This window comes from Dipodomys spectabilis, unplaced genomic scaffold (genome assembly GCF_019054845.1).
Source record: "Dipodomys spectabilis isolate Male_0828 unplaced genomic scaffold, ASM1905484v1 ptg000783l, whole genome shotgun sequence".
Classification (NCBI taxonomy): Eukaryota; Metazoa; Chordata; class Mammalia; order Rodentia; family Heteromyidae; genus Dipodomys; species Dipodomys spectabilis.
In genome coordinates, this window is record NW_024871460.1 from 19,575,727 (window position 1) to 19,719,905 (window position 144,179).

General features: G+C 42.5%; 2 protein-coding genes and 1 long non-coding RNA gene across 9 annotated transcripts; 2 read left to right on the forward strand and 1 right to left on the reverse strand.

The window, feature by feature from the left end:
- Positions 1 to 36,053: 36,053 nt before the first annotated feature.
- Snx31 (sorting nexin 31) lies at positions 36,054 to 78,509 on the forward strand. Of its 5 annotated transcripts, none has more exons than XM_042673061.1 (14): positions 36,054 to 36,173; positions 36,256 to 36,330; positions 44,178 to 44,292; positions 48,727 to 48,791; positions 53,903 to 54,013; positions 55,986 to 56,076; positions 57,725 to 57,812; positions 60,549 to 60,618; positions 64,628 to 64,720; positions 66,136 to 66,339; positions 69,408 to 69,521; positions 72,407 to 72,484; positions 77,067 to 77,123; positions 78,352 to 78,509. In XM_042673061.1, the coding sequence occupies exons 1-14, from the start codon at positions 36,108 to 36,110 to the stop codon at positions 78,445 to 78,447; spliced, it is 1,323 nt and encodes a 440-aa protein (XP_042528995.1). In that variant the 5' UTR covers positions 36,054 to 36,107; the 3' UTR covers positions 78,448 to 78,509. The 5 variants fall into 5 exon arrangements, 4 of the variants coding, with proteins under 4 accessions (XP_042528995.1, XP_042528996.1, XP_042528997.1 ...); XM_042673062.1 differs by having other exon boundaries at positions 78,355 to 78,509; XM_042673063.1 differs by having other exon boundaries at positions 77,070 to 77,123.
- A 156-nt stretch (positions 78,510 to 78,665) lies between these two features.
- Positions 78,666 to 88,035, reverse strand: LOC122102459. The gene is made up of 3 exons (XR_006146497.1): positions 88,025 to 88,035; positions 80,232 to 80,237; positions 78,666 to 79,048 (listed from the first exon to the last, which is right to left on the reverse strand). It is a non-coding gene; the product is annotated as an uncharacterized LOC122102459 (long non-coding RNA).
- A 2,226-nt stretch (positions 88,036 to 90,261) lies between these two features.
- On the forward strand, positions 90,262 to 112,123 carry Ankrd46 (ankyrin repeat domain 46). 3 transcript variants are annotated; one of them, XM_042673076.1, is made up of 5 exons: positions 90,262 to 90,303; positions 101,945 to 102,048; positions 104,748 to 105,085; positions 106,181 to 106,339; positions 111,383 to 112,123. In XM_042673076.1, exons 3-5 carry the CDS (start codon positions 104,775 to 104,777, stop codon positions 111,597 to 111,599), a joined length of 687 nt encoding a protein of 228 aa, XP_042529010.1. In that variant the 5' UTR covers positions 90,262 to 90,303; positions 101,945 to 102,048; positions 104,748 to 104,774; the 3' UTR covers positions 111,600 to 112,123. The 3 variants fall into 3 exon arrangements, with proteins under 3 accessions (XP_042529010.1, XP_042529011.1, XP_042529009.1); XM_042673075.1 differs by lacking the exon at positions 90,262 to 90,303 and adding an exon at positions 90,892 to 91,104; XM_042673077.1 differs by lacking the exon at positions 101,945 to 102,048 and having other exon boundaries at positions 90,270 to 90,303.
- Positions 112,124 to 144,179: the final 32,056 nt, after the last annotated feature.

Below are 144,179 nucleotides of genomic sequence, written 5' to 3' on the forward strand. Positions count from 1 at the left end.
GCCTTATGGAGAAAATACAGGTAAGCTTTCAGGATGGAAACTAGTGCTACTGAAGATGAGGGTGGATGGATATATGTTAAGATTCATCAGTTGTCAGCCTTGAGGGATTCTAAAATATCACATGGCATTGATTCAATCTGCTCACTCAATGTTGGTGAATTCATAAAAATAACTGCCATGCATAAGAGTTGCCTGGTTATAGCTGTTAATACATAGTTCATAGTTTACAATGGTTTCTTTAGTGCTACATAGTTTACAACGATTTGAAGTGAAAAACAGTAAGAACTGACATTGGACTATCACATGCCTTACAAAGTATATATAATGCAACATCATTTGGGAGTCACTAGCTAAGTGACATAATGGTACTAGATAGACAAAGGCCCAATTAGAAACTTTTAGGTTATAATCTTATTTTCAACACTTAGGCTTGTAATAGATATAGCTAAGCATAAAGTGTATTTATAGTAGACCACTAATCATTCCTTTCTCTCCAGGTCAAACTAATGGACCACAAATTAGAGATTCTATAGAGAGTACTTTGAAATTTTATTCTTTCAATATAAATTCATGTCCCCAGATTATTTGCTTGCAGTAAATATATAATTTGTCAGTCGTGGGGCTTGAACCCTGGGCCTAGACACTCCCTCAGCCCTTCAGCTCAAGGCTAGCACTCTACCACTTGAGCCACAGCGCCACTTCTGGTCTTCTGGTGGTTTATTGTAGAGAAGAGTCTCACAGACTGCTGCCCGGGCTGGCTTTGAACCACGATCCTCAGATCTCAGCTTCCTGAGTAGCTAGGATTACAGGCGTGAGCCACCAGAGCCCAGCTATATATGACTTTTAAAGAGGTTCTGATACTAACATTTGGTGACAGTACGAGACTAGTTCTTACGAGACTAGTTCTTACGGGAGTAAAATGGAACCACAAGTTTTATTTAGGTGAGAAGCAGCATGGGTACAGCTGGTCAGTATATTGGCTAATGCTGTCAAGCTGTGACATTCTGATACACAATTCTAAGAGGTCAGACCAGTCTTGGGGACAAATATAGTAAACCAGTTAGGCCAGGAACAATTTCAGACAACAGCAGAGTTTCACTGACATCTTCACTCCCTTTTAATCCCCCTGTTGTAAATAAAGGCTCAGTTACACAATCTCAGGTTAGGTTTTTAAGGGTTGTAGGCTGCCATTTAACTGACCACTCATCGGATACTTCTCAAATGTTGCTGTCTTCTCAGCTAAATTTCACATGCTTATGCAACCATGTGGCTCCATCAGGTTGGCCTGATTTCAAGGCATTATCCTTTACTTGTGGCAAATTTAGGGAAAGAATGATACAAAGTAGAAAAATATGAAAAACCAACTCAAACTTACTCCAAAAAGTTCACATAAGTAAAAGAAGGATGCTTGTACTTTTCAGGAAGACCACAAAACATTGGTAAGGCATATGTGAAAAATGAACAGATGATTGGTTATTGGGTTTTGTTATCAGAATTACCTCCATGGAAAAAATGTGTAATATAGGGGACCTTTTTGTTATGCTGATTTTCAAGTTTTCAACTGGATATCAGCCTGATACTCGAAAGTGCTTTCTTAACACCTGGGTTTAAATCAGTAGACATTTTGTCCCTTAATCAAAGGAATCAAAAGTTAGATTTTATATTAAATACACATCCTGTTAATTTTTAATAGATCTAATTTTGTGCATGTGACAATCCCTAACAATGAATTGTGAGCCTAGGTAACAATGTAGCACAATTAGGACCAGTAATGAAAATTGTCCAAGCTTATGTGCACTGTTAGGACAGGCCCTGGGCTTCTGTATAGAGCCATGCTACTTAAGGTGGTAGATGTGTAGTTAGGTTGAGAAGTCAGACATCATTTTATTCATGTGTATGTTGAACAAAATTCTCTGGTTAGTGCTGAGGATTGAACCCAGCCTTGAATATGCTAGGACAAGCTCTATTGCTAAGCTCCACTCAACACTGACGTGAACTCTTACCTTCATGTACTATCTTACGCAACCATCCTATAAGATTGGTTCAGTAATTTACTGTTTTACAGATGAAGTTGAAGCTTCAAGAAGTAATTGCCCCTAGCCAATGCTAAGTGGAGAAGGACTGGGGTTTGAATTGGCCTGTAGAAATCCAGAGTTCTTCCCCTTAGACTATATAAGTTACACCAAGGTAATTTACTTAGAAGCTATGAAAGAGTAGTCTCATAAAATGTCAGGTACTTAGGCTACTTTTGCATGGGGGACAGGGAGGGAGACAGCAATTTTGACATTTCTCAGAGCATGCACTAATAAGCCAAAGCAAAGATGCTTTTCTGTTGCACATTTGAGGCAGTCAAGGGGATGAAAGAGTCCTTGCTTAGAAGAAAACATTTTAACCAAGTTGGGCATGAAATTCTAAGTATTTTTATTCACCAGAGCATCTTGAGCTGCCTGGGAGCAAACTTAATGATATTATCATTCTAGATTCCCTTCAAACCTTTTTTTTTTTTTTTTTTTGCCGGTTGTGGGGCCTGAACTCTGGGCCTGGCCGCTGTCCCTCAGCTCTTCAGCTCAAGGCTAGCGCTCTACCACTTGAGCCACAGCACCACTTGCGGCTTTTTCTGCATAGGTGGTGCTGAGGAAGCGAACCCAGGGCCTCATGCATGCAAGGCAAGCACTCTACCACTAAGCCACCTTCCCAGCCCCCCTTCAAACCTTTTGATTATAAGTTGGGGGGTTTTTTGATAAGTTTTTATAAAGGTCCATGGAGTGGCCATGTGTTGCACTTCTGTGCCAAATAGGAAGATGTCCTTTTCTCCACAGCTATTTTTAAATGGAGGGAATGCTAGTTGCTGCTGATGAAGAAGAAGAAAGTTCCAACAAATGGGGAATGTTTTCTTTTGAATAAGTAACATATACTTCTAGTAAGTGGCAAAAGCCTCATCTAAAACTCCTAGCTCTTTGACCGCAGGGTCTGTGCTAGTGACTAACTTTTAAATCTCTACTTCTTATACAGACAGGTTTTATTTGTTATTTATTAATTAAAAACAACTTTAAAGAACTTTGAGTATTTGAACTTAACTCTCATCTCACTGCAGTTAAGAGATAATATGTTTTGTGGTATGTGAGTATAAACTTAGATCCTGTCCTAGTTCTCCCTTCAACAGGCAAATGTACCTGTAGAAAAGATATTCTTTATCATGTAAACACAGCTAGCAGAAGATAGCACCATAAACAAGCTACACTTGGGAGTATTTGCTTTTAATATCTTTGATGCATGGCAATTTGACATCACCTTTTCCATTTGGGTTAGGTTTTTGTAGTTGTTTTTGTGTTTTGGTCAGTTGTGTTTGGGCCTTGAACTCGGGGCCTGGGTATTGCCCCGAAGATTTTTTTGATCAAGGTTAGTGCTCTACCACTTTGAGCCACAGCTCCACTTCCAGTTTTCTGGTGGTTGATTGGAAATAAGACTTTCCTGCCCTGGCTGGCTTCACATCACAATCCTCAGATCTCAGGTTCCTGAATAGCTAGTAATACAGGCATGAGCCATGAGCACCCAGCTCTTTTTGATATTTGCTCTTACTGCACTGAGATTTTCTTTTGCATAAATTTTAATTTTTTATTGGAATGTATACAGTTGAGTACATAAAAACATTTCTAGCACCTCAGAAAGTTCTCTTGTATCTTCTCCACCCATACCTCAAAGGTAAACATTCTATTACTATACTTCAGACTTCATATAAATAAGTTTGTCCTGTTCTGTCTGATTTATCCATGTCATGTATAACAGCTGTTAGCTCTTTCTGTTGCAATATAATAGGCTTTGTATGAATATATCATGATTTATCCATTTTTCTTGTGGAAGGAAACTTGGGGGTTTAGTTACCAACTGTTAACAAAACAAGCTTGTGACTAGGTGTGAATCACATTAAGAGTGAACAGGATATTATGTGCTGTGGTGATAATTGCTGTGTTACAGCCACCAGAAGCTACAACTTCATTTATTGCATTGAAACAAGCTCCCAAACTCCAGAGACAATGTAACACTGATCATTGCAGAACAATTACTATTTGCTTACTTCAAAATGTTGGCAGAATCAAGGTCAAGCACTGACTGTGGCTCATGCTTATAATCCTAGCTTCTTGGGAGATAGATACAGATTGGGAGGATCATGATTTGAAGCTAACGCAGGCAAAAAGTTCACAAGACCCCCATCTCACTAGCATAGCCCAGTGCTATGCACCAGCTATCCCAACTACTCAGAAAGCATAAATAGGATTACAATTCAGGCATAAACATGAGCCCCTATTAAAACAAGTGGCAGAGCACCTGCTTAGCAAGCAGAAAGCCCTTAGTTCAAATCCTAGCAGTACCACACATATACACAATGTAAATCAGAGCTAGTCTTCAAATGTAGACTATATCTTATAAAACAAAAGAAATTGAAATACATACTGTTACCCTATGATTTTAAATTAAAACAAACCTACAATCTTCCTTTGTTTTTCTCCACCTTTTCTCAAGTTTTAGGAAGGGCATTTGCTATTTGAAGAGGACTACCTGACAAAGACAATGATCACAATTCAGCCCAATAGTTAGGATCTTAGATCTCAGAGCCATATTTGCTGTTTCCATTCTCTCCATATCTGTGTGCTTTGTGTTTGTGCTACTAAAATTTGAACCCAGTGCCTCATGTATGCTAGTCAAGTGCTCTACCACTGAGTCTCAGACCCTTTTGGATTTTTATTTTATTTTTTTTATTATTTTGTAATGGTTCTGCTAAGTTGTCCAGGCTGATTTTAACCTTAGGATTTTCCTCTCAGCTGGAATTGCAGATGTGTACCTCCAGTCCTGTCAAATTGGGGAGGAACCATTTTAGAATATATTGCTTCACTTTACTTCTTGACACAAAGCTTTGTATTCCCTATGAGCAGAGAATTCTACAGAAATCTAGGAAAATTACTGATTCAGAAATTTAACTGACACAAGCTTGAGACTTCAGTCTGAATTTTGTCAGTTCTAATGATGTCCTTCATGGCATTTTCTTCTTCGAACCCAAGGATTATGTTCTACATTTTCTTATCTTCTCTTTTTTTCTTAAATGTTACAGTTACTGTTCAGCTTTTACTTGGATTTTGTGAAACTGATTTTGAATATGTAAATGTTCTTCAATTTGGTTTATCATGTTTCTTTGACGTTACATTTCAGGTGAAGCATTCTTAACAGTGTCTGTGTTGTCCCCAGTGTCCTGACCAGAGGCACAGTTCATATGTTCCTCGCTGCTCATTATTATAATCATGATATTGTCTAACTCCCAATTGTATAGTTACTATTCTGCCTTTTTTTTTTTTTTTTTTGTATGAATAGCGGAGCTTGAACTCAGGGCCTGGCGCTGTTCACTAGCTCTTTCCCTCAAGGCTAGCATTCTACCATTTGAGCCACAGCTTTACTTCTGGCTTTTTGGTAGTTAATTGTAGATTGTCATGTGTACTTTTCTACCCAGATTGGCTTTGAACCATGATCCCAAATCTCAGTCTCCTAAGTGGCTAGCTCACAAGTATAAACCATTGGCACCTGGCTACTACTCTATCTTTTAAAACTAGTTTGCAGTCCATAGACAGACCCTTTAAAGACGATACAAATAAGCTAGCTGCTCAAGGCTCATGTCTAGAATTTCAGCTACTCAGGAGGCTGAGTGAGATCAGAAGATTGAAGTTCAAAGGCAGCCCAGGAAAAAGTTCATGAGACTCTTACCTACAATTAACCACCAAATTAGCTACAAGTGGAGATGTGGCTCAAGTGGTAGAGCATTAAATCTTGAGGGGAAAGTGCCAGACCCTGAGTTTAAATTCCATTACGTGCAAGCACATGTGCACGCGTGCGCACCGCGTGCGCGCACGCACACACACACACACACACACACACACACACACACACACACACACACACACCCTTATGCAAATACCTGGCTCTTTATCAAGCTTTAGCTCTTTACCAGCTTTTATTAGGCTAATTGAGAAAGATATTGTTCCCAGTTTCATAACTCACTTCACACATTTCAGATATTTTAAAAAGCATCTTCTCTACACTTACTGGTGATTGTTGATATAAACTCACAATTTCCTGTTTTTATTTTATTAGTGGTGGTACTGAGGCTTGAACTCAGTCCTCTGTGCTTGCTAGGTAAGTGCTCTACTACTTGAGCCATTCTTTCAGTCCCTTTTTACCTTGGTTGTTTTTGAGGTAGGATCTTACTTTATGCCTAATCCAGTAAAGCTGTGATCCTCCTACTTATGCTCTCCCATGTCTTTGAAGATGACAGGAGGAAACATTGCACCAAGCCACTGTGCTTACCCTTGCTAACAGATGCACACCATTGCCTCCAGCCATTGATTGGGATGGAGTCTTGGGAATTTTTATCCCCAGTCTCCACCTCTCAAGTAGCTAGGATAATAGGCTTGAGCCACCATACCAGATGAATTCCTGTGTTCTGCTCAGGGTTATAATCATTGTTATAATCCACTATATCTTATTGATGCTTATATTTTCTCAGACTTGGCCTGTGGGGTCCCCTGGGTCCTATGTACATGCAACTGTCCCAATCCTCCATCATTTTTTCGCACTTCTTGGCTCAAATAGTTACTCGAGGTTTACCTTGCACCTTCCTTACATATATCCTGCTACTTGATTTTTTAAAATTGAATTTTATTTTTTTCCTCTAGTGTCTCGCAGGTTAATGTCATGTTGGGTGCAAAGTGAGATCATTTTACTGTTTTCTTATTTTGATTCTTTCTATTGTCTAACTGTGATGGCCAAATACTATTAGTGGAGAAATTAGAAGTCTCTGCTGTGCTTCCAACCAAATGGCATTCTGAAAATGCCTCTAATGTTTCACTGTTCATTAGGATTCTGGCTTTCGGTAGGATAATGAACATTTCCACAGCTACACACATGTGTATATAAGTCACACAGAGTACATGTGCTCATACACATATGTACATATTCTAGATAAAAATAAATACCATACACTGCATATATATCCATTGTAAATTGTGTCTTTTTTGGGGGGGTGGGGGTCGGTCATGGGGCTTGAACTCTGGGCTTGGGTGCTGTCCCTGCGCTCTTCAACTCAAGGCGAGCACTCTACCACTTAAGCCACAGCGCCACTTCCAGTTTTCTAGTGGTTTATGGGAGATAAGAGTCTCACTGACTTTCATGCCCAAGCTGGCTTTGAATGGCGATCATCAGATCTCAGCCTCCTGAGTAGCTAGGATTACAGGCGTGAGCCACTGGTGCCCGGCAAATTGTGTCTTTAAAATTATTACACATCCCTTCTTTGGTTCACTTGAATCTTTATGGTATAAACCAATTAAATATAGTTTTAATAGGTGAATGAAACCTGTTCACATTTATTGATATGACTGCCATGTTTGGTCTCATGTCTATCAAACTAATTTGTTAGAATTAGTGACATTTTTTTGTTCCATGTGGTACATTTTGCTATTTAATTTTTTTCTTTTGGATATGTAGGATTTCTTTTTGTTCTAATTATGTTATCTTTCTTCTTAAATATTTTATTCTCTGGCCAATTTTAATGTTCTCTTATAACTTCTATGTAATAACTAATAGTTAATTATCTTAATCTATTTCCCCTTCCTCTTTTATCTTTTCTCTCCTAGTTTCTATTTTTTGTTTTTGTCCTTTTTATTTGTGAAATTTGCAAATGTACACAAAAGTAGAGAAAATTATGTAATAAATTCCACTCAAAAGACTATCAACACTTAGACAACTTTCATTTTCATCTATATATCCCCCACCCACATGTACTTATATTATTATTTTTTGGGGGGGGAGGGTCTGGTCGTGGGGCCTGGACTCTGGGCCTGAGCACTGTCCCTCAGCTCTTCAGCTCAAGACTAGCACTCTACCACTTGAGCCACAGCGCCACTTCCAGCTTTTTTTCTTTTTGCTTATGTGGTGCTGAGGAATGGAACCCAGGGCCTCATGCATGCAAGGCAAGTGCTCTACCACTGAGCCACTTTCCCAGCCCCTATATTATTACTTTTGTTTGTATGTGCTGGTACTGGGACTTGAACTCAGGGCCTTAAATTCTCACTTGGATTTTCAGTCTAGGCTGATGCTCTACCAATTGAGCCACACCTCCACTTGCAGTTTTTGATGGTTAACTGGAGATAAAAGTCTCACAGACTTTTCTGCCTCATCTGGATTCAAACATCTGTCCTCAGATCTCAGCCTCCTGAGTAGCTAGGATTACAGACATAAGCCACCAATGCAAGTCAATACCTAGATTATTTGGAGCAAATTTCCAACATCTCTTTTTCTTCTTCTGTAACGTATTTTAGAATAGTCTTTGGAGGGCTGGGAAGGTGGCTCAGTGGTAGAGTGCTTGCCTTGCATGCCTGAGGCCCTGGGTTCAATTCCTCAGCGCCACATAAGCAAAAAAAAAAAAAAAGCCGGAAGTGGTGCTGTGGCTCAAGTGGTAGAGCGCTAGCCTTGAGCTGAAGAGCTGAGGGACAGCGCCCAGGCCCAGAGTTCAGTCCCCACGACCGGACCCAAAAAAAAGAATAGTCTTTGGAAAAAATGCCACAATGCCATTCATCCTAGCTTAGAGAAACTGACAAATATATGTATAATATCCAGGATTCTCACTTTCCCAATATTTCTTTACATGTTGCTTTTCTGAATCAGTATTTAAATAAGTTCTACTTATTACTATTAGTTGGCATGTCTCTTAGCCTTTATAAGTTAAAGTTCCTGTCACTTTTTTCTTACTTTTTGGTTTTATATATAATATATATATAATATATAACATATATTATATATAATATGTTATAATACATATAATATATTATATAAATATATATTATATATAATATATAAATATATAATAATATATAAACATAAATAATATAATATATATTATATATTATATGTTATATAATATATACAATTATATAATATGATATATAAATATTTATATGTATAAATATAATATATATTATATAATATGTATACTATATATTATATTATCTATAAATATATTATATATAATATATAAATATATATAACATATATAAATATAAATAATATAATATATATTATATTATATATATATATATATAGTTTTGTAAAGTATCTTTTCAAGACTTGCCCTTTCTCCCTCCAGTAGTGTGGATTGAACCCAGGACCTCCCTCACTATGAGGTGAGGTTCTCAACCACCGAGCTTACCTTTCCAGCCCTTTTTATTTTAAGACAAGGTCTTGCCAACTGCTTCAACTAACCTGGAACTTGCCTTTCTTCTGTCTTAGCCTCCCAGACTTAGCTGGAATTACATATGTGAGCCACTATACTTACTTCCAACTTTTAAATTTGCATTGTTCCACTAGCCAGTGGCTCATGCCTATAATCTTAGCTACTCAGAAGGCTGAGATCTGAAGATTGTGGTTCTAAGCCAGCCAGGGCCAGAAATTCTATGAGACTCTAACCACCAAAGAGCCAGAAGTAGAGCTGTGGCTCAAGTGGTAGAGCACCGGCCTTAGGCTCAGAAGCTCAAAGACAGCACCTAGGTCCTGAGTTTAAGCCCCAGGACTGGCACACAAAAAAAAGAAAAACAGAAAAAAAAACATTGTTTGTCTCATTATTGTAATGTACAAGTTTGTTATAGGTCCTGGATATAAGCCGTTGGTCACATATATGTATGTCATCAATATTTTCTTCCATTATGTGGCTTGCTTGTACATTCTCTAAATGGTATCTTTTAATGAGTAGATTTTCATTTTATGAACTCCAATGTGTAGATTGTTTTCTTATATGGATCGTGCTATTTATGTGCTCTCTTGGTATTCAATAAAGTAAGGATTATGGTTCCTATCAATAAGCTCCCGTGTGACTGCAGGAGGCAGGCTGTGGGGACCACCGAGCTACACAGATCAGGGGCTAACCCAGTTATAGCTTCATGGCAACGTGCCTCTACGTTTTGTCCTTCCTCTTCTTTCAAAAACTAAATGCTCCTCTTAATTCAGATACTATTGGTCCTTGGGTTCACATCTGCCCTTCAGTGTGCTAGGAATGAGGAGGAAGTGGGTTCTTGGTATGGGATGTCTCAGCATTGGGTCCCATTCAGGCCCTTCTTGACTTTGTTTCTTTAATATTACCCCAACAGAGGATAGGGGTCCTCCAAACACTGTTCATACATAGGATGTGGGTGTAGCTAAGTGGAAAAGTACTTGATCAGCAGATACTAGACCATGAATAGCTGGGATTACAGGCATGGCCACCAGTACCAGGCGTGGATACATAAGTCTGAACAAAGTTACAGGGGAAAGTACAAAGCACCTATCCAAAGAGCCACATAGGGAAGACTCTCAAATAGAAAACCAAGGAAGATCAAATGCTGGAATAAGGGGAAGAAAAGGAAATAAAACCAATCTAATCAATTGTTTCACAAAAAGAAAAATCAATTCAGAATAAAAGCAGAAGAGAAAATCCCTCCTAATAGCACAGGGAGTAGAGTGGAATAGAGAGTTAGGTATGAAGTAAAACTCAGAAATGATTGTTGCATCCTAAAGAGTAATGTTAAATTTTTAAAGGAGAGATTTTGACATGGCCAAATCAAAACAATCGTGTCTGTATACATAACAGGCCTCAAATTTCCTCCAAAAGAATTGAATCTAAATATCATGTTTTAATGCCAAGCATGTGATTTTTAATTTTTTTATTTTGAAACAATCACAAAGATATAGAAATGCTGGATATAATAGTAATTTGTATACATGTGCATATATGTATATATGCATGTATGTATGCATGCATGTATGCATGTATGTATGTGTTGGGATTGAACTCAGGGCCTATCTCATCCTAGGCAAGTGCTCTACCACTAGACTACATCTCATACCGCCAAGGAACTAATTTTCTAAGCCATTTGAAAATAGGTTGTCAACCTGATGCCCTGTGACCTGTAACCACTACACTACTATCCAAAACATTACTACCATCTAGTCCTCACACTCCATTTAATTTCTTTAGTTGTTTCAGTATCATCTTTTATAGTGGAAGACCTAGTTCAGAGTCAGGAATTACCTTTTATTGACATGGGCCTTTTCAGTCGGGAGCAAATTCTTCAACCTATCTTTGACTTTTCTGATCCTGATATTTTTAAAACTATTAAGAACCAGTTATTCTCTGAAGTATCCCTTGATTCAGGCTTACCTGGAATTTCATTATAGATTAGGGTTATTCATGTTTTTGGTGGGATGATGGCAGACTTGCCACTACATCTCTACATCATCCTGTCATAGCCTCAGGATTTCGTTTTGAACATTTGATTAAGTTGGTACCTGCCAGGGTAAAGTTGTTGGCTTTCTCTTTGTAATTAACAGTTTGACATGATGTGAAAATTGGTTCTTTATCAAACATTGAATTATTCATTGACTTGTATCTGTAAGATTCATGCTTTCCTATTTTACTCCATGAGTTATAATCACGATGAGTTTTAGTGCTCATATTGTCACTAGTATAACTAGGCAATTTCTTCAAGTTTTATGTCCTTTTGATACGTTTTCATCATTTCCTGGCTTTCTGGCCACCAAGAAGGTGGCCACCAGAATTACATACTTTTCCTTCTTCAGTCTTGGAATCAGCCATTTCTAAGAATACCTGGTCTATTCAGTGGAAAATGGCATTTAGAAGCCAAGATCTGCATGTCAGGTATGCTTGTTTATAATACATTATCTGTACTTATGCTCTCTAAAATGCACAGAGTTAGGGATTCTAGAAAATACATCCTAAGACCTACTGAAGCAGAGTCTTCAATTTTAACCAAATCCCTAGATGATTCACAGGGACATTGACTTTTAGGACATGCTGCTCACTAGCAGAGTAGACTTCACATTCAAGCAGATTTTAGAGCACCAGCCACTGCAGCTACATTTTAACCACCAGGATGGAGGAAGGGAGCAAAAGTATCCACTTTTTTTTCTGTGATTTGTCCCTTTTGTCTTTCCCAGAAGTCTTGAAGAACAATTCTGCTAATTTTCTCATTGCTTAGAACCTATCACATGGGTAATGCAAGTGAGGCAGGGAAATGTACTACACATTACCACATTGCTCAGTGCTTGTTTCTAAAGCATGAAGAGGAGGATACCTACTGGGTAGGTTATAAGTCTACACTTCTGGCCTTCCCTGGTAGCAGTCATTGTGTCCTCTCAGAAGATTGGGAAATTGTCAGCAGCATCAGCCCACAAAAGAAACCAGTCACCCATATATGGACAGCAGGGAGGTTCCTTTGAGTCAACCAAGAATTGAAGGTAAGCCGGGTGCCGGTGGCTTACGCCTGTAATCCTAGCTACTCAGGAGGCTGCCATCTGAGGATCACAGTTCAAAGCCAGCCCGGGCAAGAAAAGTCTGTGAGACTCTTATCTCCGATAAACCACTAGAAAACCAGAAGTGGCACTTGGCTCAAGTGGTAGAGCACTCGCCTTGAGCTGAAGAGCCCAGGGACAGCGTCCAGACCCAGAGTTCAAGCCCCACAACCGACAAAAAAAAAAAAAAAGAAGTAAACCTCCTAAACAAGGCACTCTTTTATACAGACAATGCTAACATCTTGTCACCAACCATACTTGCCTGGCCCCAGACTGAAGCTAGACTCAAATTCAAGGAACAAACTACATAGTTTGGAAGTCATAGTGTAACCCAGTATTTCAGCCAGCAAACTCAAAACAGATAGTACAAATTCAAATCCCAGCACTCTTGCTTATCAGCTGTAGAGATTTCAAAAAGTGTTAGAGTGTGGATTAGTAGAGAGCTTGATCCTAGGTTGTTGTAGTTAAGGGAAATAGCCATTATATAAAGCATAATGGAAAACCTGCCCCACAGCAAGACTTCCATAAACATCAGTTATTATTTCTGAACATGGCTTCTACAACAAGCAAAGGAACAACTACCTAGGGGCATCTGCCAAGCTTGAGCATAGAATTAGGCCCTAAGACCTCTTCACAGGAAGTAAAGCAACTACCACCTTGGAAGTGCCATCAGATTGCTAAATACTTTAAGCCCTGTGAATACACTAGTTTAAAGATGATGCCAATCTGCTCCGTTTACTTTTCAGTAACCTATGACCAACTCACAAGACTTTCCAAATTTGTTGTGGGACCATGTCTCTTTTTTCCCTGATCTTGGTTTCTCTTCTTGCCTACTTAGATTATTTCAAACATGTTTTTTTTTAAGAATTAAAAAAAAAGCCAACAAACTGCTATGCTTGATATGACATTTGCCTTCATATATTCTTCTCTGAGATAAAGCCTGCAGCCATCACTGTCCCTTTGCAAGGACGACTTAGCAAACCTTGGCAAGTCCACACCTAGAACTGGGTCTGCAGAAAGCAATGGGCAAACATCCTGGGCAATTTGGCTTCTACTTCGTAGTGAATACAACCGGTTTGGCTCAATACCTTAGAGGACCTTGAAAGACCAGTTCTTGTTATTTTAACCTCCTCCCTAGTTTATCATTTTGATTTATAATCCCAACATATTATGCAATGAGTCCTAAGTATCACTGAAAAGCAATATCTAAGATAAACATGGTATAGGTTTAAAATCATGTTACCATGACATGATGGGGAAACATTCAAAGAAAGCGAGAATGTGTGTCTGTGTGTGTCTTTGTGGATATTTTACAAAAGTTGGAACAAATGTTCCTGGTTTATATCACTTTAATTTCTTCTGCCACTTTCCAGGTTAGTTGATACTATTGACTAACTCCTCTGATTTAACTGGGGACAGGATGTCACCTGGCTACCTGAGGGGCCAGGCTGAGAAGAGTTAGCAGTGTTCATACAGGTGTGTGCCCATTACAGAGAACTTGACAGTAGGAAGCCTCACCTATGCAAAGTAGTGATAAATGTGGCCTATGTTGCTGTGAGAGGCAAGAACTGGCCCTTGCATGTGGGATAAGGTCATTTCAGCCAGCTTTCTATCTTTCCCTCTTTTCCTGGTGAAAGCATTTCCTTTTCAAGAATTTTCTCTTCAACTTCAAGCAAATCTAGAAAATGTAATGAGACGCAGTGCCTGATTGTGTGACTGGTGACCTAGGCCTGCTTCTCCATCCCTTTGGGCATTATTGAACAAGCTGGAAAGCCAGAGGTCATCCTTGACAACAGCCTTTCTCTCATTTGCTTCAAGCTAAGCTTTGAGGCCTGTCAGTCCTGCCTCTGAGCTTTCTGTCCTATCTTCTTTCCCATGACCCCTGTCCCAGGACCCCTGTCCTGAACAACTGTGTAACTTAACTGAAGGCCACTTCCATCCAGTTTTTCAAATGGACAAGTATGATGTGCACCACCACTCATCTCCAATTTCTATCCTTGTTTCCTGTGGCTTTAGGATACATTCCTTAATTTTACCTCCAAGTCATATGGACTGTGCCCTACCATTTTTTCTGATCTAGATCATCTGCTCTTTTTTTTTTTTCCAGTTCTAGGGCTTGAACTCAAGGCCTGGGCATTATCCCTGAGCTTCTTTTGCTCAAGGCTAGCACTCTACTACCTGAGCCACAGCGCCACTTCCAGCTTTTTCTGTTTATGTGGTACTGTGGAATCAAACCCTGGGCTTTATGCATGCTAGGCAAGCATTCTACCACTGAGCCACATTCCTAGCCCCTCTGCTCTTTTCATTCAAAGCTACAATGGGCCTTCTTGCAGCCCCAAGTTCTAGGATGCTGCTTTGTATATACTAATTCTTCCATACAAAATACTGTCCCCCAACTCTTTACCTAAGTAACTTATCTTTTTAGTCTTCACTCTAACATCATTCCCTTAGGTTGAAGAATTACTTTTTTTGTTTTTGTTGTTCATGGGCTTGAACTCAGGGGCTGGGTGCCATCCCTGAGCTTTGCTCAAGGCTAGTACTCTACTACTTTGAGCCACAGATAAACTTCAAGTTTTCTGGTGGTTAATGGGAGATAAGAGATTCACAGACTTTTCTGGCCAGGCTGGCTTCAAAGCATGATTCTAGATCTCAGTCTCCTAAGTAGCTAGAACTATAAGAATGAGCCACCAGCACTCAGCAATTCCTCTGATTTCTCATAGCATTGAGGTCTCTTTCCCGCAGGCTTTAACACAGGGCAAGTTTGTACTTGTGAGCCAATTCATTTATGTTTTGCTCATAATATATGCTGGATGATGGACAAAAAACTGGTTCAATCCATGAGCACCCAACACAAATCATGCCAACTGGAGCTTTTCCCAAATGGAAGGTGGAGGGGAGTTGTGCTTTTTCTCCAGGCTCATGAAATACCAGAGGCTTGATCAAGGGTAGAAGTGGGGAGCCTCCAGCCAATAGGCCATTTAAGGCCCAAGAAATTATTTGGTCTGGCCCTGCCAAGGCAACCCCACTTTGGAATCAATATTCACTAAAGCTAGAATAGATTGGTTTATCCAGTGCCTTTTGCATCTTTATAATATTCTTTGAGGGCCATGCAAAATGAGCTTGTTACATTTGCTCCAACATTTAATTACACTCATTCCTAATGTGATGGCTGATTCGGTTTCTCTTTGGAGAAGCAGGTGAGGGTAGCTGGTATTGTTGATGCTGCTCCTTGTAACTGCTTTTTCAGGTTTCTATCTGGTCAATCTCAGATATAGTCTACTCTGTAATGGTAAGTTTTGTTTTGTTTTTGTGCCAATTCTAGGACTTAAACTCAGGGCCTGGCACTGTCCTTGAACTTATTTTGCTCAAGGCTAACAATTTACCACTTGAGCCACAGCTCCACTTCCAGCTTTCTAGTAGTTTATTGGAGAGCTGAGTCTCACAGATTTTCTTGCCCGAGTTGATTCTGAACTGCAATCCTCACATCTCAGTTCCTGTGTAGCTAGTATTATAAGTGTGAGCCACCAGTGCCCTCTTGCAATGGTAAGTTTTGAAAAGAACTGCTCACAGCAGTAAGTTCTTTCAAATATGCATTTACATTTTAATGTTTGTCTCCTTAAAGTAAGAAATTCATCATTAATTAAATGTCTGACCGAATACAGCAAGCTCATGTTAATCGATAATTTTGTATGACCTGCAAATGATGTTATAAACAATCCAAATGACACTTGGAATAAGCAGTTTCCCCAGCTCTGTAGTGTGGAGATGACCACCATCTTTGTCTCATGGTGCTCAGATTTCTGGACAATGAAACCTGAAGACTGGAGTCTCCTGAGACATGTACGTGGAGGCTTGTGAAGTTTGGGGTTTTGTCACTTGCAACAGAAAGATTGGCAGGTATGGGAAGTTAACCTCATCCTGGAGATCCAGGACTAGCAAGGCCTTAGGACTAGCAAGGACATTTTCAAAGTTGGCTCACAGATAAGTTAAAACTTGTATTTCATATGGCTAACTTTGCCTACTGTAATGAGACTTCACCACTGCCATTGCTACCTGCCATGGGAAAGATGCTTATGTGTTTGTTCACTTGCTTAGTATTTCATTTGAATGCTTAGTCTATCTATGCAACGAACAGCTACACATCTAGCCAGCCAGCCACTTATGCAACAAACATATACTGCATACCTACTATGTGCACTAGAAATGCTGCAAGGAACATGGAATGAAAGATTCAGCCCTTTGGATGGTTTATAGAACATTGTTGGGGGATGTGCCATACACATAAATAAGAAGAATGTCTAGAACTGCTGTCAGAGGACTGCTTTTCGGAAAGACTGCCCGCCTGTGAGGCAAGACAGCACACTTTTTTTAGTGCTGGTTCTATGTCTTGAACTTAGGGTCTGGGCACTGCCTCTGAGCTTTATTGTTCAAGGCTAGAGCTCTACAACTTGAAACACAAATCTACTTCTGACTGGTAAATTGGAGGTAAGAGTCTCCTAGACTCTCCTGCCCAGATGGATTTGAACTCAATCCTCAAATCTCAATCTCCTGAGTAGCTAGGATTTACAGGCGTGCACCACTGGTACCCAGTTAAGACGGCACACTTTTAAGTGCACAGACTTCAGAGCCAGAGAGACCTGCATGTGAACATGGGCTCAGTTGCTCACCACCTCTCAACCTTACTTAGTTTTTCCACTGGAAAATGAGGATAATAATACCCTTGTGGGTTATCAGGGAGATTAATGGAGATAAAATACATAAACTGCCCAGCAGAGAGCACTCAGAAAATTAGAGTAAATGTTATTATGAGTGTGGGTGGAATTTTGAGGATCACCTGGAAAGTATCCTTGCCCAAAATTACACCCTTTTACCTCCATGCCATCTAGACCCTAAAATCCCAGTATTAGAGATTTGGTTTGGGGGTGGGTTATGGTTTGATTACTAGGAGACCCCTGTTAAAATGCAAACCTGTCATTTGGAAAGTGCTAGCTATTACAGTAAGTCATTTTCAAGGATTAGTTCAATTGGTCATCAAAGAATGGGACTTGCAGAATGAGGCAAATGATAATATGACTTAGCTGCTGCCATGCATCCTAGTAGATGCTGTTCTTGTCCATTTGACCTTGGACACTTGACCCAAGCTCATGGTGGCTCATCTCCCTCAACCAATGATGCTAAGGACAGCATCTCTTAGAGTTGTTTTGGTAATTAATGAAGCTGATGGGGGAGAGGGAAAGCCTGAATCAGTGTACAGGCCTCAGTGGTTGGTTTGGAAACCAGGGTCCATGAATGGTCCATGAATGGTTTTTTCTCTAAGAGGAAAACACCAAAGGAGGAGGAGATAGGTCCTCAGGTGCCCAGGCCATCAGGAGCCGGTAAGGAGGCTGTAGTGTCAGGACTGCATTGTGCTGTGCCATCAACTGAAGTGGCCAGTGATGTATGGTGGCCATCTGGAAGGAAAAGATGTGACAAGGTCTCATTTACCTGAAGAAATGGAATCCTGGACTTCTACCAGTACTGAAAATGCCACTTGTTAAGGTGTGTTCTCTCCTTTGCACTTTCCGAAGCCTCAAGTAAGTTTGGTATGTAGTCATCTAAGACAGATGGGCTGGCAAAAATAATACAGACAGAAGACACAGTTAAAACCCCCCAAAGCAACATCACCACTGTGACTTCCTGTTGCAATAGTCCACAGGGAGGCATTGATCACAAGCCAATTGAAATTTTCCATTCCATCATTAGCCATAAGAGGATCAGAAACAAGGCCAGCACACAGGCCAATGACAGCTCTACTGTTTATGTCAGCAGGGAAACGTTTGGGTCTGTATTAGTACTCCTTTTCTGACTAGAAGGCAAGCATCAGTCACCCAACCTGAGATTTAGAGAAAAGCATGGGGTTGATGGAGGTTTCAAAGCACTAATGGAAAGCCAGCTGCATCAGGATCCTCTAAGGAGCTTTTGACACCTGCCCAGTCCTCAGAGCCTGCCTTCTAGAAAATCTTGCTCATTAGGCCTGGGATAGGGGGTGGTGGTGAAACAGGAGGCTTCCTTTTTGATAACAGTTTTATTGGGATATAATTTACCCAATTTACCCATTTAAATTTACCCATTTAAAGTGTGTAATTCAATAGATTTTAGTATGTACTCACAGCAATGCAACCAACACTCTAACAATTTCAAATTGTTTTTATTACTTCCAAAAGAAACTGTGTTCTAGCCGGGAACTGATAGTTCATGCTTGTAATCCTAGCTACTAAGAGGCCGAGATCTGAGAATTGTGGTTCAAAGTTAGCCTGGGCAGGAAAGTCCCTGAGACTCTTATCTCTAATTAACCACCAGAAAACTAGAAGTAGACTTTCAGCTCAAAGTAGTAGAGCATTAGACCTGAGCTGAAGAGCTCAGGGCCAGTGCCCAGGCCCTGAGTTCAAGCTCACAACTGCAAAAGAAAGAAAGAAAGAGAGAAAGAAAGAAAAAGAAAGAACGGAAGGAAGGAAGGAAGGAAGGAAGGAAGGAAGGAAGGAAGGAAGGAAGGAAGGAAGGAAGGAAGGAAGGAAGGAAGGAAGGAAGGAGGGGCTGGGAAGGTGGTCAGTGGTAGAGCGCATGCCTTGCATGCATGAGGCCCTGGGTTCGATTCCTCAGCACCACATAAGCAGAAAAAAGAAAAAAGCCGGAAGTGGCACTGTGGCTCAAGTGGTAGAGTGCTAGCCTTGAGCTGAAGAGCTGAGGGACAGCGCCCAGGCCCAGAGTTCAGGCCCCACGACCGGAACCAAAAAAGAAAGAAAGAAAGAAAGAAAGCAAGCAAGCAGAGAGGGAGGGAAGGAAGGAAGGAAGAGAATCTGTACTCATTGGCTATTGCTTCCCAATCACTTGCCACCCCAGCCCTAGATAACCATGATCACCTTCTGTTTCTGAAATGCATCTTTTCTGGACATTTCACATAAATGAAGTCATTTGCGTTTTTGCATTTACTTCTGTGCCTGGCTTCTATCACTTTCCTTAATATTTGCAAGGTTTATCTACATCATATATTTAGCAGTATATTGCTCTTTATGGGTGACTAATATTCCATTGGATAGCCGTCTACATTTCATTCAAGTCGGTAGATGTTTCACTTGAAGTTTTCTGTTCTGATTATCAGGAACAAGGCTGCAGAAAGGCTTAATTTTTTATTATATTTTTATTCTCTTTAAGTTGTTGTGCAAAAGGATTACATTTACCAAATCAGTTTATATGCACAATGCATCTTGATCAGTATCATTCCTTTACAGTGTTCTTTACCAGGGGTAATTTATCCCCAATGGACATTTGGCATGGAGGAGAGGTGCTTCTGGCAGACCTTGGGCAGAAGCTAGTGATGTGGCTAGCCACCATGCAATGCTCAGGACAGTCCCCCAGTAATTTTCCTGTGAAAAACAAATACACTTCCCAGGGGGAGAATCTTCTGCATGAGACTCAGGTGTACAACAAGGCGATTTGGATCCTCATTCTCCCTCTTCCCCTCTAACTCTATATACATTATCTCAAGATTATAAAACACGCTTACTCTCAACTCTTTTTCAAATAAAGAGGACTCACATTCTTTTAGGGTCTGCGATCTGTTGTTTATACAAGGGCTTCTTGACCTAGGATCCAGGCCTTGGGGAAATTACAAACTACCTAAAATGGTTTACATGATTATAGGTACATGTACATTTTTCTGGAGAGAGTCTTTATTAAAAAAAAAAGACTTAAAATTGTCATTATAAAGGTGATGTAAAGAGGGGTTACAGTCACATAAGCTGGGTAAAGAGTACTTTTCTTTTTGGATAATGTCAGCCCTTCTCTCTTTCCCAGTTTTTCCCTCTTGTCTCATCCACAAGTTGTATAGTTCATTTTCTTTTTTCTTTTTTTGTCAGTTGTGGGGCTTCAACTCAGAGCTTTGGCGCTGTCTCTGATCTCTTTCTCTCAAAGTTAGCATTCTGACACTTTAAGCCACAGCTTCACTTGCAGTTTTCTGGCGGTTAATTGGAGATAAGAGTCTAATGGAATTTCCTTCCCTAGGCTGGCTTTGAATTGCGATCCTCAGATCTTGGCCTCCTGAGCGCTAGGATGACAGGCATGAGCCACCATGGCCTGGTAAATAGTTCATTTTCAACATAGTGTCTAGTGAGTACCACTGCTGCATTTGTTTACCCTTAGTCCCTCCATTTCTTTGTCCTCCTTACCCTCCCAAAGACAGATAAACCAACAAACAAGAAAGAAAGAATCCCCCACAGTATAACCCCTGTTTTCACTGTATTTGATGTTGGTATAATTTGTGGAGGGGAAGGGAAAAAACAAATTGTTTAAATAGGGATACAGGTGGGCGCATTGCAACGATGAGATGTAAAAGACGTTATGTTGAAAAACGAACTTTACAACTTTGGCGTGGGAGGGGGATGGGAAGGGGAAACAAAGGAAGAGGCAACAATGCTTGCTCATGTAATTGTAACCCCTCTACACGGTATTTTCACAATAAAAAAAAAAAGAAAACAAAAAAGAAAAACAAAAGTAAAGAAAACAAAAACAGCAAACCTCTTGTTGAGAAGATCATTATTCTAAGTGAGTCTATGAGCCGATCCTTCCTATGTTCCAAGGCAGATTCTTCTTCCTACATTCTCTGCAGCAACTCTTCAAAAGCTGAACATTCTCTTAACCAAAACCAGTTAATCAACATTCAGAGGTGAATGAGGCTACTGTGGAGATGAGAAGGTAAGCAAGTGGTTTGACCTTCACAGGGAAAGAGATTTCAGTAAAATGTCCTGGCAAAGTGGTTAAGGGTGTGGTCATGGGAGCCAGATGGCCTGGTGGTGTGGTCTTATATGTAAGCATTTTGGACTTCACCATCCCTACCTGAAAAATGGGGCTATCAGTAATAATCAACTAATGGTGGTGAGAATTAATGATTTAAAGTGCCTAGGATGAAGCTTAGCAGACTAGATACTTAGCATTCATTTTTGTTATTTATAAACTGCTGTTCTCTATTGTTAATGTATGAATGATTGATAACAAACATATAAATTATCAATACAAAGCCATTGTAAATGTAACATTATTTCCCTCTGTCTTGTCAGTACCCTTGGAGGCAGGTTCTGTACTTGGAACTTAAAAAAAAAAAAATGAGCCGGGCACCCATGGCTCATGCCTGTAATTCTAGCTACTCAGGAGGCTGAGATCTGAGGATCACGGTTTAAAGCTAGCCTGGGCAGGAAAGTCCGTGAGACTCTTATCTCTAATAAACCACTAGAAAACCGGAAGTGGCACTGGGCTCAAGAGGTAGAGTGCTCACCTTGAGCTGAAGAGCACAGGGACAGCACCCAAGCCCAGAGTTCAAACCCCACAACCAACCAAAAAAAAAAAAAAAAAAAAAGTATCATTCTCCTTTAATCTATCGAATGATGATGAATTCTATGAAGAAAAACAAATGAGGTTAGGGAGTAGGAAAGGGAAGGGGGGGGGGGGAAGGGGGGTTGCCTAGGACAGTCAAGAAGGCATCTCTGAGAAGGAGACATTTTAGCAAGATTTGAGAGTGAGAGATGAACCATGTGGCTGTCAAGGGAAAGAAATTCCAGGCAGAGGAACAGTAAAAGTAAAGGCTCTAGAGCAGCATAGGCCTGGCTCAGCCATGAGTCCAAAGAAGGCATGGGAGAGCACTGTGAGAGATGTCAGAGAAGTAGGGGACCCTGAGGGAGCCCTCAAAACTGGAGGTGGCTTGCTATGTCCTGGCTTAGAGGACTAAGATAGAGCAGAGAAAACAGTCTGAGGTCTTTTTATTAACCCAGGCGAGAGAACATAGAGCTAGATCAGGTGGGAAGTAGAATAAAGTACATTTGATGAGTCAGACTTGGGGTGAGAGAGGCAGAGGCGTGAAAGCGGTGGCCAAAGTAAACACCAGCCCCTCTCTTAATTTACCGTGAGCCTGTCAATACCTTAAGCTGTGTTTACACATTTAATGTACTCAATGTTAAGTATTTTAAATGCTAGACTAACAAACAAAACCTTCCTAAAGACTTATGCAACTCAGGAAGTGGTGCTGTGGCTCAAGTGGTAGAGCGCTTGCCTTGAGCTAAAAAGCTGAGGGACAGCTCCCAGGCCCAGAGTTCAAGCCCCACGACCAACAAAAAAAAAAGAAAGAAAGAAAGAAAAAAGACTTATGCAACTCTAAGAAGACTAATGTATTAGGTAAGTAACAATATTGCTTTGCCAGTTATCTTGAATGTTGCAGTAATGTTAATAAACTCACATACACTCAACATTCTATTTTACTTTTCACCTTAAAATGGAAAGTCTACAATTGATGATTCAATTACAGGACTATGGTGTGATCACAAGGCTACTATGTTACATTCCTTTTCATGTCAAGTTCTCTTACACACTACATGGTAGATACCAACTAATAAATATGTTACAGACTAGTTCTAAAGTTAACATAAAAATATTGATACACGCCAGGCACCAATGACTCATGCCTGTAATCCTAGCTACTCTGGAGGCGGAGATCTAAGGATTGCAGTTTGAAATCAGCCCTGGCAGGAGAATCTTATCATCAATTAACTAACCAAAAGCTGAGTGGTAGTTGAGTGCTAGTGACTGAGTGCTATCCTTGAACACAAAAAATCAGGGACAACATCCAGGTCATGAGTTCAAGCCCCAAGACTGGCACACACAAAAATATAGATAGATAGATAGATAGATAGATAGATAGATAGATAGATAGATAGATAGATAGATAGATAGATAGATAAATAGATAGATAGATAGATAGAGATAAAGCTTTCCAGGTGAGGTCGAATACCCAGTAAGTGCAATGTCATCAACCTAGTTGAGGGACAATGATCACATATTCTAGATGAACATTCTGATGCCTGGCTGAAAATGACGAGCAGCCACACAATGGGAAGATGCAGAGATCCAGAGAGTATTTTTTTGTTTTTCTTTCTCTTTGTAATTTTTTTCTTCTCTTTTGAATGTTAGGAGGAACACTTTCCTGCTCACAATGGGTAGTGGTAGGTTGGAGGGAGAGGAGAGGGTCTAATAAACTCCAAATTCAGGTGACTCATTACTCAATTCTTGTTATTTCCATTGACTTTATCCCCAGATTTGAGGAGATGATGTTTTATGATTTCCCACCCAGATTGCTTCACTGCTTCATTGGATTTGGCCATGGATGTGGTTTCCAAACTTGGCTGTACTTTGGTGGGACCAACTGCTCGGTGAGGATGGAGGCCAGTGTGGCAGCCAGTGTGCCCCATGCAGAAGCTGTGAGGTGAGGCCAGGACACTGAGTTTGTTTTTCATCACTTAGCAGCCATCTCAGAGATCAGATTGACTGTCACAGTATCACAGGGCTTGTGTTCAAGGCACTCTCATTTTACTTGATAATGACCCCAAAGGTCAAGAGCAGTCACTCTATATGGCACGGAAAAGCCTTAAATGGATCCTTCAAGTGAGAGTAGATACATAGAGAGAAATTTCATTCTATTGTTATAAGTTCCCTTGGACTTTTTTTTATTTGTTTGTTATTGTTTAATTGATTGATATATATTTTTTTGAACTCAGGGCTTAGCCACTGTCCTTGAGGGTTTTTTCTTTTTTTGCTCAAGGCTAGCATTTTACTACTTTGAGCCACAGTGCCACTTCCAGTTTTCTGGTGGTTAATTGCAGATAAGAATCTCACTTTCATGCCTAGGTTGGCATTGAATTGAGATCCTCAGATCTCAGACTCCTGAATAGGTAAGAGTACAGGTGTGAGCCACCAGTGCCCTGCTGATTTTTATTTTATTATTTTTTTTCTTTGTCAGTCCTAGAGCTTGAACTCTGGGCCTGAGTACTGTCCCTGAGATATTTTGATCAAGGCTAGTGCTTTACCACTTGAGCCACCTCTCCACTTCTGGCTTTTTGGTAGTTATTTAGAGATAAGAATCTCACAGACTTTCCTGCTTGGTCTGGTTTCAAACCACAATTTTCAATCTCAGCCTTCTGAGTAGCTAGGATTATAGGTGTGAGCCACCAGCACCCAGCTATGCCCTGTTGGGGTGTACACTCTAAGGGCAGTCAATAGTCACGGATCAGTCTGCACAAGGTCCAAGCTATATTGTATGATCTTTTGCCTAAGTTTCTTCATTGTGAAAAAAAAAAAGAAAAGAAAGGGCTGGGAAGGTGGCTCAGTGGTAGAGCGCTTGCCTTGCATGCATGAGGCCCTGGGTTTGATTTCTCAGCACCACATAAGCAAAAAGAAAAAGCTGGAAGTGGCGCTATGGTTCAAGTGGTAGAGTGCTAGCCTTGAGCTGAAGAGCTGAGGGATAGCACCCAGGCCCAGAGTTCAGGCCCCACGACTGGACACCCCCCCCCCACCAAAAAAAAAAAAAAGAAAAGAAAGAAAAGACAAACCGGGCGCCAGTGGCTCATGCCTGTAATCCTAGCTACTCAGGAGGCTGAGATCTGAGGATCATGGTTCAAAGCCAGCCCATCAGGACAGACCCTTATCTCCAATAAACCACTAGAAAACTGGAAGTGGCACTGTGGCTCAAGCAGTAGAGTGCTCACCTTGAGCTGAAGAGCTAAGGGATAGTGCCCAAGCCCAGAGTTCAAGCCCCATGACCCACAAAAAAGAAAGAAAGAAAGAAAGAAAAGAAAAGACAATACTTCACCAAATGTGAAGCCTATAGACTTTCAGCCACAGTGACAGGCCAATACAGGGTCACTGGGTGTCATAAACATATCATTGTGGTATGGGATAGTGTTGCTCAAGTTAGAACAAACAAGCAACAACAACAACAAAAAAAAAAACCGGGGCTGGGAAGGTGGCTCAGTGGTAGAGTGCTTGCCTTGCATACATGAGGCCCTGGGTTCAATTCCTCAGCACCACATAAGCAAAAAGAAAAAAGCCGGAAGTGCCGCTGTGGCTCAAGTGGTAGAGCACTAGCCTGAGCTGAAGAGCTGAGGGACAGCGCCCAGGCCCAGAGTTCAGGCCCCACGACCGGACCCCCCCCCCCAAAAAAAAAAACCCAGGATGATAATAAGAAGTTCAGTACCTACTCATCAGATTATTGGAAGTATAAAGAATTAATTAATGTATTCAGGCAACAGTGATTCATGCCTATAATCCTAGCTACTTAGGAAGCTGAGATCTGGAGATCATGGTTCGTAGCCAGCCTGGCCAGGAAAGTCTATGAAACTTGTATGTCCAATTAACTACCAAAAAGCTATGGGTCAAGTGGGAGAGCACCAACCTTTGATGAAAAACTAAGGGACAGGGCCCAGGCCCTGAGAGTTCCCAGTTCCATCAACACTACCACCACTATCCAAAAAAAAAAAAAAAAAAAATAGGATTAATGCATGAAAAAACCTGGAGCAATCTCAGGTAAATAGAAAATATCTAGCAGCCATTATTTCCACATCAAATATGAAGATGTTTTTCCTCCAGCTTTATGTCTAAGAATACTTTTAGAGAAAAATCCACCTAAGAGGATGAAAGAGAAAAGGCTTGAAGGACCTGAATGAAGAAAGGATAGATCCATCAAATGCCTAAGGGGGAGGGAACAGGAGAAGCCAATCTGGTGCCTGGCAGGTGCTTGGTGGATCCCAGAAGGGAAGGGCAGGCAGGCAGGAAGGCAGCCAGTGGGAGCATAGTGCCCCAAGCTAGTCTGTTTCTGCATCCTGATCTCCCACCAGACTCATTCTCAAGCTTCGCTTCAGTAGGTATGGTGCCAGGTCATGAATATGCTCTATACATGTTTACTGAATAAAGAAAACCCAGCTATTAACCATGCCTGTTCCTCCTCCATCAGTAAATTAGAATATCAAAATTCTCCTTGCAATTGTTCACCTCCTAGTTTTATGCAAAGCCCAACTGAGAAAACTGATATTTATGGGGCTCTCCTAAGGCTTTGTTTACATTAAAAAAAAATGGTTCTCACAAGGAGAACCATCCAGATGGACCACCAGTTGATAAGGACAATGCAAGTCCTTTGCTTGGTTTCCCTTAAGTGAGAGTATACAATTCCTTCGAGTGCCTTTATTATGTAGGACTGCTAATATGCAGTCAGAGCTTACCAGAATTATTGCTTTGCTAGCATTTCCTAGGGACAGCTTCGACATTCAACGGTAGAGCTGGCTGCCAAACCTGCTTGCTGCTGTTGCGTCTCCCACTGTGCGCCTGCCCCAGAGCTGGATTTCCTGCCAATTGTGGGCACGAAGCTGTGTGATCGCCACATACTCAGAATTGTTTTCAGAGGAGCCTGGCTTTTCCTTGCACCATTTCTTGCATTTTACGTTAACTCTCTTTCTCTTCCTGGTCTGTTGTGTGGGTGTCAGCAGTACTTTCCCGTTACTTTAAGGTCCTAAAGTATGGGTGCTATGGCTGTGTATTGTTCTTGCTTTAGCCTATCCCAGCTTCCCTTCTGCTTTTATGGGGTCGTCCTGATAGGTAGCAGTTAGCCTTCAACAATGGGGACATGCAAAGGAAACTTAAATGGAGGCTAAGATCACAAGACCTCCAAGAGAAAATACTATGATTAAACTTCTTGACTCACAGGTAACCTCAGCCCTGTGAACTGGACCTGGGGGAGAGGGATTTCTCATAGGCAATCTCCATAAGTACTCAAATCCCAAAGGCTAATCCTGTGGTTCTCACCCTCGAGACAAACCACTTTCAGTCTATTGAAAGCATGTTTGTAACAGGGACTTAAACTGTTTTTGCTGCAATGAATTAGCTAAAAGCAGGAGACAAGCCTGGCATCTCTGCCTTCATTTTATGCTTTGCAATCAATCACCTTGAGTTCCAGAGAAAAACTGAACTGATCGATAGCATCTTTATGGCAAGGAACTGAAACTACCCCTAAGGAATAGCAGAGCCTTGCAGGACAGATCCACCCCAAATGAGGATAATTGCCCATAATCATAAGAGTATGCCCCAGAGCTAGAGAAACCATCTCAAGGGAACCAGATTGTTTCCTTCAAAGGATGGCAGCAATAACAATTTCTTCAGAACCTGGGAGAACCAGATCTGACCAACCAGACCTTATCTGTAACTTGGAGTGTTTAATGTCTATTATTTGTATTTAAACCTAACATGTCTATACCCTGAAGATGGTTGAAGATAAACTGAAGTGCCATCTTCCTGTGACCTCATTCCATATAAATATCTCTCTTCTCTGCCATATTTCTTTCCTAATAATTTTTTTTATCATGTTCACTATGTTTTGCATCTTGCCTGAATTCTTCTTTTGCCAGGTGCAAGACCTTAGGGAGAGAGCTGCATGGACTTTTTGTTAATAGGAGTACTCCACATTTCCTATGGGGCCTCTTCCCCAAGTCCACATGACCTCTGAGGAGCTATGTATTTGAGGCGCCTGCTTCCTCAGCCTCACTTTCCCCTGCCTCAAAGGTGCCTAGTTAGCTTGGCTGGCAGAGAATATTTGCTGCTGCTAGCCACAGAGAGTTCTGTTCTGCTCTTTTCTTTTTTCTCTTTTCTTTCCCTCCCTCTCTCCCTTCCTTCCTTCCTTCCTTTGTTCCTTCCTTCCTTCCTTCCTTCCTTTCTTCATTCTTTCTTCCTTCCTTTCTTCCTTCCTTCCTTGTCTTTCTTTCCCTCCTTCCTTCCTTCCCTCCTCTTCCTCCTCCTGCTCCTCCTCCTTTTCGTCCTCCTCCTCTCTGGCCCTCCCCCCACTGCCCTCCTCCTTCTCAGTCCTGGGACTTGAACTCTAGCCTGGGAGCTGTCCCTAAGCCTCTTTGTGCACAAGGCTAGCACTCTTCCACTTTCACTACAACACCACTTCTGGATTTTTCTGAGTAGTTTATTGGAGATAAGAGTCTCGTGGTCTTTCCTGCCTAGGCTGTCTTCAACCATGATCCTCATATGTCAGCCTCCTGAGTAGCTAAGATTATAGGCATAAGGCACTATCACCCAGCTTAGAGATCTCTTCATTCAGATATAGGGTACAACGCATCCTAGACTTCAGGGTCCTCATTTATGAGTTGGCAAGCTAAGCCTCAATAGGACTAAGAGACTAAGAGAGGAGCTCTCAATCTAAAATGTTCTTTATGTTTTACCTTTAATATACTGAATAAAAATGTATAGATAATTTACACACCATGTCAAAATCAATGCAATGCCCTAATCATAGTGCAAAAGAGAAATAAAAATAGAACAAAATAAAAATAAATTATACAATAGTATCCAGTAAGTTAATAATGCATGACTATGCAAATGCATCCTCACACTAGGAGACAAGGAAGGAATCAGATTCTTGCTCCAAAAGTGTCTAGTGACATGAATGTGACAGTGGCAAGTGAAGATTTGTGAGGTGGGTTGCATACTCCACTAGTATGAGTGACATGCCATGGGAGACTGATTTCAGTAGAATAGTAAGTCTTCTAGCAAAAGAAAAACTACATTTCCCCCTCACTTTACATATGATAGTATTCATGAACAAGTCAGTATATATTAAAACTGTGCAGGAAATTCTTTGGTGTATATGCAAAATGGGATTAAGTCTAGACTCAGTAAAGTACAAGTAAGCTTCTCGCCCACAAAAAATCCAATGGAACATTAGTAATTTATTTGGAACTCGGGGCAATTCTTTATATAGGACTGTCTGGAGCTTTGCAGCCTAGCATTAAATTCAAGCAATAGCTTCCCAGCATCGTTGTGACAAATCAAAACTATCCCATATTTCCATGATGCTCCCTAGGGGGTGCTACTAACCACCTATTTCTTGCATTGAATTGACTGTGTCTGGAAATAAATGAGCTGTTTGTAGCTCTAACTGTAGGCTGCAGTTGCATGGTGTCATTTTACCCAGCTAGGTGAAAGCAGCCATCTGCAGAAACAAATGGAGCTAATGTGGACAAAAAAGCAGAACTGAGAGAGAGAATGAGTGTGAGAGAGAGAGAGAGACAGAGACAGAGACAGAGACAGAGAGAGACAGAGACAGAGAGACAGAAAGACAGAGACAGAGAGACGGGGAGGGGGAAGGGCGTGCGGGGAGCACTCCTAGATCTAGAAATGCTTGGAATCAGACAATATTTGTATTTCATATACTTTCAATTTCCCTTTTGCTTGAGTTATGTTGAACTTAAGTTTCTGACATATGCAATGACAACAAAAAATTCCCACTAATAGTTCCTGCTTAATGAGCATTGTTTTTGGTTTGGTTTTGTTTTTTGGTTGGTCACCGGGGTTGAACTCTGAGCATGGGTGCTGTCCCTCAGCTCTTCAGCTCAAGGCTAGTGCTCTACCATTTGAGTCACAGCGCCACTTCCAGTTTTCTAAGTGGTTTATTGGAGACAGGAGTCTCACAGACTTTCCTGTCCAGGCTGGCTTTGAACCACTATCCTCAGATCTCAGCCTCCTGAGTAGCTAGGATTATAGGTATGAGCCACTGGCACCTGGCTTTGTTTTTTTTTTTTTTTTTTTTTCAAAGCAGACTGGTTATTTCAAAGTTGCTTTTCATGTAAAAATTAAAGCAGAGGGAATTCTAGCTAAAATTGGCTTGTTTAGAGGTTGGCTAGTCTCCCTTTTTCTCTTTCTCTCATTCTTGGAAGGGCAGATGGCTCAGTCTTGGTGAGATGATGTACAATTCCAACATTCCAACATGAGGGACTCCAATTTGGTTTAGTGAGTTGGGCTTAGTGCAGGAGATAAGTCCAGACCAGTGGCCTCCTGTAAATTTTGTTTAACAATTATTACCATCAATTTATTTTTCTCATTCTGGGAACTAGGAATAGAAAGGGGAAGTAGTTTCCCCTTTCAGAGCTTATAGACTCATGCATTCTCTGAGTGTAGCTGATTGGACCAAGGATAAGCCAAATTCTCTTTACTACTAAAAAACCAGGTCTTCAATGAGTGGTATCATTGTCCAAAGCTTGAACTGTTATTACAAGTAACATGAAAACTAGGGGGGAGGAAAAGAGAGCTGTAATGTAGCTATATTCTGATGGATGATTTAGGAACCTAATAATACGAAGAAGAAAGAAGAACAAGGAGAAGGAGGAGGATGAAGGGGACGAGGAAGAGGAAGAAGGAGAAGGAGGAGGAAAGGGAGAGCTTCAGAAACTCTCCAGTTCCATGATTTATCTCTTCTTAAGACCCAACTGTGCCTGATTTTACTGCTTCAAACCTCTATGTCTGGCTGGGCAGCATAGCACAAGTCTCTAATCACTACTATACAGGAAGCAGAAATAGGAGGATCATAGCTGGAGGCCAGCCCTGGACTAAAGCAGGAGACCATACCAGAAAATAAACAAACTGTTCTGGGGCTTGGCTCAAGTGATCAATTTCACAAGCACAAGGCCCTGAGTTCACACTCAGCACCTCCAGAAATTAAAAAAAAAAAAAAACCTGTATCATTGAGCACATTCCCCCTTTTCTATCCACAGTGGATTTCTATGACTTACGTTTAAAGAGCTGCAAGCTAACACTTTATTCTTATAAGTATTTTAACAAATCCCAGTAAATCTTGTTCTGACAGGCTTTAATCAAAGGGCGACACAAGAAACCGCAATGGTCTTTCCTAGATATGAGCTCTGCCTCTCACCAGCTTTGTGCCTTTTAAATCATTTTACTCTCCTATCTCCTTATACTTAGGACAATAAAAAACATCCTTGCTCCCAGCACTGCAGTGACAGCTGGGATGAAGACACTGGTGTGCTTAGCACAGAGTCCAGAACTAAGCCAGGGCTTGCTAACCAGGTTTCTCTGCCTTTCCCCTTTGTGCCTTACCTTCTACCTTACAAGGACCGGAAGTGAATGCCAGGAGGATTGAGATCTGAGGACAGATACCTTGTCTGAAAAATAACCTACAAGAAAAAGGGCCAAAGGTGTGGTTCAAGTGGTAGAGGGCATGCCTAGTAAGTGTCAGGTCCTGAATTCAAACCCCAGTACTTCCAAAAATGTTTTGTTTTGCTTTTTCAAAGTTAGAGTAGCATTTGATTCGAGTCAGTAAGTTATAACAGTCTCAGTTCTCATGCCATAGTCCCCTCACCAGGTGCCTTTCTTCCCTGATAAACCTCCATGCTACACAAATATCCTGCTACTAACAGCAACCGTGACTTTTCTGACCTGGACCCTCTTCTGGTCTCCCACTGAGGCTACCTCCTAATTTTGCAGGTGAGGAAGCTGAAGTAGCAAGGACAGTGATTGGCTCAAGTCCACATGAATCGAACCCTGAGACGAGGCTAGAGACCTTGCCTGCTTTGTATTGCTCTCCCCATCTCTTGCCTGGCTTTTTTTTTTGCTCAAAGCTAGTTCTCTATTGCTTAAACCATGCCTCTTCTTTCAGCTTTTTGCTCACTGATTGGAAGTAAGTCTTGGGTTTGTCTTCCCAGGCTGGTTTAGAACCAAGATCCTCAGATATCAGCCTCCTTCTTGTATTTTTTAGTTTCTGGGGTGAGAGAGATACAGACAGAGACAGAAACAGAGACAGAGACAGACAGAGAGAGACAGACAGATAGACAGACAGATGGACAGACACAGACAGAGCAATTTTGAGACACAGAAACAGCTAGTCCTTCATTTGGCTCTGGTGCTTTTTAGCTTCACATGTTTAGCAAAACTTTTCCAAGCCAAAGTTTCTTCCATAATATGGTCCTGTTTTTGAGGATTTGTAAAGATCGAATGGGAAGATGGACCAATGCTATGCCAAGATGGGTGACAATTGTGGTTTCCAGGTATAAAAGCCTGGGTGGGACTTAAACTCAGCATTCAAGGTCAAAGTTTCCATGTTAGAACCAGGAGTGGGCAACACAGCCCTCCCTACCTCTTGGTGTTAGGTGGAGGATGATATGAGGTAGGATTTGCCAAGGGTAACAAAGCCAAATAAAATCCTTGGCATGACCCACCCCTTGTACTGGTTGTCCTACTCTATCTCCTGTTCTCAGGTCAAGTGCAACAGCCTTGTTCTTCATTTCTGTGTCTCCAAGTGGCTTTCCAACACTCCTTGCTTTTCTGCTTACTCCTAGTTCTGTGCTCTGTGCCTGCTCCCCCTGAACCCCCTTTCCCACAGATCCCTTCCTGTACTGGCTTCCCTGTAAGGCTTCATGAAGCCCAGAGACAGCATCTGGCACATCACTGAAGCCCCTAGGCCCATACCCAGGCCCAGACACACCACAGACACCCACTTAGTACACCTTCCCCCTCCTGCCTGCAGGCCAGGCCACCTTGTGTGTTCAACCTTGCTCCTGCAACTCCCTGGCCAGAAATGCAGAAAAGCTGGTTGTCCTCAAGTTCACGTGTATTTAGCCAGAATCAAAGTCTGATAAGTGAATGGTCAGGCAGGGTGTACCCAAGTGCTTTGCTATTTATAATGAAGTGGCTGTGGCAGAAAATGCCCTCTCTTTGTCCACCACCCCCACCCCCAGCCATGGAGCTCTAGCTCTCATTTCTGTTGAAAAAACCATATCCTCTTCCTATGAACCGTTAACCAATGGGGTTCCTTCAGAGATGTGGGGCATGGCAACTGAAGAAGAGGAGCCCAAAGAACCAAAAGCAGAAACAAGACTTTTCTTACAAAAAGGCATTCTACAAAAGCCCTGTGCGCTCATAAAGGGATTGCTTGGGTCATTTCCAGGAGCACTGTGAAGAAAAGAATGATTTCTGATGTTTAATTCTCAAGTAGAAAGATACTACTCAGTGACAATCATGTGTTCCTAATTTCCATTCATTTATTGTCAGGAGCCAAGAGTGAATTAAAATATAGGCCAATGGTGATATGATGTTCTATTGTTGGGAATGCATCCATACCTAGAAACATTTCCCATTCCTCAGAGTAAGGTGCTGCAGATACATGGGACAAGTTCCATCTATCCCCATCCCCACTCCTGGCACATGTTGCTCAGGGATCATGGTATTTAGCATAGGACTTAAGAGGTCAGCTCTAGAATCATTCTGCCTGGTTTGAGTCCTGGCTCTGCCAGTTATCAGATAATTCCATGATCTTGGGCTTTTCCTTCAACCATGCAGTGTATCAATAAGCTCAACAATAAATGGGAACAGAAAAGCACCTGCCTCAGACCATGGAGTTGATTGGGTGATGTAATATATAGATGGTCTACAGTTCCAACTCAATGATTTTCCAACTTTACAATAGTGCAGAAGCAATATGCATTCAGTAAAAACCACTTTTTGAGGGCTGGGAAGGTGATTCAGTGGTAGAGCACTTGCCTTGCATGCTCGAGGTCCTGGGTTCGATTCCTCAGAATCACATAAGAAAAAAGCCGGAAGTGGCACTGTGGCTCAAGTGGTAGAGCGCAAGCCTTGAGCTGAAGAGCTGAGGGACAGGCCCAGAGTTCAGGCCCCATGACCGGACCCCCCCCAAAAAACCATTTTTTGAGTTTTGATCTTTTCTCTTGCTAACAATAGGTGATCCAGTCCTCTGTACTTATTTTTGAAATATGGGATGGAACCCAAGGCCTTGCATATGGTAGGGAAGGACTCTACCCTTGAGCTACATACTCAGTCCTTTCAATTATCTCTTGAGACCAAGTGGTTGCATTAGCAGCTGAAGCACCCAGGCAGCCATGTGACCAGAAGAGTACACAGCTAATATTCTAATGTACTGTCTTGCTAAATTGGGCAGATGCTGGGCAGAAAAGGTGCATTACATGCATCACCCACATCTGATATTTTCAATTTACAATGAAATTTCAGGAATCAAATTTATTATAAGTTGAGTATATTATAAGTATTCTTGTGTGAAGCTCTAAGAATGGTGTATAGCTCAAAGTAAGTACTCACAAAATATTAAATACTTCATCCAAAATATGCCTACTAACAGGCGAATAAATAAACACATTGTGGTATACATATGCAATGGAATACTCACCAATGAAAAAAAGATGAAAACTATACAATGGAATACTATTCAGCCACAAATAGGATAGAAACAATACACATCCACCTACCTTGAAGACTGTCCAAATAACTACTGAGTAGAAGATGCTAGATGATAAAGTTCATACTGTAGCCAGGCGCTGGTGGCTCACGCCTGTAATCCTAGCTACTCAGGAGGCTGAGATCTGAGGATCGTGGTTCAAAGCCAGCCCGGGCAGGAGAGACTGCGAGACTCCTATCTCCAATAAACCACCAGAAAACCGGAAGTGGCGCTGTAGCTCAAGTGGTAGAGCGCTCGCCTTGAGCTGAAGAGCTGAGGGACAGCGCCCAGGCCCAGAGTTCAAGCCCCACGACCGACTAAAAAAAAAAAAAAAAAAAGTTCATACTGTAGGATTCCATTTATAGCTGAGAAGTGCGAACTAATCCACGGTGGCAGAAAGTAAATCAGTGGTTGCTTGACTGGTGATGTCAGGGACAGGAAGGAAGGAGAGAAGGGTTACCAAAGCGTAGGAGGTAACTTTGGGGTTGATGGGTTGGTTTACTATCTTGACTGTGCAATTGACTTCACAGGTGTACATGTGTCAAAACTTACCAAATGGTAAACTTTAAAGTGTGTGTGTGTGTGTGTGTGTGTGTTTCAGTTGTACCTCCGTAACTCTAGGGAAAAATATTAAGCTGGGTGCCAGTGGCTGACACCTGTAATCCTAGCTACTCAGGAAGCTGTGATCTGGGATCTCGGTTCAAAGCCAGCCGGGGCATGAAAGTCCATGAGACTCGTATCTCCAATAAACCACTCAGAAAACCAGAAGTGGTGCTGTGGCTCAAGTGGTAGAGTGCTAGCCTTGAGCTGAAGAGCTGAGGGACAGTGTTCAGGCCCAGACTTCAAGCCCCATGACCGACAAAAAGAAGAAGAAAGGAAAGAAAGAAAGAAAGCAAGAAAGCAAGAAAGAAAGGAAGGAAGGAAGAAAGAAAAAGAAAGAAAGAGAGAAAGAACAGAAAAGAAAATAAATATTAGCGGTGCCTGTTCCCCATCTTTCTGAACACAGTCCCCCAGGGGGTACAGCTTGGATCAAGGTATATGGGACATCCTAGATGAAGGTTTTGATGCTTTCCCATTTATGAAAGTTACAATTCTGTAAATTACTAGTCCTCCAAATCACTCTGGGCATTATTTTCATCAATAACCTAGAATTATAATTCTTACCTGGAGATCAACTGTGAAAATGTTCGACAAAGCCCTCTAAGAAACTGCACAGGATCAAAAGAAGGCGATGGTGCCCTGCTGCTTGCTTCAATACCTGATGAGTGGGCAGGACTTAGTCTGCCTCTTCAAGCATCTCTTTAATAAATATTATTTTGCGTGAATGTCTTTTTATTTTGTTTTTTCTTTCACACAACTCACACACTATATAGCCCAGGCTGGCCTCAAAGTCATGATCCTCCTGAATGCTGAGATTGTAGGCAGGCCTGGCACAGTGAGGGGAGTGGGGACCAACCTCCGGTGGGAAAGTGGCTCCCTCTCCCCCTCTCTCTTCCTCTCCCCCCCCCCCGCCCCCACTCTCCCCCTGTGTCTCCCTCTCCCCTTCTCCCCTACCTTTCCCCCTCACTCCTCCTCTCCCTCCCTCTCCTGGCACTGATTACTTGGGCACTGATTACGCGTGACCTGGGGTTGGTGTGCTGGTTGTGGGTCGGGGGTGGAGGGGCGGGGCGGAGGAGGCGGCTCGTGGTGGGCGGCCCCCGCGGACAGCGGCGGGTTCGGGCCCCGCCCCGTTGGCGAGGCACGCCCGCTGCGCCGACCCGGGGTGGCCCAGAGCTGCGCCCCGCGCGCCCGGAGGCAGGTCGGGGTCCAGCGCCGCTCGGATTGATTCGCCGTCCGCACCATGAAGATGCATTTCTGCATCCCGGTGTCCCAGCAGCGGCCCGACGGGCTGGGGGGCCGCTACGTGGTGCGCTGGGGGGCGGCCGGGTCGGGAGGGGGCCTGTGTTCCGCGCCCCGCTAACCGGGACGGGATGTCCGTGTGCTTGCAGCTGTATTCCGTGTACCTGGACGGGTTCCTCTTCTGCCGGGTGCGCTACAGCCAGCTGCACCGCTGGAACGAGCAGGTGAGCGGGCGGAGGCGGGCGCACCCCCCACCCGAGGCCGCTGCTCCAGCGGGTGCCCAGAGGCCTCTGGGAATGTGGCTTTCTCGGGACACCCGGCTTTGGGGGACTTCAGGCTCCTGATTCGTGGGACGAGGTTGCGGGGAGGATTAATTAGGAATTGCTTACAGGTAGATGGACACATCTGCATCAACCGTCCACAGGTGTGAGATGAGGAAGAGGCCCAGTGATTCTGCCAACCCCACTCCAGCCCTTGAACACTGACCAATCCCAATCAGCTCGGGGTGCTGGGTCTTGGGTGGGGGCCCAGGGTTTCCCAGGACGGTGTCCTCCTTCAGAATGAATAAGTCAAGTGGAGACCAGGGTGCAGCGTTCGCAAGGCTGCACATGACTGTCTAATCTTCCCCCCACCCCCAAGAGTTTGTAAGTTCACTCACTTTTAAAAAAGACGTCTGTATTTTTGTTTCAGGTTCGGGTGAACAAGTAACCAAGGACACACATGGCTTTTCACGTTGGGAGTCCATTTTTCATTGTAGTTTCTCACTTTTCTCTGGGAGGCAAATGGGTTTAATGGATTTTATTGTTCATTTCAGTAGGACCTGTCAAGTCTTCAAAATGTGTTAGAGAAGTAAATGGCACTTGGGAAATGTTCTTGTTTTCCACACACTTTTACAAGTACAGTAGTTGGGTTTTCTCCCTTATTTATTTTAGACTTTAAAGAGCACTTATCTGCAGTTAAAAAACAAAAACAAGAAACAGCTTGCTCAGAGACAACAACTATCAGCATACATTTGGGAGGGGCTGAGGGAAGCCTTTCAGTCTTGGTTGCTAGAGAGTCATAAGTGCACCTGTTTCATTTAGCCTCCTTCTCTTGGTGGACTGCTTTACTTTGATTTTTCTACTCTTGAAAACATCACAGTGCTAGAATTTGCTCTTCCATCACAATGCACTGGAAAGGTCTATTTTCAGGGGATGAAAATCTTTGGTGTTAACAAGAAAATGGGTATGTTGTGATTTTTTTTTTCTTGCCAGTACTGGGGCTTGAACCCAAGATCTAGGAGCCGGTCCTTTAGCTTTTTTGCTCAAGGCTGATACTCCAACTACCCCTTGAGCCACAGCACCACTTCTGGCTTTTTGCTGCTTAACTGGAGTTAAGAGACTTACAGACTTTCCTGCTGGGACTGGCTAAGATTCATGAACCTCAGATCTCAGCCTCCTGAGTAGCTAGGATTACAGGTATGAGCCACTGGAACCTAGGTCAAAATCTTTTTTTTTTTTGGTTCCGGTCGTGGGGCCTGAACTCTGGGCCTGGGCGCTGTCCCTCAGCTCTTCAGCTCAAGGCTAGCATTCTACCACTTGAGCCATAGCCCCGCTTTCCGGCTTTTTTCTTTTTGCTTATGTGGTGCTGAGGAATCGAACCCAGGCCCTCATGCATGCAAGGCAAGTGCTCTGCCACTGAGCCACCTTCCCAGCCCCACCTAGGTCAAATTCTTAATGACTTAATGCTAAACGAAATGAAAAGAAAGCAATAGAAGGGTCCCCATCTCTATGCATACATGTGGTAAGTATAAGTCTATTTCCTTATAAAAGTGAAAATTACAATTATAGCTGTGTGAATTTTGGCTATGAGGATTGGATTTATATTTTGTATAGTCAATACCTATTTATTTAGTTATTTTTGTGCTTGTACTAGGGCTTGAACTCAGAACCTTGCACTCTTGTCTAGCTTTTTTGCTCAAGGCTGGCACTCTACCACTTGACCCATAGCTCTACTTCTGGCTTTTTGCTGATTCATTAGAGATGAGTCGTGGATTTGTCTGCCTGTGTTGGCTTCAAATCTCAATCCTCAGATCCCAGCCTTCTGAGTGGCTGATCATAGGCTTGAGCCATCACGGGCACCTGGTTTGGTAGCTAGCTATATGTTTGATTGAGAAGGACTTCCTACCCAAATGAGGTGGTCTTAGTCCACTTAGCCAGGGTAGGTAAAGAGCTAATCCATGAATGACTGAACCTGAGGAAGAGATGGGTGTGTATCCATGAGGTCACCTGTGACGTGCTCTCTGAGATCATCACCTGCAGCTCTGTCCTTCCTTGGGTGAAGCTTTCTTAGGGCTGGTAGAGTGCTGCTCATCCCTCTGCCACATAAACTGGCTGGCTCATCTCTCTGTGCCTTCGGATGAATAAAAACACTTTGATTTATGCCTCTGTCTTTGCCTGCACTATCCTCCTTAAATGATGTAAAGAAATCTGCAAAGATAACAGCCATTCTGTTCCAGTGTTAAGAGGAGGCATCCTGTGTAAGTGATGCTGAACTGGGTGCTACTTTTTGCACTCTGCCAGCATCAGATATGACAGTGAGGATAAGTTGGGGCCAGTCAAGCTTAGAAAGGACACTGTAGCAGGGGCAGGGGCTGGGATCTGTGCAGGCTCATTATGCCCTTTGGTGTGCCTCCCTGCTCGGTGTTGCTTCTCCTGTTCCATCCCACGCTGGGCTACTCTAATCTCCCCCTTTATTTTTTTCTTAAACAAGGTTTTGGTAATGTAACCCAAGCTGACTTCATATTCTTGCATTCCTTCTGCCTCAGCTTCCAGATTGCAGATGTGCACAACCAGGCTTGACTTTGATCTCTTTCTCTTTCTCCATTCATCTTCTATTCCTATCAGGCTGGACTACTCATTATCCATGCCTTGTTCACCTCCTCTCCTTGGAAGACTTGGTTTTGGGCTCACCAGGAAGGTTGGTTGCATAAGGTACCTCTGTCTGATTTCTGCGACACTTTGTGTTTAGATGCCACAACCCAGAGCACTTTGAGCTGTAGATCCTCTTTTGGCTAAAATAGAACTTGGGGAAGTGGGAAGAATGAGTCAAGGTTGGAAATAGAGAAGGAAGAAAGGACTCCATTTATAACTCCACTTGTCCCAAGTTGCCACCACCCGGTATCAAGGCTGTGAGTGAGGTGAGGCAGGGGTGATGTTTCCCAGTATGATCTTTTCACATTAAGAGACAGAGTTTCACAATGGGATGTCAGGGTAGAGGATTAAAAGGTATCACTAGATGAAGCCAGTGGCTCACACCTGTAATCCTAGCTACTCAGGAGGCTGAGATCTCAGGATCATGGTTCAAAGCTAGCTCAAGCAGGAAGGCCAGGAGACTCTTATCTCCAATAAACTACCAAAAAGCTGAAAGTGGAGTTGTAGCGCAAGTGGTAGAGTGCTAGCTTGAGCAAAAGAGGCTCAGAGACAGTGCCCAGGCCTTTAGTTCAAGCCCCAGGACTGACACAACAACAACAAAGTATCTCAATGTAGTTTCTGGGGGAGAGAGAAAAAATGAGGGGGGAGGGGGGAGAATGCTTCAAGCAAACAAAACACCTAATAAAAGCACAGAAGACTTAAATTTTCCTTTGACAGAGAGATTGAGCTGAGCTATAGAATCAGAAAATTTGCTGTAGAGTTTCAACTGCTATATTTTGTGTTGAGATTCATAAAAAAAGGACTCTGTTGGTATTGTTGAACTTTAGCCACATTCGAGAAGGGAAGTGAATGATTCTTCGTGGAGTCATCTCACGCTGTGAAACCTGCGGGGAGGCCTTATGCCCTATGATGGGCCTTAATGTGTGTTGACTTGCACCAGCTCTTGGCCTCCAAGATGGGGCTCCTCACGATGCTCTCCTGTAGATGGCTAGCTTTGCTGCCTCAAGGCTGCTACTGTTAGAATCTATTGGAGAACATCTGTGACATTCACGAACACGTGCCTAGGAAGCCCCTGGCCTTTTAAAGATCACTTAATCAGTAAATCAAGAATAACTGCTTCAGCCGAGCGCCGGTGGCTCCTGCCTGTAATCCTAACTACTCAGGAGGCTGAGATCTGAGGATCGTGGTTCAAGCCAGCCTGGGCAGAAAGTCCGTGAGACTCTTATCTCCAATAAACCACTAGAAAACTGGAAGTGGCACTGTGGCTCAAGCAGTAGAGTGCTCACCTTGAGCTGAAGAGCACAGGGAGAGCGCCCAGGCCCAGAGTTCAAGCCCCACAACCGACAAAAGAATAACTGCCTGCAAAAAAGACATAGTTCTGCTTCTGTTGAATGGAATTAGCAGAGACCAGAATGGAATTAGCCTTGCCTTGTCCGGAAGGGAACTCCAATTGGGGTACCTTTTGACAGTCTTTAGCTCAGTAGGAACATTTGAGTTTAAGAGTAGCACAGTTGTAGCTATAATGCTATAGTGGGGTTAGATGAGAGATTGTGCCTGTTGGGCTAGCCAAGTCATTTCATGTGTCCACAATTATAGCATCACATAAAACTGCTTTATTACCCTAAAACATTTCTATACATTTCTATTCAGTACCGTCTGATCCCAAACCCTAGTGTTAACTACTTGTTTTTTTGCTTAACAGTCTCTATATGTTTGCCTTTTACCTAGGATGTCATATAAATGAAATCATGCGGTGTATAGCTTTTCCAGACTGGTTTTTTTTTTTTTTTTGTTTACAATATGCATTTAAGTTTTATCCAGGCTTTTTTTTTTTTTTTTTTTTTTGCTGGTCCTGGGGCTTGAATTCTGGTCCTGGGCGCTATATCTGAGCTCCTTTTGCTCAAGGCTAGCACTTGAGCCATAGACCCATTTCCAGCTTTTTTCTGTGATTGACTGGAGTTAAGAGTCCCATAGATTTTCCTGCTTGGGCTGGCTTTGAACCACAGTGCTCAGATCTCAGCCTGCTGAGTAGCTAGGATTGCAGGCAGGAGCCATCAGTACCCAGCTCTTTTTTTTTTTTTGCCAATCCTGGGTCTTGAACTCAGAGCCTGGGCACTGTCCCTGAGTTTCTTTTGCTCAAGGCTAGCACTCTACCACTTGAGCCACAGCATCACTTCTGGTTTTCTGGTAGTTTATTGGAGATAAGAGTCTCACATACTTTCCTGCCCGGGCTGGCTTTGAACCCTGATCCTCAGATCTCAGCCTCCTGAGTAGCTAGGATTACAAGCGAGAACAGCTCACTGGTCCAAAATAGTATTTTTATAAGTAGTATCCCATTATAAGGATGTCTATCGTTGCATGGATGGAAGGACACCTTTGTGGCTTTCTGTTTGGGGGTTATAATAAAGCTACTCTAAATGTTCACATGTGGGTTCTTGTGTGGCCATAGTTTTCAAATTAGTCTAATAAATACTTAAAAGAGTGATTGTTCAATTATTCAGTAAGAGTAGATTCAGCTATATAAGAAACTGTCTTCCAAAGTGACTGATACTTTGTATTAAATATTTAAATAATAAAAATAAAAAATTAAATCACAAAGTAAATGTTGACCTCAAAGTAAAATTCTCTAAAATCAGATATCTAAATATAAGCATCAAGGAGCTATATTTGTCCATAATTATATAGTTAATAATTTTTCTAGATGTTAGACCAATACTTTTCCAGTAGAAACTTCTATACATATGGAAGTAATTCTAGATCTGTTTTTCCAACTCAGTAAGAACTAGCCACCTTCCATGGCTGCTGAGCACTTGTGACTATTGCAACTGAAGAATTGAATTTTACGTTACGAAAATCTCATTTTAGCTAGTTTAGATTTAAATTTGCTCACAGATGGCTAATGGCCACCATATTGAATGATACAGTTCAAGACCACTGGGATGATTTTGGCTTTTACTTGTGTGAGACGGGAAGCTGTGGAAGAATTTGAGCCAGGAGTGCAATGGTGTGACTTACATTTTGGAAATTCTACCTTAGATGCTGTATAGAAATAGATGAAGGGAGGTCAAGGATAGAACAGAGAGAGACCTTTTGGACGCTTAACTCAATAATCTGGAAAATGGGCATCTGCTCGTGATTTGGTTTGCATATAGTGCTATGGTCGAGAGAAGTGGTCAGATTCTCTATATCTTTTGAAGTTAAGAACTATGTAAGATAAATATTTGCATATCTATGCACTGTAATTCTGGAGCAGATAATCAAGTTTTAAATCTTGTCTGTTCTCAACCTCATTTTGCTTAGATATGTTTTCATTTTGTTTTTAGCCAAAGATTCTGGTAATAATAGTTTCAGCACCTTTAGAGGTGCTGTGTTAAACCGTGACTGGGTTTCTTCTGACTGGTGTCCTTTGTGGGTTTGTGTGTGTGTGCATGCAAAACGTGTGTGTGCTTATGTGTGCCAGTCCTAGGGCTTCAACTTGGGCCCGGGCACTGTTCTTAAGATTTTTTGCTCAATGCTAACAATGTACCACTTAAACCAACTTGAACCACAGCTCTACTTCTGGCTTTTTATTATTATTGTTGTTGATGGTAGTTTAGTAGCGATAAGAGCATCACAGACTTTCCTGTCCAGGCTGGCTTTGAACAGTGATCCTCAGATCTCAGATTCCTGAGTAGGTATGAGTACAGTTATGAACCACCTACAGCCAGCTCCTTTGTGTTGTTTTGAAGAGATGGATACCATCTCACCTTTAAGCTGCCACTGAGAGTATGGGGCTAGAATACAGAAGACTCTTTTAGTTCCTAATTTTGTGAATTTTCCATAGAAAGAATTCCCACCATGGTCTTGCAATAAGACTAACCTGGGAGAAAAATGCCTGACTATAGTCTTTACTGGGATAGTAGTTAGTCTTACTGGAATTCTCTGTTACTGTCCAATAGGAATATCATATGACTCATATATCTAATTTAAATTTTCTGATAATTATATTAAAAAGAATAAAAAGATCCAGCTACTCAGGAGGCAGAGATGAGAAAGCCAGGGTTTAATACCAGCCCAGACAAAGTTAGTGTGAAAATCTATTTTATAAAACAAGGTATGCCCGGTACCTGTGGCTCACGCCTGTAATCCTGGCTAGCTAGTCAGGAGGCTTAGAAATGAGGATTGCGGTTCAAGGCCAGCCTGGGCAGGAAAGTCAGTGAGACTCTTATCTCCAATTAACCACCAGAAAACTGGAAGTGGCCGCTGTGGCTCAAGTGGTAGAACACTTGCCTTGAGCTGAAGAGCTGAGGGACGGCACCCAGGCCCAGAGTTTAAGTCCCATGAGTGACAAAACAAATCAAAAACAAGGTTGATGTGGTGATGCATGCTTACAATCATAGCTACTGGGAGGCAAGGTAGGAAGACTGAGGTTTGAGGACAGCTTGGGCAAAAGCGTTAAGACCCTATCTGAAAAACAAACTAAAGCAAAAGGACTGGGAGACTTGGCTTTTGTAATAGAGCCCTTGTTAAGCAATTCAGTCTCCAATACTGCCAAGTTTTGTTGTGAAAAGTAAAAAGAAACAAATGAAATTTACTTTGACAATATGTGCAATCGATCAAAACATTATCATTTCAATGTATAATTAGTATACAAATGATCTATGAGATTTTTTTGCATTTTCTTTGAACTAAATCTTTAAACTCTGGGTGTGTCTTACCCTTGTGGCTCATTTTAAACATTCATAGGCACAGGTGATAGTGGCTGTTTTATTAGATAGCACAGCTGTATACATCTGTCCAGTTCAGATTTCATAGAGTTGGGGTTGAAGAATTAAGTTCTACTATAATCGTTGAATTGCAGATATTATGGAGTGATTTAAGAAATGCAGACTGATGGAGGAATGGGCAATCTTATAAACACAAAAATCAAAATCGATTCTAACTCAACCAAAGTTAGGAATTCTCAGATTGTGTCAGGTCTAATATCATCTTTAGAACATTTGCTGAAATATATTCCCCCTTAAGAAAATCAAATTTTCCTCTTTTCCTTCCTTGGACAATGAAGAAGCATTAGTTTTAAGGAAAGTGTTGGGCTTTGCTCTGAGAAGAGGCCTTAGCATCTTACCAATGCTGAATTTGGAGCAAACCTGCTTTAACTGTGTATTTTCTGGATCTCTCAGCTGAAGCGGGTCTTCGGAAATTGCTTGCCGCCCTTTCCACCAAAGTACTATCTGGCAATGACCACCTCTATGGCCAATGAGAGGAGAGACCAGTTGGAACAATACTTACAAACTGGTGTGTATTGTGATTTAAAAAATAAACACCTGAAGATTGAGCTATAAGTTACAAATCACAAAGTTGATCTGTTTTAAAGTGCTAAATGGATGGTTTTGAACATTTTGAACTGTGCAACCATAGTTTTAGAATATTGTCATCACTCCAAAAGAAAACTTGTGCCAATTGGCAGTCAATATCTTCCCCTATTGGGTCCTGGAAACCACTATATTATTTTCTATCTATAAATTTGCTTAGTGGCGCTGTGGCTCAAGTGGTAGAGTGCTAGCCTTGAGCAAGAGAAGCTCAGGGACAGTGCCCAGGTCCTGAGTTCAAGCCCCAGAACTGGCAAAAAAAAAAGTATAAATTTGCTTATTCTTGATACTTCATATGCATAGAACTGTGCAGTGTATTATTATATTGAGTTTTTAGAATACTTTGTGTTGCTGGGCACCAATGCCTATAATCCTAGCTACTCAGGAAGCTGAGATGGAAGGATTGAAATTTGAAGCCAACCCAGGCAGGAAAGTCATGAGACTGTTATCTTCAGTTAATCAACTGAAAGCCAGGAGTAGAGCTGTGGCTAAAGTGGTAGAGTCCTAGCCTTGAGAGAAAACAAAAACAACTGAGGGACAGTGCCCAGGCCTTGAGTTTATGCTAATTCTGGCATAAACATAAAATAAAATTAAAATAAAATAGGTTGTGTTAAGACTCACTCTAGGTGGGTTTTTTGTTTTGTTTTGTTTTGTTTGCTTTTTGTTGATACTGGGGCTTAAAAACTGAAGCCTGGGCTGGGAAGTAGTAGAATGCTTGCCTTGCATGCATGAGGCCCCGGGTTCGATTCCTCAGCACCACATAAGCAAAAAGAAAAAAGCCGGAAGTGGTGTTGTGGCTCAGGTGGTAGAGCACTAGCCTTGAGCTAAAGAGCTGAGGGACAGCGCCCAGGCCCAGAGTTCAGGCCCCACGACCGGACCCAAAAAAACAAGCAAACAAACAAACAAAAAAACTGAAGCCTCCTCTTTGGCTTTTTTTTTTTTTTGCTCAAGAGTGGTGATTTACCACTTAAGTCACACCTCTTTTTCTGTTTTGTTTTTTTTTTGCTGGAGATAAGAATCTCATAGATTGGTCTGCCCATACTGTCTTTGAACAGTTAAACCAAATCCTCAGATCTCAGCATTTTTGGTAGCTAGAATTGAAGCCACCAGTGCCCAGTTGTATTTGACTTTGAGGAAAAGAAAGAAATATTATCTGGCTTAAGATAGAACAAAGGTCAGAGCTTAGGCAGTGCTAAAGATTATACCTTAAACTCAGCCCTTATAATTGGTACGAAGGTACCAAGGATGTCCTGGCCCCTGAAAGGCTGACAGTACTGTAGTCTTGGCTGTTGTCTTTGGCAAGTGTTTAGTTAGCAAGATTAAGCTCTCACATAGAAGAGTGGCTTGAGGGAAAGTAGTTCACATATTTAGACCTTTAAAATCAGTGTACACATGCAATGTTTTTAACAATATAAACTATGCAAAAAGCATACAATAAAGGGTAATCTTCCTCTCACCCTGTCTTCCAGCTCTCTAGAAGTAAACATCCTTACCAGTATTTCATATCCCCAAAAGCAATCTTTATATAGACTAGAGCCCATATAGATACCTTTTTGTTCAGTGCCAATTGAGGTTCAACCTATGTACTTTTCTTTTTTCCCTTTTTTCTTTTGCCAGTCCTGGGGCTTGAACTCCAGACCTGGGCACTGTCTCTGAGCAGCTTCTTTTGCTCCAGGCTAGCACTCTACCACTTGAGCCACAGCACCACTTTCAGCTTTTTCTGTTTATGTGGTATTAAGGAATCAAACCCAGGGCTTTATGCATACGAGACAATCACTCTACTGCTAGGCCACATTCCCAGCCCCCTATATATTTTTCTGTACCTGTTTTCTTTTTTAACTTTTTATTCTGAAACGCAACACACAGAAAAGCAAAAAAAAAAAAAAAAAAAAAAAAGCAAAGAATTTCCTTATATTCTTCAATCAGATTTTCTAACTGTTACATTTGCCCTACCATTCTCTTTCTTGCGTGTATTTGTATATTATGTGTATATATGAACATGTATGCTTTTGAAATGATTCATATCACATACCTAAGTCATTTTATCCTTAAGTATTCCTAAGTATTTTTCCTAAGATCAAGGACACTGTTGTATAAACACATAGAGTTATCAAAATCAGAAAAGTATTGCTACAACATTATCTACAGACCTTAGTTACATTTACTCAAGTGAACTAGCACACTAACGTCCTTCACAATTGAAGTTTTTTCTTCTATATGTTGCCTTTTCCTTTTAGAATACGTATAGTTTGACCTAATTTCTTTCCATAACTGCCTAATTTAAACTTACTAAAAATTCAAGAATCTATAGTAGAGACCTGTTGAATAAGCCCTTTCAAGTTCAAAATGTAATCTCCCTGGCATTTTCAGTCTCTCTTGGTTTTTCTTCTCAAGTCTTAACAAAATCCACCTTAATACCTGGACTTTTTACTGATAACCCCAGCACTTACAAGATCACTGTTCTCGACCCCATCTTGACCATATCATCAGATATCTTGTGTATCCTCTTTGACAAGGTCAAGTGAGGACAGAGTGCAGCTTAGTGTCATTGTCATGACGGAGAGCTTGGGCTTGGGAACAGACCCACAGTCAGATCCCACATTTGCTTCTCAGCGGCTGTGTGACTTCGGGGTGACATACTCACCTGTCAGGTACCTCACTTAGACTCTCAGGGTCTTTTATCTATAAAATGCAGATGACAGGTGCTTCAGGGTTTGTCATGAAGATTAATAGAGCCAAAATGCACAAACTTCTTGTGCCAGTTAACCTGGTACAGTCAGTTATACAGTAAATACATGTATATTAATACTGTTTTTTAAGTTTTCCTCATCCCCAAGAATCTATGCTAAGCCAGACACCAGTGGCTCACACCCATAATCCTAGCTACTCAGGAGACTGAGATCTGAGGATCATGGTTCAAAGGAAAGTCCATGAGATTCTTATCTCCAGTTAACCACCAGAAAACCAGAAGTGGTGCTGTGGCTCAAGTGGTAGTGCTCGCCGTGAGCTGAAGAGCAGAGGGACAGCACCCAGTCCCAGAGTACAAGCCCCACAACCAACCAACCAACAAAAAAAAGAATCTATGCTAAGCAATATATTTTGCCTAATATGCCACGTCTATTCCAGAAAATAAAGACAGAGCTTCCCTTTTCTTTCCTCCCTTGAAACTATTCCCTCAAGACAGAGGGAGCTGTTAGCTCACATCTGTAATCCTAACTTCTCAGGAGGCTAAGATCTGAGGATCACGGTATGAGGCCAGCCTGGGCAGGAAAGGCTGTGAGACTCTTATCTCCAATTAATCATAAAGAAAAGAAGCCAGAAGTAGAACAGTGGCTCAAGTGGGTGAGTGCTAGTTTTGAGCAAATATACTAAGGGACAGTGCCTTAGGCCCTGAGTTGAAGCCCTGTACTGGCACAAGAAAAATAATTAAGACAGAGGGAATGCCTTTGATGGTCGTTGTTTTGAGACAGAGCCTCACTAGGTAGCCCAGACTAAACTTGAACTTGAAATCCTCTTGCCTCAGCCTCCCCAGTGCTGAGATTACATGCCCATCTGGGAATGCCTTTTCCAGAAAGTTTATCATGTCACCAAGTTTTAGTTTATTTGGAACACATGGCATTGCTTGGAAAGGCACATCCTGTAATGAAGTCAGTCAGTGCTAATCTTGAATGCTGATTTGATGAAATCAGCAAAAGAACAGCAAGAAGAAAAGAAGAAATTTAAGAGCAATTCAAAAGTGTACCAAGTTAGTTCAAGTATTGGGTTCAGGACAGATTTGAGGGAAGGGAACCAAGCACAGAGGAGGCAGGCTGGCAGCCCGGAGTCTACAATGCTTACAAGGGCTGGTTTGCTCCTGGCTTCTGCGTAATCAGGTTGAACTTTAAAACTGAGGGCAGGGGAGAGGATTTTTGTAAGATCCAAGCCCTTCAATCTCTTGTCACTCTTTGGATAACCTCTTGAGAGCCCTGATTTTTCAAAGTGGTGCTCTCAATTGATGTTTCTTGGTTGATTGGATTTTTTCAGATGACCCAAACTTGTATGCTCTTTGTGCTGCTTCATTACAGTTTCATCACCATCCCAGCAGGGCAGTGAAATGAATACTGAGCAGTATGAATGAGCATGAATAATGTGAGATTCCTGGGAATGCCATTACCCTGCATTGGCACAAAGGGCTCATGTGGTTAAGGCTTCCTACAATGGGCAAGCTTTGTGGATTTTCCTGTTCTGAAGGAAACTTCCTTGCCTCCAGGGAAGCCACCGTGTGCTGGCCAGGCTTGGAGGATTTCCTGGAGGACAGGCAATTTATAGACAAGGCTCAGCCCAGCTCTTGCTCACCTGGCTTGCTGTCCATATTTTTCAGTAACTGCAGACCCAGATGTGTTGAGAAGTGATGTCTCCATTGAGTTTTTAAGGCTCGTCCAGCTGGTAAGCTTGTCCTTCTTTACTGAGGCTGTTGTTTCTCTGTAGAGTATGTGTCTGTTACCCTTGTGTGCATATGTGTACGTACCTTGTGCTTTCACCATCAGCCATGTAGAGCATGGGCTTGGGTAAAATGTATTAATCTTGAGTAACATGGAGGATGGTTCTTATTCTAAATGGAAAATGAAGCATGCCATTTGGCTTTTGGTTTGCCTTTTTTTTTCCCCCAGTTCTTGGGCTGGAACTCAGGGCCTGGACACTGTCCATGAACTTTTTTTGCACAAGGCTAGCACTCTACCACTTGAGCCACAGTGCCACTTCTGGCTTTTTCTGTTAATGTAGTATTGAGGAATTGAACCCAGGGCTTCATGCATGCTAAGCAACTACTCTTACATTAAGCCACATTCCCAGCCTGGTTCTTCCTTTTATTTTGTAGCCTAAGTACTATGTATTTCTGAACTGGATCTGAAGGGACCAGCTGAAGGGGTGCAGAAATCCAATATTCTCTCTCTCTCTCTCTCTCTCTCTCTCTCTCTCTCTCTCTCTCTCTCTCTCTCTTTCTCTCTCTCTCTCTCAACTGGGGCTTGAACTCAGGGTGTGGGCATTGTCCTTGAGATTTTTTTGCTCAAGGCTGTCATTCTTCTACTTGAACCACAGCTCCACATCCACCTTTTTTTTGCCAGATAATTGGAGATAAAAGTCTCACAGACTTTTCTGCTCTGGCTGCTTGGAACAAGGATCCTCAGATCTCAGCTTCCTCAGTAGCTAGGATTACAGGTGTGAGCCACCAGTACCTGGTTTTTTTTGTATCCTCTTGATAGTTTACATAGGCAAATCCTCTCTTGTTATTGCTGTTCAAGGGCTGGTGATGATAGTAGAGGAATATGTACAAGGGAAAGTAACCTTTCTTGGCCATAGTCCCTCTTCTGTAGATAGCTGTTCTTTATTTACAGTTGATGTGCACATTTTTGTGCACATGCATGTAAATACACACCTTATTTTTAAAATACCATAAAGTAAACATGCTTCTTGAACCTTGCTTCCTCCTCCCCACACTGAGACTCCAACCTCTATACTATAGGCTTGAACTGTCCTTGCTAGGCAGGCATTCTACTACTTGAGCCACGTTACTAGACTGAATCTTGCCTTTCAAAACTTGACATTTTTCACATCATTCTATATCAACACATATTAAGGTAAATTTGACTTCAGTTCTTTTGAGGACACCTGATGGATTTTTGGCTGTAACGCTTTTAAAATGTCATCCATGGGTGTCAATGCCTTTATAAATTTATACCAAAGCCTTCTGATGCCAGCTGCATTTTGCAGTGGTTCTTTTTTACCATGAACTTTACCAGCTCTTTTTTTTTTTTTTAATGCTGTCACATGTGTTTATTTTTATTTCAGTTCATCTATTCATTCATTCATTTTTGGTACTGGTACTGGGGCTTGCATAGAGGGCCTCGTGGGCTGTACTCTTTGAGTCAAGCCTGTAGTCCATGCTGGCTCACTTTTATTTCCTTTTGTTTTTCTTCTTCACTGAGGCCTTTATCTGTTCTTTCAGATCTTCATTCAGAGATGTTGCATTTTTATTAGTATGTCTAACATTTTTTTCTGCTTAGGGGTATCATTTTTCAGGCCTCTCTATATTTTTGATTCTACTTAGTGAATTTTCTTTCCCTCTTCCTGTGTAGGGCTTTTGCATAGATCCCTTGTAGTCTTCTTCAGGTGATTGTTCAACTTCAGAAGGGGCTATTCTTCCTCAGATAGCTGTTTACTGATCCATAACACACACTGTTGTGGGGATGGGGGCTTGAGTTTAAGTCACTCAAGTCTCTCTCACAGGATTTCTGGATCTTGGCTCTGCTTTCTGAGATTTTTTTTTCTTTCTAATGCTCTGCTCTAAGGCCCACACAGTCTGTTCAGTAGTGAAGCAAAAACCATAACTCTTCCTGTTATGATCTAGTGTTTATGATGCTTCAGTTGACTTAGATCAGCAATCCCCAAAGTAGCTAGTGGTTAAGAATTCAGATTCATCACAAAGGTGCAATATCTATGTACATCTGATCATATAAAATCATATTTATCTAAATGAACTCCAGGAAATGGAAACGAGAGGCTTTTTCCTTGTTGTTGTTTCTGTTTTCTATTTGTCTTGTTTGTTCATTTATCAATCTTTGGGAAGTTAAGAGAGTACAGCAGTGGAAGGACAAAGAGTGAAAAATGCAGTAGAGCTACTAGACACTATGTGGGAGATGAACTATACAACTTGAGGGTGGGGACAGAAGGGGAAAACTGGGAAAGAGCAAGGGAATGGAATGATATTGTCCAAAAAGGAATATACTCTGCCTGACTTACGTAATTGTAACCCTTTTGTTCATCACCTTTATAATAACAATAAAAATTAAATTTAAAAAAGTTCAGGTGCAGGATTAACATGGTTAAAATTTTGGCCATCCTGTTTATGAGTTATATGACTTGGAGCAATTTTGCTTCTTTGTATCATGGTTTCTTTTTGGTAAAATGGAGAGAAAAATGTCTTGCCTCTTTGGGTTAATTTGAGGATTAAATGAACTAAGCCCTTTCAATCACTTAAATGTCATCTGGCACAATGTTACCATGTAGATGATAGTCACTTTTGAATCTGAGCTGGTCCCTTTTCTTTCAGCTTTTTACTGGTTAATTGGAAATAAGTTTCATGGATTTTCTGGTTGGTCCGGCTTTGATTCTCAAGTCTCAGCCTCCTCAGTAGCTAGGATTATAGGCATGAGCCACCAAGTGTTCAAGAGGGAAGGTATTTTAAAGGAAATGACTTCTAAGCAGGTCTTTGAAGGCTTTTGTTATAGGCAAGGTATATAGTACTCTAGCTTTTATTTTCTTTTATTTTTACATTGAGGGAAAGAAAGTGACACCCATAATATCTGAAAGTGTGGAGGGACTTATGACTGTAATTAGTGAAAGGAAAGCAGAGACCACTTCCTGTGGAGAGGAATTTATCTCTCCTACCGCCCATGGCCCCTGATCTCCCTCCAGAGCGGGGGGGGGGGGGGGGGGGGGATTGGCAGTGAGAGGATGTAGCCACAGATGCTGTGGAAGCAGGAGGAAACAGTTGGGCATCGGAACTCACAACAGAGTGCTCCTGAAGGGCCCGGGAGAACGGAATGAGCAGTGATTTGTAGAGGAACCAGACCATGAAGGAGCCCAGGGAACTGGGATTAGGCAATTTCCCCACCTAGATATTTTCTCTGTATTTAATAAATCAGAGGCAGAGTCCTAGTGTGTATTGCCAATAATCACACATTCCAGGCCTGGCCCTTCAGGGCTTGCAAAGAGAGGAGCATCTCCTCACTCTGGGCAAGGTCACGCTACATTAAAAGCATGAACATGTGGCTTTCCAGGAAAACCTCCAGTGGAAGATGGCAAAAGCCCAGATGCAAAAATGTAAATGGAGTTTTGCCCTGGAAGGGATCTTTAAACTGGGCAAAGCCCAGGGCTTCCTGGTATCCCTCAGGTTTCAGGTAGAAAAACATTTCTTATAATCAAACATTCTGACGTCCGAACCCATGGAGCCTGGGGCCAATGCCACTGCTTCCAGTCATGTTTATCACTCTTGGTTTCTCTCCCTCATTTATATATTTCCCTGCCCCTCCCCACTTATTATGCTCTCAATTTTTTTTGTACTGGTCCTAGAGCATAAACTCAGGGCCTGGGTGCTGTCCCTGAGGGGTTTTTGTTGTTGTTGTTTGCAAAGCTGATGCTCAACAGCTTGAGCCATAGCTCCACTTTAAGAGTCTCATGGACTTTCCTGCCTGGGCTGGATTTGAATTGTGATCATCAGATCTCAGCCACCTGAGTAGCTATGATTACTTGTGTGAACCACTGTTGCCTGACTTATACTCTGAAAATTTTCCCTGTGTACTTAACAGGTAAAAGGACATTTGAAAAGACACAGCTGAGGTCTTTGGACTGAAGATCTGTTTATATTCCTGGTTCCTAAAGTGGAGTATTCCCCGGCAGCATGTAACTGCAAGGCTGACCATAAGCAGACAGGGAAGGCTGCTGCGAAGCTAGAGACAAATGATTAATTCAAGAAGTTTTGCTCACTGTGGTAGCCATGCTAAGGGGTTTGGAAGGCAACTACTTCATAAGAATTTAGGGTTTCAGGCTGGGAAGTTGGCTTAGTGGTAGAGCGCTTGCCTTGCATGCCTGATGCCCTGGGTTTGCTTCCTCAGAACCACATAAGCAAAAAGAAAAAAGCCGGAAGTGGCGCTGTGGCTCAAGTGGTAGAGCGCTAGCCTTGAGCTGAAGAGCTGAGGGACAGCGCCCAGGCCCAGAGTTCAGGCCCCATGACCGGACCCAAAAAAAATAAATAAAAGAATTTGGGGTTTCACTTTTTGCCTATGACAACTTGAACTGTAATCTTCCTATTTACTCTTACCATTGTTAGAATGAAACACATGTATCATCACATTCTGTTTTTTTTGTCTTTTTTTGGGCAGTTGTGGGGCCTGAACTCTGGGCCTGGGCGCTGTCCCTCAGCTCTTCAGCTCAAGGCTAGCACTCTACCACTTGAGCCACAGCGCCACTTCCGGCTTTTTTTCATTTTGCTTATGTGTTGCTGAGGAATCGAACCCAGGGCCTCATACATGCAAGGCAAGCGCTCTACCACTGAGCCACCTTCCCAGCCCCCACACTCCATTTTTTTTTTTGTTCTTGTTATGGGGTTTCATGATGTTTTTGTTTGTTTGTTTGTTCGGCCCAGGCTGGCCTAAAACCATGATTTCCCTTAATCTCAACCTCTCACATCGCTAAGATGACAGATGCTTGCTACCATGCTCAGCTATTGGTTGATATGGTGTCTCCAGCTCAAGTTTTAAAATGTGTCAAGGCAGCTCATGGTTCAGAGGATTTTGATGTGTATTTTTTAATGTGTTCTCAATTTTCTGTTGTTTATTTGGAAGTTATTCAAGCTTTGTGTTACTGTTCTGCCTTGCCTCTTCATCTACATACCTCTTCATCTTTCTCCCCACTAAATGTCTACCCTGGGCTCTTGTGTGCTTTGGTGCCATCTGCCTGCAGAGCACCTGGACCCAACCCTTCTCTCCTCCTACTCACAGAGGACTTTCAACATTCTGACCCAGAAAGCATCTCTGGATGTGTTTCTGCCCGATGGAAGGAGCATGAAAGTAGATATTCTAACATCAGATACTGCCGAAAGAGTCCTAGAGGTAAACTTTGTTTAATCTCATTCCAGAACTTCATGGAGAGAAAAAATAGTTCTGCTTCAAAAGCAAGGACTGGGGCAGGGCACCAGTGGCTCACGCCTGTAATCTTAGCTACTCAGGAGGCTGAGATCTGAGGATCACGGTTCAGAGCCAGCCTGGGCAGGAAAGTCTGTGAGACTTTTATCTCCAATAAACCACCAGAAGTTCAGAAGTGGCGCTGTGGCTCAAGTGGTGGAGTACTCGCCTTGAGCTGAAGAGCTCAGGGACAGCGCCCAGGCCCAGAGTTCAAGCCCCACGAACAACAAAAACAAAAACAAACAAACAGGGACTGAGGTATGGTGAGCCTTGGGAGCCTTCCTGGATTTGGTTTTTATTCTGTGTGTCTCATCTGTGGTAAGTGCTGGGGTCCCCTGGGAGGCTGAGCAAGGCACCTGGATGACAGCCCTTCTTCTAGGACCTGATTTTACCCTCCCAATGGACATCACTCACCTTTTCCTAGAACCTAGCCAGGATATAGTCTGTAAATGTCCAGAAGGCTTTGTTACAAAACATTCCATATATATATATATATATATATCCCATATATGAGAAAGGAAGGAAGCAGTTCCTGGCTGAGTCTAGAATAAGCCATACCCAGTGGATGATGATAGGGCCTGGCAGTCTTTGGAAGGCTCTCTCTCCTCACACAGGAATTCCCTGAAACCAGTACCTTATCAGGTCTAATTCTGGGCACAAAGAGCCAAACCTGATTTTGAGTCATTTTGAGGATGACAAAGGTGTTAGATGTGACTGTCACCAGTCACTTTTCCCCTTCTGCTCAGCTGGGCTACAGAGAGAATATTGTCTTCTCACACTGATATGTGCTCTGGGGGCTCACTTCCCAGACTCTTTTTCCCTGGGAAGATTTTAGTTCCATTCCTCAGAGAAACATACAAGGGCGCATAGAAAGCTACAAACATCAGCTTGTGTTCTGGGGATGGCTTCTGACCTCTGTGAGCTACCTGCTGGACTCTTTGCTCTCAGGCCTGCTTTTATGTGAGATGCTGCCTTAGGCTTTTCTTCCCAACTTAGAGGTCCAAGCCGTCTAGGCCCTTGACCTCAGTAGAGTAGCCCAGCTCTGGATTAAAATGATTATGTTGGAACTTTTTTTCCCCTGAAAATCATTGTGTACTTCTACCATACCCCCTGATCTTTCCTTTTTCTTTTTTTCCTTTTGTATTCTCAGTGTGGATGAATGGACGCAGAAGCACTTAGATGCTTCTCCTTGCTGAGGCCACCCATGGAGGATTCTTCCTAGGCTCCTCCTCCACCCCAAGGCCTGCTGATCCTATCCCCAAACCTTTCTCAAACCAATCACCTTCTCTGTCACTATGCCTCCATCCTGAATGAGTAGAGGATGGCTAATATCCTGCAGAGATGAGAGATAGCAAAATGATCCAGGGCCTGTGTCCATATCCAGCAGCCTCACTGGAGGCCAGTCTAATTGGAGGCCAGATGACAGAAAACTGTCCCTTGAGGTGAGGTGAGACTGGTTTTTGTTTTGTTTTGTTTTGTCAATTGTGGGTCTTGAACTCTGGGCCTGGGCGCTGTCCCCGAGGTCTTCAGCTCAAGGCGAGCATTCTACCACTTGAGCCATAGCACCATTTCTGGTTTTTCTGGTGGTTAATTGGAGATAAGAGTTGCACAGACTTTCCTGCCTGGGCTGGCTTTGAACTATGATCCTCAGATTTCATCCTCCTGAGTAGCTAGGATTACAGGCATGAGCCACTAGCTCCCAGCTCTTTTCTTTATTTAAAAAAATATTGCTAAGGTTGTTTTTTTTTTCCCAGAATGAATTCCAAACTTCTTTGAATGTCCACTGGCCTGTCAGAGCACTTCCTATTAAAGGATATTGGTCATTTCCAGTTCTGCATGTCACAGATGGGAGGCTCAGTTGTTATCCTAATCTTTGTCCTTGGCTTGTCTTTTCCTAAAGGTGGTGTCTCATAGACTGGGACTGTGTCGGGAGCTGATAGGTTACTTTGGACTCTTTCTCCTTCAGTTTTGCAAGAATGGCAAGCTATCTGGTAAGAAGGAAAGAGATCAACCAGGAGGTGGGGAAGGCAAGGGCTCATCCCAGATGTGGGAGGCATTGCTGAGGGGGCCAGTCAGCCTATCACCAGGTTGTAGTCCCTACTGCAGTTCTTGACTCTGGATTGAATATTGTAAATGGGAGGTTGTATCAGGATGAGTGGTGACAAGCAGCCGCAGAGAAGTAGCAAGGTCAGGAGCAGGATCCCAGGTCCGCCCACCGACTCTCCTCCCTCTGTGCTTACCTGCACAGTCCTAGTATCCTCTCACTTTTACCCCTCACTTCCAACCCCCAACCACTGGCTATGCACAGCTTTCTGGTGCCTAGAGTGCTATCAGGACATCCCCTTACCATACAATGTCTCCTAGTCAGAGAGTACTTGTGATAAAATGTGAATGTTACAAAAATTTTTAGATTCTTTTTAAAAACTAATTTATTGTTGGTGTGGAGGTGATGTACGTAGTGATTACAATTACATGAGTCAGGTAATGAGCACCTTTCCTTTCAGAGAGTGTCTTCTGTTCCTTCATTCTCTCCCAATCCCTCTCTCCCATCTCCATCCAGGAGTTGTATAGTTCACTTTCATCAATGTCCAGTGAGCTCTGTTACCAAACCTTTCCCACCCTTTTTCGCTCAAGTTCTATACCCTTCCCACCCCCCCCCCCCCCACCAAACCCTTCTAAAGATATACACTTGAACACACCATACATAAGGTAAAGAAGACAGAATCATCAAAAATGGGAGAAAAAAGTGTTTAGATTCTTGAAAGAGAAAAAGTCTACTGAGATAGGAAAAGGTGGCAGTCTAAGTCCAGGACTGTTGGCTTTCTCTCCACTGCATATTAAGTATCACAGGCTTTTTTTTAGCTGCACAATCCTGTCAGTTATCTCAAAGCAATTTATGCCTTTAAGCAGTAATAGGGAACCTAAAGGTTTTAGGTGTGGATTGGGCCCTACAAGCTGTGGGTGACAGCCACAGCACTGGGAGCTTCTGGACCTATTTATTTCTTCTTTGTTTATTTTCATAGGGTAAGTATTCTACTCAAAGAAAACTTCCTACTTTGATAAGGTTCAAATAATATTTATTTATTTAAATTATTATTTACTTTATTGTTGTTATAAAGGTGAGGTATAGAGGGATTGCAATTACGTGAGTCAGGTAATGAGTGCATTTCCTTTTGTACATTGTCTTCCCTTCCCTCACTCTCTCCTAGTAATATTTTTTTAATGAGCTTCAGGAAGTTAAAAATATATATTGCCAGGCACTAGTGGCTCACATCTGTAATCCTAAACTACTCAGGAGGCTGAGATTGGTATTCATGGTTCAAAGCCAGGCAGGCAGAAATGTTAGTGAGATTTGCATTGTGTGAGACTCACATCTCCAATTAACTTCCAAAAAGCTGGAAGTGGAGGTTTGGTTCAAATGATAGAGCATTTACCTTGAGCAAAGAAGTTCAGAGTTCAGGGACAGGGCTCAGGCCCTGATTTCAAGCCCCAGGGCCAGCACACACAAACACAAAAGTTACACATATGTGCAAGAGAATATTATTTTTCCACTATGAACACCACTTTCTCCTCTAAAAGGTCTGTATGTAAACTACGTATGCATTTCAATCTTTAAGATTGCCTTTTTCCCTTTTCTAGTTGTGAAAAAGTTGGCGGACTTTGAGCTCCCTTACGTTAGTCTTCAGAGTTCTGAAGTGGAAAACTGTAAAGCTGGACTCAGAAAGTGGTGAGTATTTATAGTGACAGAAACCATATCTGGTCGGAAATTGTCAGCATCTCGCCACATGCTGCCCACTGCCTGACAGCTGGCAAGAGACCAGGAACTGGGACAGGTGAAGGGAAAGACAAGGAGGAAGTGAGAGTAGAATGAACCAGAATACTGGTGGTGATGCCCAGGGGGAGGAGGATGACTTTGTTCAGTTCTTCAGTCTCAGGTAATTCCTCAAGAGGTTTTAGAACGAGGATGGTGGCCTTCCATTCTTGGTCTCTCCTCAGAGACAAACAGGAAGGGAAGGCTTTAAAGATAGCCACGCGAGAGTATGGATTGCTGCAAGTGAGGGAAGTTGCTGCCCTCCTGTCTGCTGGATTACTGATGGTATTAATGGACCGGTTTGTGATACTTACAAGCAGATCTGACTCATTTGTTCAACGTTGGCATTCCCTGAAGGCAACCAGTGGAGTCACAATTCACTGAATTGAGATCTTAAGTATTAGGCGTACTTTTCTTTCCAAACTATATGTCCTAGGGTGGTATGTCCCAACACCACCCATGTTCCTAGATTGAAAGTATTGTGTCTTGTCAGAAAATACTATCATTCTTTTGGGAAAAGCAGGTTATGAGGTATAACAAACAAACAGAAAGTTACTCTTAGTACTAGTCCTATAATCTGTGTATCCCAGCATTTATTACTGTGACTGTACTGGATTGGTACTTAAGTCTGGTCTCTCTGAGCTCAGTCATTCTGTTATCTGAGCACAGAAGAACAGAAGAAAGACACTTTGAATCTAGGTGTGGTTGTTAATGCTAGTTGTGATGATCTGCTAGAGCTTCAATTTGCAGTTTTGAGTTTTGTGAGACTAGTACCAGCAAGGCTAGATGTTCAAATACTGTTATTCTGACATATACTAAAAATGGTTAAAGTCTTGCAGCATGGAGCTCTAAGAAGAGGAGAAGGCTCACTTCTAGCTCAGGATTTAGAGAGTAACTGCTTGGAAGCTGCTTGTTATAAGAGTGGCTGAGCATGGTAATCCTTGCCATCAGAGTACATGATTAAAGTCCCAGCTCCCACAGGTTTAACTGCACAACTTAAGTCAAGCTCCTTAAGCCTCAATTTCTTTATCTGTAAAATTGGAATAATAATAATAATGGCTATTATTATTATATCATCTCCCAGGATTGTTGTAAGAGTGAAAGTAATCTCATATATCCAGTAAGATTTGGTCATGTTTGTTATTGCTGTATTTCTGATCTCACAATAATTTAGTAACAATATATATCACTGGGACTTCTCACTCACGTGTAAGATAAGACATTTGCACTATTATAAACCAGCACCTCGATCCAGGGAGATTGCCTTTGCTTATGGGACTGTAAGAAAGGAGACCCATTTCTATTGTTGGAGCTGAGGAGGGGGATGGCCTGACACAGCATCCACTGTGCCTCACCCTCTTTCCAGAGGAGGTCTTACCTAGGTGTGAGCTGTGTGATTCCAGCAGGTGAAGCCTCTCAGGAAGGCCTAGCCAGAGTTATTTCCGTCTGTGACTCCAGCATCTCTCCAATGATGACAGAGTTCCTTCCAGACCAGCAGTGCCAGCCCTGATCCCTACAGAGACTCCACAGGGGATGGACTGGGGCTCTCCCAGTCTCTGGTGCAATAGTTGCCGTTTTGTGCCACACAGGGGCAAATAGGTAAATGGAAAGTCAGCAAGCATCCTCCAGTTGCTTCTTCCTCTCCCAGAGTGAAGTTGACATAGCTCCATTTTCATCCTTCTGCAGGTCTCAGCCAGCCCACAGGTCTAGCCACCCTGAGGCTGCAGCTCAGCTGTAGCTCATCCTTCCTGACCTGACTCTTTCAGTCCATTCTCAGCATCCTGTTGTGTTTCCCTGGTGACAGATTTCAGTTCATCCTGAGGATTCTAGATAGGATATGGAACTCCTCCTGTTTGCAAGCCACTTTTCTGAGACCCAAAGAGACCTGTCTGAACAGGGAATGGGGGAACTTCACATCTTGAGTGAAACAAGTTTGGTCAGAGAAGTGATCAGCCTTTACTCAGGGTGCTGAGGAAGCCCCCAGGGGGTGGTTTGCTAACACAGCACTGGGCAGCAGGGACCAGCAGAGGGGCCCCTGGGAGGAAGAAGGGATACGTTAGGGAAGGAGGAGGAGAGGAGAGAAAGCATGATTAGATTATAAGTTGGGTATGGGAATGGTAGGAAATGAATTGGAAATAAATGTGTGGGTATCCCATGAAGGGTCTAGGAAGTGAGAAGGAAGTATGATCCAACTTCTGCTATTTTGAAAGCTGGAAAGTTTGCTCAGGAAAGATCATCCTGGGTGGAATGTAGTGTGGGAGGCTGAAAACCTAGGGAGAAGTTGCCGGGGAGGTGAGAGCGGAGAGCAGCCAGGTGCTGAGTGGTGAAGATGAATGTGGTTATAAGGGGCAGATGACCATACCAGATGCTATGGGGTGGGAAAAAGGAACTCAGGACTTGGTGGTCAACGTGGAAGCTGAGGATGTACAAGAATTCCTAGAGCTGTATTTTATTTACATCTTTACCCTCAGAGTCCATTCAGTAATAGAAAATAGGGAGTCGAAGAGATGGAGAAAGAAACTGAAGTCTAGGCAAGTATAGTGTGTGGACTGTGAGAGAAGGGGGCCCTGGCTCCTAGGATGGAGGACTACACTCCCACATATGCTGCCAGCCAAGCCACATGAGCTCATAGAATGCCCCTGCATTGTACAGGTACCTGGATCCAGCCCTCGACTCCATGCTGATGGACTGCAGAGCAGCAGTAGATTTGCTGTATATGCAGGTGAGAATGCCATTACCATAGCCCACTGGGATTAGAATGGTTAAAAATGTATAATTATTAGGACTAGGTGGAGTGAGTCACGACTCTGATCCTAGCCACTGGGGAGTGTGGGTAGGAGGATCATGGCTCCTGATGCCCCTCCCCCTTCACAAACAATAACTAAAGCAAAATGGGCTAAAGGCATGGCTCAAGTGGTAAAACACAAGGCCATGAGTTCAATCGCCAGGACTACCAAAATCAGAAAAAAATTATAGTAGTTAAACATTCAACATCACTAAAGCTAGCACTATACTACTTTGAGCCACAGCATCACTTCTGGTTTTCTGGTGGTTAATTGGAGATGAGAGTTTCATGGCTTTTTCCTGCCCCAAGCTGGCTTTGAACCATGATTTTCAGATCTCAGCCTCCTGAGTAGATAGGATTATAGGCATAAGGCACCAGTGTCTAGCTTACTTCTAGATATTCTTATTTACATTTCATTTTTTTTTGTTTTGTTTTTGGGTCCGGGCACAGGGCCTGAACTCTGGGCTGGGCGCTGTCCCTCAGCTCTTCAGCTCAAGGCTAGCACTCTACCACTTGAGCCACAGTGCCACTTCTGGCTTTTTTCTTATGTGGTGCTGAGGAATCGAACACAGGGCCTCGAGCATGCAAGGCAAGTGCTCTACCACTGAGCCACCTTCCCAGCCTCATCTTATTTACATTTCAAACTGCATGATATCCTTGTCCCAAGGTCCTTTCATGCCCAATGTCAACCTTGAAGCTTCTAGTAGCAACTGATTCATCCCTGGGCCTTTTGCACATTTCATTGACCACTAGTCAGAAACCACGTGTCCTCTGGTTCCTTGGCCTTTCATTTCTCATGTCCAGGAGAGAACGCCTATAACATTGGTACCCAATTAGACAGACATCCTAGGGCACTACAGAATGTAGTCTGTTCTATAGTAACAACAATCACCACATCCAAGGCAAGGGGCCATACTGAAAAAAAGTTTGTGGGCTGCCTTACAGCCCTCGGTGTATTCATGAGCTCAGCACAGTACTGGGAATCTCTCTGTATGTAGACTGCTCTCTGGCCATTGTAGGTCTCCAGAGGCACAGGATACAGCTCATGGCATAAGTGGCTTATACCGGCAATGAGGTTCTTCATGAAGGGTGGTCATGGAGACGTGGTTCCCACAGAAACATAGCAAGCTTGGAGCAGTGGCCCAGGGCAGGCAGAGTGGCAGTGAAATTGTCATTGGTCATTCTGCAGTCCTCCAAGTTTGAATCTTCAAGTGGCTGCAATTTGTTCAAGTAGAACTCCCAAGTCCCTGGGATATACATAGGTGAGGCTGACACTTCTCAGATTCAGGTATTTTAGCTGCAGATTCAGGTATTTTAGCTGCAGATTCAGGTATTTTAGCTGCAGATTCAGGTATTTTAGCTGGCTCATCCTCAAGTTCCTGAACAGACAAACTCTAATTCTAGAAGTTTGAAATGGGTTATTGACAAGACCTTCAAGGAGATCTTCAGGCACCTGAGCAACTCATGCAGACGGCCCTCAAGGAAAGAGGCATTATGTATAGAAGATACTGCTGGAGCCATTGCAGATTGCTGAACTGCAAGATAAATGTCTTCAGAAACTCTTTTTGCTGCTCTGGGCTAATCCTTCTGGGTAGTATATCAAGCCCATCCAGGGTACTTTTTAGGGTCTCCAGTTCAAAAGTCTTCATCAGTGGCCCCAAGGGGAGGCATGGGGAGGGTCAGGCCTGCACTATGGTCTTCAGCATCTCTGGGCATCTCCTTTTGAAGGCGTCCAAGAACAACAGAGGAAAGAGCTCCACGGACAGGTCCTCCAGAGAAGAGATGGCCAGGCCTAGTTCTCCAGTGGGCTCTGAGCTCCCAGCTGCATGAGTGTGGGTGGGGTTTGATCTCTCATCTTGATGGACCAGATGTGGACCAGGTATGCTAGGCTCTCTGAATCCCACCAGGACAGGCAGTACTAACTCCATGCTCTTGGATTTTCCTTCTCTCCTTTGGTGTCTCTGAAGAGGTTATTTTCTTTTTTTCTGAACAGATTTTCCCCAGACGTTATTACTTCTGTTGCTTACCTTGATTCAGAACCATCTTGATGAGCCTTCTAGGGGTGGCTGTCCTTCAGTGATTTCTGCCTTTGAGCTCAACAGTGTTCAGCAGAAACTGGAGACTCGATCAGGAAACAGCTGGGGAACTCGTTAGAAATGTGGACTGTGAAAATACTTGCTGATGGCAGTGACCCAAAACTGAGCACACAGGGCCCATATATATTTAACTGAATTTTTTGGTGGTACTGATATTTGAATTCAGTTTCACACTTACTAGGCATGTGTTGTATTACCTGATCCATGTTACCTAGTCTTTTTGCTTTCCTTCATTTTTTTTTGTTTGTTTGTTTGTTTTAGCCGGTCATGGGGCCTGAACTCTGGGCCTGGGCACTGTCCCTCAGCTCTTTAGCTCAAGGCTAGTGCTCTAGCACTCGAGTCATAGCGCCATTTCTGGCTTTTTCTGCTTATGTGGTGCTGAGGAATCGAACCCAGGGCCTCAGGCATGCAAGGCAAGCGCTCTACCACTGAGCCACCTTCCCAGCCCGCTTTCCTTCATTTTTTAGATAGGATTTTGAACCCTCTTCCTCAAGGCTGGCCTCTGGTCAGCCTCCCACAAAGCTGAGATTACACATGTATCTCACTGCACTCTAACTGAGTATGTTTTAGTCCTTGCCAATGCAAGAGACAGAAATTCCTTTGCATTCTAGTGAGGTTGAATATGTATTTGTCCTTTGGAATTCCTTTTGGTCAATTACCAATACTCATCTTTTACCCATTTTCCTGTTAGGGATGATTATGTTTTTCTTATTGCTGTGTATAAACATTAACTTTCGGTCATATATGGTCCAGACATAAATGTACAGAAATTTTATAAATAGAAAGTTGTATTTTTTGTGGTTTTGATTTTGAACAAAAGGCAATCAAAGTTTAGAGGATTCTTTCTTTTTTTCTTGCCTGTCCTGGGACTTGAACTCAGGGCCTGGGTGCTGTCCCTGAGCTGCTTTTGCTCAAGGTTAATAATGCTCTACTGCTTGAGCCACAGTGCCACTTCTGTCTTTTTCTGTTTATGTGGTGTGGAGGAATTGAACTCAGGGCCTCATGCATGCAAGGCAAATACTCTATCACGGAGCCACCTTCCCAGTCCTAGAGGATTCATTTTTATATTTAGGTTGACAAAGAAAGTAATTCTTCAATTCAAGATTTTGATTGATGGACTGTTTTGTTTAAAAAATGTTACTATAAAAGTTATATACAGAGGGGTTACAGTTACACAAGTCAGGTAAAGAGTACCTTTCTTTTTGGATGTCACTCCTTCCCTTGCTCATATTTATATTTTCATGTAGTTAAAGGAATATGTTTACTGAAGAAATATAATTATTCCTTCATTTTGTCATTATATTTTATTTTATTTTTATTTATTTATTTATTTATTTTTGGGTCCAGTCGTGGGACCTGAAGTCTAGGCCTGGGCCTTGAGCTCTTCAGCTCAAGGCTAGCGCTCTACCACTTGAGCCAGAGCGCCACTTCCGGCTTTTTTCTTTTTGCTTATGTGGTGCTGAGGAATCGAACCCAGGGCCTCATGCATGCAAGGCAAGCACTCTACCACTGAGCCACCTTCCCAGCCCTGTCACACACACACACACACACACACACACACAAAGTAACCTTCAGCTAGGAGTGGGAGGACATAACCTGTAATCCAGAACTCAGGAGGCTCACACCATAAAATGTATATTTTTGACCAGCTTCAACTACATAATGACAACCTTTCTCAAACAAACAAACAAATAAATGCCAAAACAAAAAAGGTGACTAATCTTTTTAGCATCCTAAATGTATACAGATCCACTTGACTGTTTTTTAGCCCTTTGTACATGAGTGTGCTTTTCTCAAGAGTAATGCGCATCTGCTAAGGTTGCTAACTGCACAACTGATGCTGTTTTAAGGCTGTGCAAGACATTAAAACAGAATGGGCCAAACCCACACCAGCCCAGAGGGAGGAATTAGAGGCTCTCCTAAAGGAAGACAATCAAACAAAGGTGAGTCAAAAATGGTACCAAGAGATGTTCTTTGGAAGGAAGTTCAAGAAACAGATTAGAATTGAACTATTTCTATAATTTATAAACCTACCCACTACCAAAAGTGAAGCTTGCTTTAAAAGTGAGAATACCTTCATTGATTTTTCTGAATCTAGAATTAATAAAAGGTTATTATTGAAAGATTTTTAAAAAAAATAGTATATTGTGAGTCCTTTGCCAAGTCAATTAATATAGATCCTTCACATCATTTTTAATGACTCCAGAGTATTCACTATTAAGGATGTTATCATTTAACTAGCTGATTTCCTATCATTGTAGGTTAGGTTTCTTCTAGCTTTTGCTGCTATAAATCATTTTGGCAGTGAGAGGCATGAGGCCCAGGCCTGTTTCTAGTTTATACTTTCTGTATTCTTGGCACCTACTATAGGAGCTGGTGGAGCTCCCAGAGCACTAAGGCCTCTCTAAGTGTTATGTTAGGATATGTTTCAAAGTGTTCATTGTTAAAGGAGATGTCTATGGAGCCACACATCTCCTGCTCCCAAGTGACCATGGGAGTCTGGCAGACAAGACATCCACACAGCAGATACAGCCTCTAATTAATTGGGTTGTACTTTTTCATTCTTCAGACTTTACCAGTGTTTGCAACACAACACTGGTTTTGAGCAAAATGTAATAACAATTTAGAGGTTCATTCATACTTAGGATGATACAGTAGTTCTTCAAAGGCTTAGATCTTTGAAATTTTTATTGACAGACTGCAGAGAGAGAGATCAAGAAGATAAGAGAACAACACCTAGAGCTATGACTTAGTGTCTTCCCCCTTGTTATACTGTACCTTAGCTTTGTCCTAGAAATTTTGGGGTTCAATTTCTATGTGTTTGTAAATTTAGGTGTGTATGTATGTATGTATGTAGAGAGGCTTGACCTTAGGGCCTCTTGATTAGCTTCTTTGCTCTTGCTTGGCACTCTACCACTTGAGTCACACCTCTAGTCTAGCATTTTGCTGGTTAATTGGAGTGGAGGTCTCACGGACAAGGCTAGCTTAAAACCACAGTCATCTGAATATCAGCCTTCTCTATAGCTAGGCACCTGGGTTTGTTTATAAATTTTGATAAATACAGATTCCATTTTTATAGATAGACTAGAGTTGCCACCTTGGGTACCAAAACAGGTAGTGTCGATCACACCAAATCTATGTGTATACATGATCTAACTTCTTAATTTAGTAAGAATATTGCTCTCAATTCATTGTCATTTCCAAAGTCTGTCTGACCATTAATGCCCCCAATTCTATAAAGCATTCTAAAAAACTCCTTTTCTTCTGTGTGTTCTATGAGAATGACATTAGCATATCACCTGAGTTTTTCAGCTGCATCATGTGATCTTTTGCTTCTTCCTACCACCCATTATGGCAGTTTTTAGAGCTGTCCCAGGATGTCCAGCATTATGGATGCATGCAACTGGATCCTTGTACCTGTGACTCTCCAGAACCTGGCTGTGGGGTGGTCCTTTCTGTTGGTAATAACGCCATCAGCTGCTGCATAACCCTGCCTGACAACCAGACCCAGGAAGTCCTTTTCCAGATGAGCAGGGTGAAGTGCTGGCAGGTCACTTTCCTGGTGAGTACCTGATACCTTGCTTTGCCCATGGTTTGAAAATCCTGTTTTTGGATTGACAAGAGTCAGCCAGGGAGAAAAGTTTCCCATTTGATGAGCACTGCTAATGGAGAGTGGTAAATATCACAGGTGCTAAAGCCAGGTGATTGTCCAGTCAGGTTATTGTCCATCCAGAGCAAGAGAGATACTCATCTTCTCACCTTCCAAGAGCTGCTTCCCTATTGCTTTAAGTGAGGTCAGAGTAGTCCCTGTTCATGGTGATCAGGGCTGCCATTGACTGAGTACTTAGTATATGCTTTTAGTGCTTCCCAGACCTGTACACTGAAGATCGGCCCTACTGGAGGAGCCCCTGCCTGGGGCTCACATTGCCATCTTCTTTCTTTGTGTGTTTGTGTGCTGGTCCAACATTAGCGTTCTACCACTTGCACCACAGCTCCACTTCCAGCTTTCTTGGTAGTTAATTGGAGAGAGTCTGCTTAGGCTGGCTTCAGATCTCAACCTCCTGAGTAGCAAGGATTACAGGTGTGAGCCACCAGTGCCCAGCAACACGGCCATCTTCTTACAAGACATCCATGGGCTCTCACACCAGCTTGTGCTTCTTCCTCCTAAATCGTCTCTCTTGGCAAAGGGGACTTCCATCAACTCCCACTGAAGGACATGGGATTGTCAGTTCTCAGCTGTGAATGTGACTCCTATGAATATTCGTGGTCTGGCTTTTGTCTGAGCACAAGTCTTCACTGCAATAAATGCCCAGGAGTGTAATTGCTGGATCATAAGGCAATTGTAGTTTAGGTTTTTCAGTAATTGCTTAACTTAGCTGGGCATTGGTGGCACATGCCTATAATGTAAGCAACTCAGAGGCTGAGTCCCAGCAGAAAAGCCTACAAGACTCCACTCCAATTAACCCACAAAATACTGGACTGGAGGCCTGGCTTAATTGGTAGAGAATCAGTTCTGAGAAATAAATCTGTGTGAGAGCATGGGGTCTGAGTTCAAGCCCTGCTACTGGCAGAGAAGAAGAGAGGAAATGAGAGGAGAGGAGAGAAGCATGGAGGAGAGGAGAGAGAATGAAGAAACAAAGGAGAAAAAGAAAAGAAGGAAGGAAGGAAGGGAGGGAGGAAAGGAGGGAGGGAGGGAGGAAGGGAGGGAAGGAGGGAGGGAAGGAAGAAAGGAAGGATGAAAGAAAGAAATTGCAAAATTTTACCAACTTGAGTTTTTACCACTGAGTTTTGAGAATTCTTTGTATATTCCAGATGTGCGTCTTTATTGGCTGCTGAATTTGCAAATATTTTCTTTCTCTCTTTTTCTTTTTCCCTCTCTTTCTCTGTCTGTCTGTTTCTCTCTCACTCCTCCCTTTCTTTTTCTATGTCTCTAGTTTTCCACAGTATCTTTTCAGGGTGATAATGTTTAATTTTAATGAGGTCTGCTTTAGCAGTTCCTTTCTTTTGTGCATTGTACATTACATGTGATGTCCAAGGACAGTATATCAAAGCCTAGAGCAGAAGGTTTTCCTACTGCCTTATTTTTGCCCTAAAATTTATGATCCGTTTTGAGTGAATTTCTTGTTTAGGGTACAAAACTGAAGGTCAAATTCCCTTCATTATCTCTGGGAGTCCAGCACAGCTGTGTACCACTGCCCACGCGGCCCCACTTGCACAGCTCCCCGCCGTTCAACCAGAGGTTTGAGAGCTCTCTGGAGCTCAGAGTTGTCTGCTCACAAATTCCAGTCTCTACTTCAGACTTTTATTTCTTTTTCCTTGGTTTCACGGGGTGCCTGAGCTCTGTTTGGGTTTTCTCCTCAGTGCCACTTCCTGAAACACCCGTCCTCATGGGCTAATTGGGGGTCACTGTGGTCTATAGGGCATTTGTTTTTCTTCTGATATTCGCTGATCTTCTCTCAGCTATTGTCTGGTTTATTTTTATACCCATGCTCTCAGACAAAGAGTTCTAGAATATGACTCTGATTATTATCTAGTTAAAAAAAATTCTCTTCATGAATGTCCATTGACTGCAGGAAACAATCTAGAATCTTGACCTTAGCTTCTGAGCCATTGTAAAAGTTGGGGCCCTTCGGTGGCAAGCAGTGGAAGAGAATACATGTGATTTGTGACAAAGGGACTGATTGGAGGACTAGGAGTAGCTGACACAGAGTGACTGACATAACAAAGTCAGGCACCAGCCATTGAAGGCTTCAAGAGAAAGGGTTGGGAGGCCCTGCTCTGGGTCTCTCAACTCTGGTATCAAATGAGAGGCACAGAGAATATTTGTCTAGTTGGCCTAAGCTTGGATCACATGTCTTTTACTCCGTGCAAGTCCTACATGCAGTTTACTGTGGAAGAGGAATGGCTTCCCAAGGGAATTTGAGATTACATTAGTAGCAGTGAGATCAGGAGAGAGCCTATAGAGAACTATCACAGGTGATTCTTAGCCATCTTTAGGACTGGTCCCATCCTGCCTGTCTGTGCTTCCTCTTTCAGCCCCCCATGACTTGTAGGGAGTGCTGAGGCCACACCCCACAGTGTCTCTGTCAGGCCTCCTCATGCCTCAGTGCATTTGTACCTGCTGTTTTTCCTAGAGGAGTCATCCCACTCATTTCCCTCTACGAGCAGAGCCACTAAAACACGCATGGACAGCTTCTGCTTCTGCTCAGTTGTCCCTCCTTCCAGGAAGCCTTCCTTCCTGCTTCTTACCTGGGTTAGATGCCCTTTTTTGGGGGGGGGGGGTCCGGTCGTGGGGCCTGAACTCTGGGCCTGGGCACTGTCCCTCAGCTCTTCAGCTCAAGGCTAGTACCACTTGAGCCACAGCACCACTTCCGGCTTTTTTCTTTTTGCTTATGTGGTGCTGAGGAATCGAACCCAGGGCCTCAGGCATGCAAGGCAAGTGCTCTATCACCGAGCCACCTTCCCAGCTCGCTAGATGCCCATTCTAATTCCTCCCTTAGACCCCAGAATGCTCCTCTGAGAACACTCCTCAACAGACCTTCTTGGGAACAGGGAGTCTTGCTTGTTTTGACATTATGCCCAGCATATTAGCAGGCATTTCAATTTCCAATGATATCTTTTCCTCTGTAGGGCACTCTGCTGGATATGGATGGGCCTCAGCGAACTCTCAACCAGAACTTAGAGCTCAGATTTCAGTACAGTGAGGACAGTCGCTGGCAGTGGTTTGTTATTTACACCAAGCAGGTGAGTTCTCAAGAGTAGAGCATGAAACTCTGTGTATTCCAGATGCAGTGGTTCACACCTGTAATCCAGCTACACAAGAGGCAGAGACAGGAAGAACATAGGTCAAGGCCAATTCAGGCAAAAAACTAATGAGCTTTGAATGGGGTTTGGAGAGATGGGGAGAATGATGAAAAGAATGACACTGATCAAGTTGCATTGTACTAGAAACTGACACTGAGTTAAAAACCTCTTTATACAACTACTTAAAGATAAGAAAGAAAGGGGAAGAAAGAAACAAAGAAGGAAAGAAAGAAGAAATGAGGGAAGGAGGGAGGGAAGAGAGGAGAGAGAGTGATTGAGACAGAAGGAAAAAGAAAGAAGAGAGAGAAAGGAAGGAAGGAAGGAAAGAGAGGAAAGGAAGGAAAGAGAAGGAAGGAAAGAGAAGGCAGGAAGGAAGGGAGGGAGGGAGGAGAGAAAGGAAGGAGGGGAAAAAGAAAGTAGAAAAGAAGGAACAAAGAAAGAGAAAATAAAGAACAAGACAATTGTGGTAGATGTTTGTAATCTCAGCTACTCAGGAAGTAGAGAAAGGAGGATCAAAGTCCAGTGTTGGTCCAGGCAAAAAGCATGAGACACTATCTAAAAAATAAAGCAAAAAGGGCTGGAAGTATAGTTCAATTTTCAGACAATCTGCCTAGAACGTTTGAGATGCTGAACCCAAACCCCAGATCTGTAGTAACTTGGGAAGACAGGGAGATTTTAGCAGTGAAACCAACCTCTCTTTCCCACCCATCTCATCAGAATGCTGAGTGTGGTCCAGTTTTATTACAGTCTTTTAATCTAAACAGTAGCAAATGGGTTTAACCACTACAGAGAGGGGCAATAAACGTTCTTTTAAAGGATTTCTAATAAGACCTTCTTTCCTTTGGAGTGTGTGTTCTCTTGATACGTGCCCAAGGGCTGTTTTTGCAAAAGGCAGAGATATGACCTGTGTGTTTTATAAATACAAATGAGGGCCAGTGGGACCCAAATCTTTTCTCAGCTCTTTAAACAAAAGCTCAGTTCTTTCTATTTAACAAGCCCAACCTGGTTAATAGCAGTCTTAGCCTCCATGTTCTTTTACTTGGTATAGGAAAAAAGCACATTAGTGCAGAACTGTACTGCCTTGCTGCTTCCTGCTCTGGTGGTGTGTGGCTTGCATAACTGTGCAGATGCACAGGGCTAATTGTTAACAATGCCAGGATTGTACATGCCAGCTATGTTACTCTTTTCCCTGTTAGTGACACTGCCTTTTCTATCTCTCCTCCTTTCCTCTTAAATATTTATTTATTTTGTTCCTGTAATGCTATACACCCCTGAAAATGGTGACATGTTACCTTTTGTCCATTGGCTCTCTCATTCTGCCATCTCTGAGGCTACCACCCCAGCCTGTATATCTCGCTTTCCCCTTCATCTTTTTCAACAGACTGATCATCCCTCCTCTCAAGCCTATATGAAGGTCCCGGGGCCTTGTATCAAATTTTAGTAAGTTTAACTGAGGAAACTAGGACCAGAGGCATGGCTCAAGTGCTGGAGTACTTGCTTAGCCAAGCACGAGGCCCATGTTCAAACAAGGTACTTCTAAATGAGGAGAGAGACATCAAGCAAAAGGTAAGAGCAGGGCTGGGAAGGTGGCTCAGTGGTAGAGTGCTTGCCTTGAATGCTTGAGGTCCTGAGTTCGATTCCTCAGCACCACATAAATAGAAAAAGCCAGAAGTAGCACTGTGTCTCAAGGCTCAAATGGTAGAGTGTTAGCCTTGAGCTGAAGAGCTCAGGGACAGCACCCAGGCCGAGTTCAAAACCCATGACTGACCAAAAAATAAAAAAATCGAAAAAAGAAAGAGAATTGCTGGGTAAGAAGTAAAAACAAACAAAAAAAATATCCTAGGGAATCTTAAATTTTGCACATGGGGTACAGATCCCGAGACAGTGAGCTCCCTACTTCTGTGTAACAAAATGTGTGGACTGTTGAGTTCTGGACACTAGCTAGACCAACCAAGCTGCTGTGATGCTGGGGGATGATTAAGATACTGGAAAAGAAGAAAGTGAAGAAATGAAACTGTTTCTAAAATTTCAGTAAAGAATAAGATAATGAGGCATTTTTTTTTTAAAGCAAACAGGTTACTATTTATGACTAATAATGGGGCTTAAAAAATCATGCGATTCAGTGTGGGATTCACCATGATCAGTTGATGTGGTTACCATAATAGGTAGTTATTTGTTGCTCATATAAAATGGTCTGCTTACAAAACCGTAGAAAACTGGATGTAAGCAGGGAAGTTGTGTGTGTGTGTATATGTGTGTGTGTGTGTGTGTGTGTGTGTGAGAGAGAGAGAGAGAGAGAGAGAGAGAGAGAGGAGAGAGAGAGTGAGTTCTGAGACTTGAACTCAGAGCCTAGACCCTGTCCTTGGGTTTTTTTGTTTTTATTTTGCTAAAGGCTAGCACCCTACCACTGGAGCCACAGCTCCACTTCCAGTTTTTTGGTGGTTAATTGGAGATAAAAGTTTCATGTACTTTCCTGCCCAGGTTGGCGTTGAACTGCAATCCTCAGTCAGCCTCCTGATAGCTAGGATTACAGGCATGAGCCACCGGTGCCCAGATGTATTCTGGAGTTTTAAGAGAAAGAAGATTAGTAGTGAGAGTCAGGGCATTTTTTCATCTGTCTTTAGATTTCATTGTAAATACATTCATGTAATTGAGAGAATTTGTTTACTTACTAATTGCATTGTATGCCAGTTTCTGGAAGTTAAAGAAATGTGAGTTCTTAAAAGGATGCTATTAGATTTTAAGCAAAGTGCCAACTCTACTTGGTGGTGTGAGAGGGAAGGTAGGAATGGCAATAGCTTGAGTGTTCTTTCTGGATTTCTTAGGCTTTTCTGCTAAGTAGCTGCTTGAAAAAGATGGTATCAGAGAAGAAGGTAAAACTGGCTGCTGAGAATCCAGAAATGGTAAGTGTCCTCATTTGTATACATTTTCCATTCCAAGTCCCCATTATCAGCCAGCATCTGCACACCAGGCTGTCCCTCAGAAGTCCAGGCCAGCAGGTCTGGCCCTTGGGGAGAACTCCTCTGGTGTTGTATTCAGAATAGCGTGGTGGAGGGACTTCTGTCTTTAGAATGAAAGTGTTTTTCTGAGGAGTACTTATCTTTGGACTACTGAGAACTCTATGACTTTCTTCAGCCTATAGAATTCTACAACGCTTTTTGCTTTTGCTTTTTTTTTTTTTTCAACTTGAACTCAGTGTTTTGGGATCTCACCTGGCTTTTTCTCAAGGCTAGTGCTCTACTACGTACGCCATAGCTCCACTTCCTGCTTTTTGCTGGCTAATGAGTTTTTTGTATTTATCTGCCCTGGTTGGCTCTGAACCTCGATTTTTCTGAGTAGTTCAGATTACAGGCATGAGCCCAGTTGTATACCATCACTCTTTCATTTTTCCTAAATGGGGGTTTCTGGTTAGTCAGAAAAGTGTATCTGAAGTCAAAATCTTGAGGGGCTCTTTAATATAGTGAAGATGATATCAAATAAGCTCCAGAGTTTTCTTCTAGATAGCATTCATAGCCTCTTGATACTTGTGGTGTGCCAAACAGGAAACCATAGAGTAAAAGAAACTTTTAAAGCGATTGTTTTTTGTCGATGTGAATTCTATTTTTGTAGTGTACATTTATGTATCAAAGATGTAACAATGCACCGAAAGGATTGGTGGTCAGACACTAAAGCAGAACTTACTGAGGCTTTCACCCATTCTTAGCCTCTCCTCAGAGCCTACACATATCACAAATATGGCAGGACCATATGTTTGAGTGACATTTGTAAGCTTAATTCTTTTTACAGACTATTACACCAATTTTTAAATCTATAACAAACTATTTGGAAACCTTGTGTAACTTTTTAATGTAAATATAGTGCTTTATAAGAGGATGGGTTAACATTCAGCTTTATTTGACTTTCACATCTTTTTTCCCCTTCTGGAATCAAAAGTATCTTTATAGAGAAAATAAATTCACTGTCTCTTGTGATTAAAAATGGTCTACAGAATAGTCAATGAAGGAGACTATTTCTACACAAGTAATAAAATCCAGCCTCTTAGGCAGGATGGACCCCACTTAGGCTTTGATGATGATCATGTATATAAAAAAGGAAAAAGAGAAAAGTAATTAGCTGAAGTAGCCTCCTTAAAAGGGAGAAGAGCCCTCAACCATGAATGAATCAAATGTAAGCTACTCAATGCAGGAAATACTTGTACGGTGAATAGCTAAAGAGTTCACTCAACAAAACAGAGGAGGCAATAATCCATTTAAAGTTCTCAGGAAAAACAGCAGGAACTGAAATCAACCCTTTATGGCTGTGACTAATGGCAAAATCAAACATACCCATCAATACTCTTGGGTTGCTTTAGCCTAATAGTCAACCTTTATTTCCACAAATGATTTCTTATTTTTGTTCTTAGGACAGAATTTTTCTCTTGAACACTAGGTTTGTAAGAGCAGATTTTAGGGCTAGTTTGCATTTCAGGCTAGAATTTTGTCTACAGAGCCTTGGGGAAAGTAGAGAGGCCGGTGGCCAGCTGAGTTCTGGGCTTCCTCAGAGAGAACGATGGTCTACAGTGACCCCATGGCTTCACATAGTCACATAAATATCAGATGGAGACATCCCATTGCTTTCTTGGCAAAGTCGCAAAGTGTGGACTGGCATCTGTCACTTAGAGAGGCTTTGTATAGACCAAGACAGGGAGGCAGGCTCTAGCCTAGTCTAAGCTTTTCACAGTTTTGAAGAATCTGGGGGCAAGGGGGAGAGCCAGAGGAAACCATAACCAAATGAGCCCCATAAATAAAGTTGATGGTCCCTCGAAGCAGATTAAATAGCACTGGCTTTTCTTATTAAGATGGAGTGAGAGGAAGAAGAAATTTACTGCTCATTTCAAATTAATTGGCCTAGTTAGCTCTAGGCAGTGCTTTCATGGGTAAGACTTGTTTATGAAGATACTATTAGAACTTGAGCTGAACAAACTCAGTAAAAAATAATGTAGGGGCTAGGAATGTGGCTCAGTGGTAGAATGTCTGCCTAGCACACATGAAGCCTTGGGGTCTATTCCTCAGTACCACATAAACAGAAAAAGCCAGAAGTGGTGCTGTGGCTCAGGTGTAGAGCACTAGCCTTAAGCACAGGGAGGCTCAGGAACATAATGTAAAAGCACCATCACCACCACCACAAATCCCATGTTAAATTCTTTTTTTGTGTGCATGCCAGTCCTAGGGCTTGAACTCAGGGTCTGGACACTGTCCCTTAGCTTTTTCACTTAAGGCTGGTACTCTACCACTTGAGTCATAGCTTTACTTTTGGCTTTTTGCTAGTTAATTGGAGATAAGGGTTGTGGGGACTTTTCTGGCAGACTGGTTTCAAACTATGATCCTTAGATTTCAGTCCCCTAAGTAGCTAGGATTACAGGCATGAGCCACCAGTGGTCAGCTCATGTTAAAAAAATTTTTTTTGGGGGGGTCCAGTTGTGGGGCCTGAACTCTGGGTCTGGGTGCTGTCCCTCAGCTCTTCAGCTCAAGGCTAGCACTCTACCACTTGAGTCACAGCACCACTTCTGGATTTTTTTCTTTTTGCTTATGTGGTGCTGAGGAATTGAACCCAGGGCCTCAGGCATGCAAGGCAAGCGCTCTACCACTGAGCCACTTTCCCAGCCCTCATGTTAAATTTTTAAAGGCAATATTAATCACAAACTGGGGGTTGGGGTGGAGTGTAACATTTGTCTTCAGCCCCCCCCCCCCCCCCCTTGTACACAGAGATCCTACAGAATTCCTCCACCCTTCCCTCCCTGCAGTCCCTGGGGCCCTACATCTTTTCATTCATTTGCTTTAATACTACCCTTCCCTCCACCAGACTCAATTTAATTAGGTCTTTAAAAACAAAACAAGGGCTGAGAACAGGTGGCTCATGCCTGTAATCTTAGCTACTCAGGAGGCTGAGATTGAGGATTGAAGCCAGCCCAAACAGGAAAGTCTGTGACTCTCTCTCTCTCCCTCTCTCTCCCCACCTCTCTCTCTCTCTCTCTCTCTCTCTCTCTCTCTCTCTCTCTCTCTCTTTCTCTCTATCTATCTACATATATACATACATACATATGGTTTTAATGTAAAAATATTGTACAGAGGGGTTACAGTTACATGAGTAAGATAATGAGTACATTTCCTATTGAGCATTTGTTTTTCCCCTACCATCCCTTAGCTCCCCACCTCTCCAACTCCTCCCTCCCCATCCCCCTAAGTTGTAAAGTTCGTTTGCAACATAGTGTCTTGTACATCTCATTGTTACAAAGAATCAACCTGTCTCCTTATTTAAGCATTTTATTATTTCCCTTAACCTCCTCAAATTAGAAAAATGTATATACAAGATGCAGGGCACCAGAATCAAATTCAGTGAAAACAGGGACTCATCTCCAATACACCACCAGAAAACTGGAAGTGGCACTATGGCTCAAGTGGTAGAGCGCTCACCTTGAGCTGAAGAGTTAAGAGACAGTGCCCAGGCCCAGATTTCAAGCCCTCGACAAAACAAAAAAATAAACAAATAAATGGAAATGTGGCTTAGTAGTGGAGTGCTTGCCTAGCATACATGAAGCCCTGGGTTCAATTCCTCAATACCACTCAGAAATGGAAATGGCACTGTGGCTCAAGTAGTAGAGTATTAGCCTTGTGCAGATGAAGCTCAGGGACAGTGTGCAGGCCCTTTTAAGCCTCAGGACTGTCAAAAAAAAAAAAAAACACACCCCAAAACCAAAACCAAAACCAAAATCCTCTATATAGAGCCAGACATGATGGTACACACCTGTAACTCCAGCACGTGGGAAGCAGGAAGCTCATGAGTTCAAGGTCAGCTTGGCTACATAGTGAAATTCTGTCTCAAAAGCCAATGGCTGGGATGTGTCTGGACAGTAACATTTCTAATATTCACAAGGCCCTGAGTTCAATTCCCAACACTGCCTCCTCCTCTGTCTCTACAGTGAAACCCCCAAACCTTATCCTCAGTTCCCTCAGAGAATGTGCCATCTGCCTTCTGCCAGGCCCCCTGATGGGTATCTTAAGCACAGTCAAGTGTCTTGAACTTCAATTTGAGTCTTCATTTGATTAATGGAGCCTTTGATTACACAGGCTCCATTTGGCTTTGATTCAGTATATGGATTGGAGCTCTTTGGATTATCTCAGGATTTAGAAGTGCATTTCATTTTGTGCAAAGTCTTTTAAAAGCTGTGGTAAATTGCAAAATCCATAGGTAGCCATGGATGTTAAGCATGAAGTTTCGCTTCACTTTTGGGAGATACAATGTTTCTACACCAAGACTCTGGGCAAAGGAAGTGGGGATGGGCAGATAACACTGGGTACACCTCCTGACCTACAGCAGGAGGAACCATTAAAAGGATTTGTGTGTGTGTGTGTGTGTGTGTGTGTGGCAGGGCAGGTGCTACTTAAATCGGTTATTTGTGTTTGAATATCCAGGCTGTGCGAACTGACATGTTACTAATCTATTTAGCAGATTGAAGTTCCAGAACAAGGCAAAAGTAAAAGACACCAGGTTCAACAAAGCCAGGTCTGTGACTAAAATTACATGGTTGCTATATTCTATTTTTGATAAGTTTACCTTTCTCTCTCTTTAACTAAAACCATTCTCCTTAGGAAAGAAGACAGAATTCTGTTTCCTAGAAGTTTCCTAGAATAGAGAGGCCTCACAGAAGTACAGTTTTTTCCTATAGCATCCAGAATGGGCAAAGGAATTTTCACAGCAGAATTTTCCAAGTGGGACACAAATTCTTTGGTGATTTTCCTCTATGCCTTATGCTTTTTTGGGGGAGGGGAGAGAGGTGGCAGTGCTAGAGTTTGAAATCAAGGATTCATGCTTGCTAGGCAGCCGCTCTATTGTTTGAGCTATGCCTCTAGACTGTTTTGGATCTTGTTGAGATAAGGTTTCAGTTATTATCTGCCCTAGTCTAGACCTTGATCCTCCTACTTGTGCTTCCCACTGTTGCAGGGATGATAGGTGTGTGCCACTTGCAAATCTATAGATGGGACTGGCCTCAAACTATATCCTCCTGATCTCCTGAGTTAGGCTTCAGGTGTGAGCCACTGGGCCCAGCACTTGCATTTAAAAAAAATCCTCTCTCTAGCTTGTAGATTTTAGTATATGTTACATGTTTTAGGTTATATGTAATATGGGCTCCAGGAACCCATACAAAGTGGGGGTGGAAGGGGCAAGACAGGCATAGTGTTACCTGGATGACAACCCTGAGCCAGCATAGGTCCATTCATGATGTCCTCCCATGCCAGCAGGGGCCCTTTTCTAACCCCTAACAGATAGGTACTATTCCTAAATACATTTTCTATAAAGTCATTTTTAAAACCATTGCTTAAATGGATGTAACTTTTCTCTTTTCCTTGGTGTCTGTGTGTGTGTGTGTGTGTGTGTGTGTGTGTGTGTGTGTGTGTGTGCCAGTACTGGGGTTTGAACTCAGGGCCTGTATGCTGTCCTTGAATGTTTTATGGTGAAAGCTAATGCTCTACCACTTGGGCCATAGCTGTGCTTCTGGCTCTTTGGTGGTTAGTTGGAGGTATGAATCTCATGTACTTTTCCGGCTTGGGTTGGCTTGGGATTGTGATCCTCAGATCTCAGCCTCCTGAGTAGCTAGGATTGCAGGCATAGGCCACCAGTGCCCAGCCCTGTTGTCTTTTTTAACACTGTTGTAATTTTCTTGAAGTTTTTGTTATGTTATTATGGAACTTTTTCTTTTCCCTTACATTTCACCTCTCTGTTTACTTCCCAGCAGAAAAACAATTCTAGTTTTCTGTCAAGAAAGAGCAAGATTAAGAGAGCTGTTGATGACTGTGTTTTTGGGACCATAAAGGAAGAAGATCTTTGAAGAAAAGCCTCACCTTAAAAATAACATTTTGGGGCCTGGGAAGGTGGCTCAGTGGTAGAGCGCTTGCCTTGCATGCATAGGCCCTGGGCTTGATTCCTCAGCACCACATAAGCAGAAAAAAAAAAGCCGGAAGTGGCACTGTGGCTCAAGTGGTAGAGCGCTAGCCTTGAGCTGAAGAGCTGAGGGACAGCGCCCAGGCCGAGTTCAGGCCCCACGACCAGACCCAAAATAAATAAATAAATAAATTTATTTTGTAAGGCTGGCTATCTCATGACAGCACAACAGCTTGGGTGTTGGAGTTAGGCTTCCTACCATGAGGAAATTTCTTGGCTTTTTTTACTGTTTTTCTGACATTAAGGTAAATTATATTAATCAACACTACTGTAGTACTCTATGTAAATCTAAAGATTAAAAAGATAGGGGAACTAAAGTTTGTTTTTAATGGCTCATCAATGATAAGTGCAAATTGGAATCAACAAAAAATGAAGTTCATTTATTTTGTCTTCCTAAAATAGATGGTTATCTAGCTTCATAAAGTCTTTTGCATGTTCTAATAGTTCATGAAACAAGTCATGGTGGCACATGTTTATAATTCCAACTCCTTGGGGAGTGGGATTATGAAGATCAAGCTGGGCATGATGATACATGTCTGGGATTCTAGCTATGCAGCAGTGTGTAGATAGGATTATTAGCCCCAAGTGAAAATTCAAGATCCTACCTGAAAAAATAACTAAAATTAAAGAAGATCTGGGTTGTAATTCAGGTGGCAGAGCACTTGCCCACAGGCATGAAGCTCAGAGATCAGACACAGTATAACTGGGCACAGGTGGCTCATGCCTGTAATCCTACTCAGGAGGCTAAGAGCTGAGGATGGTGGTTCAAAGCCAGCCTGGGCAGAAAAGACCTGTGAAACTCATCTCCAATTAAGTACCAGAAATCCTGTAGTAGAGCTGTGGCTCAAAGTGGTAGAGTGCTAGCCTTGAGCAAAAGAGCTCAGGGATAGTACCTAGGCCCCAAGTTCAAGCCCCAGTACTGGCAAAAAAAAACCCCCCCACACATCCAAAACTAAAACCAAAAAACCACCACCAGTATCATCAAAATACAGATATTGAGTTCTGTTCAATAATCATCATGCTATTTTTAATACTTTTGTTTTTGAAATAAAGTATCAAATGCCTTATGTCTCTTAGCTTTTAAATTATATTCATTTTCTCACAAGATTTTTTTTAATCCAGTTTCAGTTAACTCCTACTAATTAATGTAACTATGTATAGAATTAAGGCCATAGTAAAGAAGAGAGAGAGAGAGAATCGATACAATGTCACTAGACAAAAGTGCAGTTATGTTCTATTCTGGATTGTATAATGACATAATATGAAATACATTCTATTGAACGTAGAATTTACTGATGAAAATTCTGTGATCTTTTTTAAAATTTTATTTTATTGTAAAGATGCTGTACAGAGGGGTTACAGTTACATGAGTAAGATAATGAGTACCTTTCTTTTCTTTCTTTCTTTCTTTCTTTCTTTCTTTCTTTCTTTCTTTCTTTCTTTCTTTCTTTCTTCCTTCCTTCCTTCCTTCCTTCCTTCCTTCCTTTCTTTCTTTCTTTCTTTCTTTCTTTCTTTCTTTCTTTCTTTCTTTCTTTCTTTCTTTCTTTCTCTCTTTCCTTCTTTCTTTCTTTCTTTCTTTGTCGGTCATGGAGCCTGAACTCTGGGCCTGGGCACTGTACCTCAGCTCTCCAGCGCAAGGCTCGCACTCTACCACTTGAGCCACAGCGCCACTTCCGGCTTTTTCTGCTTATGTGTTGCTGAGGAATTGGACCCAGGGCCTCATGCATGCTAGGCAAGCACTCTACTACTGAGCCACTTTCCCAGCCCATAAATACATTTCTTGTCGAGCCTGTGATCCTTTTTGAAATGCAGAATCTATTAAATACTCTATAATATTTACAAATCAATGCCTATAGCCCTAATTTCTCATACCTCCAGGTTTTCTATTTCTATCCTAGACGGAGGTAAGACAATCTTGTAGTAGAAGTCATAGATAGACCACGGAAAGTTCCAGATAGTCTCAGGTGGGCCACAGTGAGGGTGCTAATGGATCACAATCAACCTTTGAAGTAAAATGGAAGCTTATCTACTGGGTTTCCAACTTAAAAATATTCAGGGTCTATCCCACAGTATGTGGGGCTCTTGTAGACACTAGAAATTCAAAGCAAATTTTTATTTGGATAAGAAGAGGCTTATAATAGGGCAAACTATATCCAGTTGCTGCCTTTATAGGTTAAAAAATATTGTCTATTTTTTGTGTTTCAACTTACCGTAGAGAGTGAAGAATCCTAGACCATGTGTTGTCATGTCAGAAGTATAGAGTTGACTTGTGTGTTGAAGGAACTTAGAAGTCAAAAGGAAAACCCAGTAGGAAGAGAGACTTTGAGTAGAGTGGAGATGTAGGGAGAGAGACAGGATACAGTAGAAAAAATGGAAGAGAAAACACAGATCAAAGAATAGGAATTGTGTTTAGGAAAGAACAAATCTATGCTGGCAAAGTTTTAGGTTGAGTAGTTCAAAACTGTAACCTCAGCACTCAGGAGGCTGAGGTAGGAAGATGTTGAATTCACAATTAGTCTGGCTACACAGTAACACCCCATCTAAAAGAAAAAAAACCTCTTAGAATAGTTAAGAGAATTACTAGGAGGTAAAGCTAAGTGGAAGCAGTCTCTATATACTAAGGCAGAGAGAAAACAGTTCACATGGTGTACTAAGGTAGCATCCGGACATCCTGATGTCATAAATAGAGAGTTGGTCCCTAACTAGAGGAAGATAGAACCAGAGACATTGTATTTACTCATCTTTTTTTAAAACAGTGAGGCTATTACCACAGTCAGAATAGGAAAAGAAAGATACAAGTGACACCATGCATTCATGTTAAGAAGGAATTAGGATGATAGACGACAAGACTGGAAGCTGGATTTGTAAAATGGCACACTCAATAGTTCTGTGAGAAGGTGGGGGGGGGGGGGAAGGGGATGGATTGGCCCCTTTGGGGATTTCTAGGCCTACTTTTATCTAGGAAGAGTTTGGATGTTTGAATCACACTGGATTTTAACTTGGTCACCGGCTCAGAACTCAGAACTCAATCTTCCAGAAGGCCACCCATGCCAGAGAGATGATGTGTGAGCCCCTCCCTCGCACCTCCCCATCCCGGAAGTGACATCATCACCCTACCAAGGACCCCTCCACCACACTGGTGAAGCCAGGAGCAGCATATCACCTCTAGAAGGTGGGCCACTGTCACTAACCCCAAGGGGGATGGGGTGGCTTTGCAAATGATCAGCATATACCACACTTAGCAACAATGTAGTTAGACTTTACCATGGTTGTGTCTTCTCTGAACATGTGTAGACATTGTATAATTTAGAGTAACAACAAGAACAGTAACAATTATCTAGACAGCATTTACATTGTGTTGGGTGTTATAAGGATGTAGAGATGATTTCAAGTGTTTAAAGGTTACTTGCAACTACTGCACCCTTTTATACAAGGCACTTGAGTATGCCTGGATTTGCCATCTGCTGGGGATATATCTCAGGAACCACAGGACCTGAAAAAAAAAATGCTCCCCAGTCCACCATATTTTCTCCTAACATACCCGTAGTCACCAAAATACCTTCTAGAAACTAGACACACATCTGTTCCTAAAGGCTGTTTATATTCCATAATAACCAGCAAAAGTGATTTGTCCACAGGCAAACATTGAGTTTGAAAGACACAGAAATCATGAGGAAAAAAAGGGAAGAGCTGATTAAACTGTGGTGAGTTCAAGTGATTAAAGGGCAGATATTAAAATGGTAAACGCTTACGGTTTGCAAACGTTGTTATGTGGACCATTAAGCAAATTCTGTTAAATATTTCAGTCAGAAATGACTTTAAGAAAAGTCAGGTGTGGTAGTGCATATCTATAATCCCAGCAATCAAAAGACTAAGAAGAAACTGGCAAGTTCCAGGTCAGCCTGGGCTATGTAGCAGACCTTGTCTCAGGAATGATTTTAAAATCACTCTCCAAGTAAATTCGAGAAGAGCTAAGTGATTTTAAAAAAAATTATATAGCTGCGCACAGGCTCATGCCTGAACTCAGGAGGCTGAGCTCTGAGGATCACAGTTTAAAGCCAGCTGGGGAAAGGAAAGGCCATGAAACTCTTACCTTCAACTACCACCAGAAAACTGGAAGTGGCATTGTGGCTCAAGTGGTAGAGTGCTCACCTTGAGCTGAAGAACTCAGGGGCAGTGCCCAGGCCCAGAGTTCAAGCCCCATGAACAACAACAACAACAAAATTATATAAAACCACATAGATTCCAATGTTTGGTGGCTAAGTGATCCTAAAATACGATGAAAGAAGCCACAAAAGAACTCAACATTAGCAGCAACTCTATTTCCCTGAACTTGAGTTATGCCCCCTTCATAAATCACCTGGCCTCAAGTGACAAGCTCAGTGTGGTGAGATCATGCCATGAAGAGTCCAAGATGGTGCCCTGTTGTCATCCTCCAGGGTAGATGAAGAGGCTAAGGTAAAGCCTTGCTCTAGTCCCTTTATAAGGTAATGATTCCATCCAGGAGGGCTCTCTAGGCTTGCCACTCAATCACCCCCTAAAGATCCTACCACTTAATATTGTCACACGGACAATTATGGTTCCACATGTGAATCTGAAGAACAGCTTAAGAGTATGGCAGTAACTAACTCCAATTTTAAGAAAAGAAAAATAAATTTAATGCTGATCTTGAAGCTGGAACTCAGGGTCTAGACATTGTCCTATATCTTTTTCACTCAAGGCTACAGTTCTACTTCTAGATTTTTGGTGGTTCATCGGAGATGAAAGTCTCAAGAACTTAACTGCCTGACCTGGTTTGGACCCTTGATCCTCAGATCTCAGCCTCCTGAGTAGATTAGGATTATAGGCATAACCCACCAGCACCTGGCCTAACTCCAACTTTTAACCTTTCTTGCGGGCTGGAAGATAGATACAGTTTTTATTAAATAAAAACCATTTACAGTCATTGCCTTACATGCATAGGCTAAGAGGCTGCATTTCACTATTTGCCTTCATTTCATATGAAATGTCAGGATTCTTTTTCTTGCTGACCAGTAGTGTTAAGTTCCACAGATGCCTCAGTCTCATTGTATTTGTGGAAATAGTTGTCAGAGTAAGGCTGTACAGTACTGTGAAAAGTCAGAGTAAAATAGCCTCAGGCTTTCCCCTGGCCTGCCTTGGCACTTCTGTAGAGGTGGAAATGAAAGGCAAGGATAAGGGTTTTGAGAAGGGAAAATAAGACTGAAGCCAGGTGAAAAATGAACCCTTTAATAACTCAGAAAACTGCACTTTTCTAAGTTACTCATTATCTGGACTGAGCAAACATTCCCAGGCTTTGGGGATGTTTCCTATGCTTTTCCTATGCCCAGACTTAACACACCCTGAACTATGATCTCTAGGGAAGGAGATGTTTCTAGGGTTTGAAAGGAAACAAGAGGCCAGAAAAAAAATGCACTTATCCTGTGTTGTCTAGTATTACCGTTTTGTTTTGTTTTGTTTTGTTTTGCTTGCTGCTCAGAAAAAGCCTACTGACTTTCAGAGTTTCTGGGATCACATTTTGAAGAGTAAACTTAATGACCAAATGTGGATATCATCGTTTCTTGGGTGCTTAGGAGAGTTGTTGTTGTTGTCTTAATTGACATTTTCAATGATATGCAGTACTACTCATTGCACTGTTAGGGAGATTGCTTCTTAAGAGCTTTGGAATCAAAGTTCTCACCTACCTGACATTCCAACGTAAGGTTCTAGTTCACATAGCCAATAGCTCACATCTCATTGTTGCATTGAGACCTGTTGGAAACAGGCATGATTTCTCACCAAAGAGCCCCTGTCACAGGGGGCCCAGGGAGTCTGGAATCAAGGAGGTCTCATTGATGGATAGGTAGTGAAGGTACATAGACTCCTCAGGGACTCTCGGCTCAGGAAGCAAACTCATATACAGTACATTAATTTTTCCAATAATTTCTGCTTGAAATGCTTGAGAATGTGGTGGATGATTCCTCCAGCACTCATCATGCTTCCCACCTGAATTCAGGGCTTGTTTCTGCCTCTGGTCATCCGTGTGAGTCTAAGCAAGTTTTGTGGCCAAGATTACTTCAGTTCTCATCTGCATACTGAGTTGTAAGAATATGTACATGTTCTGGATTGTTTGTTCTATGTCTTGTCAGCTTGACTATACTGGAAACTACATCTCCCAGAATTCCCATTCCCTAGAGCTAAGCCTAGGCTATTGAAACTACTCCCACAGGGGATAGGCCCAAGTTCTGCTGGACTTCCCAGAATCCTCAGAGACTAGTGTGTAATTCTAAATGATTTGCTTAAACCTTTGTACAAGGTATTCCCTCACCAGAGGCCAACTGTTTAGCTTTTGGGAAGAAAAGGTTAATTAGGGCTAGATACTATGTAGATTCCTGTCCAAGGAACATCTTAGTTCAGCTCTGTGAAAATCGGTGTGATCTGGCCTGTGTAGGCTTATGCAAAGAAAAATGACAAATGGATGTCAAACTGTTGTTGTGGTTGTTGTTTTTCCTCTTCCCACACTTCTGGTTATCTTAGTAACAACAAAAACTGCAAGATCTAAGATGGTTACAATTAGCAAAGAGAGACAAACTGTTGGTTTGAATGCTTGGCTATAACATTTTATTGCTGTGTTGGTTGCTAGAGGAAAACATTGGTCTCCTTGGCTTCACATTTTTCCTCACAAGCAAATTTGCTTGAGAGGATAGGATGACACATGCATACACAAACATACAAACAAGTGACTTATTTTCTTGTGGTGTAAATGCTTTAAACTGTTGGGGAACCGAAATGAATGTGACTCTGCTGTAGATAAATAGGCGCTACTCATCTCTAGCATTGACTCAGTTATTTCCTGGTTAGGTCTGAGGACTCCAGGTGTTTCAGGAGATGCCTGATTCATGCTTACCTTGTGTTAGAGGAAGCACTGGGGAAGCCATGCTTTTCTGGAGTACGTCTCCCTCTGGTGGCCATTCCTTTCTACCTATTAAAAAAAAACAACATGTACTTTTGGAACATGGGAGCAAAGCCCAAAGTTAGGAAGAAAAGTCTCTTACTTTGCAGGTACAATGTGTCCTTCAAAACCTCTTTGTGTTCTGACCACGTCTCTTCCTAACAATTATATCTGGAAAATTGCTAGGTCACTTTCAGCTTCTTCTGATAAGTGCTTAACTATTGTTTTTGAGAGTCTTCTGCCTTTTCCATGACTATAACAGAAACATAAAATCCTTTTAGCCCAGCACCTTCTTTTACCTAATAAGAAACCGTCCTAGGTTTCACAAACACATTTTAACCTTCACAAGGCAAGTTGTCATGATCATGGTCTATAAAGTTTGTGAATTCTATGAGCTTTGACAATACAATTATTTCTTCCACATCAGGTGATGTTTACATTTTTTTCCTTTTGCTTAGTGTCAGCTGTTCCCTCTTTCCCTCTCATTCCCTCCCTCCCATCTCTGCCTTTAAGTTGCTTAGTTCATTTTCTGTCCAGTGCAGCTGATGAGCTCCTCTATTTTATGTTTTCCTGTTCCCTCTGATTCTGCGTCCTCCTCCTAGCTTCCCTCAGATCTGTGTCTATATATACCATATAAGTGGTCAAGAACATGGACTCATTTAGCAATGATGCGACAAAATGAGTGGAAGTCCTTTGTTTCTCGAGTCTTGTTTACTTTGTCATATCGTCTTGCATTTTGGCTTTAGCATCCACATATCAGGGAGACCGGGTGCCATTTGTCTCTTGAGCACTGGCATTTTAAGCAATTTATAAGGTCATCAAGTGCTTCCAGGGCAGAAAACCTCAGAGCTAGTATTTCTGAGCACGTGCTATATGCAGCCATTGTGGAAACGCAGGGGATTCAGTGATGTACATCGACCCTTCATATTGTCTCCTCTATCTAGAATACTTCCCTTGTTCCCTGAACAATTGACTTCTCTGATTATATACACACATATTTAAAGTGACAACCAAATTGTCTGTCCTTGTGGCATTCTTTCTCTTTAAAACTCTTCTGGTTGTAATCCAGTAACCCTCTCTACTGGAAATCTCATGAGTAGAACTGGAGACCAAATAGATTTTTGATGAAGACAAAAACAGCAGATTTACCTGAAGGGAAGAAAGCATAAGCTTCAAGGCCCCTGCAAAAGGCTGGATAATAGTCCCTTAAAGATGTCCATGCCCTAGGACCAGGCAGGGGCATGCATGCCTATAACCTTAGTTATGCTGGAGGCTGAAATTGGGAGGATGGTAGTTTGAGGCAAATAGGGCAAAACAGTTAGCAAGATCCCATCTCAATCAATAAGCTAGACATGGTGGTGGTCATCTGTCCTTCCAGCCACACAGGAGGCATAGATAGAAGGATGACTGTCTGAGATCAGCATCAGAATAAAACATGAAATTCTATTCAGAAAATAACTAGACCAAAAGGATCTGAGGGTATGGCCCAAGTGGTCAAGTTTCTACATAGCAAGGATGAGGCCTCAAATTCAGACTCTAGTATCACCTCCAAAAAAAAAGTCCATGAAATCCCAGAACCAGTGGATTTGTTAGTCAGCATGGCAAAGGGGCTTTGCAAATATGATTAAGTAAAGGTGTTGAGATGGGACAGTACTCTGAATTACCCACGTAGGTCCCCTGTGAGGCCTTACAGGGAGAAGAGTCAAAGTTAGAGAAGATGCACAGATGGAAGGCAGAGTCCAGAGAAGAGAAATGGGTCCTGCAGCTCCATTGGGAGATGGAGGAAGGCTATCAGCCAGGTGACACAGATGACCTTCAGAAGCTGGATTCTCCTGAGAGCCTCTAGAAAGAACACAGCACTTTGTCCACTTGGATTGTAACCCAGTGGAAAGATTGTGGGCTTCTGATCTAACCAGTAACACAAATATGTTTTAAGTCATTAGAATTGTGGCAGAAACTAATGTACAGTCTTCTCTGAACACATCCCTTTCAAGATTCTCAGTGGGACTCCAGAAATGTGTTCACAGAACCATAATTTTTGTAAACTTTGCACAATTAAATATTTCAATTAGCACTAAGTGAAACTCATTTTGTGTGAGCAGCATTGGGTGGCTACAGGCAGAAAAGTAGTTGGAGATCCTTTGGTTTACATTCTTGTAGTTCATCGTCACTTTCAGGCAGCTGCAAGATGATGTTGGAGTGTAAGATATCATTTCCTTGAAGACCCCTAGGGTCCACTGGGTTCAAGTCCCTAGGGAAGGGAGAGCAGTCACAGACTGGGTGTCATCTCATCAGAGAAGAAATAAGTGTCCGCACAGATTGGACAAAAGCAGTCATTCATGAAGCAGAGATAAATTTAAATATAACAATGAATAGACTCTCTGGTTATTTGATAAGCCCACTAAGAAAGAATGAACATATTATATGCACACACTGGGGTAAAGTCGCAGCAGTTTACTGGTACCAGAGAAGATCATCTAAACTCAGTACCCACCTCCAGGAAGGCATTAATGACAAACTGAAAGTGTGCCATGGCTTCAGAATGATATTTATGATAAATCACCAACCATGAAAATGTGCAATGCTCGAAGATATCTATTTATTTATGTATTTAGTGCTGTGATCAAACCTGGTTCTTTTGCATTTCAGATAAGTGATCTACCATACTTAGCCAAGTCCCCAGCTTGCCCTGAGTGGTTAGGATTCTTCTGAGAAAGAAATATGGTACACACAGACTGCGCACCAGTGGCTCAGGCTTGTAATCTTAGCTACTCAGGGGCCTGAGATCTGAGGATCGAGGTTCAGAGCCAGCCCTGGCAGGAAAGTCTGTTAAGACTTTTATCTCTAATTAAGCACCAGAAAACTGGAGGTGGTGCTGTGGCTGAAAGTGGTAGAGCACTAGCCTTGAGCTGAAGAGCTGAGGGACAGCACCCAGGAGCTCAGGGACAGTGCCCAGGAGCTCAGGGACAGTGCCCAGGAGCTCAGGGACAGTGCCCAGGAGCTCAGGGACAGTGCCCAGGAGCTCAGGGACAGGGCCCAGGAGCTCAGGGACAGGGCCCAGGAGCTCAGGGACAGGGCCCAGGAGCTCAGGGACAGTGCCCAGGCTGAGTTCAAGCCCCACAACCAACAGAGAAAAAAAAAAAGGATAAAAGAAATATGGTACACAAAAATGGAGGGATAAACAGAGAACAAAATGCAGCAGTGGTATTCTCTAGACACTTTCTTGAAAATGAACTATACAACTTGTGTGGGGACAGAAGGGTATAATGATTCCCCCAAAAGAATATAAAATATGAAATTAGAAACAGAATAAAATGATTATTAAAAATAGGGCCAAACTTAAAAGGCAGAATCTTCCTGTAGAAAACAAACAAAAAACTCAAGGCTAGTTATTAAAAGGAAAAATTCCAAAGATAAAGACTGGAAGTAAATTAGTGAGTTAAACAGCAAGTTAGTGGAATTCAGGAAGGAGTAGTAAAACAATCAGTATCAGTCATGGGGACTCTCCAGGCCAGGGGCGACACAGAAGGTACAGTGATCTGAATAACCAGAATCAAGCCTGACCTCTGCAGAATCCGAGAAATGGGTGAGAGGGAAACCAAGCATAATCACCAAATTCCTGCTAACTGCATAATTCTTGCTCTGTACCCCCAGCTGGCTTGCTCTGGCCTATTGCAAAAAAACCCACCTACGTGTGGCTTGTGTCCTTAAGTACCCAGCAGATGTGCATATTGGGGGCTGCATTCTTAAGCTCTACAAGCTAGATGCAGAAGCCACTGTGTGACAATAAAGGCTCCTAGCCTATTTGATGGAGTGTTGGGGTGTCTTGTAGGGAAACCGGGGTATTACAGAGGGAAAAACTGGGAAGGAGCAAGGGAAGAGGTGACATCCTGCCTAATGCAACTGTAACGTCCCTATATATCACCTTTATAATAACAAAGAGAAAAACAAAACAACAAAAAATATGGAAGAGATTTCCTCAAGCTTGACCATCATCCTAAACACCTACAGGACATCGTCAAGAGCAAGCTAGTGCAAGCTAGTGACGGTAGATGGGCCCTGAAAGGGTGGGCTCCAGGCATCCTGGAGAGTGACTTGGTTGGGTGAATGGTGCTAAAACTCAGGGAGAAATGGGTCCAATGCTATGGTGGTGAGGCGGAGTCCTGTTGGCTCTAGGACCCTACTAGATAAATAAAACATTTTGCATGAAAGAAATAATTTAGTAAATGGACTTCTGACTCCATGTTTAATTGTGGCTCTGTGTGTGAGAGATACAGAGACTGACACAGACAGACAGATAGTTAGTAAGCCTGGGAATCTCACAAAGCCAGCTGTGAACTTTTTTAAAGAAAAGAAAAAACCTAGGGTCATATTTCAAAGCAGTCAGCCAATCTTGCTTTTGCGAATGTGGGTTTGGATTCCAGGAACACCTGCAGCTATTAATTGATGCTTAATAGCATCTAATAAAACGGTCCTTGTCCTTTGAAGCTTCCACTTAGCGGAAGAGATGGGCCGGATATTTAGAGAGAGGTGGAAGTGTAAAATCCTCGGAGTGTGTGTGAGTGTGGGGGGGTGGGGGTTGCAGATCAGATAAACCCTGTCTGTCTGGGTGGTCTGCAGTTGGGTGAATTCAGAGCAGGCCAAGCCGCGGAGCGGGCCTCCCATCTGCAGGGGGCGCTCGGACTCCGCGGGGCTCGGCCGCTCTGGCCCGGCGGAGGTCCCGCCTGCCTCAGTGGTCCTCCCCCCCCAGCGGTCGCTGAGGAGCCGCCGCCGCCGCCGCCGCTTGGGTCGCAGGTACTTGGGCCGGGGCGGAGGGCAGCACCTGGGCGGGAGCCGCTGACGCCTCGCACGTGCCCTGAGGGCTGTGACGGCCTGCGGAGCCCGGCCTGGGGCTGAGGCCGAGGGCGAGGATGCGACGCCGGCGCCGGCACCTGGGCAGGCCGGCCGGCCGGCCGGCGCGGGCCCGAGGGCGTCCTGGCGGCGGGGGCGGGGGCTCCGGGCCCGGGAGGGAGGCCAGGAGGCCGGGCCTCTTCAGAACGGAGCGACGCTGTCCGCGGGGAGGCGCCGGTGGGAAGCCCCGCGCGACCCCAGCTCGACCCCTCCCGGGGAGGACGGGGCGCGCGGACGCGTTCGCGCCGTCAGCTGGGCAGAACCTGCGGGTCAGGAGCCCACCTGTGAGGCCGACGTGGCCCGTGGCGCTGGGGGGCGTCCCTTCCACGAGGCCTTCCTTGGGGGGTGCTGGGCCTCCGTGCTGTCCCCGAGCCGTTTCCGCTCCAGGCTGGGCCACAGCTCCATCCTCCCCCCCCCCCTTTTTTTTTTTTTTGCTGGTTAATTGGAGAGGAGTCTCTTGGACGTACCTGCCCGGACTGGCTTCGATCCACAAATCTCAGCCTCCTGAGTCGCTAGGATTACAGGCGTGAGGCCCTGGCGCCCGGCCACCACCTAGGCCTTTTGGTTTTAACCTGCAGTGCGGGGAAGAAGCCAGCCGCGTTCTCCCCACGTTTCCCAGCGAGGAGCTCAAGAAAAAGGTCCTTAGTTTTTCTGTAGAACCGTCTGGCTGCACGGCGTAGAGAGTTGACTGCAGATCATCAGGAGGTAAAAATCGAGTAGTAACCCATCTCTTCAGAACATGGGTGTCCAGGAGCTTCTTAAAGAGCTGTACTGTGGTGTGGTGAGGATATTTATGACAGGGTCAACTGTCTGCAGTGTGTATTTCCTATCAGATATTTGCCAACTGATTTAAAATGCTTGCAACTGTAGTTGACTCTTGGCACAACCTTGATAAGTACCAGCTCAATTTACATATAAGGAAACTTAGGCACAAAGAGTCTCCCTTGGCCAAGGTCAGTTTGGCAAAGGATAGTGGGATGTTAGCCTCAGTAAGATTTTTGTTTCATTTTGGTTTGTAGTCCACTAATTTCTCTCAGAGTTAGTGTTCGTGGCAATATGTGAAAGCCCTGTTCCAAGCTACTTTTTAGTTTAAAAGGAGTTTAGTGAGAAAAATGTTTGCTCATTAAGGATTATAGTGATAATAAAATTAAGCATGTGGGAGATACTACATTGAGTACATTATGATTTGAAATAAATGGCTCTGTTTGGTTAACACATTTCATTGGTTTTATGTGTTTCTGGACCCATTTTAGTGAGTTTGCTTTGCCTTTTCAATATTATGGTAACAGTGCCAAAAGGTATCCAAGATTTTCCAAGACTGTAAGTTAATGTTTACAGGAGGTAGGAAAGTCATCGTGCAGTGATGATGAGGTAGATGCAGGGCATGTTATTTAGCACAAATTGAGTTACTTTACTATGAAAGATAAGAGATTTTCACAGTTTCTGACACTATTAGAATGGAAATTGTTATTTACCATTGTGGAAAGAGGTTGGATATAATATGGTTCCAAGTCTCCTAGCCTTTTTTGGATTTAAGGGTTTGCCTATTCAACTAGGCTCTGGTGGCTCATCCCTGTAACTGTAGCTACTCAAGAGGCTAAGATCTGAAGAGCCAGGTCAGGCAGACAATCTCTTTGAAGACTCTTTGAAGAGTCTTTGGAGACTCTTCAAATAACCAGCAAAAAGCTGAAAGTAGAGTGTGACTCAAGTGGTAGAGCATCAGCCATAGGCAAAAAAAGTCAAGAATGTGCCAAAAAAGCAAAGAACAATGAATTTACATATTCAATAGAGCATGGTAGCTCAAGCAAACAGCTGAAAGAAGAGTATGGCTCAAGTGGTAGGGCACCAGCCATGAGCAAAAAAGCCAAGGGTGAGTACCAAAAAACCAAGAAAAGACAAGAGAGAGGGATTATATATTCATCAGAGTATGGTGGCTCAAGCCTGTAACCCTGGCTTTCTGGGAGGCAGAGATTGGAAGCTGCAACCTGTGCATAACAGTTTGAGAGACTCTATTTTAAACAATGGCTGAATACTGTGGCACATGCCTGTTATCTCCCGTGACATGAGGCAGTGCAAATGGGTCAGTTGCAACCTGGTACAGCAGTACCCTAGTCCAAAAATAACCAGTGCAGGCTGGGAAGGTGGCTCAGTGGTAGAGTGCTTGCCTTGCATGCATGAGACCTTGGGTTCGATTCTTCAGCACCACATAAGCAGAAAAAGCCAGAAGTGCCGCTGTGGCTCAAGTGGTAGAGTGCTAGTCTTGAGCTGAAGAGCTCAGGGACAGGGCCCAGGCCCAGAGTTCAGGCCTCATGACTGACAAAAAAAACCAACCAACCAAACAAACAAAAAAACAAAAAACCAGTGCAAAAAGGCTAAGGGTGTGGCTCTAATGATAGAGTGCCTGCCTTGCAAGCAAAAAACCAGAGTTTAATCTTCAACACTGACAAAACCCACAAAAGTTTACCTACAGTATTCATTCAGCAAGTATGTAAATGCACAGATTGTCTTTTATGCTCAGGTGCTGTTCTAAGCATTGAGGATATACGAGTGACCAAAACAAAGTCCTTGTCTTTTAGAGCTAACATTCCATGGGAAAACATGGGCACCATAAACAAAATAAAATGTTACAGTTAAAATATAGCCAGCTAGGTGGTAATGATTACTGAGAAATAAAAACAAAGCAGTGAGGGGGCCAGGAAATGAGGGAAGGAGCAGAACATGTAAGTGAAACTGGCAGAGTGTGGGACAGCCATGCAGACATCAAGAATAGGGCTGAAGCCCAGAAACTACCAGTCTTGTTGGGTCCGAGCAGAGAGAGGGAATGAGGTTAGACACCTCAGGGCCCTAGTAAAGCTGTTGAGTTTTACTCCAAATGAGGACAGAGGTCATTAGGGGATTTGAGCGGAGAAACAAAGAGATCTGACTTCATGTTTTTGAAGGATCACGTGACTGCAGTGTTCAGAATTGACTGGAAGAGCAAAGATGAAAGCAGAGAGACCAGTTAGGAGGTTGGTGCCATAATCAAGTGTGATGATGGTGGCTCAGACAGGTGCTAGTAATGGAGGTACCATCATCACTCCCTCACAAGACCCCCAGTGCATGCCTGAACCCTTTAATAGTACATAACCTGTGTATAGTACACTATGCTTTTCCTTATATACACAGACCTATGACAAAACTTACTTTACAAATTAGGCCCAGAGATGAATAGCAACAATAAGAACTGTTCTTTATAATAGTACATGTTATGTGACTATCATCTCTCTTAATATATCTTCTACTGTACTTACCCTTCTTGCAGTGGAAGCAGCTACTTCACAGCCTACACGATGAGGTAAAGACCTGAACATAAACACCACAGTGCTGGCCCTGCCACACTTGGTCACTTGATCTGACAACCAAGAACGCTACTAACTGCCTAAAAGGCTAGTAGCAGAGAGGATACACAGGACAAAGCGGTGATTCACGTCTAAGTTAGAACAGAGCTAGATAGCTTGAGATTACATCACCCTGTTCAGACTGGCACACATTCTAAAACTTTCTAGAACTTTCCATTTAATATTTTGACCAGTATTGACCATGGGTGACTGGGGACTAGTGTAGTAAAACCAGGATTACTGTAATATTCTAGGTATAGCTAACAAATTCACTGATGAATTAAATATGGAATGTAAGAAAGAACGAAAGAATGAAGTGTGAAGGTACTGGTAGCTCATGTCTGTAATCTTGGCTACTTGGGAGGCTGAGATTCATGTAGGCTCACAATTTGAAGCCAGCCCAGGCAGAAAAGTCTCTGAGACCTCATATCTGAAGTAACTAGCAGAAAGCCAGGCTGATGGCATGGCTCATGTTGTAGAAAAATGGCCAAACAAGCAAGCCCAGTAATCACAAAGTCCTGAGTTCAAACCAAGATAGCAAAAAAAAAAAAAAAAAAAAAGAGTAAAATGTGACTACTGCCTGAGTTATGAGAAGGATATAGTTGCTGTTCACAGAAATGTCCACTAAAGTATAATTAAAAACCAAAATTTGGTTCTGACAAGACAGAAAATAATTGGTATAGAAGGATATCATATTGGATGATGATATTTTAGATCTACTTGAATTAGCAGTAGGAGACATACTAAAATACAGTGGTTAATTAATTAATTAATTCTGGTCCTAGGGCTTGAACTCTGGGCTTGGGTGTTGTCCCTGAACTCCTTGTGCTCATGACTAGCACTCTACCATTTGAGCCACAGCACCACTTCTGGCTCTTTCGGTGATTAATTGGAAATAAGAGTATCACAGCTGGGCTCTGGTGGCCTACGCTTGCAATCCTAACTACTCAGGAGGCTGAGATCTGAGGATCACGGTCCAAAGCCAGTCCCAGTCCAAAGCCAGTCCCGGCAGGAAAGTCCATGAGACTCTTATTTCCAATTAACCACCAGAAAACCAGAAGTGGCACTGTGGCTCAAAGTTATAGAGCACTAGCCTTGAGCTGACGAGCTGAGGGACAGTGCCTAGGCCCAGAGTTCAAGCCCCACAACTGAAGAAAAAAAAAAAAAGAGTATCCCAGGCTGGCTTTGAACAGCAATCCTCAGATCTTAGCCTCCTGTGTAACTAGAGTGTGTTTCTGGCACCAACATGGTAACTGCAAATACATCCATTGAACCTAGGTTTGTCTTTGCTTTCCTATCTGTCATTTTATAATTCACTATGCACTTCAGGTTATATAGAACTTCTAAAAAAATAGACATTTTACCACATTATTTTCAGTGCCTTAGTGTTTGTCATAAAGCAAATGGCAAAATATTAACTAGTTTTGAGATTGAGAATAAGAATTAGAGGGAAAAATTAGGTGAATCAAAACTAGCAAGCAGTTTTTTCTTTTTCTTTTTTTTTTTTGTTGGTCGTGGGGCTTGAACTAAGCAAGCAGTTTTTTATTGCTAGTGTTCAGAACAAACCCAAACAACTGTTTGCTGGAAAGACATTTTCTGCAGAACAGCAAGAGTGAAAGAGCCATGTTGCTGTTAGAGCTTAAGATCCTTAGTCACTGTTCCCACAATGGCTGGGTAGATCTCTGAGCAGTTTGTAAAAACAGTTTCATGGGCTAGTACCAGTGGTTCATGATTGCCATCCTAGCTACTTAGGAGGCTAAGATCAGGGATCTGGTTTCAAATCAGACAGGGCAAGTAAGTCCATGAAACTCAATTCTAGAAGTGGAGCTGTGGTTGGGCATCAGCATTGAGTGATAGAGCTAAGGGACAGTGCCCAGGCCCTGACTGAGTTCAAGCTCTATTACTGGAACAAAAAAGAAAATAAGACAGTTCCATAGCAGGTGGACAGATTTGTCACCCTGTGCTCCTATTTCTGAAAGATTCACCAGACTCCGAATATGTAGACATAAATGGAGCTGACTTGTCTATCTGCCATTTTAGTAGGAGAGGCTGGGTGTAGGAGCCAGCCCTCATTCATAACTCATTATACTGAAGAAGCAATTAGTTGTGCTAGTTCAGCTTTGCCTTAGAATATTGACATTTCCCTCTCGTCCCATCACTGAGAGGCAGCAAGAGGAAAGTTCTAGCTTTCCCCTTCCCAATATGCAAGTTCTACCTGTAACCCTTATTTTTATCCTTATAGGCTGGGCTAGGAAACTAGAGGGGGAAAATCTGTTCATTTCCTCCAACCGAGAGCCATTTCTAAGCATATACTCCCTGTCCTTGGGTGTCAGAAGGTGCTCCTCCCAAGTAGTTTACCAAAATAGATTACTCAGATCCCAAAGCAGGAAAAGAGCCAAAGGTTCCCTTAAAGCATCAAATACTCCTTGGCTCTTAGATATGAAGCCATTTATTCCCTTGCTTCAGAGTTATCTCATTTTTCCTGTCTAGTGGGGAAAAAGGAAATACCGAATACTCCATATTTTTTTTTCCCCTTTGCTATTCTGGGGTTTGGAATTCAAGGTCTTGCCCTTGCAAGGCAGGCTCTCCTACTTGAGCCACTCCTCTACCTTTTTGCTTTTAGTTAGTCTCAATAGGGTCTTCCTGTTGCTGGGAATGTGGCTTAGTGGTAGAGTGCTTGCCTAGCATGCATATAGCATGCATGAAGCTCTAGGTTTGATTCCTCAGTACCACATAAACAGAGAAAGCTGGAAGTAATGCCGTGGCTTAAATGGTAGAGTGCTAGCCTTGAGCAAAAAGAAGCCCAGGGACAGTGCTGCCCAAGCCTGAGTTCAAGCCCCAGACCCTCCTCCCCCCACCCTCCCCCCAAAATAGGGCCTTGTATTTATGCTCTGGGACTGCTTGGACCAGGACTTTATATTTCCTTAAGTTTTCCATATAGCTAGGATGATGATATGTGCCACTGTGCCCAGATTTTTATTGGTTGAGATGGGGTCTTCCATACTGCTCAGGCTGGCCAGGAGACACAATCTTCCCACTGTACTTCCTGAGTAGCAGGGATTACAAGTGTAAGCCGCTATACCTGGCTGCTGAACATTTTTTTTGTGTGTCCAGTCGTCGGGCCTGAACTCTGGGCCTGGGCACTGTCCCTCAGCTCTTCAGCTCAAGGCTAGCACTCTACCACTTGAGCCACAGTGCCACTTCTGGCTTTTTTCTTTTTGCTTCTGTGGTGCTGAGGAATCGAACCCAGGGCCTCATGCATGAAGGCAAGCACTCTACCACTGAGCCACCTTCCCAGCCCTGATGAATATTTTTTAAAGGAGAAATTAAACTTTATTTCAACTTTGAATTCCAAATAGTCATAGGATTATGATATTAAGGAACTGAAATGAAGCAAAGAAACTACAGAGGCACTCTTGCTGTATGCCTTTACCAGATGCTAAAGTTGCACTATAAGAAATAGGGCCACATGGTGGTGCTATTGTGCCATATGAACATTGTTGTTGTAGCGAAAACAAATAGTTGTGTTATTTGTTTTAAAATCAGGTAACATTGTCACTTATGTGTACTGAAAAGACTGACACAGCAGTGTTCATGTAATATTTTCATTATATGGTTACAGGTTATAAACTGGAAATTTCTTAGGGAGAAAGCTTTTTGCTAAGAATTTAAAATATGGCCAAATTACGTATAAAGACTCTGTAAGATAATAAAAAATATTAGAATAAAAATAAAACATCCTAAGCAACCAGTATTGCTTTTATGAATAATTTTGATTTATTTTAGGCCAATATCTTTTTTTTCTTTTGTGCTGGTATTGGGGCTTGAACTCAGGACCTTGTCTTCTTGCTTGGCTTTTTTGCTCAAGGCTGATCCCACTCACACTTCCTGGAATGGCTTTGAACCTTGATCTTCAGATTTCAGTCTCCTGAATAGCTAGGATTTTAGGCATGAGCCATTGGCACTCAGCATTAAATGTTTTTCCTAAAAGTTGAATTGTAGGTAGACTATGATTCAAACAAGTAATAGCTCAGTAATATAAATATTACCAGATATATATCAGGCATCCTTGAAAACAGATGAGGATTTTCTTGTTATCCCAGAAGTAAGAAATATTTGAAAATAACAAGTCCAGGAATTTAGTCACTTCCTGTGAAGTAAGAAGACATTTCTAAACATTTTATTGTTTTCCCACAAAAGTTTGCCTTGTATGAGATGATTAGAGTCGCCTCTGCATGTGTGTGCTGGATGTGTTTCCTCTAAAGTAAGAGACACACCAGAATTTATTGTTTTTCTGAAGTTTAAAAAGTTCATTTTAAACGAAATGCTTATAATGAGTTAAGTTGCAATGTGAACACTAGATTAATATTTCCCCTAATTTCCTTTTACGAAAGCTTTGCTAAAGTAATTCATTGTGTATAAAAGAATCCTAAGAAACAAACAGTAATTCAGTTTTCTTACTCATCTAGTCTAAGATAGTTTTTGTTTTGTTTTTGTTGTTTAGTTTCAGTGAGGATGAAGAATTGCAAGAATTCAGTAAATTTAGTAAATGCAAGTATTATGCATCTCATATTGTAGCATTTATGTGCATAACAGGAGACAAATAAACATGAATTTGTTCTTTTCATTAAGCTTAGTTCTTTAAGAACATCTACTAAGAAATATCTGATTAACCTAGTTTAATTGGCACATGCACTTACACATAATCAACTGGGCTTTTAAAAAATCACTCAGTTATTCACATATTTCAAATTAGCTTTCTTTACTGTGTTAAAGAAGTTTTAAACTGTTAATTAATTGGTAGCCTTGAATTGAAGAAATCACAAAATTAAGAATTTTGAGCACAACCAAATTAGACTCATCATATTGGAAAGAGCACAAAATATGAACTCCCTACAAATTGAGATATAGAGTAAAAATGTATCAGGGTTGTGAATCATGATTTATCTCAAATTTGCTCTTGTTGAACTTGCATTGTTTTTAGCATTGGAAGTAATGTTTAGAAGATTCTACTTAAAATCTTCCAAGGCTCATCGTGATTCTGGGGCATCCTGAAAGGATGTTATTCACAAGTCCTTTTTTAATTTTCTTGTACTTTCAAAAATAGGACAGCTGTTTTCCTTTTTTAAGAACCCCAAATAACAGTTTGTATATTTTGCCTTTATTTAGGACAGTTCACTCAAAAGATTAGAAATTTGAACCTTAGCCATATGATTGATAGAAATTGACTTCACAGGCCCCTCTAATTCAATATTCCAAAAAGTAAGTAACTAAAGATGTTAAATCGAGCTTAGTTTGAGATGAACTATAGACTCAAATTTTGGAACTTTTATAGAAAACTTTTATAAGAAGTTTTAAAGAATGCACTGTGTCAAGATGGTTGACAAAAGGAAACTGTTGACCTGTCAGGAGTCCTGTGGAACAGGAGGCCAGTTTCCTGGCCACACAGCATATCGGCCGCATCTGCTTACATCCAATACCTGAGAACCTGCTAGGATATTCAGAAAGGGGAAGAAGAGGAAGGAAAAAAACCTGTGCACAAATGTTTGTAGAAGCTTAAATGTAAGAACTGGAGACAGCCAGATGTCCTCTAGTACGTGAACTGTTAAACAGCCAACACCCATGTGATGGATTACTACCCAGAAATAGAAAGGAACAAATAATTAATCTAAAAGCCTGGATAAATCTCTGAAGAGTTGTGCTGAATGGAACAGGCCAATCCTTTGCAAAGGCTCTGTGTAGGGTACCATATTTTCTATTTATGTATCATTCTTGAAGTGCCAGAACTAGAGAAATAGAAGACAGAGTAATGATTTCAGGGGTTAGGAGAGGGTAAGAGGCAAGTAGAGCAGCTGTGACAGAAATGTCCTGTGTCTTCGCTGTGTCGGTGTCAAGATCCTGACTGTGATGTACTAGAAATTTGCAACATGTGACCATTTGGGGGAAACTAAGTAAAGTCCTCAGGATCTTTCTATATTTTATCTTACATGTGAATCTACAGTGATCTAAAGAAATAAAAGGTTCACATGATATTCAGTATATACTCTTTGGAAATGAACTGTATAATTTGTGGATAGAGACAGAGGACAAAACTGGAAAGCAAAGGAAGGGCTGACATTGTCCAAAAATGAAATGTACTCATTACTTGACTTATTAAATGGTAACCCACTCTGTGCAACACCTTAATAACAAATTATATTAAATAAATAAAAGGTTTACTTAAAAATCTCTAGTTCTTTTTATCCCTTGAACAATAGTTAATACACATTCTGAGTTTTATTTACTTCATTACTTGGGAAAGTTTAGGTTTTTAGTGATCAAGATCTGATGGAGGTTGTGGAAATTTCTTTTGACTTGGTTTCTGATTTAGTCTAATGTATTTGTATAATATTAAATAAGAAGGAATTACAGAATTCTGTAATTTGATCAAGTGTGTTTTGTGACCAGGCCTCTGCATATCAAAAGAAAAGGGCAGAAGCATAGTTTTTCTTGTGGAAAGCAGAACATTAGGAATACTTCATTATTAGGAATACATGGGGATGTAACTATATGGTGTCCGTACTCTTATGTCCAAATACAAAGGAGAACATTTCATTATGTGAATTCTGTTGGCCTTCACATAACCCCTTCGCTCTCTTTTTAACTTGAAATTGGGGCCATTTCATGTTGCCCTAGTTGTGAAGACTCGCTGTGGTGGTCAGGGTAAGAGGTGGACAAGGACTCTGCTTTAGATAAACTCAGAATATTTGTCCAAGAACATTGAATTTAGAGAATCCGTGATGACAAGTTTGTCTAGATTGCTGTTACAGAACCAGGAAACCAGGAGGCAGCTGAGGAGAGTTGTTTTATGTGCCATCACATCTTTGCCTTAGGCACTGGTTCAGTTGTGGGCATAGACCTTAACATCCAGTATCTCAGCCACCCCCCCATCCTCTCCCCCAGGTCCAGTGTAGCCCCAAAGCTCCCTAGGGTGCCTCATAAGGTGCCAGTAGTCATTTCCCTGTGTAAACTAAATGTATTTGATAACTGACAACGAATGACCAGTAAAAGGTCAACATGCATCTCAACCTGACCGTGAATTTTAGAGTTTGTACTTTATATCCTACTCCTTAGCGTGGCACATTTGAGGCAGGCACACAGTAAATGTTTGTTTAATGACTTAGTGTTGCTTTGTTGTGACTCATGCTTCCTGGTGTGACCTCTTTGCACAGTGCCTCCAGACAAGAGTCGGGTGGGTGTGCAGGGTGTTCTTGTGGTCTCCAGGGCATAAAGGGCCAACCCATGTGGGCCCCATAGATGCGTGAGTCCGGGGTGACAGACACGCTGTGTAGGAGTGACACGGGCGAGGTGGAGAAAACAACTAGATTGGGCCTGATTTTCTTCCACACTGAAAAGATAGGGGAGAGATTTAAGTATTTGTGTTCCAGACAGATTAGAAACATTTTTATTTAAGCAAATCCTGTTTTGTTTTAATATAAGTTATGGCTGATTTTGGCACCAACCCTCCTCATTTTTGTCTTTCCTTTTCTTTGTCTTTCCTTTCTTCCTCCCTCTCCCTCTCCCCATCTCCCTCCCCTTTCCCTCTCCCTCTCCCTCTCCCTCCTTCCATTATTTGCCAACACTGGAGCTTAAACTCATGGCCTTGTGCTCTTGCTTGGCTTTTTCACACACGGCCAGTTCTCTACAACTTGAGCCATGCCTCCAATTCCCAGTATTGTATTTCTAAAAATGCTTTTGTGAGAGGCTGGGGGTGTGATTCCATAGTAAAGCACTTGAATAGCATGTGGAAGGCCCTGGGTTTGATCTCTACCACTGCTCAATAAATAAATACAATAAAATGCTTTTGTAGACTAATTTGGCGGCTGGCCTCCATGTACCTTGTGAAGAATTATGCATTGGGAATTCCAAACAGTGACTGAAAATGATCTTCAGAGCCTTGTTTGTTCCTTACTGGTGGCACATAATTTGGCTCTTTACTTCCCTCCTGCTGCTCCTGCTTTGCCATTTGTGGCTCATATCAAGCCTTCTGCTCTCTTCACGATCACAAGTCGCTGCCTTGGCCTAGGTGTCTAGAGACCGCGCCCAGGCCCCACTGGCCTACCCTGTGTAACAGAACAGCTCGTTCTTTACGCCACACCTTGGTTGTAACTGATTTTTTTAAATTGTAGATCCTTGCTGGTACATTACTGGATATTTTTGTTGCACCTTGTTAAGAATTGAACTAGCTGGCTGAGTGACCACTGAAGTGCAAAGATCTAATCTTGCAGCCCACGTGAGTATTTGCTACTGTGGACTCCTCAGTGTGGGAGACCTACAGCTTTGATGGAGAGGAGTTCCGTCTGCCCCTGTGCTCATTAAATGTGGGGTGAGGTTGGCAGCTCCTCAAGGACAGAGAAACTGACAAGATTTACCACACATACTCTCACTCAGTAAGCAGACAAGAAAGGCTTGTGGTCATACTGAGCTGACATTTACAAAATCCCAGTCGGCCAACCACAAGCATTCTTACAGCACTTGAATAAAAACTTCAAGAAGGCTGCTTTTTAATGTCTCTTCTTACGGAATCTAGAATCTATTCTAATTACAAAATCACTTGGTATGTGGTATTTTATTTTTTTAAATGTTGTCCCTTTTTTGGTGCAATCCAGTGAATACTATAGTGGAACATAAGGAGATTATCCTCAAGAAAAGTTCTTAACTGATTTATTTAGGTGAGTGTTGTTGTTTTTTTCTTCCAGTACTGAGAGCTCTTGCTTGCTCACAGCTGGCATTCTACTACTTGAGCCACCTGGCTCCTTTTTTTTTTTCCTGGTCTTGGGACTTGAACTGAGGGCCTAGGTACTGTCCCTGAGCCTCTGTGTTCAAGGTTAGTGCTGTACCACTTGAGCCACAGCTCGACTTCCAGCTTTTCTGAGTAGTTTATTGGCGATAAGAGTCCCACAGACTTCTTGCCCAGGCTGACTTCAAACTGCGATCCTCAGATATCAGCCTCCTGAGTAGCTAGGATGACAGGTGTGAGCCATAAGCACTTGACAACCATCTGGTTTTCTGCTGGTTAATTGGAGATAAGAATCTCATGGGCTTTTCAGCCCAAGATAGCTCCAAAACGCAATCTTTAAAATTTTACCCTCCCAAGTAGATAGGATAATAGGTGTGAACCACCAGCACCAGGGAATAATTAGAGATTTATTATTATTTTTAATCTAGAGCCAGGTATGAGAGTACATGCCTGTCATCTAGCAATTGGAAGGCTGCAGCAGGAGGATCATGAGTTTGAGGTCAGCTGATGTTACATAGGGAGACCCTGTTACAAAGCAATCATTATTTAATTGAGAATCTACACTTTATTTTACCTTGACCTCTGTAATTGGTAATTAGGGGCATGATTTACTTCACATGGGATTGGCCTTAACAGCTTCTGCTCACCCTTCACTTCCACTGAGCCATAATGTGCTCTGCGTCCCTCACAGGCCGTCCCTACCTGCCGCTGTTCCAGATCAGCCTCTCATCTGTTCTTGCGTAGACTGTACCACCAACCTGCTGTTGGACGTCTCCTGTCCAACCCTCCATATTGCCTCACCTCTTTCTAATTGACTAATGGGATCATCCATGTCCTTGGCTTAAAATCCTACAGTGACCTTCACTGAAATTTCAGAATAATAAACTTTACCTTTCTCAGAGGATTCATAAAAAGCCTCTATTCAATGTCTGGCTCAGAACAGGCCCTCAGAATATGCAACACCCCTCCTCCCCCAACCTGAGAATCCATGACAGTAGCAGAGAGAGCTCTGGTGTGAGGCAGTCCAGGGCTAGAGGCCTAAGACTGTGGTGTAAAATCAGACTGAAAAGAGAAAGGACCCCAGAGCATTGCAGTCTCCGAAGCCATGGTTCTGCTTTCTTGAATCCCATGGAAGTTAGGCATAAGAGTATTAGTCCAACACCCAGTTCCATTAATGTTCCAGAAAGAAGACCACTTAAAAATGTAAGCTGACTTGCCTGCCTGTAACTAAGCTTTTTTAACCTTAGAGTCAGAGAGGCAGCCTATAAATGCATCAATCTCTCCCTGTCCCTTTGTGTTTGCTCTTCCGTTTCCTAGTGAGAATTCCTGTAACAGACTTTACCTTTTTCTTAAATGAACCGAGGGGAAGAATATGAGAGCTTTTGTTTGCACATTGGTAAAACAGAATGTCCTGAGGCACACTAGTGGCCAGAAGTATAGCGAAAGGGATAAAGATGAACACATGAGCAGGAGAGGTGGAGTATACAGTGCACACCATTGTCCTGTTCCCAAGCAGACCTCTCCCTCCCTCACAGTCTGCAGACAGGGGAGTCTGCCAAAAAGCATAATAGGGATGAACATAACAGAATAGGGTTAATACTATAACAAAGAAGAATTGACATTGATTTAATGATATTTCCCGTTTTTAAAATTCAGTTTACTTTTTTCTTTTTACAAAATCCTATTGAGTGTCAAATAAGGCAGGTGATATGTGCAGGTAGTTTCAGTTGCCATATGGAATATCTCAAATATGAGAAGAAGCAAATAAATCAAAGAAAATTACTTTGTATTAAAATTTGAATGTCTGCCAGCAGTAGCATTTACACACACCCACCCCCCCCCCCACACACACACACTCACAAACCCACACCACAAACAGTTCTTTAAAGTTTAAAGATTGTATATTCCTGTCTTCTAATAGTGTAATAAACTTAAGTCTCTCAATCTTTTTACATAAGATGAAATAAAATAGTTTTGTAGCATTTTAATCTTGACCCAACAGATGTGAAGAAAATAAAATATTTTAATGGAAAATAAAATGTAATCGATAACTTTACTATTATTCCTGTTTAGGAAGGTAATTTATTGTAGGTGAGTAGCCAAGAGGAATAAGAAATAGAACTTTCCTTGTTTACTTCATTGTCTTGGCTTCCTTTGGCTTAATCAGATCTTACCTTATATTTTTATTACAGGTTTATTTCCCCCACTGCGTCACAGCAATGTCCTACGTTTTTGTAAATGATTCTTCTCAGACTAATGTGCCCTTGCTACAAGCCTGTATTGATGGTGACTTTAACTACTCCAAGCGGCTTTTGGAAAGTGGCTTTGACCCAAATATTCGTGATAGCAGGGGCAGGACAGGCCTTCACCTCGCCGCAGCCCGGGGGAATGTAGACATCTGCCAGCTGCTGCATAAATTTGGTGCTGATCTGCTGGCCACAGATTATCAGGGAAACACAGCTCTTCACCTCTGTGGCCATGTGGATACAATACAGTTTTTAGTTTCCAATGGACTGAAAATTGATATTTGGTAAGTTCTTTGTCGATTTTGAAATCTAGGTCTTTCTTCTCATTAGTCTTTCATTCCGTGATCTAATCTCAGAGACTACTCATTGTTTCCTCATTGATCAATTGAAATGACAAGTTCAGAAAGGTGTGGAAGACAGTGAAATCTTGTTAGGTGAGTGCAGAAGCTAGAGGCTGACTTCCAGATCTATGCTGAGGTAGTGCAATTCTTTCCTATAAGAATAGTAACTAGTTTAGTGTGAGACAATAAAGAAGCAAAGAACTAACAATTGTTGAAAATATACTTCAAGCTAGACCATGCTTACTAACGTTAGTTTATTTTATTCACACAGTAAATAGCTTTTGCTATAGTTGTTGTCTTTATTTTATGCATGAGATCTTTGAGAAAGAAGTCACACAGTTAATAAGGGACAGAGCTAGAATTTGAACCTGGTTTCGCTGACTCCAGAGTTTGTGTGCCTTCTGCCACATAACAGGCCAATGTCATAATTTCTCTGGGGTCCAAAGTCCTTTATTGACTAAACAGTGTGAGGAAGTCATGGAGTTTTTTGTTTGATTTGGTGAGATCCAATTTCTTGAAAAATGTCACGCTACCTTTAAAATTGAGCTCAACCTATAAACAGCAGTTATATATTGCCTGGTTTATTGTCTCTAATGCCCCTGAGTCTGAAAAAGATTTGACTATTACAGGATAGAATGGGGCAGAAATTGACTGTAGGACTTGATATGAGGGGTTTTGTCCTGTTATGGATGCTAAGTAGCTAGGTAAACCGAAGCAATTTTCTTTTAAATTCTTAGATTTCTTTATTAAAGAGGGAATCTAGAACTAGATTTCTCTAATTAATCTCCATGATGGTCTTATTTTCCTTGCTTGCTATTATTTATTCATTCTTTGACCTTTTATTTTCTTTTTCCTTGTCCCTGGAAAGAAAAGAAATACATTAATTCAAAAGTCAGCTTCTGGCTTGATTTTTGGCTCTGCTTCTACTTCTCATTTTGTGCTATTGGTCCCATCTTCTCTTTGCTGAGATCTACACTAACAAGTGTAATGCTGTACACTTGCCATCATGACCTCTTTATGTTTGTGTTTGTTTTTAAGCAATCATCAAGGCGCTACCCCTTTAGTTCTGGCGAAGCGCAGGGGCGTGAATAAAGATGTTATCCGATTGCTAGAATCCCTGGAAGAGCAGGAGGTAAAAGGATTTAACAGAGGAACCCACTCAAAACTGGAGACTATGCAAACAGCTGAGAGTGAAAGGTACTCAAGATACTATTTTTAAGGGTATACATACATGAATTTTTATTTTAAAATGAAAATACTCATTTTCAGAATATTCTAGATTAAATATATTCAAAATGTAAACCCACTTAAGAGTGAGATATATCATCTTATTCATGGTAGACTAATTGTTAGAACATAGACAAAAATAACAAATGCTGGCAAAATATAGAAGTAAAAATCTTTTAAACATTGTGGGATTAAAGATTACTAAGTCCATTATAGAGAATTACTAAGTCCATTATAGAGAACTTACTCAAAACTGAAATTAGATATATGATACAGCAAACTCATATCTGGGTATATACCCCAAGAAAATGAAATAAAAATATCAAAGAGATAACTACATACCCTTGTTTACTACTTACTACATTATTCTAAATGGTTGAGACATATATATTCTTCTGGGGTTTTTTCCCTTTACACCACTTTATTCTTTTTTAAATATACATTTTTTATTGTAAAGATACTGACTGTGTAGGGGGTTAGTTACATGAGTAAGGTAATGAGTACATTTCCTATGGAGCATTGTTACCCCCTCCTTTGTTTTTCCCTACCATGCCTTTCCTCCCCACCTCTCCAACTCCTCTCCCTCACCCAAAATTGTAAAGTTCATTTTCAACATAGTGTCTTGTTCAAGATACTATTTTTGAAGGGGCAGGCCACTAAGTACTTGAATATTTTGTGGTTACCTTGGAAACTTTTTATTCCTTTGTTCTTAAGTGCAAGGTTTTGATACTGTCTTTGAATTCCATTAAAGGTCTCTAGGGTTCCAGATTACAGTTGGGAAACCATTGACAGAAGTACTGTGTGGGCACAGGCACGTAGTACTGTTAGTCTTCCGCTGTACAGCAGGAGAGGGAGTTACCCTCTGAATATGAGGGAAGGATCAGGGCTTGAGAAGTTTAAGTACAGGTCACAGAAAAAAATGGAATTTCAGAAAAGGAGGGAAATGACTGAGAAATCAGATAATACTAGGAAGATGGAAAAGGTGGTTGCAAGGGTAGAAAACTATAGTGTTGGGAAATAAACACAAGAGGGGAAGCTAAGAGTACCATATGAGTGAAATCACTCATTGAAAATGACTTTCACATCAAGTTGAACTAGTGAAATTTAGGCTCTAAATATTTTATCACTTTCATCTGGAAGCAGCAGAGAAAACACTTCAGAGGGCTCCAGAAAGGTGCCAGCTATCTTTTCTCCTGGCTTCTCTGGCTCAACAGGTAAAGTCAGTAGGGCTGACCTAGTTTGTCATAGCATAGAATTTGGTGGCCTGCCATGGACTTTCAGCCTCCAAGTTATGCAGTGAGATGAGAAGCATGATGAACTTACCGTGAATAGTAGAATATAGATGAAAGAAACAAGGACCCACATGAGCTGTTAATCAAGCATCGGGGAGATCAGGACTCAGATTTAGGATCACGTAGACCACTGGGATCATTAGTTCTGTGAGTTTGAAATGGAATGGCTTTTATAGCTCACCTTTCATCTGATTCCTTTGTTCTGGTGAGAGCCTTCCTTCTTCATGTGCTGGTTGGTGTATTCCTGAGCACCAAGCTTAGGGCTTGAGCCGGCTCCCCTTCAAGCTTAGATTTATTTTGCTTAGCTACTTTAAAGCACTTATATTATCTTAAGCAGATGGAAGGGTTTTACTCTAAAATGGTGCATTCTTCTTAGGACTTAGGATTGGGAGCTGGCAAATACATGAAGTAAATAGAAGTCAGACTCATCCGCCAACCTTTCTTCCCTCCTGTGTATATCAGGCTTCTGACCAACAGTCAGAGAGCCACAGGCAATTGAATATCTTGGAGTTAACTCTTCTTCGTAAAGACTATGCTCCTTCAAAACAACTTGTTTTCATCTTTCTATCAAATTATGTGAACTTACTTTAAGTTTTGTGTTTGTGTGTGTGTGTACACTTGTACTCAGGTACTTCTGCCCTTACCTCAGCCTTTTTACTCATGATTGGCCCTTTGCCATTTGAACTATCCCTCAAATTCTGGCTTTTTCTTAGGTAATTGAGGATAAGAGTCTTACAGATTTGTCAGCTTGGGCTGGTTTCACACCTCAGTCCTCAAATATCAACCTCCTGAGTAGCTAGTATCACAGGTGTGAGCCAATGACAGTCAGCTACTCTAAGCCTCCTTTTTGTTTGAACTATGAAAAATGTCCAAGAATGTGTTTTTTCTTAGTGTAGTTTGGAGACTTACTTTGTTAGTAGCCAGTTTCTTGATCCCTCTTTTATCAGAAATATACTTTTGCTATGTTTCAGTCATGCTTACTTATTAGCTAAAAAGTGACTCCTTGTTTGAGTAGTCCAGTATCAGGTATTTATTATTCCTACTTTTTCCCCACATACTTATCATTTCACTTCAACATGAAATTTTTTTTGCTTATAGCTTTGTGTGAAGCCACTTCTTCAAAAATTCAATTACTGGAGTTGGAGATCTGGCTCAGGTGGTAGAGGTAGGGTGTTAATTAGCCACTGAACGAAAGCATCAGACATGGAGTTTGGTTCTGGTCTTGGACAAAAAATAAAATAGATTATTAATACATCTATTTCCTGGTTTTCTGATCTTGATGTTACCCGTTAGTGTCATGGTTCAGCATAGTAGATGATGCTTAAATTAAATTTAAAGACATCTTTAGAAACCCAAACCAAATGGATTATCACTTCACAGATGGTAGGATAGCTGTAATCCAAAAGATAGGATGAGAATGTGGCTCGGTCATGGAGCCTTTGCCCGACATGCATGAGGCTCTGAATTTAATCCCTAGCATTGCAAGTGGAAAAAAACAACAAAACAATGACAAAAAAGACAGATAGCAAGACCCTCAACCATTGCTGGAGGATATAATGCAGTGCAGCCATTTTGGAAAACAGCCTGACATTTCCTCCAAAGGTTACACATGGAGCCACCATCTGACCCACAATTTTATTTCTAGGTACACACCAAACAAAACTGAAACACTGTGTTCACACAAAGACTTCTGCCCAGATGTTCACAGGACCATTGTTCATATAGTCCAAACGTGGAAACTGCCCAAATGTCCATCAGCTAATGAAAGAATTGACAATGTCATCTGTTCATCAAGTGGAATATTATTCCACCTTAAAAGGGTTGAAATACTGATGGATATTGAAAACATGCCACATGAGAGAAGCCAGTCTCAAAATGCCACACAACTGTGCTTTTGAAGGTCCAGAGTAGGCAAATTGAGAGACAAAGTAGATATAAAGGTTTCTGGTGGGGGCGGGGGGGAGGGGGGGATGCATGGGGCAGAGGAGTGCCTTATGGTATAGACTTTCTTATAAGAGATGATAAAAGTGTGTTGGAATTAGTGGAGCTGGCTTACAACTTTATGATCACTAAACCCACTACATTTCATAGTATAGAAAGATCAGTTTTATGACATGGATCATATCCGTAAAACAAGTAGAGCAAAAACCATAAAGGGCTTGGTTAGCACATGGCATGGCTTAACTGTGTGATGGGCTTTTATAGAGCAGAAGATAAGGCAAGGTCTTCAATGTGTGAGCTACAATGCTTTCCTTAGAATTCCCCAAGTTGTAGCATAATTTCTGTGTGAAAAATATTTCCCCATTCCTGCATGTTATCTTAAGTCTAATTTAGCTTTTTTAAAAAATTATGTCGACATGGGATGATAAAGACAGTGAGGATAATACAGGTTTAATACACACACCCAGAAGCACCCCCACCACTACCTCTAAACCAGAGTGAGCTGTGCCCTGAACAATAGGAAGTGTTTTACTGGATGAAATTGCTGTCCAGAATTTTGATTAGCAGAGCTCATAAAGCTCCTAGAGAATGCTTGCGGAATTCTTGTTTTATACCTATCATTTGAGTGTACTGAGAGCATGTCAGCATTGCAGACTCAGTACATTTCATACAGCTCAAAAGAAACCTGTCTTGCACCCCCGTATTTACAGTTTCACTTACCATCTGTCTTATTCTGGACTTTTCTATATTGTATATTGCCACATTATTCTCTTACTCAGAGAATAGACATTTTTTAGTGTGAAAAGAACATGGATGTTGATTTCATTGTGCACACCGAAGGTTGGAGGAAAATGAAGAGGTTTCAGAAGGGTGGTAATGAGCTTGTATAACCAATGGATAGTTGATACATATGATTATGGTCTTTGTGGCTTTAATTTAAATGATACCCTGTTGTTGGACCTGCCTGTTGTGACATAGCTGAGTGCTAATCCCTTAAAGCTTCCAGTGTATGACCATGTGTCCTTCCAAATACCGAAGTCAGACATCTTATTTGTCTCTTTCTGGTGGTTATAATTCTATTGATAATGTTCGGAAAACCAAAATCATCATCTTATAATGTTTATACTACTATATTTTCAGCTAGATTCAGTCTTTATGCAGAAAAGAAATAACTCATTCTGAATTATTGTATAACAGAAATAAAGCCAGTAGGAGAAAACTCTTCAGAATTCTCAACGTCTAGACCAGTCCATGTGTACAATGAATGAGGAATAAGCTTCCACTATACTTAAAGAATCCCTCAGATTATTAAACTTATAAAAATTCCTCTTTTACTTCTACATTTTTTAATGATTTCTAAAATGTACACCTGTTTTCATTTATATGAATTCTTGAATTTTATTTTGAATCTCCTAAGTTTAAAATAAAATATATTTGGCTTAGTATATTGACAGAAACTGCTCATTTGACCTATTTTAAAACTTCTGTGTGGGGCTTCTTGTGTACCATTTTTAATTCTAATTTGACTGCTGGATACTAAATGAAGGTCCATCATTATTATGGTTTTATCAGTTTATTGTTTAAGGTAGATTGTCCCATTACCTGTGGATCTCTAAATGGGCACCTGGGTGAGTGAGAGCATCATTATAAGCTAGTTTTCTTCTTGTAAGTGTTGCATTGTAAGATCCGCCTTTTCTAAGTAATATAACGGCTCTCGTTTCATAGTTTTGAAGTGGTAAAGTATGCCCTTTCATGTCCTTCTCTTCTCTCTCTCCTACAGTGCCATGGAAAGCCATTCTCTACTCAATCCCAACCTACAACAAGGTGAAGGAGTTCTTTCCAGCTTTCGAACCACATGGCAGGAGTTTGTAGAGGATCTGGGCTTCTGGAGGGTCTTGCTTTTGATCTTTGTCATTGCTTTGCTGTCTCTGGGCATTGCTTACTATGTTAGTGGGGTGCTGCCCTTTGTGGAAAACCAGCCTGAACTGGTACATTGAAGGAGGTCATGGGAGATGAAGAAAAGACCTGTTTCCTGGCTCCCAAAATTAGTTCTGTTTCTCAGAATTTTTCTTAGTTTAAGGCAGTGAGGACTGTACATTTTTGTTTTTGCATTTTTATTTACTATGACCCTGTGTAAAAGAGAGTTGTTCATTTGAACTTCAAGTGTGAGTCAAGTTTATAGTCAAGTATACTGCATCCTCATGTTACCTCTGGAGGAAAGTTCCCCGTAGCATTGCTTGATGTAATCATAGTAACTAGTAGCTGAAGAGTAGTGACCATACCCTAATGTAGGACCAGTTGACATACCCAAAAAACAAAAGAGTTTCTTGGATGATTCAGGTTTGGTTTTAGTTCAATTTTTGCAAGAACCTCTTTTCTCTTTATTTACTTTCTATATAGCAAATAGTATCATTAAACTATTTGGTTTGTTCTAATATTAATAATTTAATTAAATATTTCTTTTTGTCAGTTGTGGAGCTTGAACTCAGAGCCTGGGCACTATCCCTGAGCTTTTTTCTTGCTCTAGTCTAGCGCTCTACCATTTTGAGCTACCATGCCACTTCTGGTTTTCAATTGGAGATAAGAGTTTCACAGACTTTCCTGCCTGGGCTGACTTCATACTTAGATCCTCAAATCTCAACCTTCTGAGTAGCTAAAATTACAAGCACGAGCCACTGGTGCCCGGCAATCATTTAATGTTCTAATATTTTCTAATTGAGGCACAAACCCTTTGAAAATAAGCTATTTTTTGTAGTTTTAGGGTAATTTTGACTTGTTGCAAACTGCTTTGTTAGTATCTGTGAAAAATCAGCTGAGAAGTTTGCTTCAGTCACTTCTCCATTTCCCCTTGTGTTTATTTTAGAGGCATCCTATTCATCAAAAATAGTCATGAAAATACTTTTTGTACTGAATAGTTTGCAGGGAAAAATCATTCTGATATTTAACCGTCAGCGTAATTCTTCAGTACTATTGCAGTTCAAGAATCAGTTCTCTAAGCTGGCTGTGTTGTCACAGCTTCATCTTATTTATTTCATGTGCAGCCCTGCTGAGAGGCTGGAAGGGCTTCTGCCCGTGCATATTAGTAATCTTTGACAGCAGGAGTGGTTGAAGTGTTTTTGAGCCACCTGCCTGAGCAGCACTGTGCTGGGTGTCATAAACTCTACAAATGGTAACATTATGTAAGTTGGAATCTGGCCCCAAACTGTACTGCAGCTCTCAGCAGTGTGCTTGAAGGCCTTTTTGTTAATGACTCTATCATGTATAAATCGTGTTCTTAGGTTAGTAGAAAAGAATATTTAAACTTAATAATTGTTCGTTGAATAAAGTCTGAAAATTAGAGTGAAAATTTGTGTTTTTTTAGAACAAAGTCATCTAAACCACTGCTAATAGGTTTGTTGCTAGAATTAGAAATCATAGAGTACAAGTGGTATTTCTGTGATTCTTTTTTGCTTCTTGATCTTTTTCTCCTTTGTATCTAGTGTCTGATACTGAGGCTTTTTTCTTCCATGTGCTTTTATTGTATCTTAAAGAGATGTTTTAAGGTATCTGACTAACTGCTTCAGGGTCAGCTTGCATAGTCTTGCTTTTAGGTTAAATGCACAAAATCAATCATGCTTGGTGTGAATACAGAATGAATAAGTGAATAAACAAATATATATGGTTTTAGAGTGGAGAACACTGGGACAGAAGTTCAAAGTACGCTTTGTAATTAGCTTTGTAAATCTAAACAGATGCATGATTGGCCATTTTTTAAAGATTAGTTTTTCCTTTAAATTCTTTTTTTTTTGGGGGGGGGGGTCCGGTCATGGGGCCTGAACTCTGGGCCTGGGCGCTGTCCCTCAGCTCTTCAGCTCAAGGCTAGCGCTCTACCACTTGAGCCACAGCACCACTTTCCAGCTTTTTTCTTTTTGCTTATGTGGTGCTGAGGAATCGAACCCAGGGCCTCAGGCATGCAAGGCAAGTGCTCTACCACTGAGCCACCTTCCCTAAATTCTTATTTCTTTGTATTTTATTCTCTGCATTCATCATTCAGTAATATCACCAATAAATGTATTTATAAATCCTTAATCACAATCTATTTCCTTAGTGTATTTTTTTGATGGTACTAGGATTTGAACTCAGGCCCTTGTATACTTGCTAGTAAGGTACTCTACCACTTGAGTATGCTACCAGCTAGCCCTTTTTTGCTCTGGTTATTTTTGAGATAGGTTCTCAGCCTTTGCCCCGATTGGCCTATACCACAAACCTACTTATACTTCCCACTGTAGCTAGGATGATAGCAATGCATCACTCCGCCTGGATTTTTCTACTGAGATGAGGGCTAATGAATTGGAGCCATCTCAGCCTCCCCATCTCAGTCACGATGCCTACCTATTGGCTGAAGATGCGGTCTCACAATCTTTTTGCCCAGGCCTATCTAGGAGCAACTGCTGCTCAACAACTAGAATTACGGTTCTGAGCCACTGCTACCTGGCTCTTAATGCCTTTTAATTTCAGGATTTATAATGGATTACAGTTGACTATTTTTAAAAAAAAATCCAACTTTGATGTAATAGATACACAGATTTGCATGTATGAGTGCCTCACAAATACTGTGAACCTAATTTGAGTGAATTGTTTTTGTAGATTTAAAAGTGCCACCAAGTATTGTGGTTAAGCACCTCCCAATTAGGCAAGTCACTAACAAGCCTCTCTCATTGCATCCTTGCATGGCCTAGGGCATGCCTGTCCCTATTTTATAAAATGAGAAAACTGACATGGGCACAGGGAGGGATCAGTGACTCATCACACAGGTAGGCTGAGGAGGGGTGTTTTCAGGTCGAGGCTCTCCCCCCAGTTACGTTTGCTCTTTCCTCCCTCCCCACTGTTTGTCACGAAATTGGCCGTGGTACTCTATCTAGAGCTTCGCCAGCTGCCTTCTCAGCAGGCGTTACTGAATCTTCCATTCCTGTCCCGATGGTCTTTCCTCTTCCTTTATTGCACCATGTTTACACATTTCCCCTTAGTAGAACCCTTCACGTTCAAACTCAAACCCTGGCATGTTCAGACCTTCCCTAGTTGATTGTGGACTGCTCCCTTGTTTCTGCCACTTTATACAAACTCTGTGATTCTATTCATTTTACAGTTCTTGATGTGTTTCTGCACAAGCTTGCAATTTATTTGTCTCTAATGAGAAGCTTCATGAAAGCAGGGCCTTAGCATCTATTTTTACAGCTGCAACTATCTGTCAAAAGTGCATGGTGTACGCTCTTTGGACATAAACACTGATAGCATCACTTGCTTACCTGTGACTGCATTTTAAAAGTTTCAGATTAAATAGCTTTTTGCTTTCATGTATTGTCCCCTGGCCAGCTGCATGGGTGCATGTGTGTTGGTCTATGTCACACAGCGTGTTGGCCATTTGGTGGATAAATGGTTTAGGCTGGTACCATGTTGCTCCTTTTTTAAGTCACACACAGGTTTCCACCAGCATCTCCTGCCTCAACTTCACCGCTCAGTGGAGAAGCCCAGGAGCAATAGCCACCTTTTCTTGTTACTTCAGTTTTGGTTTTTGTTTAAAATTGGCCTCTGCCTTTGACTTGTGAAATTTTTTTATATATGTATCAAAGTACTTACAGCTTCAGGAACCAATTCCAAATCAAAGCAGCTTCAACCACAGAAAATGTATCAGCTTATGTCATTGAAGTCCAACAGTAAGGTAGAGACTTTAAGGGTGTACTCGAAGGACTTTAGTTTTCCCAGGCTTTGGACTCTGCCATCCTGTCATCTGCATTTCCCATCTAGTTCTGAAAATGTTCAGGCATTATATCCACATAAAACCATGTAAAGAAGAATCCATTTCCCCAGGAGGCTTTGCTGTGAAACCTCTAGCAAAAATTTGTTGGCATTACATTACGTACCATTTCTCAGCCACCCAGTTCTGTGGACCAGTTGGCTTAGGCCAGGATTGCAGGGTTAGTGAGCTAGTTATTGGTGGGGGTGGTAGCGTTCATGACTACTTGGACTGGTGGTTTTGAAAGAAATTGGCAGTAGGCAGAGATCATAGATGTTTTATGTCCCACAGCACTTGGGGACAGCTCAGTACAACAAAGAATTGTTCCTCATCCCACATGATTCTTGAGTACATTCATGTATTAAGAAAAAAAATTCACCAGGCTCCAGTGGCTCATGCCTGCAATCCTAGCTAATTAGGCAGAGACTGGAAGGATTACTGTTCCAGGTCAGCCCTGGTAGAAAAAATTGGGGAGACTCAAAAATTACCAGCAAAAATATGGCTGGAGACATGTCTAAAGTGATATAGCACCAACCTATCAAGTGTGAGGATCTGATTCAAACTCCAGTACTGCCAAAAGAGAAAAAAAACCTTTTGCAGTTGTCTAAAACTAATTTCCATTTTACTTTTTTTTTTTTTGACCAGTCCTGAGGTTTGAACTCAGGCCCTGGGTGCTAACCCTGAGCTTCTTTTGCTCAAGGCTAGTGCTCTATAACTTGAGCCACAGCTCCACTTGCAGCTTTTTTGGTAATTTGTGGAAGATAAGAGTCTCTCAGACTTTTCTGTCTTAGCTTGCTTTGAACCGTGATCTTCAGATCTCCACCTCTAGAGTAGCTAGGATTACAGACATGAGCCACCGGCACCTGGCTCCATGTTGCATTTTAAAACAAGATAAGTTTTGATATAATTTTAATGTACCATGAATTTTCTAAGAGTAAAAGCACCAGATAGTTAAGGAAAGAGTTCAAGAATTCTACCTGTTTTAATCAGTTGCAATACTACTAATGGTAAGTAAGTCACCACATCACTGTATTACAGGCATGGATGACTGTTTCTAACACAGTACCTAAACATTCACGAAGTGTAATACACATGTCCCTTTTTCTGCCTATGTATCACATGCTTTGTGTGAAATCATCATATTGATTTAAAAAATGACCCTCTCTTTTATCTGGGTCCCATGCTTATCTTATTTAGTCATCATGGTGTCCTTTACTAAGTAGTTTACCTTGGAGGCTATACCAGGAAATAGTTTTCCCCAAAGTTAATAGAACACTGAGAAGAAAGAGGCCAGCATCTGGTTAAACTGCCCTTTAAGATTGTTCAGGCTGCACCCCATTCCTTTGTGTCTTAGAGTGGATTTCAATCAAGTTTTCTAGGAGGATGTTGGTCTTGCCATGGATACCTTTCCGTGGCATCCCTCAAAGTACACAGGCCGTCCTGGACTTCCCACATCACAACTGACAGCCACAGCCCAAGTCCCAGTGGTCACCATTCAACACACTCAAGGACTGTGATCTGGAGTTTCTCCTTACCTAGAATTCATCCAAAACTTAGCTGATAACACTATTTAGAGATGCTACTTGGAGAATATGAAAATTAGCATCGTCCAATAAAAACTTGCAGTGGCAGTATTTTCTATCTGTGCTGCTCAGTGTAGTAGTCACTTACCACTTTTGGCCATTAAAATGAAATACAAGTTCAATTTTTTATTCACATTAATCACATTTTTAGTGATTAGTAGCTATCAGTGGCAATTGTATGAGATAGTATAGAAGAACATTTCCATTTTGCAAAAAGTTCTATTGATCTTTAAGAAAGAAAAGAGAAAGAAGGGAGAGGGAAAAAGGGAGGGAGGGAGAAAGAACAAGGGAGGGAGGGAAATTCATTGACCTTTTACAATTGGAAACAGCACTTTGTTGCCTCCTATTCGAAATGCAATTATGGTTTCAAGTTCAGTTTGCCTTCTTTATGTGTCTTTCTTTGTTCCAAAAAAGAATTTAAATTCAGCTGAACAAGCAGGTATTCTAAACTGTGGAAATCAAATATCCTAGGTTGTTCTAACATACTGATGAATCATTTGAGTAAGTAAGCCTGAAAAATACACATTAACAAAGTTATTGTAATCATGGAATTTTAGGGTTAGAGGGACATTAGAAGTTACACATGAGACAGGGAAGGGACCAAGAGGAAATGAACGCATGTGGCCCCACAGTTAAGAAAAGAACATTGTTTGGATCCAGGCAGACTTAGTCCATCACAATTCCCTTTTCTATGCTGTGCTTTCCATATTTCATTTGTCCCTTCCCAATAAACGGTTCTAAATACTAAAGTATTAAGTATCTGGTATTGGCTATATATAGACTTCCATGCCATTTGTTTTCTGGGTACTGTAATAGTCTGGAGGACTTTTTTCCCAAACTAATAGCCTTAAAAGCCATGGATGTAGATTTCTCCATTTATAGATTTCTCCCATTTATCAGTAGTAGACTCACCACAAACCTGTCATCTCTTGATAAGCAGTTTGAGGGGGAGGCGAGGAGGTACTGGGGCTTGAACTCAGACCTTAGGTGCTGTCCTTGAGATTTTTTTGCTCAAGCCTACTGCACTACCACTTAAACCACAGCTGCACTTCCAGCCTTTTGGTGGTGGCAATACGGGTCTTATGGATGGTCCCCGTCTGGGCTGGCTTTGAACTGCAATTCTCAGATCTCAGCCTCTTAGCCAGTGCCTGACTCCTTAAGCAATTTCTCTTAAACATTTCTGAAAATCCATATTACTTTCTCTCCATAACATATTCCACCATGGAAATGTTTTAGAGAATGCTAAGTAAGCAGACATCTCCAGAGTTTCCTATATGGCAGAGATACTGATCCATCCCCATGCTGTTTGTCCTGTGTGTCCTCCCCACATCTTTACAAGCTTCTTCCCAAGTCAATGAATGAGATACAATTGGAGACAGAATAACCCACAACCAAGGTAAAACTCCCTACATCTGTTTAGAAATCATATTTGAAGGTGGTCAATAGGTTTGCCATTTTTTTGTCCCACAAAGATGGATGATTAGCCGGGTGCCACTGTTGGCTTATTCCTAGAAGCCTAGCTACTCAGGAAGTAGAGATCTGAAGATTGAGGTTCCAAATTTAGCCAGGGTAGGAAAAGTCCACGAAACTCTTATCTCTAACCAGTAAAAAAGCAGAAGTGGAGCTGTGGCTCACATGGTTGAGTCTTGCCTTGAGCAAAGTAAGCTTAGAGACATGCTCAGGTCCTGAGCTCAAGCCCCAGGACCAGCACCCAAAAAAAAAAGGGGGGGGGGCTGGGAAGTTGGCTCAGTGGAGAGTGTTTGCCTCGCATGCATGAGGCCCTGGGTTGGATTCCTCAGCACCACATAGGCAGAAAAAGCTCTGTGGCTCAAGTGATAGGATGCTAGCCTTGACCTGAAGAGCTGAGGGACAGCGCCCAGGCCCAGAGTTCAAGCCCCATGACTGAAAAAAAAAAAAAGATTATTGTTTTGCTGTTAATCTAGGTTAGGTTTTATATTCTTTTTTCTTTTTTTTTTGTCTACATTAGTTTAAGGATCAATTTAAAAGCAATCTCTTTCCAAGGGAAATTCTGACTTGAAATTCATGGCAAGTATGACTTCTATTTTGAATATACATACATATATATATATACATATAAATTATTTACTGAAATCATTATAAAATAATGTATGTATGTATTATTTTATGAGTAGATGTAGGTCAGCAAATTTCAATTGTTTTCCTTTCTTATTCACAATATCCCTTTACATGTGTTTAATATTTCATGATCTGCAAATTTAGCTCTGCAGAATATTATATGTTTGTGCCAATAAGCCCAATCGTCTGTGAAACTCAAGAGTTATTGTCAGCCTAATCCTAATACCAATTGCAAATATTTAGAAATGTGGCATTGCTGCATTAGTTATTTCCACCTATAATTGGGCTTGGAGAAGGTTGTTTTCTGACATAATCATTTGCTCTCTTTCTTGGACATCTATTTCTGAATTTGCAGAGCCTGGGTCAGAGTTGTGTATACTGTGTCTCACTGAGATTTCAGCTCCTAGGAAGTAAAAATAAGTTTTGAAATAGTTTCTAGGTCCCTGGCAGAGAAAACTGGCAAAGACCATAACTTACTTTGGATAGTTCTGGTCAGTAAAATGTGATCAGCACAGGATGTTCTTTGAGATTGTGATTCAAGTTTAAGAAAAATAAAATGTTGGAATCCCCAGACATCACCCTAGCCCAGAAAGCCCTTCTGTGTCCTTACTGTAAGCATAGGCATGGGCAAGTCTCTTACGTTAGTAGATCTCCTGACTCAGAAGGAGAGGCCTGTATAACCAGAGATCACCTCCAGGTTTCACCTGTTGAATAATCTTCAGTTTATTTTTTTTTTATTTTGGGATTTCCAATTTTAGATGAGACAGCTGTGGGTATGTGCAGAACATGCAGACTCAATGCGAACAGTTCCCAGTTTTACCTGATGTGAACCCACCTTGGTCAAATAGTGGTCAGGTTTCTGAACTTCTGTTTTCATGTGTAAAACAGAGAGTATACTGACCTCCCAGATTCATTAAACTTAATAAAAATAACTACTTTACTTCAGCCCTACAAAGAGCTATAATTATATAAGCTGTTATTATCCCCATAAAGAAAATGAGTCAAGTTTTTTAAACCAGATTCTGTTTAACTCTGGTGATCTTGTGCTTAACCCTCTGCATGAGACCTCATCTGAACGCACCTGGCCCATGGATAGGAACCCAGTATATGTTTACCTCTCTCTGCCACAACAGGTTTAATGGACTGAACTCTGGTTTTTTATGCTTAACTCTCTACATGCTACAAATCTCTGACCTGCTGAGGAAATTTTACCTTGTAGGTGCCATTTCCTTAACTCGATCACTTTTTCCTCACAAAAAAAGCCATAGCTCAGAGATCAAGTGACTGAAAGAAAATTCCTGAACTCTAGTCAGGTGCTTGTGGCTCATGCCTATAACCCTAATACTCAGGAAGCTGAGATCTGAGGATCAGGTTTGAGGCCAGTCCAAGCAGACAAATCCCAGAGACTTTTATCTCCAATTAATCAGCAAAAAGCCAGAAGTAGAACTGTAGCTCAAATGATAGAGGGCCAGCTTTGAGTGAAAAGGCTAAGAGACAGTGGCCAGACCCTGACTTCAAGCCCCAGTACTGTCACACACACACAAAAATTCCCAACTCATAACCCCAATCTCATGTTTACATTGAGCAAGGAAGTGTATACCTTTTTAATCAACTGTGAAGTTTTAAAATGCCGTATGCGGCTGGTAGAGTGGCTCAAGAGCACCTGCCTAGCAAGCATGAGACACTGAGTTCAAACCGAAGTACTGCCATAGAAGACTGAATGCTCACCCTGTCAGACCAGAGAGGATGATTCACTTGAGTTCCCTCAGAGATAATCCAGGTGTCCATGCCACATTTGCTACAATGGTCGTCTCTAATAGAATCAAGCATAGCACTAGCAGAACAAGTGAGAATATTGGAAGCTGGGATTTCCTTTGTGGTTGAATTTTTTTCTGTCTAGTAGTATTTGTTTCTTCATATATATATATATATTCATATATATGTATATATGTACATATATATGTATGTATATGAATATATACATACATATATATATATATATACATATACATATATATCTATATGGTCAGTCGTGGAGCTTGAACTCAATGCCTGGGTGCTGTCCCTGAGCTTTTTTGCTCAAGGCTCACACTCTACCACTTTGAGCCACAGCACCACTTTTAGTTTTCTGGTGGTTTATTGGAGATAAGAGTCTCACAGACTTTGCTGCCCTGGCTGGCTTTAAAGCAGCGATCCTCAGATCTCAGCCTCCTGAGTAGCTAGGATTACAGATGTGATTTACCGGCACCTTGCAAGAATCATCCTGTCTTGATGAACTCAGGACCCTATTTGTCCTTGGACATCTATCTGCAGTGGCTGAATCTGAACATCTATGAACTTGGTGAGCTTGAGACGTCTGTGGTGGTGGCTGGGCCTCAGCTTGCTCACATTCTAGGTCATCTTGTGGCCCTTGAGGTTTATATCCCAGGGCCAATGCAGAGCTGTGGCTGCTGCGGTGGACAACAGGGGTCTCCCTCTTTTGTTCTTTCTTTTTTTCCTTCCTACCCTTTTCCCCTGGTGCTGGAACTTGGGCTGAAACTCAGGGCCTAGGCACTGTCCCTTAGCTTCTTTTTGCTCAAGGCTAGCACTCTACCACTTGTAGCTCTACTACTTGAGCTACAGCGCCACTTCTGGTTTTCTGGTGTTTTATTGGAGATGAGAGTCTCACGGACATTCCTGCCTGGGCTGGCTTTGAACCATGATCCTCAGATCTCAGCCTTCTGAGTAGCTAGGATTACAGGCGTGAGCCACCGGCACCCGGCCCTTCATAATTTTTATATGGCAATACTGTAAGATATGAGAGCTGTGGTGACCTCATTTTGCCACATGATAATATTTTAATAGCTAAGCTAAGATGCCCACCATAATTGTTATGATCTTCAGAAAGTATGTGCTGGTCACACAAAATGGGAATACATTACATCCTCAATCAACCCACTTTCAGTCTTTGTCAGGTCATTCCTATGGAATTCCCATTCTGGAAGTAGCAGCTTCAGTCCCCAAAACAGAGTTGCTGCTTGACACATCCTAGTCTTGAGCTATAGTTGGAAGAGAGACTTCTTCAGAGGTGAGCGGTTTCCTGTTCCCTTCCTGCCCCTTACTCAAAGAAGGCTATAAGAGAGTTGAGAGTAAGACATCCTCACTCTCAACAACTGTGATCATCCTTTTACAGATAAAATCACCTGACCATTATTAGAATACAGTTTCTGTGTCTGCATGTGTATGTGTGTGAGCGCACGCACTTTCACCAGTATTGGAGCTTGAACTCAGAACCTCAATGTTCTCTCTTGTTCTCTACCACTTAATTAAGCCACTCTTCCACTTGTGACTTTTTGTTGGTTAATTGGAGATAAGAGTTGTTCGGATTTGTCTGCCCAGTCTAGCTTTGAACCAAGATCCTTGGACTTCAGCCTCCTAAGTACCAAGGATTATAGGCATGAGCCAGTGGCGCCACACAGAATATAGCTTCCAGTAAATCAGAAAGTTCATGCTTAGTAGAAAGAAATAATTCCAATTCCAGGGTTATGTGGCTGAGTCCCTTTTTTCCTGCTGATCGAAATTCTTTGTCTTTAATAGAATCCCAATGACTCAGACAGCAGCCTAAGTTTAGTCTATTGGTTTACAGCTGCTCAAATACCATTCCCAGATGTGGAATAAATATAGACAATCAACTTAATTCACTGTCAGCCTTTTGGAAAAGATGTCATTTTTGTTGGTCATTGGATTTGGGTAAATAAGAGTGTCAACATAGTGCTTCCGAGTTAAAAGAATAAGAGAACCAATAAGAATAAGTGCTCACCTTTAGCCCTCAAGGAATCACACACACACCCTTACCTCAGTCTATTGTACACACACACACACACACACACACTCTTACCTCAGTCTATTGTCTTATTTACAAGACCTGTGTGAAAACCAAGCACAGGAGGCACTTTTCACAGACACTGCACTTGGGTCTTGGGTCAGAACGCATAGGCCTTAGAGTCAGACGAGCCTGAATCTGGATATCAAGCCTCCAGTTACTGATAGAGTGGCACTGGGCAGGTTGCCTGTACTTTTCTAGCTTCAGGCTCATTATCTGTTAAATGGGAGTATCAATGCTCACTAGATCAACTGAGATCTAGTGTATGAAACACTCAGTGAGTTACACTAATAATTAGTTCTCTGCTTGGAACACCACTAGTTAGAACACTGGCATTTATTTGTAGGACAGGACAACTTCTGTTTTATAGTAGATCAGGCCTATAACTCCTGGCTGATTGAGCTACCAGGTGGCCTTAGCTCTTCTTTGAGTTTCCATTAAATACTTAAATACTGTAATCATTAGCTCAAGAGAACAATAAACACAATCCCTGCTAGCCTTCCCAAATCTTCCTTGCCAAGTACTTATGAGCAGGTCCAGAACCCTTTCCTGCTGAAGTCGAGAGAGAGCTGAGGGTAGGAGGAGGGTAAGTAAGCTTGTGCTTTCTACTTGTATCTGTCTTTCCTGATTCTGGCATATCTCTGCAGGATAGCAGGATTGGTTCTTACCAGAAGCTGAGCCAGGCAAGACAGAAGCTGAACCCAGGCCATGTGACCTCCAGGTCAGTGTTGTCTGTACCTGGCTGCTGTCACTGGATCCTTACAGGTTGAGAGGTGAGGGGCACTAAACTCGTCATTGGGACATGGGGTAGACTTCCGCCACGGAGCATCATCTCCAACTCTGCAGGTGTTGGAGAGGAAGCAGAGGGACCTCCCTCGCAGTGCTGCCCTGCAGGTGGCTGCACCTGCTATCCACCTCACTTGTTTTGCTGGTCCTACTCTGCCCAGGCAGAGTGCCATCTCCACAAGGCAAATCACACTCATTTGATCTTAAACAAAAGGCTAGATGGTGTCTGAAATGACAGCTCCCAGGCAAGTGATGTCATGCTGTTTTGTTTGTCTCCAAGGACAGTGGGGATCCAATTTCAGTTGCGAAGAAAATGATCTGGGGGGGAAAAAGGTTACTTCATTTGGAAAATTCCGCAAAGCTATAAATACAGCATGCAGCCCATGGAAGCACACTGGGCCAGAGGATGGCTCTGGGGTAGAGGCAGAGAACTCTGTCCACGGAGGCTGACCCCCGTCACCACCCTACCCCACCCCCTACCAGAACACCTTGGCCTGCTTTTCCCAGCAGATGGATTATATGTATGGTTCTGGCAAGATCTGGAACATTCCCTCTCCCTGAGGAGCCTGTCCATAATTAAGTCTGGAGATGTGTTTTCCCTGGTTCTCATCCTAACTTGGCTCTGGCCCACAGTCCACCCCTGGAACAGCACCATGAGCAACCACTGTCATTTCTCACTCCCTGTCCAGCCCTGCCATCTCTCACAGATACTTTTTTGTTTTGCTTATTCCTTTCTCCTCACTGCCCCACCCTACCCCCTCCTACACAATGACAAAGAGGCAGAAACTAGAGGGTAAATTCTATCATACTTTTCATGAGCAACTCAAGAGGACAACACCAAGCCCAGATCTTTTTTTCTTTTTCTTTTTCTTTTTTTTTTTCAGTTGTGGGGCTTGATCTCAGGACCTGGGCACTGTCCCTGAGCTCTTTTGCTCAAGGCTAGTGCTCTACTACTTGAGCCACAGTACCACTTCCAGTTTTTGAGTGGTTAATTGGAGATAAGAGTCTCACAGGAACTTTTCTGCACAAGCTGGCTTTGAACCGCAGTTTTCAGATCTCAGCCTCTTAAGTAGCTAGGATTATAGGCACAAGCCATCAGCACCCGGCTACACTATTATTTATGTATGTGAGAGCTCACCAAAAGCGTGATCCAAGGAGGCAGAAAGCTGGGCTAGCATTCCATCTTAACTGCTGGTAGGGGCAGAAAGGCACTGCTGAGAAAACAAATGACTTCTGAAAAGAGGGTCCTTAGGAGACTAGGAAGTGTGATTGTTTTATGACAATGTCCATTTAGATGACTTCTTATCTAGGTGCTAACACGTATGAAGACATCTCTGGCTATGAAACTCCAGGGGAAGGGATGTATGATTGCCGAATTCTTTGGGTGAAAGCTTTGCTTCCAGGGAGATAGGAGAAGATCAATAAAACTCTCTCTGCCTGCTGACTGCCAAATATCTCCAGCCCAAAAGAATCCTATGGCACTGGGGCACTTGCTGACCCCTTCAGGTGCAGCAGGCCTACCCTGTGGAAGCCTCCAGGAGACCACCAGCAGCTATCTTACAGGTCTGAGCCCACTTGTTCCCCCTTCCCAGTGCCTGGCTCTGTGAGGCTGGGTGGGTGACCCTCCAGATCTCATGCTAAGTGGGAACGTGGAGAAGGGAAGCTGAGCTGGCCTTGTTTATCTCTCCATCAGCCTTCTAACCCAGTTCCTGATGGTGTGATGTGAGAGCTGCACGCATGGATGCCGGTGCACCAAATAGAGGAGGGGTTCTGCCCTGGGCTGAGGCGTACTGGATGATATGAGCATAAAAATAAAACTAAAAGCATTTTTTAAAGTACCATCAAGCCAGGAAGTAAATCCTGAAGGGCTTTTATCTTAATGGATTTTGACTGTCTCAATATTACTTGAAATAAAGAAGCAGTCAGTTGGATTTAGGAAACATGGATTTACAAGGCCTTGGGATTTGATTTCTAGATGTGAGCATGTAATTCAAACCACTTGGGTCACCTGAATTTTCTAGTAGTCACATTAAAAGAGTCACAGATGAACTTAATTTTAGTTGTATGTTTTATTTAATACAAGATAATCAAGAAATGGTATCATGTCAACATGTAGCTAGTATTAAAACCTGTTTTGCTTTCTTTTTTGCACTGTCTTTAAATGCTTCCTCTTTTTTGTGCATCTCAATTCAGAGTGGCTACATTTCAAGGGCTCGGTGGCCACATGTTGCTAATGTTTATTTATATGCTGGACAGTGCAGTTGTAGAGCCAAACCATCCACATGAGTACTCCTGGAATGCACATGAATCTCAGGGTGGTGTCTCAGAATACAGCGACAGCCTGGCCAACCAAAGGCCCCATAGGGTACCAAAAAACATCCTAAAGCAGTCACCTCTTCCATATCCACCTGTTCTTAGTTGTCTCTTGGATCAGTTGGAACCAAACCTGGGCTTAGAGGCTAGTGGTGGGAAGTTTGTTCCCTCCTGCTGAGACATCATGAATGCTACCAAGCTGTCCTAGGACTTGGCATACATCCAAGAACAGAGCAGATTGCTTAGTGAACAAAATAGACCAGCAAACTGAACAATGTACTATAAGATGGTGCAGGATATGCAAGTCAAGACAAGGTAAGACTGAACAGTACTCAGGGAAATTTATATTAAATTGCATTTAAGGTCAGAACTGATTAACACCTCCCCTCCCCCTGCAAGCAGGTGTAGGTGTGACCCAGCAGAAGCCCTTGGTACTCAAAGCAGAAACAGCTCTCTCTCACTCCTGAGCACTTACATCTTGTACCTCCTCAGCCCCTCATCACTGGATTTGAGTGCAGAATGTGGAATCACAAGGCTGAGGAAGAGCCCAGATTTTCCTTTGAATGGGAAAGGGCTGGATACCTGTCTCAGGGAGCTGGGGCAGCTGGGTTCCTCTGGTGGGAACTGCGGGGGTTGAGGGTCCATGGGGGAGGATTCAGGGGAAGGAAGTAGCAGATGGAAATCCTTGGCTCCAATTCAGAATCCAGAACAGCAGGCCCTGTGTTTCTCCTGTCTCCTTGGTGGGAGGATAGAACTAAGAGGACATGGTCCAGGCTCTGGCCCCAGCCTGGGGCTCCAGGCAGAGGAAAGTCTGAATACCAGGACATGAGACTCAGGTTAAGAAACTCAGAGCTGCTGTAAAAGTGGCAGTAGGGATTCCTGGAAAAAACAGATACTGTGTGGGGCTTTGGCCACTATATCTGGCCTCCACTCCCACTCCCATCCATAGTCCCAAATCTCCTCGTGTGTGTGTGTGTGTGTGTGTGTGTGTGTGTGTGTGAGAGAGAGAGAGAGAGAGCATGCACACGCATACATACATGCATGCATGCTTGCTTGCTTGCATGCTGGTACTGGGACTTGACCTCAAAGCCTGGGTGCTATCCCTGAGCTTTTTTCCCCCTGGCATTCTACCACTAGAGCCACAGTTCCACTTTCATCTATTTTGGTGGTTAAATGGAGACAAGAGTCTCATAGACCTTTCTGCCCAGGTTGGCTTCAAAGCACGATTCTCAGATCTCAGCCTGACAAGTAGCTAGGATTACAGATGTGAGCCACTTTCACCTTGCCCAGACACCTATCTGATCTCCAGCTGGGGAACTCTGGCCCGAGCAGACCAACACAGTGGAGAGTGGCTGTGCAGAGGTGGCATATCCTGGCGTGGAGATGGTCTCCAGGCATGTATTTTGCAGAAGCCAGTGTCTACGCAAATGTATATATTTGTATATGAATCAATCTACACCTCACAGGGACAACAGCAAAACTGTCATCACTGAAAGGAAGGAGGTAAATTCCCTCCCATTCAGAGAAAGACCTCTCACTTCTCACCCGGCTGCCCACGGGTTTCTCATCGAGATAGTAAGGCATTGTACAAGGAAAGGAACTTACCATGCGGAAATCCCCACTTCCTCCAGAGAACAGCGGGTGCAGTGTTAACCTTGCTGAGCAAAAGAGTGCCCCTCCCCACATGCCCCCAGCAGCAGCTTTGCTGAAGACCCAAACTCTGAGCCCAAATCTGAAAAGTGACCTAGAACAGCATCTCCCTATTCTGACATCAACTCTTAAGTTTTCAGCTTTTCTGCCTCCCTGTTTGTCAGCTTACATGGAACAGGCCTGGTCCATCATGGTCTCTCCAGAGGGACCTTAGGGCTGTGCCATGACCCAGGCCCGTTCAGTTCCATCACTTTAGCAGATGAGCCGGATGGAAGTGTGCAGGGCAGACTCAAGTCTCCTGTCTGAGCAAAGCTGATGCTAAAGACAATGGTAGCTTCCTGAAACCAACCTTGGGACTCCTGGGTCCAGCTGGTCTTTGTAGTTACAAGCAAATTCTTTTCTTTCCATTCCCTCCCTCTCTCCTTTTCATTCCTTCATTCTTCTGTTAAATACAATTTATAGGAAGTTGCTAATTTGAGTTGAAACCCTGCCCTAGAAGAGACCAAACGAAATGCTAAATTCCATGTCACCAACCTAAAAACCAACTTGTTTATGTAACCTTCTGAGAAACCAGTCAAGAGAGATAATGGCCAAATCCCCAAATAGGCTAGGTTTAGCTGACAGGGTAAGGGAATCCCCTCTGCTTCAGTCCTAATGAGGAAAGTAACCCACGGGGCCTGAGCTAAGCCGTGTACTTTTTGTTTTGGTTCTACTTCAGCCCTCTTTGCCTATAAAGGAGACCTCTGTTCAGGTCATCGCAACACAAATTTTAGAGATCTGAACTATTTCTTTCTCTCCTCTCTCTCTCCTCTCTCTCTCTCTCTCTCTCTCTCTGTCTCTCTCTCTCTCTCTCCTCTCTCTCTCTCTGGCTTTGAACTTGGGGCCTTGTACTTGCTAGGCAGGCACTCTGCCTTCTCCATTCTCCTTTCTTTTGTCTTTCCTCCTTCCCTCCCTCCCTTCCTTCCTCCATTTTTTCCTTCCTTACTTTCTTCCTTCTTCCTTCCTACCCTTCCCCTCTCCCTCCCTCTCTTCCTCTCTTCTGTTTATTGTGCCTAAAGACAGATTGGATTTTGTTTTTGCCTTTTGCACTAAAATTGTTCCAACAAATACCCTAGTGACAGTGTCACCTCCTGTACCTATATGTCCCCCAACACTCAAATTTTGGCATGCCGCAAGGCTATTGAATCATCCCAACCCACAGCCTCTTTTGTTCCTTCAAGTATAAAATAAGAACATTTAAAAAAATTAAATACATGTATGTTTCTGTTACGTAAGTTATACAAATATTTATTTTTAAATTAGAGAAAGGAAAAGTGACTCAGAAGCCTTTTTGTAAGCCTGTTAAATTATTTCCCAACAAATGTTTCTCCATAATATTTACAAAGTAATAAACTCCCATGCATACAAAATGCAAGCTGCTTTATCGTCATCATCATCATGGTTGTCGTCATCCTTTGGGCATTGTCGTCATTAGCAGTTCTCTCCCTCCCCCTTCTCTCTCTGGTTTTTCTCTCTCTCCTCCATTTTCAGCAGCTTCTCCACCCATGCGGAGTGGGTAGGGAAATAGAAATGGAGGTGCTCTGAGATAGGAACTAAGTAAACACCTCAACGTAAGCTCCCTAGTTAGGTGGAACACTGACTGCAGTTAACCATTCTCATGTGGTTTCCAACCACCTGGACTTGGTTATCTCTGGTGTTTGTACTGATGCCTGGTCCCCTGCCAGAGATTCTGACTCAGTCAAGGGGGTTCCAACAAGCTTATCTTTCAGAGTAGCTCCCAAGCCCCAGCCTGACCAGTCTCAGTGTGAAGAAATAATTTACTGTTCAGAGTGAAGTAAGCACATTCAAGTCTGAGAAGCCCAGATAGGTAATTCCTAACTTTCCATGTAAAAATCATTTACTAAACACCAAGCCACGCACCTGCTGTTGGCGGGAAGCCTACATGTTTCTTGAGTCCCAGCTTCCATCGAGGTTGTGAGCCACAGCTTCGTCCCTAAGACTGGGAACCCCAGGGCAATCAGCCACACCGGAGAGACCAGGTTCTTCTACCTTCCTTTATGGGATCAGGGTGGAAGGTGGGCTGCCAGGAGCTGTAGCCTTCACAGTTTGGTTTTGTACTGAGTGAATGCTGGGGACTATATTAGGGGATTCAATACTCAGAGAACAAAACATGGTTCCTGAGCTCAAAATAAACAAATGCTACATAGCCCGTGAGAGAATGAGAGTGGAGAAAGGTACAGGCTATCCCAGGAGCATGCGCAATCTGAGGAACTGGGGAGAAACCCTGGAAGCAGCCATGTAGGGACAGGTAAGCACAGAAAGGTGGGGAGAGCATCTTTGCAAAAGGAACAGAGAGGCAAAGGTACTGTATTTGGACTGCAGTGAAGAATGGGCTGGAGAGGGAGGTGTGGTCCAGGCAGGACAACTCTACTGAAAGCAGAATGTGAAGCCTCAGGTAGGTCCTCACACCTACCATGGAGACAGCACAGGGCCCCCGTCACAAGTCAACACAGCCCCATGACCATAAATGGGATAGCTGTTGGGACAAGATTGAAGAGTTTCAATCAGTGGGAAAAAAATCTAAGTAGAACTGCTTGGTTTCTCTGGTTTCTCATTGTTTCACTTAAACATAGCACCTTTGGTGGGCACTTCTCCAAGGTCAGCACATAAATACCTAGCAACCCAGAGGTCCTATCAGTAGCTCTTATACTTGTAGCTATATATTTGCCTAAGGTCAAGGATGATGGATTGGTTTGAGTTGTTAATAATGGAGAGCCCAAATAGCAATGATTTAAATAAAATAAAGGCATTATTCTCTTGGAAAACCACTCAAGGTTCATACGATGGCTCCATGATCAAAGTTAGGCCCTTGTGGCATTCTAGCCACTTCCATGAGAGCTTTGCTATTTAAGCGTGGGAGCAGGGGTACCACTAGGAATTTGTTAGAATATAGGATGGGTGCTATTCCAGCCCTATGGAACCATGATCCGCATTTTAACAAATCCCTATAGTTGAACAAATTGGCCCTGTTACTTATTAAGGTGAAGGAGGCACACAGCATCTAACCATGGCCCATTTCAGTAAAAGGGTATTTGAAAGGATTTGATTAGATCCATTCAAGGAGTATCCAAAGAGAGGAAGATTTGCTCTGAGTTAGTTGCTCTCAGGAAACAGAGTTCCATGATAGGATGTCGTAGTAAATCTCATCATTCTGAAGGCAATCAGATCAAGGCTGAAGTTGTAGGAGGCATCAGAAGGGGATAGTTAATGTTTTGTGATTTTGTTTTTGCCTGTGCTTAGACAAAGTTATGAATTGGTCTGTTTTTACTTCCTTTGTCACAGTTGCAGAGTGACCTTGTCTGGTGGTGGTTTGCAAAGCTGTTTATGTTCAGCACAATAACCAGGCAAGTTTCTAAAGAGGCTAAAAAGTGGCAGGCCAATTCCCCAGTGACAGGGTCAGGTAGCTTTCTTGACTGAGAGTCAATGTTTTAATTTTTTTTTTACTTCCTTTTTCAAGATGCTTCCTGGTTCAATATAGTTGCGAGAGCTCTAGCAAGTACATTAATGTTGGATGTGGATAATAGAAAGCACATTTCCCAGATTCCTTTCAAAAGCTTCTAGGAATACTTCTCCCCACACCCACAACAACTTGCATTTATACCTTACTGGCTGTTCCTAGTTTTCAGATAATTGAGAAATAGTCTTTTAGTTGGATGTATTTGCTGCCATTTTCCAAAAAATAAAAATGAAAAAAAGCAAATACTTTTGGTAAGGCAGAAAGGGAAATTGGGTATAGGGCAGGCAATTGACAATCACTAAGATAAGAAAGTCAAGGTTCAGGAATGGGGAAATTCCCAGCCCTTACAAGCTGCTAAGATTTTATCTGTTTTTCCTTATCAGCACTTAACATTCCTACAACTACAAACATTCTTGTGAGGTAGAACCTGCTTCTCAGGTATTCCGGACATGGGCGGGGAGACAGGAGAGATATAAATACAAAAGCCTGTGGGGCCCCACAACTGTGGATAGGACAGCTATCGATCAGAAAAGGTGGTGACCTGAAGAGCTGGCCTGCTTTTTCGGGGTTTGTTTTACCCTTAAGGTTCCGGGTGGAAGGAGCATTCCTGAGAGCAATGTGGTCAGTGCGAGCTGGCCATGGTTATCTTTGTTCCACAGCCCAGGACTGCGGCTGGTCTCTACCTGGTATATAGAACACCCAATTCCATGGCTTCTTCCACCCACCCATGCCACACACAGCCCAGCAGAGCCTCCTTCCCTTCAGTGTGCCACCATTCTCCAAGAGCTTCCAAATGGACACCCCACAGGCACCTGGCTCCCTGCCTGGTTCAAGTGCATTTACTGAACACTCTCTGGATACCCAGGTCCTGTGCTGATGATGAAAATTCTCTCACTGACCGAACTCTGCACAGGGTGGGGCCTGTGCACTCTTCTCCAAGGAGGCCTGAGGTTTGGGTTTCCATACTCAGATCTGCATTGCCCAGTTTTAATAAGCATCTGGCCAAGTCAGTGCCAGACCACCCACCACCTGCAGTATCACTCCTGTAGGTGATGTCTATCAAATTGAGACGATGGAGCCCCATTGGGTGGCTTTAGTCACACAACTCCCCTCTCCCTCAAGTTCCTTCTCAGCAACTTCCCCTGTGGATTCATGATCCACATCCTAACATGCAGCACCTGGGCAGGTGGCAATGCAGCAAAGGCAACAATGTATCTCTAATCTCCAACCCTCCTGTGAGATGCTTACAGAAGAATTTTCTGACCCTCAGAACAGGCTTCAGAATACCTCCTCCCTGGACCCAGAGCAAAGGCATGAAGACACAGACCCAAAGAAGAATCTGGTTCATTACCATGAGGTCATTCTTTTCTGACCTCCACTTATACCCCCACAAAACTGTCCATAAATATATTTGACTTTTTTGTTTCTTTGGTCTCCATTTCTGAAGGTTACTGTATCATATAAAATTTGCATGAAGTTAATTTGTGTCCTTTTCTCTTGTTAATCTGTTTTTGTTGTTGTTAGTTTTTTTGTTCTTTTCCCTTTCCCTCTTTTTTGGCCTAGGAGATTCACTTGTGGACCTTAGGATGGATGAGAGAAACATTTCTACAGACAGTGGTTTCCAGCCTGCTCTGCAGCAGGAGGAAAGCACATTGTGGCTTCAGTCCCGCACCCTCCCTTGCCACTGAGTGTCCCCCACCAAGGGGCTGAACTCCCCCACATCTCCTCAGTAAATGAGGGTACTGATGCCTGACCAAGGGGCTCCTGGAAGGAAATGAAACTCCACATACAAATCCCCAGCTGGGGAAGACAGTGGAGTATGCAGCGGGGACTTCACAAATGTCGGTGTGGCTGGATTTCTGTCTTCACGGTGGAGTAGGCATGAGAGCATTTGGTTCAACTTTTTGGTGAGTTTGTTGTCACCATAATGCCTCCTATGTGGGGTCCCTGTGCTGAGCTCTGGGTTCTGGGCCTGACATTCTACTGGGCTAGGTTCGCTATGGTCCCTGAAGAGCCCTGATTTACAGGAGAAGAAACTGGCTGAGGAGGTTGAGTAAATAGCTCAAGGTCACAGAGGTGCTAAGAAGGAGAGAGAGAAGGTTTGTCCTAAGTGTATAATGTCCCTGACACAGTGGGGCCTTGGCCCAGTGAGCGAACTAGGCCACTCAGAGTCTGGAACCCAGCTTTGTCATTTTCTACCTAGAGGGCAGAAAGGACACCTCCTATTGCCCACGTAAGGGTTGGGGTAGGGCAGAAGAGACTAAAGGATGAAAATTTAAAAATAATCATTTACATGACATTCAATTACATTTTAAATGTAAGCTTAAAAAGAAAAAAAGTATGACTAAGAAAAGTGTTCTCTTTCAGCAATTTATGTCTATTTCCCCGAATTCAGACAACTCGAGTGTAAGAAAGCGTTCAGAGCTGTGGCAAGAGCACAAAACTCATTACGGAGAATCATTCTTTTAAGTTGATGAGGATTTTCTAGAAGTCACATGTTTTCACTTTCGCCTGCTAAAATCAAAACTTACATCCAGTGCTTTATGAAGCAGGCACCAGGCTGGGCCCGCTGCCCTGTGGAAGTTCAGGCTGGCTAGCCAGCTCCAGGCCTGGTCTCAGACCTGAACTCATTTGGAAAGAGAGAGGGGTTGCAAAGGACCAACCGGAAACAATCTATGTCAGTCACTGTTTCCACTCACTTTTGGCTTGGGGGTTGTGGCAGCACTCAGAGCTCGGTGAGGAGGAGGGCAAAACCAGAGGGAAATGGTTTCAGGGGACGATACTCCTGTCATACCTGTATCGCTGCCTTCTGGGCCCTGCACAGATGCTGCAGGAGTCACCTGCAAGGGGCATGTGCCATGCTTTTTGAGCGTTCTGCAGCAGCTGTTTTTGCCGTGGTGGATGTGCCTGTGGCCAGGCCCTCAGCAACCTGGCCACCAAATGAGTGGGCTTGTGTTTCCACTCCCTGAATTCAGAGAAGGCCAGACTGAGGACATGTGTGTGCATGTGTACGTATTTTGGGGGGGAAAGATTTGCATAGCACAGATTCCACTACGGACAAACAGGAAGTCTCGGAACCCAAGCCTTTTGCTTTCGATCTGAATCAGCAGCCACTTTCTTCTCACGGGGAAGAGATGACAATCACTTGGTCCACAACCAGGAAGACAGGTGAACAGCACAGGTGCTCGGAAGGTACCTTATCCCAGAAGGGCTGCCCAGCCCAACCCTCTCACTCCATCGGGCATGACTTTTGCCTGCCCCACTGCTTCAGGTGCTTCCAGAAATGCTTGGATCGCAGCCTTCCACACATCAGCAAAACAGTCTTCAGCCAGTCAACATTTGTGACACTAATGCCAGAAAGGAGGCCCAGCCAGAAGCCTTGCAGGGTTCCACCCCCTAGTTCTTCGCCAAGACTTGTGTCACAAAGAGGCATTGCAGAGTAGATAGAACCCAGCCCTAGATTTGACAGATTCCTACAAATAGAGGGATAGGCTTTGAGATTCTTGAGTTTCATTTCCAGCCTCATGAGTCCTGGCTCTGAGATCTTGGGGTTGCTTATATAACTTATCCAAGACTTCATTTCCTTATCTGCAAAATGGAAACGGGAAGACTATCTTCCTGCAGATCTACTGGGGATGGTAAATGCGGCTGGGGCATAGCATTGAGCACAATGTCTGGCTCACAGGATGTGAACCAGTCTTACATCACCTCTTCCTCTACCCTGCATCTTCCCACCCCAGCCGCTGCCAGGACCCCCATGAGGGCTAGCACCTGCTTGAGCCATACAAAGGCTTCCTAATTCACATAAATAACAAATAGATGTTCCTGGTTTATAGTTGGAGCAAAAGAAAAATACAGCTATACAAGTATAAGTGTATGTGTGAGCCGTGGGCCAAACATACCCCACTTTTGAAATGTTCAGAAGCAAGGACAGAATGATCACAAACACCACAGACTTGGAAGCAGTGCAATCTGGTTTGTCTTCTAGCTCTGCATTAGCCTAGCACTTTAGTTTCTCTTGGTCTCACTGTCTCCACAGGAACCCACCTGAACTGGTAGTCTTAGATTTAAAGGAGATGAGCAGTGAAACTATGTCCATGTGTCATAACCATGTGGAGAATGTAGCAGAGGAATTCCTGCCTCCACACTCCCTCTGGACCTCAGGTGACTGTCCACAGACTTTGTTTCTTCTTCCAAAGGGACAAGTCACGGACTGATGCCCCATTTCTCTTGCTTCCTTTTTCCAGTGGAATCCCTCTAGTGGTGGTTATGTTGTTGAAGAGCCTGTGTTCCTACCCCATGGACTCCCATCCAGGACAGTGAGTTCCTCCCTCTGGCCCCACCCTGCCTTCACGGAGTATGGAGCACCGAAGGCTGGTCTTGGTTTGAGGAAGGCAGCCTGCTTATCCAGATACTGACTTCTTCTCATGTCTCTGCCTGAGTCTGGCTCAGCCTGTCTGTCCTGCATGTGTGCTTAGGATGCTCTGGAAACACAGGCCGGTACAAGGGTCAGTGTGGGAGGAGCTCTGTCACTTACAAACTCTGCTAACTTCACTTGGCAAGGTGTGTGGTGCCTGGCAATGCTGTAAATCTTCCAATACATCAGCTACTATTTGTAGTGTTTTCACGTGGAGCCCACATCATTCAGTTCCTAGCCCAGGGCCCAGTGGAGGGATGTTCTGAGAAGGAGGTAACTCAAAAGAGATTTGGGTTTGTTCTCCTGGATGCTAAGGCTCACCTCCCTTTCTTGTCTGTGCTCACTACAAAATCACAAAAATTCTTGGAATGGAGGGTAGCGGGGAGTTGGTCTCATGGGTCCGACATGAAGCAGTAGAATCCTACATTACCTGAGGATGGAAGCTGTTTTCCCCAAGATCACTCTGCAAATCTTCAGCACTCCATGTGAGAGCCAAATATGTAATATCCCAGTCACAGAGCACCTGTGTACAGTACCGGCTAAGCAGACATGAAGCTACCACAGCATACAATGGGCCCCTGGGGATGTCACTGCATGCAGTATTAGACAGGTTCTGTCAGGGTCCCGAGGTTCTTTTTCTCCTGCTGCTGCTACTCCTTGGACCAGTTCTTCTCTGGACCCCCAGGGATGGAGGAATCATAGGCTCTCCCTCAGTTCTGCTTCTGCATCCCAGCAATGCAAAGGCCAGAACCGTCAAGGACACTAGGCTCACTGGACCGAGATCTTAGGTCACCTCTGTCCCTAGGCAGAGCCTGCTGGAGTCCAAATCTGCTCAGGCAGGCCAGCTGGTCACGCTGCCTGGGCCATGGCAGGCTGCTCATCCCCATTGTGATGATGAAAAGCGGCCATCTCTCTCCTGAGGCCACGGCAGCACTAGCAGCCAGACCACGTAGCTGTGACTCCTCCCTGGGCATCGCATACAGGTGGTACCCCCACTGGAAGCCACCCAATGAGGCCTCATCACTGGCCTGAAAAATGCCACTAAGTGACTGCTGCCCATCCAAGCCAGATGACAGGGCACACAGCAAGATGGCATTTGCTGGTGTCTGCTTTATCAGCAAATATGTCTGTTTGTTTTCTCATTTTGGACCTGTAGTCTTTGTGAACAGAAGCCAGCAGGAAACCACCGAAGCTCATTGGGGCATCTTTCTATGTTGTGATGAGAAGACTGCTGGTTCTTGTCTATAAATGATGTTTGCTCTCTGTCAGGAATTTAAACAAACACTCTGCCTTTTGTTTATTCCTTGTCAAAACTTCTGGGGAAGGGATGATAGCAATGTATGTCATAGTCAGTAAGCATTAATTATTATAATTATTATTTATTATCATTAAGCATTGCAATCACTGTCTTATAACTAGTATTGCATGTATTTCCTCCAGCGTCCTCTGATGGAGTAAGAACTGCTATCATCTGTTACACAGATGACTAGGGGGACCCTGTCACCCCCACCTGGATTGCTGCCTCTGGCATGTGAACTTCCTTCTTGCTCATTCCTGTGTCCTGTGTTAGCCCCGCTTTGTCTCCCACATGGGCAGGCAAAGGCCAGGGCTGCTGGTGACCTTTATCTGACATATTGGACAGCAGAATTAGCCTTCAGTATGCAAACCCACCTGGCTTCCTGGCAGCTGGAAATTCTGGGATTGGGCATTCAACCAGCTTCATATCCTGGGCCTCTGCAGCCATTGCAGATTCAAGTTAACACTCTCGTTAGCACAAATCAGGATGACTTAATGTTTGTGTGCTTGTGCGGTCCATGTTACAACTGATGAGCCAAGAGTAAAAACAGTTCTGTGAACTAAACTCTGTGGTTTATCTTGAGACTCACCCATGGTGGTATTTTGATCTAGGTATAATGGCATGTATCCACTGCATGGATATCACCAAGTTCCTGGTACTACATTGTTGCATTTCTGAATTCTGTGTGCTTCATTTCTTTATCTTCCTTAACTGGTGTTGTTCTTCCTAAATTACTTTTTCCTCTTGTTAACATGCTAACTTGGGAAATCACACTATTCATATTTTATTAACAGAGCAGGAGGCAGTGTCCTAAAAATCCTATACACAGACACGCCTCCTTGCCAGCTTCCTATCCCCCAGCCCTGCCCAGTTTTTTATACCTGAATGGCTTTGCTTTCCCAGATGCCAGATAATCAGTAGGTGCTTTTACCACCTGAAAATAATGCAGGTAAGATGTTTTAGTAGCTTGATAGCTCATCCTCTTTTTTTCTTTTTATCATAAAGTAACATTTCATTATATAGATGTACCACTATTTATCCACTCTTGCTACTGAAGGCGCACTTGGTTACTTCTATATTTTGGCAATTTATGAATAAAGCTCCTGCTGACATTTTTTGTGAAGCCTTTATACAAAAGAAGACAGGCTTTCAATTTGTTTGGATAGAATCAAGGAGTTTGGTTGCTGGAGTGTATGGTAACCCCATGTTTGGCTCTACAAATAGTTACTTTAAACTTAATTTTATGAAGGGTAGTTTGTGTTTTAATGTGATTGCTTGTTCTAGGGTTCTAACCCTCTCAATCACATATTTACAAAGTCTTAACAGCCTAGCATTTCCTCCAGTCTCTTCCTCTCAGCTCTTCTCTCCTCCCCAGTTCCTAACTGTGGCCACATCTGCTCACAGACCATCCAATTTAAGATTCTATGCAAACCGCACAGTCTACACCTTCTCCAAAACGGGAGAGTCATTGCCTGGGGTTTAAAGCCAATTGAGTTCTGGTTCTTGCAGAGTCAATACCAAAATCTCATTTACATCATGCTAAATATCAATGAAACTTCAAAATAAGATTTTGGATTAATCCTTGAATATAATTAAACTCATTGTACATATATGATCAGAGCCCAAAATTTTAATATATTTTCTTTCTCTTGTCCAAATGCTGTTTTTCTACTGAATTACTTTCTCCTTTTCTCAGCATACATACCTCTGACCTGGAAAATCACATTTATGTTTTATTAAAAGAGCTGAGAGGGTTGGGAATGTGGCTTAGTGGTAGAGTGCTTGCCTATCATACATGCAGCCCTGGGCTAGATTCCCCAGTACTACATAAACAGAAAAAAAGCCAGAAGTGGTTCTGTGGCTCATGTGGTAGAGTACTAGCCTTGAGCAAAAGAAGCTCAGGGACAGTGCTCCGGTCCTGAGTTCAAGCCCCAGGACTGGCAAAAAGTGTGTGTGTAGGGGGGCAGGGAACAAGACTTGTCTTTGTAATACCTAAGAAAAAAATTAATTGAATGAATGCTTTAGAGAGAAATTACATGAAAATATCATGATAAAACTCATTATTTTGTACAATTAATATATGCTATTGAAAATCACCAGAGAGAGAGCAAGAGAGAGACAGACAGACAGACAGAGAGACAGAGAGAGAGGAGAGACTAGTATCTTGTCCCCCGCCCCCTTTGGTTTGATAGTGATCATGTATGTAAAGGTCTGTTACTTCCCTAGATCTTAGAATCTTGGGGAATATAATAAGTGCATATAATAAGGGGTGTGTCCTGGGAGTTTTGACTCTCCTCCTGTGCAGAGGTAAGCCTGCTGCAACTCTCATGTCCTCTATGTGTCACTCTTTGGGCCCCCCTGGCTCCCTACACAACTGAGGCCCTCTGCATTCACATGGTACTGTCACCATGGTCCTTCCATCATTTCTTTGCCTTGGTTCCCAGGTCCTGTACTATTCTGTATGGTGCCAATCTTGTTGGATTCTCCATTCTTACCAAGCTCCTCATGGGAAAGCCATTGTTATTGGCTCCTCTGGTGCCTGCCATGGAAGGAAAAGACCCAAGACTCCAGAGTACCTTTTGAACAACACAGCACATTCTGAGTCTCCTTGTCACATAGATGTGGTCCATGAAGGGCCCTGCTTAGGGAGGCTATCCTTCCACCTCAGAGGAGGGACAGCCCATCCTTCCCTGCGTTGTCCTAAGCCTTGCCTAAGCTCCCAGCTTCTCTTCACATTCCTTCTCAGGACCCTTGGGTTGAGCTCTCATGAAGACTAGGTTTCTGCAGACCTCCCTCCCAATCCAGAGTTGCCATGGTGGGCATGGTAAGTCGGTTCTGCTTAGCTTAGAGTAGACTATACCACAGTAAAAATCAGTCCCAAAGTGCTCTGACTGATCACAAAAGAGGTGGGTTTGTTTGTTTTGTTTTTCATAATTTTAGTTGATGTGACATTGCAGGATGGACATTCTAGTTAGCAGGTAGTTATACGCTGTGTGCCAGTTCACTGACCTGAGTTACTTCCAGCTGTGGTACCATCATCTCCCCCAAGCCTCAGAGTGGAAGAGGAACAAGAATGTAGACTAGATTTGCTACTGTCCCAAAGAATCCTCACTCAGCATTGGCTGGAATTCAATCTTGTGGTCCACCTCTAACTGCAAGAGGGGTTAGAGAATATTGGCTAGCTCTGTCTGACTCAACAAGAAGTGGAGAATAAGTTTTAATGCCAAGCCTACAGCCTCTGCCTCAGATACCATTCCTTTCCCTAATTCTACCTCTCTTTACCTCCTATCTACTCCATTTGTCACCTTTGCAATGTCACACACTGGGAATTTTATAAATCCAGGTTTAGCAAAACCAAGAGATAACCACTTTCTGCTTCTAAGAAGTTGGTAATAGAATCTGCTTGTCCAAGAGTAATCATTGCTGCCTTAGAAATGTGTGCCATGTCCCACCACAGATGAATGGATCCAAAAATTGTGGTATCTATACACAATGGAATATTATGCAGCCATTAGAAATGACAAAATAATGGCATTTGCAGGGAAATGGATGAGCTAGAAGAAATCATGTTGGCAAGGTAAGCCAAGAGCAAAGAGACAAACGGTACATGGTCTCCCTGATAAGTGGATGTTAAATCCAAAATGTTAGGTGATACAACAAAATTAACAGGACTTAAGAAACAAAGAACTTCCACTCATCTGGTCGAATCACTACTAAATAATCCCATGCTACTGATCACATGTATGGTATATATGTGTGCATTGGAGGGGAACCAGGAAGACGACACAGAACTAGAGGGAATCAGGGAAAAACATATAACAGCAGGACCCAAGCTGCACAGGACATTGACCAAAATGAACTAAGCAACTTAATGGCAGCGATGGAAGGGAGGGAACAAGTGGGAAAGAGGGAACAGCTGATGCTATGCAAAGCAAAAGAAATGTACACATCACCCAATGTGGAAGAAATAGCTGTATTGCAAAGCTCATAGAACTCATAAATGTTATAGACCGTGATAGACAATTTGCTCCAGGAAAGTTAGAATGTGTTTGTGACTTTAACTAAGCATCACTATCCCACAATACTGTGAAATTTGGGAAATTATGTAACCACTTAATCACAATAAAAAAATTTGAAAAAAAAAAAAGATATGTGTGCCAAAGTGGCTCTGTGGCTCAAGTGGCAGAGCATAAGCCTTGAGCTGAAGAGCTACATTGCCCAGGCTCAGAGTTCAAGCTCCATGGCCGACAAAAACAAGACAAAACAAAATAAAAAAAATACACAGTGATGCCCAAAGGAAGGGGTAACAATGCTCAACAAGAAATGTACTCATTGCCTTACTCATGTAAATGTAACCCCTCTGTACAGCATCTTTTCAAAAAATAAAATGAATGTGTACCACATTCTGACACTGAGCTGCATTAGTGTTCTTGGAGTTTTTATTTGCTTTAAAAATGTATTGTACATGCTGTTATTCATTATGGCCAGGCCTCACTGATGCGTACCAGTTCCAACGGAAATAAGAGCCAAGCATTACCAAGCATCTCCCGTGAGCACAAACACATCTCAGAACTTCCAGCTCAGTATCAGTCTTGTGATATAAATCTTTGGATATGCTGTTTGGATCCCATAACACATTTGCCTTAATGATAATAGAATTAGACTTGTGGGACAGCCCTTGCCCTGAGGATCCTGGGGCCTCCACCCTTACCCCAGATGCGACTGGTCCTGTCCATCTGTCAAGAAACAAGAGAAGCCAAGTTGATTTAGGTGGAGGGCATTGTATATTTGTTAATTGCCTTGTGGAATAATGGGGTACTATGGGTTTGGAGATGGGGAGGAGAAAGGAAAAGAGGGATCAAAGGTGGCATCCCTAGAAAGTGCATGCTGGTCTACGGAAGTGGCTGTCTGTTTGGAGTGCAAGATTCTGCATTTTTTGTCACTTCAGGTTCTCTCTTTCTAATTATTCTAATTCTGAGTGTTCCCCCAATAGATTCTGTTACCCCCCCCCCAATACTTTGTTCCTTACGGATATCATCCTGTCTTGTAATTATTGTGATTACTTTTATATCTAGGTCTCCCAAATCAATGTTGACTACCTCATATTCCCTGTTTCTAGGTGGGCAAAGTCCAGTGAGATGCCTCCAGGACCATAACCCATGATCACATCAGATACAGTGTGTCCAAAACCAAACCAAACTGTGTCATTCACCCTGAATTCCCAGTGTTTCCATGGAGACATATTCTTATTCCCAGAAAGCTGGTGTGGCTTGACCAAGTCTTGCTGTGGGCTGGACCCATGACTTGTGACACTCATTCCAACACATGGAATGCATCTTTCCTTCTCACCTACTGACTCTCTGATGTGTTTTGTCCTCTCATGCTGCCTCTTGTGTTCTCCTCTCCTCCATTCCTACTGCTGCATCCGGCATGGACTGCCATGTCCTTGGCCCCACACCCCACCCTCCAATGCTATCCCACACCAGCTTCCTCACAAGTTTAATTTCATCATCCCACAGGAGGGTTGTTTCTTGAGAAAGGATCCTAAGAAAGAGATGACAGCTGTCTGGCTGAGGCATGTGGGAGCCTTAGCAATGGTGATTGCTAAAGAAAGGGGAAGAAGCCAGGAGGACAGCTGTGCTGACAGCCTGTGTGGAGAAGAGCTGTTGATAGCCACATCAATCATGGTAGTCACAATGGCCTCAAAGTCGGGCTGAATCCTGGCTGTATCTCTCACTGTTTAAAGGCATGATATGGTGGGAGGCTATGACACCAGAAACTCCTTGGCAGCAGTGGCATATGTCATGATATGGCAGTTATTTCCACTGGAGTTTCCCATCCTTTTGGCTGCAATCCAGTCTCCTTGATTTGGTAGACAAGACCCTTTGTAATCTACCTTATCCATCTTCCCTCTATGAACCTGGGACTCTAGTCACCAATGGAAACTTCCCAAGCACTTCATCTCTATCTATCTGTCCTGCCTGGTTTCTCAGCTGATCCTGACCACTGCTGCTACTAAGACATTAGGACTCCTCTGTCCTGTTTTCAGTGTCCAGAGCTATTATTGCTATAGGCTTCCTTGAGTCTTCTGAGTTACAGCCATTTCCCCCCTTCTTTGGAGAAACCTATGTGACAAAATATTTGAGAAAAACAACTTAAAAGAAATAAGATTTATTTTGGCTCCTGGTTTCAGAGTTTCAATCCATGGTTGTTTGGCTCCATTGGGCACAGGCCTGTGACAAGGCAGAAATATCATAGCAGAAGGGCATGTGGAGGAAAGCTACTTACCTCATGATAACCAGGAAGCAGAGAGAGACAGAGAGGGAGAAGATGTGTCATTCAAAGGCAAACTCCGCCGGGCACTGGTGGCTCACGCCTGTAATCCTAGCTACTCAGGAGGCTAAGATCTGAGGATCGCGGTTCAAAGCCAGCCCGGGCAGGAGAGACCGCGAGACTCCTAGCTCCAATAAACCACCAGAAAACCAGAAGTGGCACTGTAGCTCAAGTGGTAGAGCGCTCACCTTGAGCTGAAGAGCTGAGGGACAGCGCCCAGGCCCAGAGTTCAAGCCCCACGACCGACCAAAAATATTCAGCTGCCCACAGCAGCTGAATCTTGGCTCTTAGTGGAGATTATACCCTCCCACCCCCCGGTGAAATGCTGTTTACTCAAAAACTAGATTGTCAGCATCCCAGCCTTGCTTCTGAGCCTTTCTACCTCCTTCAGGTTCTCCTGCCACATTTACCACCCAGATCTATCCTGATCAGGCCCAGTGTTCTGCAGTTAGCCCAGTGCCTATCCTCTGCTGTCTTACACCCCTCTCCCAGGGCTTAGGACCTTGCTGACGCTGACCTGTGTCTTTGTATTACATCTCCCACATCCTTGGAGGTTTCCTGCCTGTGACTCTACTTCAAGCTCCCTGTAAGAACCTCCTACTGACACTCCCGACCCCAGATTGGGCCCACATGGGTCCCTAGTACCTGGACTGTTTTCTGTACGCAGAGATCTGAGGAGCTGGGTCCCTATGGGTGCCTCTCTTCTCTTCCCTGGCCTCTTCCTCCATCAGTGGTTTGCAGTAGGGTTTGTTCTAAGACACAGACCCTTTTTCCTGCCCTCCCCTGGTCCTCACCAGCCAAGCAACTCCTGAGTGCTGCCTAGCCAGGAGCACACAGGTTGGGAGGGCCACTCTCATCTAGCTTTCCTTATTGTTTCCCTGTCTGGAATTCCCGTCTGTTCCTCTCTGCCTAGACTCATCTTGCCCTGTCCAAGGCTGGGTTCATCAGC

What these genes read in the sequence shown, in the direction of transcription:
- Snx31 (XM_042673061.1), top strand. Translation starts at nt 36,108, where the DNA reads ATGAAGATGCATTTCTGCATCCCGGTGTCCCAGCAGCGGCCCGACGGG. An exon ending in CTGCCGAAAGAGTCCTAGAG is followed by an intron (nt 54,014 to 55,985) that starts GTAAACTTTGTT and finishes CTTTTCCTAAAG; the next exon opens with GTGGTGTCTCATAGACTGGG. An exon ending in TAGATTTGCTGTATATGCAG is followed by an intron (nt 60,619 to 64,627) that starts GTGAGAATGCCA and finishes TGCTGTTTTAAG; the next exon opens with GCTGTGCAAGACATTAAAAC.
- Ankrd46 (XM_042673076.1), top strand. Translation starts at nt 104,775, where the DNA reads ATGTCCTACGTTTTTGTAAATGATTCTTCTCAGACTAATGTGCCCTTG. An exon ending in GGACTGAAAATTGATATTTG is followed by an intron (nt 105,086 to 106,180) that starts GTAAGTTCTTTG and finishes TTTGTTTTTAAG; the next exon opens with CAATCATCAAGGCGCTACCC. An exon ending in CAAACAGCTGAGAGTGAAAG is followed by an intron (nt 106,340 to 111,382) that starts GTACTCAAGATA and finishes TCTCTCCTACAG; the next exon opens with TGCCATGGAAAGCCATTCTC.